The sequence below is a fragment of the Gastrolobium bilobum genome, unplaced genomic scaffold (genome assembly GCF_033153095.1).
Source record: "Gastrolobium bilobum isolate Gb01-03AN ecotype WA unplaced genomic scaffold, APGP_CSIRO_Gbil_v1 utg20371, whole genome shotgun sequence".
Classification (NCBI taxonomy): Eukaryota; Viridiplantae; Streptophyta; class Magnoliopsida; order Fabales; family Fabaceae; genus Gastrolobium; species Gastrolobium bilobum.
This window is the reverse complement of record NW_026898065.1, coordinates 264,152-386,189: the sequence shown is the minus strand read 5'-3', so window position 1 is coordinate 386,189 and position 122,038 is coordinate 264,152. Positions and strand designations below refer to the sequence as shown.

The window sequence follows — 122,038 nt, the reverse complement described above, 5'->3', positions numbered from 1 at the left end:
TATGTGAGACCTATATAAGGTTATATGAGGAGAAGAGAAAAAAAAAATCTCATATATTTATATGTATGTAAAAGATACCATTTGTCTCCTAAAATATTATTCCCTAATTTACGCGCTTATAATGATGATAACTTTATAAAAAAAACTTTTATTTTTTTATCCGTGGGGTATAGAAAATGTTTCCCTTCAAATGATGAGAACTTCAAAAAATATATGCAATAAGAAACACATTATGCATGGTAATAATTTACGCGCTGGCAGAGCGTGAACTAAAATTTGTGAGGCAGCTCGTTGACAATATCTAACAACAGCATGAACAGTTGTACTCTGACTGCACTACTTTGGATCCAACTAACAAATGGTAGCCCCACCATTCACACATACTCACTTCTCTCTTCATCTGAATACGAGAGTGGATTTTTTTTTTTTTTTTTATAACAAGAGTGGATTTTTTTATATAAAAATTCATCATGTTATTTGATCATAACTATTTATTTAAAATTTATATATATATTTTTTATCTTATTATTAATGAGTGATTGTGATCAAATAATATGATCACATGATTACTTTTTCACATAAAAAAATCCATTCCATCTGAATATGAATATGTACTCATCCATCATATTAATGTACGTTGTTACCTTCTTGATGAGCGTGTATTTGTCTAGCATTTATTTCTTTTTTAACTTTCTTTTATTGGGTTTAGTGTTGTTTTCTGATTTAATTAATACATTGAGATTGAAAACATTATCATTTCACATGAGAGGAGACTTTTTTGGAAGTTGGGCTACACGCTATCAATATATTCCACCCACCTATTTACAAATATATATATATATATATATATATATATATATATATCCACCCACCATCCTCTTAAACAAGTTAGGATTTTAAGCTACAATAACAAGAAAGAATATGCCACCACAAGCAATCCAAACATAAAAGGGTATTACTAATAATTAAAAAAAGTATTACTAATAACTAAAATTGAGGTTAGGATAATTTTATATCAGTATAAGTTACATTCTTAATCTTGATCGCTGATCTTATTTATATCTAATAATTTTGATTTATCTAACATTTGAATCGTTAGATACAAATAAATCAATAATTCAAATTTTATTTAAAATTTCTAATTCTTACACCGATATAAAAATATTGTCCTATAAAATTCATATGAATTTCCTCTCTTCTGATTTGATACAATTTGTTTATGTGCCTCTTAGATTACCATTTCACCCTTTTAGTGTTTTTTTTCCTACCTATTTCCCCCCTTTATACTAATACTTTTCTTTGCAAGGTTTATCAGCATACTATCCTTTACTATTTCCATTTCATCTAGTGTCCCATATTACATCAAGCTAACATTATTTGAACTTAGGCTTTGGGATATATAGACAATAGCAACAAATGAAAATGTGATTTACTACATAGACACTGCATCATTTTTTGTACATCATTCTTTGTACCTTACCTTTAACCTATTTTAAACGTAATTAAGATTCAATTTTGGTTTGTAGAGCCACATATGTATTTAGGTACTTAAAATGTGAGTAAGACACTACTGCATACACCCCAAAAGGAAAAATAAAACACCAATTGTCTTGTGTGCTATTGGATGGTTGATAGTCTATCAAATCATTGGTCTAGAAAACCCTAAAAAGCTGGGTTTGTTTGCAAGTAGTTCTAAAAATGCAAAAATTCAAGATCTTTTTTCTTCTTCAACTAATATTCCAAGTCAATTTTGGGACTAGTTGATTGACATAAGATAAATCTGTCTTTGATTTCAGCATGGACACATGGGAGGTGTAAAGTGGCCCCCACATGACTGCATCTACAGCCAATTTTTGAATCAAAATTCATCACATGATGGATAGGTTCTGTCATACCAGTTTTCATGGATCCCACCATCACTGCCCAACTGCCCAGCCTAAAAAGTTTGCACTCACACACTCCCAAAAAGTATGTGCAACAAACAAAGTAAAGAAGATTAAACAAAACCAAAAGCCTCAAAAAGCAAAGAAAGCAAACACACTTGCCACTAGCCATGATGGAATTAGACATACTGATGCTAAGATAACATTGACACAGGAAGAGACAAGTCTGGCTTTGAAACAGGCTTGGCTCCACAACCAAATTCAATGAGTAAAATGGTAAAATTTGTAGGACTAGGGTGTTAATAAATCTAGCAAGGATTTGTTGATGTTCGCACATTGCATAACCAAATAAGATAGAACAAAATTTGTTATCAAAAATCCAATTTCATCATACAACCTACCTAGTTAGGATATCTGTTTGAAGAAAGAAGGGGATGTATTTCTTATATCTTCTTAACGTAGAATCATAATACATCAATATCATGCCACAATCAGTCATCACAATTTCAAAATTAGCACACCAAAATTTTTTGGAATTCTAAGGCAAGGGAAGCTCTAACCAATGGATTAAAATGAATTTAAGTGAAAGAATAATAATCTGGATACCTTTCATGCCCCTTCTGTTCCCCTCTTCCCTTGCAAATCTGTATTAAGGTAAGATGGCATGCCAATTTGAGCCTCCAAAGAGCTAGAAAATTTTCCCTTCTTCGGCCACAGCCAGATTTTGGACACAGAAAAGCTGTCACCTTTACTCACACTTCTAATCTTCTTTGCTTCCATATCCCCCTCCAGTGAAAGCTTCTCGCCATGTTCAGTTTCTTTAGTGAGCCTTGTATTGTGATCTTTGTGGTCATGGTTCAAGGTTACCCTGAGGTCTGAATTGCCAACCACATACTGGTAAGATCCCAATGAGTAACATCTTCTTGCATCCAAATTACTGCTACTTGTTTCTCCTACTCCAATCTCCACATCCTCCACATTCAGCTTTTTGAATTTACCAAGCCTCACAGGGACAACTCCTTTATCTACAGTGTCTTCAACCATAACTGTTTTTTGTCTAGTAGTGAATCCATTTTCCACATTACATGGGCATCCATCATCTTCCCTCAGATCATCAAAATCAAATATCGGGTTTTCAACAGAAAATTCAGGAGTAAGGAGGGTTCCTCTACAAAGGGGGCATGTGGAGTTTGACAAAAGCCAAGTGTCTATACAACTGATATGAAAAGCATGGCTGCACATAGGTAGCAACCTCAGCTTATCCTTTTCAGAAAACTCACACAGGCAAACAGCACAATCAAATGGCTCTTTCAGACCCACAATCTCTTTGTACAGAAAAACAGGAAGTGCATCAATGAAAGCTTGATCCAGACCTGAGTCATGGAGATGGAAGAGCTGTTGCAGCTGTCTTTGGAGAGCATCAGAGGTAGAAATTTCATGGTGTCTATTAGATTGAGCAGATGCAGAAGAAGATGGGTGCTTCATGAGAAATCTAACAAGCAGGTGGAGGAGACCAGAAATGAAAAACAGAACAGCAAGAATCACTATAATGAAAAGAACAGCTGGACTAATCCTAGTACTAGATGATGAAGGTGGTGGTGTTGTTGAAGAAGAAGACATTGGTTCCTTGTGAAAACCAGCACCAGGGTATGGGGATGAAGATGAAGACAAAACCGGTGGTGGGTAGCTCAAGTAACCATCTTTTTGCTGAATTTGATGCTGAATCCAAGCCATCTTCAAATGGGTATGGTCAAAAAACCACCTAGGATACATGTTTTCTGACATTCCACAGAACACAAAAGCATACCCATAAAAATATGTTCCTCAATCAACACAATCCTAGTCACATCTTAACACTTACATAGAACAAAATCCCCCCAAAATCTCAGCTTTTTACACTCAACTCTCAGACAGAAAATATATGCTCTACAATATTTGTTGTTTTGGCACAATATGTTGAACTCAACTCACCTAACTTGTTCATGGGTAGTTCACCATTTTGGTGTTTTCTTCTCTTGAAGTTTTGAAAATGAGCCTCTTATGTTTTTCTTCAAAGGCTTTTTTTTCAAGGTACCAGAAACAAAAAAAATTCCTATCTTGAGTGGGAAGAGAAAAGTGAAATGTGAACACTTTCCTCTCTCTCTCTCTCTCTCTCTGTTTCTCTCTCTCTATCTTTGTGATCCAAACTTGCCAAGTTGCTTTGAGGTTAGAAGGAAAGAATCCAATTCCAAAGAGTGAAAGAAGAACCTGTTCCCAAAGTTGGAGGTAAGGGATGACAAAAAAGAAACATGAAAAAATCTTAATCCCACTCGCTATAATGGCGCGTGCAAGTGATTTAAATTCCGCATGGGGAGTGTGACATGTTATTTTGGGTTCAGTATTTAGGATTTGTCTCCTTTGACTTTATCGAGTTGAGGGATTATTTTTTTTATTAAATATATTCATTTGCTACTAATACTGTTATTTAGTGTCTCAAAATTTAAATTTATAAATGTTTAGTCTTTTTTATCTATCTCCATCTTAAGACCTTTAACAGAACGTTAACACATAATTAATGTGGGTTGAAAAAAAGGCTCTGTTTTTGAATTCTGCTAGTGATCCTACGTTGGTAGGTCATGTGTCACACATTAAATTTGAGAGCTGTGAGTAATTTCACATTAAGTTAAACTATATTATTATTAATTAGGGAAAATATTTTTTTATGTTGTAAGAAAGTTGTTCTTTCTTACTTGTGACTCTTTAATTTTTGTACAATATTTTTTTAATAGATAAGAGTCTCACATAAAATGTATCTATAGCATAAGATATTTATTTCTTATTGCATAAGAAAATCAAAACCCTATTAACTATTTACTTAAGAAAATCCCAAAAGGGAAATGAGGTTGACTCAAATCCTAGTGTGTCAACTAAATGGTTTTAAAATATGATTCTTATTAATGATTTTTTATTTGTAGGTTACATGTTATTGTCGTTGTAAACCCAAATTAAGGATTGTGACATGTCTATTATTAATCGTGTGTTTATAAGATGCTATCCTTATTTACTTATTAGTCAAAAGAATGGTAGAAACAAGAAAAAGGGGATGCCTTTCAAGTTGTCATTGTGAATTGCCTTATGTTAAGTTTGGTAGGAAATATGTGAAATTGTATACTTTTCTCTAAATTTGGGTTGAAATCTAAATCTCTATAAGATTTATTGAATGATTCTATTTAGGATGTTACTTACAAGAATGGGTTACTTGGATATGCCTTTAGGATGAAATAGTGCCTCTTTATGTGAATTCTTAGCAAGTTGGATAAAGACTTTTTAAGGCAATTACAAATATAGAAGGTGGATCCTATCATAGCAAGTAAGCTAACCACCATTCGTAATGCTACCAAAAGTTTGATCATCTATAATTGTTGCTTTCGTACTATGTACATGTGCCTGTTACAGATTGAATTATTCCTGTTACTTTCACTTAAACAGTTTTAACATTTTGATTATGTCCTTAATAATAACCTATGTACAAGTAAAAAAGCTAAAAGAAGGTTAGTTCCTATAGTCATTGATAGTTGAGAAGAGGCATGCACTTGATGGGCTGGGCTAGTGTGTGGATAAGGCCATAACCAAAATCATACTAAATTTAGCTAAAATTCTCTTAAGTCTTAAAGATCCATCAAATTGAAGACAGAGAGATATATGGTCCTAGCAATTGAAAAGCCCAGTGGGATCATGCTTCATAAATCAAGGGTTTTTCTTCTTTATCTTTTATATTTTGTTAATCATTTGGTTCATACTTGGTTTGGGCTCTGGGAATATTTGACACATTTTGTAGACAGCTGAAGCAAACTCACCATTCTTATTCTTTTCTATTTCCATCCTCTGATATTTAGGTACATGTCAAATATATCCTTAACAACTGAAAGAACCCAGTAAGTCAAGTCCATCCAACGAAGTATTTCAAGTAGAATAGCACCAAAACCATATACATAAGGACCGTAACCATGATACCGTACATACACATGGCTTCATATTCTTATTCTGCAAAATGTAGTTGGATTTCAAGTTACCACTAACCATGCATAAAACCATGTTTGCAAAGCTCTTGATGCATGAAAGCTAATGCCCTAGCAACTATAGCTGCTATTGCAATTTACCAAATAGGTTCCCAGTTAAAGGCTTTTGAAGTACTTAGAAAACACATCTAGTCTTTAATACAGGTTGTGTTCCGGATGGCCCAATAACTCAATAGCCCAAAGGTCAGGGCCCAACCTCAACCCAACATCCACGTCAGCCGTACTAGTTGGGATGATACCCCAACTCCCAACAGGGCGACTTTCCCAAGAGGAAGCACCAAAATGTCCTACCTTGGGACCATAACCCCCAAAGGCATTCGCCCCAGATGCCATAAGGAAAAACTGCCTCCTTTGCCCCACGCTGACACCACCGGGTACAGAGGGAGCAGCGCTGCTACAACAGCAGCGCCTGCCATGCTCAATACTGCCACCGATAGTGAATCCCAAGGAGGGTTGACTCCCTTCTCACCAACTCACACCAGGTGCACACCACCCTCCCTTATAAATAGCCCCATGGGCACACCATGAAGGGATTATGTATCGTTATTCTGCTTATTTGCTTTGAGTCATATTATTACTTACTTATTCATTGTTGATTGTTTGCTTATACTTGGCAAAGTACCTCTTAACTTGGTTTGTACCTTTGCTAAGGGTATTATCCATATAGTGACTCATCCCTGAAGGGAACATAGTGGGCTTATAGATCCCAACGGTACATGTTGGTTTATACCAAGTTTATAGGCATCATGCTGGTGAACTGCTGTACTATTTAGGAGATTGTAAGCATGAAATTTACAAAATCAGGTACCATTTTTTTTTTGTTGATTAAAGAAAGCATAAAATATATGAAATAAAAGAAAAACACAGTTTTTCCTTTAGAAGCTTAAATAAAGTTTCGTTATGCTGATCTTCATAGACTAAAAGTTCACCATGTTTAGAACAATAGAAAACAAGAGGTGACAGTACTAATAAGTGCTTCACTAGGCTCAGCATTTGGTCATGAAAGTTCTGGATATTAAGAAAGCTGTTTGCAATGAAATGGCCATGCACATGTTGAATGTGGCCACTGAAATTGTTAGAAACATTGAGCTGGTCAAAATTGGAGAAATCAGAAGTTATTATTGTATTGGGCAACGAGCATATCATCCTTGAGATTCAGGACAAGTCTAATCAAGTCTTGTCAAATTACTAATGCAAGCAATTAAACTAAGTCAAGGTTTTCCCTTGCAAGCTAGTGAGATATTTGCAGTTTTCAATCTCATGCTATTTTTCCACCAAAGTTGCTGCTATCAAGAATAAGAATGATAAATAAAAGATGCTCCTATATAAAAATAAGGGTTTTATAAGAGTTATGTTGTAGGAAAAGTGATTGTGTTATGTTATAGAGATTCGTTTTGCGTGCCGAAGTTTTTTTTTTTTTTTTGCTGCGGGCCCCACAAAATGTTGTGTGTGTAGGAAAATTTTTGTGGTCATGTTAAATGATAGATGATAAACCCTAAAAATAAAAACACTAACAAAATCAGATAACACAAAGAAAGCAAAAAGCTTAAAAGCTGGAACAAGCAAACATGCTGGGCCTACAGTTTGTTGGCTCCTACTAAACTTGTTTGCCTCGCTACAAACATGAAGAGTCACTAGAAAATATGGTTATAATATAGTTATATTAAAATCCAAAATAGTGAAAACCATTAACTTTATATGCCTTAGCTTTCAAATGTAAAGAGTTAATGGTATTTAAAGGTAAAATTTGTAGTTAGAAATATGGTAAAGATTATATTTAAAAAAATTTTGTTTATAAATTATACTATACACTCCACGGAGTATTAAGAGTGTACTCTCCGAAGTATATAGTATAGTTTATAAATATAACCCTACCATAAAAATATTATTCTATAACATTTCACATGTTTCCAATTAAAGTAGGGAGGAGAACAAGGAACCCTAACCTTTAATTAGTAATTTTTATTTCCCTTTGTATTATATGTGTAATTTTATTAATTTCTCTATCACTTTTTGTTTGCTTAAATAGATTTTATTAGATAATTAATTAGTAGTTGATAATTAGTTAAGCCGTTATCCCAATGAGAATCATACTATACTTCCACGTTATTAGTTGCGTAACCCTTTATATTTGTGTAACCAACACACCACAAAATTGTGGTAAAGAAAGAAATTTAAGGATTTATAAAGTCTAGGTTGACATTTTAGCCTTTGATTTTCCCTTGAAGCATCCCTCTTTTTTAAAAGGAAGATAACTTAAGAGATCCTTGATCCGTGGATGCCACCGAACTTACATATTTTCTTACATTTTAATTATTATATACTTGTTAGTAGTTTGTCATAAATATATCTAGGGTATAAATGGACCAGACTAGCCTGGCCTACAGCCCGGCCTATATTGAGCCTGGCCTAACCCGACCTACGTTGAAACTTAGAGTAAACTTAGGCTTATAAGAAAATCTTTTTAACAAGTAGGCTATAGGTCAATTTTGTCGAGCCTAGCCTAAAGCCTTGTAGGCTGGTTTATTTAATTTTTTAAAATAATATAATATAATATATTTATTTTAGGGTATATGATATACATTATAGAACTAGGATATTATGTTGATTCTTTCTTGTTTGTAATTTTTTATGAATTATGAGAAGTACTAATGCATGCATGATTGAAACTTTGCTCAGTATATTTTTATAGTTATTTTTTTTACTATTGTAAAATTTTTAATGCTCACTCGTGAAATTTATATCTCGTGTAAAAAAATGCAGCAATTTCTGAACGCGTTAATGACTTGTAATGTCAAGCGAATATTTTAAAAATTGTTAAAAATATTTTTAAAATTTTAAAAATATTTCACTAGGAAGGCCTACGGGTCATATAAGGCTCTTTAATTTTTAAAAATAGGCCAGATTTAGTCTATAAATAAAGCCTTTAGTAAACCAATAGGCCAGATAAGTTGAATATTTTTTTACGTAAGCTTAGGTCAGAAAGGTCAAAGCCCAGTCCAGCCTGTCCATTTACACCCTTATTTATATAACAAACACATTAGTCTTGTTTAAGATACATATTACTTTAACAAAAAAATTTCATATTAATTATAATTATCTCTTTGAGGTGAGAAAAACACAAACTATAAATCACTTGATTTATTTGAATATTATAAACACTGTGGACTAAGGTTGTTCTATTACTTTTGGACCCTGGGTCAATGGTAATATGAAAAAAAAAAAATTACATGACATTATAATAGAAGTATAAGACAGACTAAAATTATTTTTAATGTGATATCACAAAACCAATTATTTAAAAGGGTGAATTTTTTATTTTAGAGATATTCCAATTGGTTCATCACTTCGTATCTTATTTGATTCGAGGCTGGTCTTGGGATTAAAACTTTAACCCTTTATAAAAAACGGTATTAGAGAGGATCAAACATATATTCTCACTTTCATTTGTTCAATTTCTTGACACTAACTGAACTACCATCATTTAATAATAAATGATTAAATTATTAAGCGAAGCAACCGTGAAAAATGGACGAAAAGAAAAATATTTGTCCTTTTAAATAACATAATTTATGTCATTTCACTCTTATAAAAAAGTGAGACCCACACTTTTATTTTTTTTTGTCCACTCTTTCTTCTCTATAATTTATCTATTTCTTTTAATTAAAATAATACAACTTTATATCATCTAAAATGACATACATTTTCCCCAATTTTAGAACATTTTTGCAGTTGTGCCTGCTTAATCATTTTCCAATTAATACCATACATCACGAATGACGTCTAATACATTAGAATAACAATTGTGTCACTCATGATGATTGCTCAGAAGATTCTTTTCACATTACATTTTCAATCTTTTAAACTTTTATTTAAAACAAACGATTCCATTTTTTTTTTTTTTTTGGTAATCACCATTCTCTTTTATTATTAGCTAAAGAAATGAAAAACAAAACTATTTATGATATTTTATTGATTTTAATAAATCTGATATTATAGAAAATAATTTTTATCTCCTGTATATATAAAAATATATGAGACCCATATTTTTTCTTTCTTTTTTCTTCTTACACGAGCTCATGTGGTCCTTATACATTGGTATATATATATATATATATATATATATATATATATATATATATATATAAAAGATAAATTATTTCATATAATATGAGAATAATTAAATCCTATTTTTATTTTTCTTAGTAAACTAAACTAAACAAATAATATTTTATTTTGTCATGTTGTGTCACTTGTTCACAAAGAGACAAAAGTTGTTAACATGGTGTACAAAAAGAAAAATAGAGATATGATATTATTAATATTAATTAATGTTATTATTAATATCATTATTGATTTATTTTATCATTAGATCGATTATGTTGATTCAGGAATTATATTTCTTCATATTTAATATTTTCACATTAAATATAGAAAATCATAACTTTAAACATAAGGAATCATAATTATATACAGGAAGAAATAAATGTAACGGTTGGATCAATATAATCGATCTATAAGTGAAATAAATTGATAGTGACATTGGTAATAACACTAATTGATAGTAATCATATCCTATCACCAAAAAGTATATGCTAAACTTAAAATAATTTTACCAAAAACTCCTTCAAAATATTTTTTTAAAATAAATAAATAAAAATAAATTATTTTTAATTTAATTTAAAATTATCATTTAATAAATAAATTCATATAATATAACTTTTTAGATTAGCAGCTTTAACTTTGATATTGCAGTTGACAATCCACAGGAACATCATTGTAACTTAGGAGAGACTACAAAACAGATCCCTGAACTGAACAATAATAAGGTCTGTGTTCTGTGAGACCAAAAAATTGAATTCACATAAGGATATGGCAAGAAGATGGTCCTTTTACAAGGATTTGCTTCCTGTGGTTGTGATTATAGGCAACGAATGCAATGACATGGGTTTACTCACTCTTTTCAAAGCAGCTACCTTGCAAGGGATGAACAACCATGTCTTTGTTGCTTATGCTTATGCTGTTGCTACTATCATACTCCTTCCTGTTACTATTTTCCATCGAAGGTTGTCCCTTAATTCTAACTGTGCAGTTAGTTAGTTTACAATTGTAATGATTCCTTCATGTTTTTTTTTTTTTTTTTTCATGTCTCTTTGCAGGTCAAGAGTGGCTCCTCCACTCAGTTTCTCCATAATATCCAAAATTGTTCTTCTTGGGGTGATAGGGTAAAGGCACTTACTTCCCTTGATTTTTAGACCACAATTGTTGAGGCTTTGTAGTATGAGTTTTCTGAGTTAGTGTTGATGTTAATTATTAGGGTCTTATATTTTCTGATAATTTATGTCTCTTGTTTTGGAACTTGTTGCCCTTGTTTGTGTTGCAGAAGTTCAGCTCAGATGCTAGCATATGCTGGCACTAGTTACAGTTCTCCAACACTTGCTTCATCAATTGGTAATCTGGTACCTGCTTTCACCTTTATACTTGCCGTCACTTTCAGGTTCACTCCCCTTTTGTTGATTATATTTGACAAATTCTTACTTATTTAAGCTAAGTTTTTTAAATTTCTTTTTCCTATTTGAGGAAATTACTTGCAACATAAATATTTAGCAATAATTTCGAACCTGTTTTTATATATTTACTTTTCGTGAACGCAACGCAATATCTTAAAAAAGCACACACACACTTGATGTGAAAAGGGGCATGACCTTTCAGAACTCCACTACTTAAATTTAATCAATCTTTTTTAGATTAATGGTATATTCCTAAGATTTAAGAGAAGTTAACTAAGAATCAAGATGTTAATTACTGTTCATCTCATAAGTAAGCAACTATACATTTCATTTACATTCAAACTGTTGTTTCTTTGGTGGACAAAATTCTACTCTTTGACACAATTCACTAGTTCTCAATGAGATTTTTCAAGGAATTGGTTTTAAACTACTGGTTTAGAGTGCTTAATATTAAAGACTATGAATATCTCTGTCTATTGTCCACTTATTTTTGTTTTCTCTTATACTCTTGCCACTGAAATTAAGGATGGAAAAAATAGCTGCAAAAAGTAGAAGTAGTCAAGCTAAGGTAATGGGAAGCATAATATCAATAGCAGGTGCATTTGTACTGACTTTCTATAAGGGCCCATCAATCATCAATGGTCATTACCATCTTCCCTCACCACTTCAACAACAACTAATTAACATTCTTAATTCTGAGGATGCAAGTTGGGTCATTGCTGGCATTCTGCTGATAGCTGCATATGTACTGACTTCACTATGGTACATTGTACAGGTAGGTTAGGAATTGTCTTAAAGTAAGAGGTATACTTATAGAAATTAAAGAGTTTAATTGATAACCAATATAGAAACATGAACAGTTTAGAATTTATAAAATAGAAGCTGTTAAGAACCATTTCAACCTAAAACCTTAAGGTGTTGGGTGAAGGTCTTTTTAATGATTTATATTATTCTCTAACACACCCCCTCACGCAAGAGCCCTTGGACTTGAAGCGTGGATATTGCACAGGCTCAATTTTGGTTTACCTTTTTAATGCTTTTTAATTAATTCCACTAGAAAGTGGGGGGCGGTGAGGATCGAACTCGTGACCTTATGGTCACTGAGGCTCTGATACCATATTAAGAACCATTTCAACCCAAAACCTTAAGGTGTTGGGTGAAAGCCTTTTTAATGATTTATATTATTCTCTAACAGAAGCACAAGATCATAGATATGTGAGAATAAACTTACTTAATTTTCGCATTAGCGGTTACCTCTTGCACTTTATTATTCTCTTTAATTTTCTTTATATGGAAAGCTTCAAAAAGTTCTCAATTTTTTTGATTCCTATATTCATTTCATAGGTGGAAGTCTTGAAAGTGTTCCCGGATGAACTAACTACGGTCTTCTTGTATGACGTGACTGCCACCATCACAACAACAATTGTTTGTTTATTCACAGCGCCAAATACAAGTGCTTGGAAAATTGGACTAAATATTTCACTGATCTCTATTGTCTGCTCTGTAAGATACCCTTGCAAACTACTGCTATATACACTTTTAAGCTTGTGTATTGTATTGATGACACATTCTTTTTTTCTTAGGGAATATTTGGAAAGTTAGTCAGCAATGTAGTTTACACCTGGGCAGTGCACTTAAAGGGGCCTGTCTTTGTTTCATCATTCAAGCCACTCCAAATTGTTATTGCTGTTGCCATGGGAGTTATGTTCCTTGGTGATACTCTTCACTTTGGAAGGTATGGCTAATTCAGTTTTTGCATTTGATTCTTGCTTAAAATGCAAGGAAGTGAATATAAAAGTGTTAGATAAATACAGCAGTTGCATTATGACAAAATCATACCTGTTGAGCATGTGCTGTATGAAATAATCATGAATGAAACCAAAACCTGGTAGTAATGGACATAAGTGGATTAGAAAAAACTAGAATGAAACAAGATAAGGAAAATGAAGAGTTAGCTAATAGGAAGAACCATGATGGTGTCAAAGAAGACAACTGAGAATGACTCCATAATGAAAAACTAGCTTGCGGTAGATTGTTTATTCACTGAATAGGTGACCATGTGTGCTTATTCATCCTCAACCTGAAACTAACCACTTTTTGGAAATTTTCTTGCTCATTTGTGATTTTCCACTGATCAAATGCCATTTTAATTAGTTAATATCATTAAAACCCTTTAAAAGCTCCAAATAGTCATGGAATCAGTTCATTTTTCTACTGATACAATATTGTCATATGAAGAAGAAGCTGTCCAATTTAATGATATTGTTTGCTGAACTGTTCATTTGCATACATTCTTTCTTCATTTTGCAGTATAGTTGGAGCCACAATAATATCATTTGGCCTTTATGCTGTATTGTGGGGCAAAGCAACAGAAGAGATTGAGGAAGATGTTGGTAGCCTTGAATCACCAACTACTGAGAATGTTCCTCTCTTGCAAAGCTACATAACTAAAACTTCTGACAAGAATCCAGATAGAAACTATTGTAAGACAAGCAAACCATAAGGAATCCATTTTTCTGGTCATAGAACAGCAAAGTTCACAATGCTATGATGAACAAAACTGTGGTTTCATTGTCTCCCAAAGGTGATATGAAGTTGTCTTCCAAACCAAGTTGTTTACCCTCTAAGAGGATAGTGAATGGAAGATTTTCAATAGTTCATTGGATATAAGACAATGGATGGGATTTCGTTGAATAGAAGTTCTTTCTTGTCTACTTTCACCATTAAGCAAGGCTAATGATACATAGCTTGCAAGTGGGGGCAACCTTTGTTCAAGTGTTTTATGGAAAAGCTAGCATTTTTCTGTCTAGTATCATGTCATTCTCAATGTATACATGTACAGGATAAATATAAACGTAAGTTAATTTGTTTGGACAAGAACTGAGTTCCATGTCCCTATTTTAATTTAAAATAATTTATTTTTAATTTAATTTAAAATATATCATAATTATAATTTAATGACAAATACACATTTTCTTCTCCCTTCTCACTCAACTTCTCCATAGTTGTTGAAGGGGTCACTTATCATTGTTGTTCGTGTTATGGAATATTATCTATATTCTAACTACCTACCCAAGAATCCCTTAATGAATAATGACCCAATTATCCTAACAGTGAGGAACAGTCAAGATAAGGAGGATAGAACCCCTATCCCTAAATTTGAGTAGGTGAATCCTACACCAACTGGGAGATCTACACAGCCCAAGAGGTAAACCCTATAAATACAAGGCTTAAGACCCCCAGGTACACATTCTGAACTCATTTACTACTACTGCCACACACTAGGCACACACCTACGTCGCGGCTATAAGCCTATTGCTTGTGCACAGTGATTGGAATATTGGCTATAAGCCAACCAAGGTACCTATCTATAGGATATCTCTGAGCGCATACCTTACGGTATTACTATACGGTTCTCTAGGACCGAACATTGGCGCCTCTTCCTCGGTGTACTCCTTACCAAAGAGCCAGTGTTGAACTAACCGAGGCAATTGTTTCACCATCTCTTCATCAATGTCCTCTCCACCACCTCAGCCAGCAGCCGAACCAGAAGAAGGACCAGGGGCACTCATTTCGGCGCCAGGAGAAATGACAGGGAAGAAACCCTTTCCTCAGGATGCTCAAATGGGGATATGACGAAGGGGCGTAACTCAATGTCCCTCCCTAACAGAGAATGAAGAAGCACAAAACCTTGCAATGCTACATAAACTGACAGCAAAAGGAAACAGAGGAAAGGGAAGTACCTGAATATTGAGAAATGAAGGAAAGGCAAGCTAAACTCAACCCTTCGAAGGTCTGCACAAAGAAAAACACCAATGGATCTGGGAGACACACTCGAAGGAGATGCCCAGAAACAGAAATGGCCAGAAACAAAAATGCTCAGAAATGGAGACGAAGATGTGAAAGTTGTGAACAAACGCGAGAAGGAAAATATAAAGGCGATCTCATTCTTAGGCGCGAATGTGAAAGGGCCTCAAACGTTTGAGTTGCTAAGGACAAGGGGGTAAAATCACCCCCCACGCATTTAATGAGCGCAATCATCACGTATGCAGGCTCAGAACGGCGCACTACCTACGATGCATGACCCTCAAATGGGCAGGAGACACGTGGAACGCCGTAACCGTCACTGCAGGTGGGAAGCGAAAGGTCAAGTCAATATGACAAGAGGTCAGACTTGACCTTATCCATAGCCGATTTGACACCACGGCCAGAAACGACAAAATAAGATCTCGGCAAAACAAGAAAAGAAAAATTCTTTGGACCAGACTCATAGCTCACCCGACATATTGAATGTCGGATTCTCATTCCATTATTCAACACGATCATTAAGGAACATCATATAATGAATGACCTCGGCAAGACCGAGTCTGAGATGGTACTTCAACATCCCGACATTCCGAGCTTCGCAATACCGGGCTGGGGGGCAACTGTTATGGAATATTATCCATATCCTAACTACCTACCCAAGAATCCTTTAATGGATAATGACCTAATTATCCTAACAGTGTGGAACAGTCAAGATAAGGAGGATAGAACCCCTATCCCTAAATCTGAGTAGTTGAATCTTACACTAACTGGGAGATCTACACAGCCCAAGAGGTAAACCCTATAAATACAAGGCTTAAGACCCCAGGTACACATTCTGAACTCATTTACTACTCCTGCCCACACTGTGCACACACCCACGTCTCGGCTATAAGTCTATTGCTTGTGCGCAGTGATTGGGATATTGGCTATAAGCCAACCAAGGTACCTATCTATAGGATATCTCTGAGCGCATGCCTTATGGTATTACTATACGGTTCTCTAGGACCGAACAGTTCGCATATCTCATCATTACATAATTAATATATAAAAAAATGGATAAGATCTTTTGTCAACAAAACTTTGCAGAAATATTATATTATTGTTTACTATGCCCACTTAAATAATAATAATAAAAAACATATGGAATCCATACGTCTTTAATATAAATGAATATATTATATACTATAGAAAAATTAAAAATTTAAGGGTATAAAACTTTTCATGTTACAGTAAATATATATATTTCCCCTACTGCCCTCACATAAATAGTGTATCATTTTTTTTAAAAAATAAAATAAAAAATAAAAAATCATCTGTGGGGCCCACTGTATGAGAAACAAGGCTCATCAAGTATAAACCCCAAAATTTAAACAGGGAGTTTGGTAGAGGAAAAGTTTTTTTTTTTATCTGGGAATTATGATTTCCAGGAATATGGTGAGAAAATGAGTTTTCTTGGAATGTTACAAAAAAGTTGTTTGGTAGGCCAAAATATTTTCGGGAATATAGAATTAATTTTCTTGATGCTATGTTTGGTTGTGTTAAATTTTCCCGTATTTTCAGAAAATTCCAGGAAAATCAGATTCCCAATTTTTTTTTAAAAATCTCATACAAAATGTGGATAAATAAAATTACCATCTTTCAATTCTCGGAAATCCTAAAAAAAAATCTTTTACCAAACATCCGAAAAGTTATTGATTTTGTAGCAATCTAACTACATCTTATGATTTGGCTTGCTCAAAAAATAGTAGATTCGATTCCTGGAAATTGCAACTATTGAAATGCGTGAAAAGGTTTAAACCCAATACTGGATTAATGAGATGAATTAAGACTTCCGACTCCGCTTTTAGATTTAATGAGATGAATTAAGACTTCCAACACCACTTGCAATCTAAAAGATACCTTGCAAAAATTTGATATGGTCATAACATCAATTCATATAATATAAATATAATATTAGCAGCCTTAACTTTGACATAACATAAATTCATATAATATAAATTTTTAGATTAGCAGCTTTAACTTTAATATTGCAGTTGACATCCACAGGAACATCATTGTAACTTCGGAGACACTTCACAACAGATCCCTGAACTGAACAATAATAAGGTTTTGTGATCTGTGAGACCAAAAAATTGAATTCACGTAAGGATATGGCAAGAAGATGGTCCTTTTACAAGGATTTGCTTCCTGTGGTTGTGATTATAGGCAACGAATGCAATGACATGGGTTTACTCACTCTTTTCAAAGCAGCCACCTTGCAAGGGATGAACTACCATGTCTTTGTTGCTTATGCTTATGCTGTTGCTACTATCATACTCCTTCCTGTTACTATTTTCCATCGAAGGTTGTCCCTTAATTCTAACTTTGCAGTTAGTTTGTTTACAATTGTAATGATTCCTTCATGTTTTTTTTTTTTTTTTCATGTCTCTTTGCAGGTCAAGAGTGGCTCCTCCACTCAGTTTCTCCATAATATCCAAAATTGTTCTTCTTGGGGTGATAGGGTAAAGGCACTTACTTAACTTGATTTTTAGACCACAATTTTTGAGGTTTTGTAGTATGAGTTTTCTGAGTTAGTGTTGATGTTAATTATTAAGGTCCTTGGAATCTTATAAATATTATTATATTTTCTGATAATTTATGTATCTTTTTTTGGAACTTGTTGGCCTTGTTTGTGTTGCAGAAGTTCAGCTCAGATGCTAGTATATGCTGGCACTAGTTACAGTTCTCCAACACTTGCTTCATCAATTTGTAATCTGTTACCTGCTTTCACCTTTATACTTGCCGTCACTTTCAGGTTCACTTCCCTTTGTTGATTATATTTGACAAATTCTTACTTATTTAGGCTAAGTTTTTTAAATTTCTTTTTCCTAGTTGAGGAAATTACTTGCAACATAAATATTTAGCAATAATTTCGAACCTATTTTACATGTTTACTTTTCTTGAACGCAACGCAATATCTTAAAAAAGCACACACACACTTGATGTGAAAAGAGGCATGACCTTTCAGAACTTCACTACTTAAATGCTATATTCCTAAGATTTAAGAGAAGTTAACTAAAAATCAAGATGTTAATTGCTGTTCATCTCCTAAGTAAGCAACTATACATTTTATTTACTTCAAACTGTTGTTTCTTTGGAGGACAAAATTCTACTCTTTGACACAATTAACTAATCCTCCAATTCACTAGTTCTCAATGAGATCTTTAAAGGAAATGGTTTTAAACTACTGTTTTAGAGTGCTTAATATTAAAGACTATGAATATCTCTGTCTATTGTCCACTTATTTTTGTTTTCTCTTATACTATTGCCACTGGAATTAAGGATGGAAAAAATAGCTGCAAAAAGTAGAAGTACTCAAGCTAAGGTAATGGGAAGCATAATATCAATAGCAGGTGCATTTGTATTGACTTTGTATAAGGGCCCATCAATCATCAATGGTCATTACCATCTTCCCTTACCACTTCAACAACAACCGATTAACATTCTTAATTCTGAGGATGCAAGTTGGGTCATTGCTGGCATTCTGCTGATAGCTGGATATGTACTGACTTCACTCTGGTGCATTGTACAGGTAGGTTAGGAATTGTCTTAAAGTAAGTGCTTAAGTTTTTGGGTTGAATTGATTCTTTACATGGTACCAGAGCCTCGATGTACTGGGTTCGATCCTCACTGCCCCCCACTTTCTTTCTAGTGGAATTTCTTTCTTCGCACAGGTAGGTGGGCCTGTGGATTGTCCACCCTTCAAGCCCAGTGGGCTCTCGTGTGAGGAGGCGTGTTAAGATATATAAAACCATTAATGTAGCCTCACCCATCAGCTTAAGCTTTTGGGTTGAATTGGTTCTTAACAAGTATAATTGATAACCAATGTAGAAACATGAAGAGTTTAGAATTTATAAAATAGAAGCACAAGATCATAGATATGTGAGAATAAGCTTAATTTTTTCATTCACGGTTTCCTCTTGCACTTTATTATTCTCTTAATTTTCTTTATATGGAAAGCTTCAAAAAGTTCTTAAATTTTTTGATTCCTATATTCATTCAATAGGTGGAAGTCTTGAAAGTGTTCCCGGATGAAATAACTACGGTCTTCTTGTATGACGTGACTGCCACCATCACAACAACAATTGTATGTTTATTCTCAGTGCCAAATACAAGTGCTTGGAAAATAGGACTAAATATTTCACTGATCTCTATTGTCTCCTCTGTAAGATACCCTTGTAAACTACTGCTATATACACTTTTAAGCTTGTGTAGTGTATTGATGACACATTCTCTTATTCTTAGGGAATATTTGGAAAGTTAATGAGCAATGTAGTTTACACCTGGGCAGTGCACTTAAAGGGGCCTGTCTATGTTATATCATTCAAGCCACTCCAAATTGTTATTGCTGTTGCCATGGGAGTTATGTTCCTTGGTGATACTCTTCACTTTGGAAGGTATGGCTAATTCAGTTTTTGCATTTGATTCTTGCTTAAAATGCAAGGAAGCGAATATAAAAGTGTTTGATAAATACAGCAGTTACATTATGACAAAATCATACCTGGTTGGCATGTGCTTTATGAAATAATCATGAATGAAACCAAAACCTGGTAGTAATGGACATAAGTGAATTAGAAAAAACTAGAATGAAACAAGATAAGGAAAATGAAGAGTTAGTTAATAGGAAGAACCATGATGGTGTCAAAGAAGACAACTGAGAATGACTCCATAATGAAAAACTAGCTTGCGGTAGATTGTTTATTCATTGAATAGGTGACCATGAGTGCTTATTCATCCTCAACCTGAAACTAACCACTTTTTCGAAATTTTCTTGCTTATTTGAGATTTTCAACTGATCAAATACCATTTTAATTAGTTAATATCATTAAAACCCTTTAAAAGCTCCAAAAAGTCATGGAATCAGTTCATTTTTCTGCTGATACAATATTGTCATATGAAGAAGAAGCTGTCCAATTTAATGATATTGTTTGATGAACTGTTCATTTGCATACATTCTTTCTTCATTTTGCAGTATAGTTGGAGCTACAATAATATCATTTGGCCTTTATGCTGTATTGTGGGGCAAAGCAACAGAAGAGATTGAGGAAGATGTTGGTAGCCTTGAATCACCAACTACTGAGAATGTTCCTCTCTTGCATAGCTACAGAACTAAAACTTCTGACAAGAATCCAGTTAGAAACTATTGTAAGACAAGCAAACCATAATGAACCCTTTGTTTGGGTCATAGAACAGCAAAGTACACAATGCTATGATGAACAAAACTGTGGTTTCATTGTCTCCCAAAGGTGATATGAAAGTGTCTTCCAAACCAAGTTGTTTCCCCTCTAGAGGATAGTGAATGGAAGATTTTCAATAGTTCATTGGATATAAGACAATGGATGGGATTTCGTTGAATAGAAGTTCTTTCTTGTCTACTTTCACCATTAAGCAAGGCTAATGATACATAGCTTGCAATTGGGGGCAACCTTTGTTCAAGTGTTTTATGGAAAAGCTAGCATTTTTCTGTCTAGTATCATGTCATTCTCAATGTATAGATGTATAGGATAAATATAAATGTACGTTAATTTGTTTGGACAAGAAGTGAAAGTTCCATGTCCCCATTTTAGTTTAAAATAATTTATTTTTAATTTAATTTAAAACATATCATAATTATAATTTAATGACAAATACACATTTTCTTCTCCCTTCTGACTCAACTTCTCCATAGTTGTTGAAGGGGTCACTAATCATTGTTGTTCGCATATCCCATCATTACAGAATTAATATATAAATAAAGGGGAAGGATATAAGATCTTTTTGTCAACAAAACTTTGCAGAAATATTATATTATTGCTTACTACACCCACCTAAATAAAAAAAACATATGGAATCCATACGTCTTTAATTTAGATGAATATAGAAATATTAAAAATTTAAACCTAAAAGTTATTGGTTTAGTAGCGATCTAATTAGATCTCATGATTTAACTTACCTAAAGAGTAATAGATTCCATTCCTGAAAATTACAACTATTGAAATGGGTGGAAAGGTTCAACCACAATACCGGATTAATCACATCAATTAAGACTTCCAACACCGCTTGCAATCTAAAAAACTACCTTGCAAAACTTTGATATGTTCATAACATCAATTCATATAATATAAATATAATATTAGCAGCCTTAACTTTGACATAACATAAATTCATATAATATAAATTTTTAGATTAGCAGCTTTAACTTTGATATTGCAGTTGACATCCACAGGAACATCATTGTAACTTCGGAGACACTTCAAAACAGATCCCTGAACTGAACAATAATAAGGTTTGTGTTCTGAGAGACCAAAAAATTGAATTCACATAAGGATATGGCAAGAAGATGGTCCTTTTACAAGGATTTTCTTCCTGTGGTGGTGATTATAGGCAACGAGTTCAATGACATGGGGTTACTCACTCTTTTCAAAGAAGCCACCTTGCAAGGGATGAACAACCATGTCTTTGTTGCATATGCTTATGCTGTTGCTACTATCATACTCCTTCCTGTTACTATTTTCCATCGAAGGTTGCCACTTACATCCAACTGTGCAGTTAGTTTAAATTCGAATGATTTCATCATGTTTAGTTTTTTCATCTCTCTTTGCAGGTCAAGAGTGGCTCCTCCACTCAGTTTCTCCATAATATCCAAAATTGTTCTTCTTGGGGTGATAGGGTAAAAGCACTTGACTTGATTTTAAAACCACTATAGTTGAGGTTTTGTAAAAAGAGGGTGAGCATGGAGGTGTGGTAAAACTGTTTCTTTGTGATTGAAAAATTACGAGTTTGAATCCGAGAAACAGGGCATGTTTAAATTTGCGTTTTGATTTTTTATTCTTAAAACTGTTTTGTAGAATAGTTAACGAAATATGTGTTTTATGTATTTTTCTTATTTTGAAAGTTAAAAGTCAAAATATAAAACAAAAACAACTTAGATATGTTCTGTAAATTTGATTCTAAAAACTAAAAAACAGTTATAATTTCTAGAACTACTACAAAATAGGGCATATTAAACAGGTTTTTTTTTTTTTTTTTCTTTTCTGAAAATCAAAAAATTGTTTTTAAAAACAGAATTCAAAAAGGCCTTCTTTGCAATTATGCAAAGATCATGTACAAGGATTGACCTCACTCCACCCTCGCTAGTTGGGATTTAATGTACAAGGATTGACCTCACTCTACCCTCGCTAATTGGGATTTAATGGAAAAGTTGTTTTTTGTTGAGGTTTTGTAGTATGAGTTTTCTGAGTCAGTGTTGATGTTAATTATTATGGTCTAAGGAATCTTATCAATCTTATATTTTGTGATAATTTGTGTCTCTTGTTTTGGAACTTGTTGGCCTTGTGTTGCAGAAGTTCAGGTCAGATGCTGACTTATGCTGGCACTAGTTACAGTTCTCCAACACTTGCTTCATCAATTGGTAATCTGGTACCTGCTTTCACCTTTATACTTGCCGTCACTTTCAGGTTCACTCCCCTTTGTTGATTATGCTTGACAAATTCTTGCTTGTTGAAGCTAAGTTTTTTAATTTTCTTTTTTTCTAGTTGTGGAAATCATGTCCAGCTGATAGTTGATAGTGTGTGAAAAGAGGCATGACCTTTTAGAACTCCACTACTTAAATTTAATCAATCTTTTTTTCAGATTAATTGTATATTCTTAAGATTTAAGAGAAGTTAACTAAGAATCAAGATGTTAATTTCTGTTATCTCCTAAGTAAGCAACTATACATTTTATTTACTTTCAAATTGTTGTGGACAAAATTATACTCTTTGACACAATTCACTAGTCCTCCAATTCAACTAGTTCTCAATGAGATCTTTAAAGGAAATGGTTTTAAACTACTGGTTTGGAGTGCTTAACATTAACCACTACGAATATCTCTGTCTATTGTGCACTTATTTTTGTTTTCTCTTATACTCTTGCCACTGCAATTAAGGATGGAAAAAGTAGCTGCAAAAAGTAGAAGTAGTCAAGCTAAGGTAATGGGAAGCATAATATCAATAGCAGGTGCATTTGTATTGACTTTCTATAAGGGCCCCTCAATCATCAATGGTCATTACCATCTTCCCTCTCCACTTCAACAACAACCAATTAACATTCTTAATTTTGAGGATGCAAGTTGGGTCATTGCTGGTATTCTGCTGATAGCTGGATATGTACTGACTTCACTATGGTACATTGTACAGGTAGGTTAGGAATTGTCTTAAAGTGAGAGGTATACTTACAGAAATTGAAGTGTATAATTGATAACCAATGTAGATGTTAGAGATATATAATCATTATGTAGCCCCAACTTTTGGGTGAGATGGTTGTTTTGCATAGTATCAGAGCCTTGGTGTCTCGGGTTCGATCCTCACTATCTCCCATTTTCTTTGTGAAATTTCTTAGCACAGGTAGGTGAGTCTGCATTATTCACCCTTCATTCTCATTTGTCTCTTGTGTGAGGGGGTGTGTTAGAGAAGTATATAAACCATTGATGGATCTTTACTTAAAAGCTTAAGCTATTGGGTGAGGCTACATTAATGGTTATATATCTCTAACACGCCTCCTCACACAAGAGCCCATTGGGCTTGAAGGGTGGACAATGCACAGACCTACCTACCTGTGCTAAGAAATTCCACAAGAGAAAGTGGGGGCAGTGAGAATCGAACCTGTGACACTGAGGCTCTGATACCATGTAAAGAATCAATTCAACGCAAAAATTTAAGCTGTTAAGTGAAGTTCCATCAATGAATTTTATTTTATAAAATTCTAAACATAAACAATTTAGAATTTTATAAAATAGAAGCACTAGATCATAGATATGTGAGACTATGCTTGCTTAATTTTTTCATTAGCGTTTACCTCTTGCACTTTATTATTCTCTTAATTTTCTTTATATGGAAAGCTTCAAAAAAATTTCAAATTTTTTTATTCCTATATTCATTTAATAGGTGGAAGTCTTGAAAGTGTTCCCGGATGAACTAACTACGGTCTTCTTGTATGACGTGACTGCCACCATCACATCAACAGTTGTATGTTTATTCACAGTGCCAAATACAAGTGCTTGGAAAATAGGACTAAATATTTCACTGATCTCCATTGTTTGCTCTGTAAGATACCCTTGCAAACTGCTGCTATATACACTTTTTAAGCTTGTGTAGTGTATTGATAACACTTTTTTTTTTCTTTAGGGAATATTTGGAAAGTTAATGAGCAATGTAGTTTTCGCCTGGGCAGTGCACTTAAAGGGGCCTGTCTATGTAACATCATTCAAGCCACTCCAAATTGTTATTGCTGTTGCCATGGGAGTTATGTTCCTTGGTGATACTCTTCACATTGGAAGGTATGGCTAATTCAGTTTTTGCATTTGATTCTTGCTTAAAACACAGTGAAGCGAATATAAAATTGTTAGATAAATACAGCAGTTGCATTAAGTGGATTAGAAAAGACTAGAATGAAACAAGATAAGGAAAATGAAGAGTTAGCTAATGGGAAGAACCATGATGGTGTCAAAGAAGACAATTGAGAGAATGACTTCATAATGAAAAACTGACTTGTGGTAGATTTGTTACTCATGGAATAGGTGACCATGTTTGCTTATTCATCCTCAACCTGAAACTAACCACTTTTTGGAAATTTTCTTGCTCATTTTTTATTTTCCACTGATCAAATGTCATTTTAATTAGTTAATATCATTAAGACCCTTTAAAAGCTCCAAATAGTCATGGAATCAGTTCAATTTTCTACTGATACAATATTGTCATATGAAGAAGAAGCTGTTCAATTTAATGATATTGTTTGATGAACTGTTCATTTGCATACATTCTTTCTTCATTTTGCAGTATAGTTGGAGCCACAATAATATCTTTTGGCCTTTATGCTGTATTGTGGGGCAAAGCAACAGAAGAGATAAAGGAAGATGTTGGTAGCCTTGAATCACCAACTACTGAGAATGTTCCTCTCTTGCAAAGCTACGGAACTAAAACTTCTGACAAGAATCCAGATAGAAACTATTATAAGACAAGCAAACCATAATGAACCCATTTTTTTGGTCATAGAACAGCAAAGTGCACAATGCTATGAGGGTCAAAACTCTGGTTTCATTGTCCCTCAAGAGGATCTTGTGCTGCTGAGTAGCCAAGTTGTTGCCCCTCTAGAGGATAATGAAGGGAAGATTTTCAATAGTTCATTGGATATAAGACAATGAATGGGATTTCGTTGAATAGAAGTTCTTTCTTGTCTACTTTCACCATTAAGCAAGGCTAATGATACATAGCCTGCTGTTACTTCTATACTTGATGATATACATACTGTAGTTGTGTCTTAGAATGGAGCCTGCACTGATCTTTCTACAGAGTGGGGGCAACCTTTCTTCAAGTGTTTTATGTAAAAGCTGGCATTTTTCTGTCAAGTATCATGTCATTCTCAATGCAAATATGTATAGGATAAATATATGTTAATTTGTTTAGACAAGAAGTGAAAGTTCCATGTCCCCATTTGAAAGTACCTTAAACTTCCTATACAAAGCATTCTATGCATCTTTATCTTTATTAGAAGTGCATACTTCTCTTCCTCAAATGAAAAAGCATTTTCTCCAAATGACAACTGGAACTAGAGTGACTTTGAAGCCTTTTCAATTACAGATTTTCTGTGCAATGCATGAGATGTTTGTAGAAGTACCTTAGGAAAGATTGCAATGGTTGATAAATATGAAAACTAAAGCAATGTCCTACTCTGGTACTGGTAAAATTGGCTACTAAATTGAAGCTTTTTTCTGGGTGTCTTTTTGAGCATGCTTGTCTCAATGCTACGTTTGTCTGATATTGAATCAAAGAGAAGAAAAAGAATATCAAAAATATAAAGTAAGTCAAATGGAATGTACTATACAAATGAATTACTTAGTCTAGTCATACTGCTGTGGTCCGGACTCAGAAACTGTTGATTTTAAGTCCTGATTTATCAAGAAAAGAAGCACATACCAATCCCATTATTAGATTCTAAAGATTTGAAAATATAGATTGAGAACTCTTGTTACAAGTTAATTCAAGTTTCTTAGAAATAAAATGCAAATTAACTCTTCTAAATCCATGAAACAAGCGACTAAAACACTAGGTTGGTGAAATATAACAGTAGTCATTAAGCCTCTAAAATAATCTACTACTTAATTAATATCAGTAGTAGTTCAGTAGTTAATTCCTTTTTTATTTACAATACTATTAAGTATCCTAGTAGTACTATATATAAGAAAGATAGGTTACATGCGATGCAAAGCTTGGCTTAAGACATAATCAAGAAGATTTTTGGCCTATATTTTAATCCTGTCACGATTGTTTGTGAAAAATTTATATTTTCTAGCAGAGGCATCAGAGCATGCCTATTGTTACTTGTATCCGTATGGCTTCATATTCAAATTACATTTTCTATTCTATTATGTCCCTATCTAAGTTCTTATCTTAGGCAACTGTGCCACCAAGTCCACAGTTATGGTTAGTTGATATTTCGGACTCATTACACAAAATGTGTCACCCTGGTCCCTAGGTCCAGTTGATGCTTCACTTTATCATCTCATCATCCAATATCGATTTAAGAAATAAAATATGAAAAAGTTTAAGGAAAGAAAAAAGCTATTATATTCGAAGGTAAATAAATATCTAATTTGTCCATTTGTGCAACGTAGCTTTCTGTGCTGAGATGGCAAAGTGGGCCAAATGTTCTCAGGGGGCCATTTTTAATGCTAGTGCCGTGTGGTGGTTATTGACATCAACGAAGCACGGAAACTTTTTTTTTTTTTTTTTTTTCTGGAAAAATGAGTGTTAAATACGAGAATATTTTTGGTATCACTCGTTCATATTCTCACAAGTATTTTACTTTATATCAAATCACTTTCTCTTCTAATTTAAAAATAAATTATTTTTTATTGATTTGACAAAAGTAAGACACGCGTCACAATATGAAGGAAAGATTCACCGAATCTATAGTGCATTCGTAGTACCAAAAAAAATTCCATTAAACACGTATTGGATATTGACATGATTCGACATATACCCATATGAGATCAATATTTTGGGACATGCAGTCAACACTCCAACACATTCCGACATATGTCTGATATGCAATTAATGTTTCTTGATACGGGGTCAACGTTCATACAAATTCAAATTTTATTTTATTTTATTTTTTTAATTAAATATAAAAAATTAATTTATAAATCAAATTTTTTCTGTTATGAAATTTGACATGAAAAAGTAATAAAACATGAAAAAATATTTTTGCTTTATATTTATATTATGATATTTTTGCTTTATATTTATATTATGAAATTTGAATATTTGATTATATAACTTATTAGTGTCGGTGAAACATAGACGGACATCGTTGAGCAATTTTCCTATTTTTAAGAAAATGGTAGATAAATAATATCTTTAGAGGTCGTTTGATACGCGGTTTATTTTAGGATTCTCGGGAAACTGAATTTTTTTAAATTTTTAATTTTTGGATATTATTGTAAACTGAATGTTTTCATCGTATTTCTGAAAATCGAGATTTACGAATAAAAGAAAAATTTCCTCTACCAAACGCTACCTTAGTGAAATACATATTTTCCTATCATATCTTATTTAATAATGCAAAATCATTATTAATATAACAGATAAACTTGTATAAGAGTACTGGTGTACTAAGGGGTGTGTTTCTGAGACTGAACCAAAAAGGAAGGTCTTTACCTGTGAGGGATGGACAGAAGGTCTTGTTCAAAGGATTTGCTTCCTTTTGTGGTGCTTGTGGCCAACGAATGCAGCAACACTGGCTTATTCACTTTGTTCAAAGCTGCCACTCTGCAAGGGATGAGTAACTTTGTTTTTGTTACCTATGCTTATGCTCTTGCTACTATTGTACTCCTTCCTGTGTCTTTTTTCTACAGAAGGTTGGTTATTTCTAATTGCATGTCATAAACAAACTGTGTATCTAACCGAACAGTTACTGTTAAATGTTTTGTTTTTGCTTGTATGTTTGCAGATCAAGAGTGGTTCCTCCACTCAGTTTCTCCATCCTATCCAAAATTGCTCTTCTTGGGGTGATAGGGTAAGGGCCCACAATTTGTTAAGGCCTTTTAGTTTTTGATTTTCTCTTACCCTCATCAATCTTGAACTTCTTGTGCTAACTTTTGTTGTTTTGGATTTTGATGGGGGTGAATTGTAGATGTTCATCTCAGATTCTGGGGTATGTTGGCATCAGTTACAGTTCTCCCACTCTTTCTTCTGCAATCAGCAACCTGATTCCTGCTTTCACTTTCATGCTTGCTATCATTTGCAGGTTCCCTTGCCTATCTTATTATTATATTTGACAAATTCTTAGTTTTTTTTTCTTCTTTGTTCAGCTTTTACTTTTCTACTTGAGGATAGTATATTATATGGCAGAAGTACAACTCCCAAGGGGACCTGGTCCATTAAGAGCCCCACCACTCTCTCCCTTTGACTTTACCCTTGATGTAATAGTTTCAAAAATGTTATTTCCACAACATTCTGGTTACCATTTTTACACCAGTTAACAATGTGCAAGTTTTTTTTCATCACCATTTTTATAGGCCCTAGAATCAAGGTTTTACTTTGCTTTTCATCACCAAGTTTGAAAATTGGCATCTTAGAAAGTATTTAGTTTTCATCCGTCCCATTATTATAAGAATTCCTCCTCTCATGTGATATTCAAGAAAAGCAAAACTTGTTAGCAACCAATTTTAATTTTATCACTGATACTATCTTAGTCTATTATCCATTCTTATTTTGTTTTTTCTTACCCTATTACCACCACAATTTAAAGGATGGAAAAGATAGTTGTAAAAAGTAGAACTACCTTAGCTAAGGTTATGGGGAGCATTATATCAATATCAGGTGGACTTATAGTGACTTTCTACAAAGGCCCATCGATCATCATTGCTGATAATTCCCCTTCCTTTCAACTTCCACAATCAAATGGCATTCTTATTTCAGTAGATACAAGTTGGGTCATAGGTGGCCTTCTACTCACAGCTTGCAATATACTACTTACACTATGGTTCATTGTCCAGGTATATATTTGTTGTTGCTATGTATGCAAATATTCAACAAGGTAGTTCTCAAATAATTTTGAATTCTTATATTCATTTTGCAGGTGGAAATCTTGAGGGAGTTCCCGGATGAACTAACTATGGTCTTCTTTTACAACATGTGTGCAGCCATAGTAGCTGCAACTGTAGGTTTATTTGCAGAGAGAAATACCAGTGCTTGGAAAATAAGACCAGATATATCACTGATCTCAATTGTTTGCACTGTAAGATACCCTTGGAAATCTCTGCTGCACTTTGACCTGAAAAATACACTTAAGCTAACACTATTTGTTGATGATGCATTTTGTAATCAGGGAATATTTAATAAGTTCCTGAGCAGTTTAATATATGCTTGGGCAATACACTTAAAGGGGCCTGTATATGTAGCAATGTTCAAGCCAATCTCAATTGTCATTGCTGTTGCCATGGGTGTTATGTTCCTCGGTGATAATCTTCATGTAGGAAGGTATGAGTATATTCAACTTTTACATTTAATTCTTCTTCAGAACATGGTAAAGTAAATACATAAATGCAGATAAAAACATAACTCATTCATGTTGAGCTTATACTTTATGATGTTATCTAGATTTAAACCAAACAAAATTGGATTGGAAAAAACTTGACTGAATTAAGGTAAGGAAAATGAAAATTTATATAATAAAAGATGAGATGGTATCGAAGAACAAAATTTAGAATAAGATCAGAGAAAAAGAGTAGCCAGTGGTAAATTGGTTACTCAATTGAAGTGAACAATGTTACTAAATTGGTAAATAGCCTAGACACTCTTTGTAGTTTGCTTTCTTGTTTGTTATTTTCAAACTGAGCAAAAGGGCATTTCAATTAGTTATTCTCATTAAAACCCTTTCAAAGCTCCAAATAGTAGTGCAATCAGTTCATTTTTCTACTGATTATGATACATTTTTGTCAGTGAGAAGAAAGTATGCAATTCAATGATATAGTATGTAGACATTTTCATTGGTGTAACATTCTTTCTGCATTCTGCAGTATAATTGGAGCCACAATAATATCAATAGGTTTTTATACTGTAATGTGGGGCAAAGCAACAGAAGAGAAGGAGGAGGAAAATGTTGGAAACCAGGAATCACCAACTGCTGAGAATGTTCCTCTCTTGCGAAGCTATAAAACTGTAAATTCTGAAAAGAAAATACATGGAAGTGTATAGATGTAGAAAACAAACTGTTTGCACCTCTTGACATTAGAGAAAATATCATTAAGGGACCATTTTTGGTCATAGAACAGCATGGTACTATGTGGGTCAACAACACTTTGGTTTCATTGTCCCCTAAGTGACCTCTGCTGAATACACAAGTTCTTGTCCCCTTTGCAGGATAGTGTATTGGAATTGCCTTCAACAAAATTCCTTAATTGTGTCCTTTCACCAAGAAGCAAGATTGGTGATACATAGCTTTCTGTTGAAGGAAAGAAAACAATGAAATGAATGCGGTGCAAATGCATTTAAATAGATAACAAACGTCAAATATAAATGGATATTAAGGATCACCAATTTCGTGAATCAACTAGTATCAAATTATTCGGGCTTAACTAGTGGTCTCGAGTCCTATGAATGCATCTGTTTTAAAACTTTGATAAGGAAAGTTTTGCAGTTTTTGTCGTCGACTAGGTTGATCGAGTAATGGATCAACCAGTGGAGAAATTAATTTTTTTTTTTGGATATTTAGGTAGTAAACTAAGTGAAGAATTGCACCATAAGAAATTCAGTTGAATTATGAACATCATGCATGAAACTACAGTACTAGTCACAGATATCGTGTTTCCTCCAATTGAACAAAAGGCCATTTCAATTAGTTAATCTCATTAAAACCCTTTCAAAGCTCCAAATAGTAGCGCAATCGGTTCATTTTTCTACTGATTCTGATGCATTTTTGTCAATGAAAATGAAGTATGCAATTCAACATGTTGACGTTTTCATTGGTGTAACATTCTTTCTGCATTCTGCAGTATAATTGGGGCCTCAATAATATCAATAGGCTTTTATACTGTAATGTGGGGCAAAGAAACAGAAGAGAAGGAGGAGGAAAATGTTGGAAGCCAGGAATTACCAACTGCTGAGAATGTTGCTCTCTTTGAAAGCTATACGTAAATAACCAATTCAACCTAGGAGCTTAGAGTAATGGGTAAGATTACATTAATGGTTTTATATATCTCTAATACGTCCTTTCACACGAGAGCTCATTGGATTTGAAAGATGGATAATGCACAGGCTCACTTACCTGTGTTAAGAAAGAAATTTTATTAGAAAGAAAGTTGGGGAGGGTGTGAGGATCGAACTAGGTACACCGAGCTCTGATAATATCATGTAACGAACCAATTCAACCTAGAAGCCTAAGCTTTTGGGACATGTTACATTAATGATTTTATATATCTCTAACACGCCCCCCTCACAAGAGAGCCTCGTGGGCTAGAAAGGTGGATGATGCATCAGGCTCAGCCTGCTAAGAAATTTCACAAAGAAAATAGGGGGCGGCGAGAATCGAACCGGGACATCGAGGCTCTGATACCATGTAAATAATCAATTCAACCCAAAAACTTGAGTTGGTGGGTGAGACTACAGTAATGGTTTTATATATCTCTAATACTATAAAACTCTGAATTCTGAAAAGAAAATACATGGAAGTGTATAGAAGTAGAATACAATCTGTTTGCAGCTCTTGACATTAGAGAAAATATCATTAAGGGATCATTTTTGGTCATAGAGCAGCATGGTGTTATGTGGGTCAACACTTTGGTTTCATTGTCCCTGAGGCTTTGTTTAGGAGTTTGGAGGGGAAGGAAAGGAAGGAGATCCAAGAGGGAAGGAGGGGAAGGAAATTGAAGGGTATTCTCTTCTCTTGTTTGGGAGTTAAAAAAAATGATAAAACATAAAAATAGAGGGTTAATGAGATATTTTTATCATTTTACCCCATTTTTAAAATTAATATAATTATTATATTTTTAAATTAAATTAAATTTAAAATTTCTAACAAAATTATTTATGTACTTTTCATAATACTAAAAAATATCATATTTTTGACCAAATTTCTACGTTGCAAACAACAAAAATTTCGTCACAAATTTTTTTTTCCGTCGGAATACTTTGTGTCGAAAAGCAATAGAATTTTTTCTCCGATGAAAATTTTTACAAAAAAATTTTTTCTATCGAAATTTAGTTTTCGTCAAAAGTTTTGACGAAAATGATTTCCTCAATCACATGTTTTAAACGAAAAAAGAATTCCATCAAAATTTTGACGAAATGTTTTCCGTTCAAAATTTTGATGGAAATATGTTCTGACAAAAATTTCGACGGAAATTGTTTTGTCAAAATTATTGAGGGAATTGTTTCATTCGAAACTTTCGATGAAATATAGATTTTGTAAAGAATTTTGACATAATATTTTTTCCGTTAAAACATTTTATCGAAATATTTTTCATCAAAATTTTTACGGAAATATTTTATGTCAAAATTTTTTGACATAAATGTGTTCCGTAGAAAATTTTGATGGAAATATTTTTTGAAAAAAGTGTGTCATTTGAAGGGATATAAAGTTGTGTCATTTTAAATAAGAGAAAGAGATAGATCATGGGGGAGAGAGTAGACAAAAAAAATAAAGGTGTGGGTCTCACGTCTTTGTGAGAGTGAAATGACACAAGATGTGTCATTTAAAATGACAAATACTTTTCCCATATTTTTTTATCAAAAAACTTGACGGAAAAATTTTTCGTCGAAAGTTTTCGATAGAAATGTGTTTCTTTAAAAATTCTAACAAAAATTTTTTGGGGTTTGCATTTTTCATTTAACATGACACAACAAACTTTCCTACATACACAATATTTTGTGGGGCCCACACTTTTTGAAGAAAAAAGGAAAACTACGGCACACAAAACGAATCTATATAACATTACACAATCATTTTTCGTACAACATAACTCTTATAAAACCCAAAAAAAATTTGTCAAAAACTTTAACAAAAATGTTTCCGTTGAAAACTTTCGATGGAATTTAAATTCTATAAAGAATTTTGATGAAATTTTTTTTCGTAAAAAAATTTCGATGGAAATGTGTTTCATTGAAAGTTTTGATGGAAATATTTTTCGTCAAAAATTTCGATGAATATGTTTTTTTGTGAAATATTTTGAGGAAAGTGTTTGACGAAATTTAGATTCCGTAAAGAATTTTGACAAAAAAAAATTTCCGGCAAAATTTTTTACATAAATGTTTTTAGTCAAAAAATTTAATGGAAATGTTTTTTATCGAAAATTTTTGCGGAAAATTTTAATGGAAATATTTTTAGTAAAAAGTTTTTACGTAATTGTATTACGTCGAAACTTTTCGATGGAAATTTGTTTCGTCAAAATTTTGACGGAAATATTTACGTGAAAAGTTTTGACGGAATTTAGATTCTATCAATAATTTGATTGAATTTTTTTTCCGTAAAAAAATTATGTCAGTGATTATAGCAAAATCTGTTTCGTCTCTAATTTTGTTTTTAGTTTTGAGGGAAATTTTTTGGCGTATATGATTTTCATAAAAATTTCATCACTATTTTTCATCGATAAATTATGTTGGTATTTAAGACTTTTCTAATAATGTCACATTTAAAAATGATTCACATTTATGTAGTTTTCACATTTTAATGCTAATGGTAGATAAGTAATTTTTAATATTTCCCCTTAAATCCCCCAAATTGAGGGAACTTTAATTTTAAGAAGGAGGAGGTTTTGGAGGGTTTAGTAAAAATTTCTAATTTCTTCCCTTTATTTTTTTAAACTCGCAAATAAGGAATGACTTACTAAAATCCTCACTTTCCTTTCCTTCCCCTTCTAAAACCAACTCCCAAACAAAGCCTAAGGTGGTGTTTGGTTGGGGTATTCTTGAGGATGTCTATGCAAGTGAAAGTGGGAAAGCAAAACAGCCATATTTGGTTCACGGTTTCCTTCAATTTCCCCATCTAAGTGATTTGCATAGATTTCAACATTTGGTGGTAGATAGCTAGGAAAATCTACTGTTAGGAAAGTCAATTTGTATGTGGTTTTTCAAAGATAGCTAGGAAAATGAAGCAAAACACCTAGTAAAATTTTTCCCCACCAAACAACTTTTTTTAACATTTTACTATCTATCTCACTTTGACCTCCTGAATATCCAAGTTGTTGCCCCCTTCGAAGGATAGTGTATGGAAGATTTTGAGAAGTTGCTTACCGGATGTAGGACAATTATTGGAATTGCCTTCAATAAGAAGCAAGATTGGTGTACATAGCTTTCTGTTGAAGGAAAGAAAACAATGAAATTAATCGGTGCAAATGTATTTAAATAGATAACAAACATCATATATATGGATATTAAGGATAACCAACCTCGTGGATGATGCACCCAAGCTGACTCGCTTGGATTGGACTTTTCCATAATTTATTTCTTTATTTAGGGATTTTTAATAATTGCTAGTTATTTTCTTTTTGTTATTTTAGATTATATTTGAGTGTGCGTTGATTGTACATTATCTCCTTTGATTGCGCATGATTATAGTTATTTACTTTTTTTGTTATTTTATTTTTGCCTATTTAAAACTTGAGAACCCTATTGTTATTCGTTTTTTTTATTAAATAAAATTAAGAAAAGAGAAATAGTATTTTCTCGCAATTCTTGTGTTCGTTCTTCTTTATGTTTAGCCAATAGGTTACTGCTTCGGCATTATTTGGTAATCAGAGCTCTTGTTGTCACTTAAATGGCTAAACAGAACAATGGCAATCGAGGTCGAGGTCTTGGACGACGGGGTTGAGGCGATGGTGGCGGTAGAGGGCGTGGTAACACCCTTTATGGCGACGACGAACAACCACACATCGACGCGCGAGACGCCACAATTGTAGCAATGGTCGCTACAATGGCAGAACAAGGTAGACGAATTCAGGAGCTCGAACAACGGTTTGCCCAAACATAGTTGGACGAGTTAGATGAAGGAAGAGAATCTGAAAGATCATCTCATGAGGAGGAAAAGAGTGAAAACACATTATGGGACTGGAACCAGGAGCGACGAGGACGAAGTAAACCTGGTAATCAATCCTTTTTTGCCAATATTAGGGTGAAGATTGAGATCCGGAATTCGAAGGCACCACTCATCCATATGAGTTGATCGACTGGTTACACATCATCGAAATAGTCTTTGATATCAGAGACTTGATAGAAGATCAGAAGGTCAAACTGGTCACTATCAAACTAAGAAAGCATGCCTCAATTTGGTGGGAACATATTAAGAAGCAGCGAAATAAAGAAGGGAAGTCAAAGATCAAGAGTTGGGATAAGATGAAGAAACTATTTCAACAAAAATTCTTATCAATTCACTACCGGCAAGAGGCATTTGTTGAATACCATAATCTCAAGCAGAGAGACCTATCAGTTGAACAGTATACAACTGAGTTTGATCGTCTGCAGATGCATTGTGATATTGCAGAGGAGGACGAGCAATTGGTCGCTCGTTACCTAGGAGGACTGCGGACTGAGATCTCAGATGTTGTACACCTGCAACAATATTGGTCATATGAGGACGTATATCGACTAGCTTTGAAGGTAGAGGAGCAGTGTAAGAGAAAAAGAAGTACTTCAAAATTCCAACCCAGATTTTTTTACAAAGGAAAGTCATCAAGCTCAACAACCAACACTAGTGTGGGGAAGGATCCTTCTAACCCGAAACTAGTAAGCAAAGGGGTAACGATCAATGGTGGAGCTCGCAAGACAGGAACTACGGCAAAGAGGTGCTTCAAATGCCAGGGTTTAGGACACTTCGCCGCTGATTGTCCAAGTCGGCAGTATGTTACTCTTGTCAATACGATAGCTGATGATATAGGCCTCACCCATGATGAGTATGAAGAAGATCAGGTGGATGGAGGGTCTGAAGAAGGTGAGATTATCTATGAAAAAGGAGAAAAAAAACAATAGTCACGGATTTCAAGTTAAGAGTGACATGAGAAGATCACTTTGCAGCAACATGAGAACTATTTTTTACCATATATATATAACTTGGGTTTTATAATTCTCATGTTGAATGAGAATTAAAATCTTATGTCGTAGAGACAAAAAGCATGTGGAACCCATATGTTAGAAAAAATTATATATAAGACTCAAGTTAGCACGGAAATCGAAGAGTGTGTAAAAAAATTTCAATTCTCATGTTGAATGAGAATTATAAACCCCATATAACTGTTGCACATAACAACTCGGGTTGTGATATATTTTTGTGATTAAAGAAGGCAGTATGTCCAATGTCCTCATTTATGAACCTCCCGTAAACTCGTCTAATTCTATTCTATGGACCCTACGTACGCATTCACTAGTCACCAACAATAATGTTACCAAAAAAAGATAAGTCATGCGATATGTATTAATATTGTATTTTCCTTTATTTGTTATTTTCTTATTTTTAACTTTGCTGTTGTAACTAATCTGGTGCTCTTTGGTACTAGGCTGGCTCATGCATGTGCTGAGCACCTTTTTAGCATTCTGTTATTTTTCCTTGTTATAAGTAGAACGTTCCCTTGTACTTTTTACTCACTTGAATGAAGATGAATATTCAGTTATATTTTTTCAGTACCTTTTCTCTCAACTAATATGGTATCAGATGAATTTGTTTAGCCCTTGCCTTTTCTATGGCTCGTGGCTCGAACACCGCTGCACGTCCTCCTCCCGTGGATTCTTCCTCTGGAAGTTCTCCTGCCATGGAGGATTCTTCCAGCCCTTACTTTTTACACGGGGGTGACCATCCTGGTTTGATTCTTGTCGCCACCCCTCTTTCAGGTTCCAATTATAATTCTTGGAATCGTGCCATGCTTCTGGCTCTTACTGCCAAGAACAAGCTTATTTTCGTTGATGGTTCCCTTTCTCGCCCTCCTTCTTCGGATCTCCTTTTTTCTTGTTGGAACCGTTGTAATTCAATGGTGATTTCCTGGATATTGAATTCTGTTTCAAAGGATATTTCCGACAGCCTATTGTATTTCTCTAATGCTTTTGAAGTGTGGGCTGACCTGAAGACTCGTTACTCTCAGGCCAATGGTCCTCGGATTTTCCAGCTTAAACAACAAATTGCTTCTCTATGTCAAGGTTCTCTTGATATCAATAGTTACTATGGCAAGTTGAAGGTCTTCTGGGATGAGCTTCAAGAGTATCTTCCCCTGCCTCATTGCTCCTGTGGCGCTCTTCGTGATATGAACAATCGCAGGGATCAGGATCATGTCATTCAATTTCTAATTGGCCTCAATGATTCCTTCTCCGCTGCCCGTGCTCAGATCCTGTTGATCGATCCTTTGCCATCTCTTGCCAAGGTCTTTTCCATGGTGATTCAGGAGGAACGTCAACGCCAGATCTCTGTTTCCTTACCGGTTATTGCTGCTCCGGAAACTCCCTTTATGGGTTCTGTCACCACCGCCGATCAAGCTCCGGCGTCCATGGCCATCACTACTCAGCGGCGTCCACGGCCCGTTTGCACCTACTGTCATCTCTCTGGACACACAAGGGAGAAGTGCTTTAAGCTTCATGGGTTCCCTCCTGGCTACAAGCCCAGGAACCCGAAGCCCAATTTTCCTCATATGGCCCATTCTCCTCAGGCCCATTTTGCCCATTCTGTTGCACCCCACCTATCTCAGCCCAAATCCCCTAATCCCTCATCCACCGACACACCTCTGGCTTTCACCCCTACACAGTATAACCAGTTGATCTCCCTCATCCAACAGAGTTCTGCTTCCTCTTCCACCGTTGAGTCCTCCGTCGCTCCTTCCGTCGCTCCATCGGTCGCGAGTTTCAGCGGTAAGCCCCTTTTTCCTTTTCCTTCTTCGTGCTGGGTCCTCGACACTGGAGCTACCCATCACGTTTGTGTCTCCAAAGATTTTTTTGTCTCTTCTTCTCCATCTAATTCTCTGGTCACTTTTCCTAATGGCTCTTCTGCTGCTGTCTCTGCTGTTGGGGATATTTCCCTCACTGCATCTCTTTCTCTTTTGCATGTTCTTTTTGTACCCTCTTTTTTGTTTAATCTCCTCTCTATTCCTTCTTTAACTCGTGATTCTTCTGTTGTGGCTAATTTTTGTGCTTCTTCTTGTTTGCTTCAGGACCGTGTTACGGCCAAGCTGATTGGGATAGCTAAGAGATGCGGTGATCTCTATATTTTAGATTGTACCTCTCTTCCCAAAACTGATGTTCCCCATCCCCAGTGTTCTTCTGTTTCTACTTTTCCCCCTCCCCTATGTTCTTCTATTACTGTAAAGGATCCTGTTCTATGGCATTCCAGAATGGGTCACTTATCTGTTTCTGTTTTAAATTCAATGAAAAATGCTTTGGGTTTTTCTGATTATTTGCCTGTTTCACATCATTGTGCTGTTTGTCCCCTTGCTAAGCAGAAACGTCTCCCTTTTTTATTAGACCCCAAACTCTCTGCTTCTCCGTTTATGCTTGTGCATTGTGATATTTGGGGTCCCTTCTCCACTCACTCGGTTGAAGGTTCTAGGTATTTTTTAACCTTAGTTGATGATTCAACTAGGTTTACCTGGATTTATTTTCTTCGAAGAAAATCTGATTTTTCTTCTATTTTTCCTTCCTTCTACAATCTTATCCACACTCAGTATGGTCTTTCCATTCAGTCCATACGGTGTGATAATGCCCCTGAGCTCAATTTACCCTCTTTTTACTCTTCAAAGGGCATTCAGGTTTTCCACTCATGTGTGGATCGCCCACAGCAGAACTCTGTGGTTGAGCGAAAGCATCAACATTTGCTTAATGTTGCTCGCTCCTTACATTTTCAATCCAATGTTCCTCTACCTTTTTGGCAGGATTGCGTTCTTACTGCTGCATATCTTATCAACAGAACTCCATCCCCCTTGCTGGCTTCCAAAACCCCTTTTGAACTCCTTTGCCATAAACCCCCTTCCTATACTCATCTCCGGGTATTTGGCTGTCTTTGTTACAGCTCTACACTTCCCAAAAATAGACACAAATTCTCTCCCCGTGCCTTACCCGCTGTTTTCCTTGGCTACCCACCTGGCTACAAAGGCTATAAACTCCTTGACCTTCAGTCCAATACTGTTTTTATCTCTCGTGATGTTACCTTTTTTGAGACCATTTTCCCCTTTAAAATTAATTCTTCTTTGCCTTCTTCCCCTGACAATTTTTGGCCAGCTTTACCTCATCCTATTACTGCAGTGTCCCCAACCGAGGCTGCTCCTGCCCCCTTGCGGCCTCAACGCACCCACACTGCCCCCTCTCATCTTAATGATTATGTTTGCTCTACCAATCATCCCATTTCTGGTTCTGTTTCTTACAATCGGCTGTCTCCCTCTCATACAGCTTTTGTTAACTCCATTTCTGGTCACTTTGAACCCTCTTCTTATTCTGAGGCTTCTCAATTACCAGAATGGCAGCTTGCTATGAATTCTGAATTATCAGCCCTTGAGCATAACCACACTTGGACAGTAGTTTCTCTTCCTCCTGGCATGAATGCTGTTGGCTGCCGCTGGGTTTACAAAGTGAAATATAATTCGGATGGCTCTTTGGAAAGGTATAAGGCTCGTTTAGTAGCTAAGGGGTATACCCAACAGGAAGGTGTGGATTTTTTGGATACTTTTTCTCCAGTTGCAAAACTGACGACTGTGCGGGTTTTACTTGCTCTTGCTGCTGTCCATAATTGGACTCTTGTTCAGCTTGATGTAAATAATGCATTCCTCCACGGGGATTTGCTTGAGGAGGTTTACATGACCATTCCTCCTGGTTATTCTTCGAAGCTCACTTCTATGCCTCCCAATGCTGTTTGCAGGCTCCATAAATCTTTATATGGTCTTCGCCAAGCTTCCCGCCAATGGTTTGCGAAGTTTTCTTCTACTTTACTGGACCTTGGTTTTATTCAGTCTCAATCTGATCACTCTCTATTTGTTCATTCTACATCAACTTCATTTACTGCTATTTTAGTTTATGTAGATGACATAATAGTTGCCTCTAACAATTCTAATGAAGTGCAACAGGTTACTGAGCTTCTTAACAGCAGGTTCCAATTAAAAAATCTTGGTTGTTTGAAATATTTTTTGGGTCTTGAAGTGGCTCGCAATACAACAGGCATTTCTGTTTGCCAACGTCATTATGCCTTGCAAATTCTTAAGGATTCTGGCCAACTGGGATGCAAGCCAAGGACTACTCCAATGGATGCTGGTCTCAAACTTTCCATCAATACTGGTGAGCTTCTTTCAGATCCTTCCATCTATCGAAGGCTGATTGGAAGACTGATTTACCTCACAATTACAAGACCTGACCTTTCTTATGCCGTGACTCATCTAAGTCAGTTCATGGCCTCTCCACGTGTGCCTCATCTTCAAGCTGCACACCGGTTACTTGGTTACATTAAGCTCACTGTTGGACAAGGCCTGTTCTTTTCTTCTACCTCTTCTATACAGCTCAATGCTTTTTGTGATTCTGATTGGGCTTCTTGCCCGGATAGCCGTCGGTCCATTTCCGGCTACTGTGTCTTCATTGGTGATTCCCTTGTTTCTTGGAAGTCTAAAAAGCAGTCAACTGTATCTCGTTCTTCTACAGAGGCCGAGTATCGTTCAATGGCACATGTCACCTGTGAGTTGCTATGGCTGTTTTCTCTGCTTCGGGATTTTTGTATTCTTCATCATGGACCTGCTCATCTTTTTTGTGACAATCTTTCTGCTCTTCATCTGGCTGCCAATCCGGTTTTCCATGAACGCACGAAGCATATTGAAATTGATTGTCACCTCGTTCGAGAGCACATCCTTAAGGGTCATTTGAAGACTTTCCCAGTTTCTTCCTCCAAGCAACTTGCTGATTTATTCACTAAGCCTCTTCTTCCTTCTAAGTTTTCTACTCTGTTGTCCAAGATGGGAGTTTTAAACATATACTCTCCATCTTGAGGGGGGCTATTAATATTGTATTTTCCTTTATTTGTTATTTTCTTATTTTTAACTTTGCTGTTGTAACTAATCTGGTGCTCTTTGGTACCAGGCTGGCTCATGCATGTGCTGAGCACCTTTTTAGCATTCTGTTATTTTTCCTTGTTATAAGTAGAACGTTCCCTTGTACTTTTTACTCACTTGAATGAAGATGAATATTCAGTTATATTTTTCCAGTACCTTTTCTCTCAACTAATAATATGCTTACACGCATAATGTTAAATGACATTTGAAAATAATATCTCCTCCATATCTGTTGTATTGCTCCAGCCTCCAATCGTACCAACCTTCCCAATTCTTTTGTTTAGTTTTTTTAAAAGTTAAAACCATCGCGATAAGCGTACGTACGTGCATAACTTTCATTTTCCACCACGTAATCAAATTCCAAAAGGATGTGCGAAATCTTAATAAATTGTATTTTTTTTCTACAACGTCTAATTCAATATAATGTTTCAAATTAAGACAAATAGTTTACTATTATACTAATTATTATATAATTAATTTCTTTAATTTTTTTCTTCTGAATTTACAAGGAAAGCGAGTTTATCCTCCGGTTCATGTTTATTAGTTTTACACTTCTTTTCCTTCAGTAAATTAACAACAATTATATCCCATTTGATTTATTTTTTAATGCTGGAACTTGTCAGGCGGGTCCAGAGGGAAGCCTGTGGCAGTCGTAACAAGTGGATCCGACACCATGTCTCTCAACCTAAAACCTTAAGACATTGAGTTCATGGGTTGCTGATGAAAATTGAATTCCCAAAATTGTTTAGTTGCATCGTTTCAAATCAGTTAATAGTACGCGCCAAATTTATTTTCTCTACTAGAGCTTTCAACTGATATATTTTCCTTTATAAATATTTACAACATTTTCAACAACTATGAAAAAAATGAGACTAGCTAAGCCATTAGAATTGATGTAGTGGTGAGGGATATGGATAATTTGCATGAGGTCGTAGGTTCAAACCTCAACGTCACCATTGTATAAAAAAAAAAAAAAGAGGCTAGCTAATTCATTTTCGACAACTTGTATATGAAGTTAGAATAGTAGAATATCAACAACAAATAAAGTAAAATAAATGAGATTAATTGATTTTGGACAACTATTTGCATCATGTGTACCAAGTTTTAATAGAATTGAAGCTATGGCCACTCTCTTACCCACGACACACGAATTGAGAGAAAAATTTCTCACCCTATAACGCTTATAAATATAGATGCGACCTTAGCTTTTGATATACATACATATATCTCATCAAAATTAGCCGTGTAATTGTGTCATCAATAGAACCAAACCATGTGGTCTCTAGCAGCGGATCCCATTATAGCTCTTGCAAAAAGAGTTCTTCACCAATTCATCCATAAAGACTTCCATGAAGCAGTGGCCAATATGACCATCATAGACACTTTTCTCTTCATTGTACAATCATCCCCTCTTCATCAAATTATTGTCCTAGTTAATTACTTTATAATAATAAGGATATATGCCTACATATTCATCATGGCCTTGTAAATTTCTGTTACATTAATATGCTCATCATATATTATTTGATTTTATTTATTTATTTTGCAGATTATACACTCAATTGACAAGTTGGGGATATGGCACCGTTTACCTGTTTTCTTAGGCCTATTGTACCTGGCCATTCGCCGCCACATTCATCAAGAGTACAACCTCTTCAACGTTGGGAGAACACCAGTGGGGGTTAGGTTTAACCCTTCTGATTTTCCATTCAGAACAGCTGATGGAAAATACAATGACCCCTTCAATGAAATTGCTGGAAGCCAAGGATCCTTTTTTGGTAGAAACATTCTCCCTGTGGATCAGAAAAACAAGGTCTATATATACAATGTTTGTACGTTATTAATTTAATTTGGTTGAGACAATATATATAATTTGGACATGAAAAATGAGTAAAAAAAAATGTTACTAATTGATTTTTCAAGTGTTTCAGTTGATGGGCCTTTTTGGTTTTTTATGTTAATTTTATTCCTCTCAAGTTGCTGAATTTGAAAGCATAAAATTTGTTTGCAGGTAATGAAGCCGGATCCAATGGTGGTAGTAACGAAACTTCTGGCAAGGAGAAAGTACAAGGACACAGGGAAGCAATTCAATGTGATAGCAGCTTCTTGGATTCAATTTATGATACATGATTGGATCGATCATCTTGAGGACACCGATCAGGTATATATGTATGTACTTATTATAACAATAATTAATTTTGCTCGATTTTAAAAATAAAAAAAAATTTAAAGGAGTTGTAGTAATCTCTCAATATTGTATGCAAACATTACATAATTCGTTCATGAGTTATTTATGACATTATATATATCAAATCATTTTGGGAAGAAAACAAAAGTGGTTAACAATTTTCATGATGTAATAATATTCAAGAACATATTTATCTTTTCGAAATGTTGTCATACATATCAAGATTGAACTCACTGCTCCAAGTGAAGTTGCAAGTCAATGCCCACTCAAGTCTTTCAAGTTCTATGAGACAAAGGAAATCTCCACCGGCTTCTATGAGATCAATACCGGAGCCTTAAACATCCGTACACCCTGGTGGTAAGATTTCTATCTATGCTGACCAATGATATAATCTGCCGTAGGTGCACTCGCGGACATAGGTGGGCACTTATGTCCTCAAGTGCGGACATAAGATTTTGAATTTTAGTTTTTTGTTGTTGTTGTAGTTACGTAGATCCTTACTTGTCTCTTGGTTCAATATTTATATTAAGAGTAAATATCATTTTAAGTTCTTAACAAAAATATAGTTTCCACTTTAGTCTTTTATCAAAGATTAGTCTCGAGGAGGTTCTTAAGAAATTCAAAGTGGATCAATTTAGTTAAAACCGTGGTCCTTCACAAATTCAAAAAAGACCTGCATTAGTCCCTCAAAAAGACTAAAATGAGTCCACTTTAAATTTCATAGGAACTAAGTGACTATTTTTTTTTTATAATGGACTAAAGTGGGGATCAGATTTTTTGTTAGGGACCAAAAAAGATATTTATTCTTATATTAGTTAGCAACGTACAGAGATGATTAAAATAACGTAGCAAGGCAAATTGAGTAGAGAGAAAACTTATTCTTCCACCCGTGTCACGTACCCATTCCCATGGTTTCTTCATCCTTTGTTATGGAAGTAACTAGGTTATGAGCGGTTCAAGCGTTAATTTAAACTTTCTTTACAAAAAATATTTCGGGGGCGCTGCCCCGAACCCCCACCATTAAATGTGTGGACATAAAGAAATTTTCTGAATTCGCCACTGCGTACGTGTACCCTCTGTGAATTACAATATAGAGGAAAGGTCAACTACAACAAGTCTTGAGTAATTTAATCCTTCCTTATGTACATGGGGGATGATTGTTTAATATCTATATCAAGATTTTTGTTTTTTAAATATAAGTCAGGTTAGACTTATAATTTGAGCGTGTATAAAGCTAATAAATCAGGTTAGGTTTAAAATATTTTACACAAATCTAAACTATTTAAATCAAAATCTAGTCTAGTCTAACCTATTTAGAACTGTAGGTGAGTCATTGTGTGTGTATGTATCACATCAACAAAATTAATTCAAATTAAGACGAGACACCTGGATCATAGGTAGGAAGAACATTAATTATGGGTAGTTGTAACCAAAAAATTTAAGGTATTAGAATCCATCATTTCCTGGAGCAGGGTCAATGTGGTTTTATTACGAATTTAATAAGGTGAAAGCATACTTAAAATTTTATATATATACAACATGATTCTTATGGTCAATAACAAATTCCTTCTTAGTTTTCACATTATAATTTTCTTTTTTCAAAGTTAAATTTTTTGTGATTATATTGTTTTAATTTATGTTAGTAATGTGCTTCGACCAGCATCTAATAAGCTTCATGATAAAAATTTTAACTAACAAAGATATTTTTTTATTCTTGTGACAAAAATTGATCTCTATCAATCTCTTGTCCTTTTCTTATTTTCCATCTATAGCCACTTGACACAAATAGGAAAAAGAGTTGTCAATTTTTTATGAATAAATATTTTTTTTGTCCTCAGTAAATTTCACAATGTCCGCTTTAGTCTCTAGCAAATAAAAAGGTTATTCGTGGTCCCTAAAAATTTCAAAATGGACTCATTTAGTTGAAATCGTGGTCTCTCACAAATTCAAAAAAGACCCACATTAGTCCTCAAAAAGATTAAAATGGGTCCACTTTGAGTTTCTTATAGACCACAAATAGCCTTTTTATTTGTTAGAAAATAAAGCGGGTATCGTAAAATTTGTTAAGGACCGAAAAAGATATTTACTCATTTTTTATTTTTTTGTTCTATGACAATTCTGGTTCTTTGAGTTGTCAAATTTTTTAGTTTAACACCCTTCTTAAATCATACTTTTATATATAAAAAATTATTTTTCATATAATAGAAAATAACTTTCTTATATCGTGAGATATCAAAATTCATATTATTCTTTTTATTTTTTCTTTTCTTTTAATAAGTGGTGGATCTTCTTACTTATTGAATTTATGACATGAGGGATCTTATCTCACGTGACATGATAAGTCTTTTATATATATCACATGAACAATATCTACCAATATCTTGAATCACGTGAACAAAAATAGTTCAAATTAAAATGGGGCACCTGTGTCATAGGTACGGAGTGCATTAAATATGGGTAGTTGTAACTAAAAAATTTAAGGTGTTAGAAAATCCATTTTCTGGAGCAGTGTAGTGTGGTTTATTACGAATTTACTTTTATCGATGAAAAGTATTATCTCTTGCTGAAATGTGGGCTTTTTGATCAGAATAATTCGTTTATTTAAAAGTTTGACCGGATTAATTTTTTTGGTCAAATATATTATTATTGTAATGCATAACGACGTGATAGTGTAGTCACCGTTTTAAGATGCGATAGTTTGAGTAGCGCGACGTTCGCAATTTCAGGCTTTCTGCAACATTGAACGAGATGCGCATGATAGACGCGGTACTGAACATATAACGTTTGACCTGCAAAAGTGATACCTTGACTACCACGTCCCACGTCTGCTCCAATAAGCCAGATGGTCAAAAGGTGAGAGGATATCTTTGTTATATCCTTTCTACTCTATGCATTTGATCAATTATACGATAATCTATCTGTCTAGTTTTTTTACCAGTTTATCTTATATTCTCGAGGATGATTTTTTTTTTGGTAAGCAGGAATGAATAATAAATTATTAAATATCATTCCTAAAATTTAATAAAATCGAACTCATTCTTTCCTGCAAATTGTGGTATATAGCACCTTTAAAAAATTTAATAACAAAAATAACTATTAATTTAATAATATCACTAATAAAATTTCAGGCCATTAAATACACTACAGTAATAATCTAAATGTAGTATTAATAAAATTTAAGCCCATTAACCTCTATTTTTAATAATTTAAGCCCAATTAAAACCTTAGCTTAGTGGATTAAATTTTTATTAATGCTATTATTTATAATATTAGTGTAGTGTAGTGTATTATTAGGTTCTTTAAAGGTCCTACATTTATTTTATAAGAACCTTAGGTTAGTTGATTTAAATTTTATTACTGCTATTATTTATATTATTAGTGATGGCTTTAAATTTTATTAAAGATATAAATAAATTTTTTAAAAGTGCTATATTTATATTATTAAAAATAGAGGTTAATGGGCTTAAATTTTATTAATACTACATTTAGATTATTACTGTAGTGTATTTAATGGCCTAAAATTTTATTAATGATATTATTAAATTAATAGTTATTTTTGTTATTAAACTTTTTAAAAGTGCTATATACTATAATTTGCAAGAAAAAATGAGTTCAAATTTATTATAATAATTTATTATTCATTCGTACTTACCAAAAAAAAAAATTTATTCCTCGAGAATATAAGATAAACTAGTAAAAAAACTACACAGATAGATTATCCTATAATTGATCAAATGCATAAAGTAGAGAGGATATAACAAAGATACCCTCTCACCTTTTGACCCTCTGGCTTTTTGCAGCAGACGTGGGACGCAGTAATCAAGGTATCACTTTTGCTGTGGTCAAACGTGATATGTTCAGTACCGCGTCTTTGAGCAATTAATACGCATCTGGTTCAATGTTGCAGAAAGCCTGAAATTGCGAACGCCGCGTTGCTCAAACTACCGCGTCTTAAAATGGTGACTACACTATCACGTCGTTATGCATTACAATAGTAATATATTTGACCAGAAAATTAATCCGGTCAAACTTTTAAATAAACAAATTACTCAGGTCAAAAAACCTGAAATGTGAAAAAAACTCTTTTTCCTATTTTTGTCAAGTGAGTGAGGGCCTAAAGATGAAAAAAAAAGAATTGATAGAGATCAATTGTGAACATAAATTAAAACAATATATGCCCACAAATTTAATTTTAAAAAAAGAAAAAGAAAATTATAATGTAAAAACTAAGAAAGATTTTGTTATTGACCATAAGAATCATGTTGTAATTTATATACATTTTTAAGTATGCTTGCACCTTATTTTTTGTTTATTGAAATCGGAATCATTTTGTATATATGAGCTATAAACATTATAACTATGAAAAGTGCAACTGTAAATTTATAGTTTCAAGTGCTATTTTATATTTATAGTTCCATTTAAGTTCAATCAGTACTTGAGCTAGTATTCTCAATGTAAGACATTCTTTAACTTTCATGGCTTGAATGTATCATAAAAGGGATGGAAGCGCCATATATGGAAGCAATAAAGAAGTTTTAAAGAAACTGAGAACTTTCAAAGATGGGAAAATCAAGATATCCAAGGATGGCCACCTTCTTCATAACGAAGATGGAACAGCAATCTCAGGTGACATTCGCAATAGTTGGGCTGGTGTCTCAACCTTGCAGGCCCTTTTTGTTCAAGAACACAACGCAGTTTGTGATGCACTCAAGGTATATGTTACATGAATATGGAAAAAGTGTCTATTATTTTAAAGGATACAAAATTGTGTTATTTTAAGTGAGTGAAAGAGATAGATTATGGGAGAAAGAGTTGATGGAGAATTTTTTAAAGGTGTGGGTCTCACATCTTTGTGAGAGTGAAATGACATATGGTGTGTCAAAAGTGTTTTTCATTTTAAATGACATAAAGTTATGTTATTTTAATAGAGAGATAGACACAAAATAAATTTTTTTATTTAAAATTTAAATTAAAAAAAACCTTCCACTTTTTGTCTCTCATGATTTTCATTTTTTGTGTCTATCTCTCTCCTAAAATGACATAACTTATGTCATTTAAAATGACAAACATCAAACCCATAAATATATCATAAAATTATGAGGAAAAAATTTATCCTTTTAAACGACACAAGTTGTGTCCTTTTAATTTTTAATACTATATACATAGTTATAATATGAATTTTTTTTTTTCTCAATCCTTAGTCACTTCAGCTGACGTGGAGAGAAAAAAACAAATAATTTTTCATAGTATAACAATGTATTACCCATGATACATAAGGTAAAAAATAAAAGGATACAATATGTATGAACACACACTTAACCCTAAAATTATTAATGTAATCTTTACTTAACACCTCAAGTTTTTTTCGCTGAATTAGTGCTTTATAATATTATCCCATTTTTTGTTAACACACTTGACAAGGTGAAGAGAAGCTAAGAAATTAAAAAAATGTACTGTACTTGGGTGTATGTAATATATGTCATATCTCATATGTGCTAGAAATAAGTGACAATAATTAACTAAGTATTGTATTAATGCATCAGAATAATTACCCGTATATGGAAGATGAAGAACTTTATCGGCATGCAAGATTGGTGACCTCAGCTGTGATTGCAAAGGTTCATACCATAGATTGGACTGTCGAGCTTCTTAAAACTGACACTTTACTTGCAGGAATGCGTGCCAATTGGTAAGAGACTCCACACCACAGAACTGGCAATGTTCTAAAACATCATATACTCGATGTTTACAGTTCTATAATCAGTTTGTTACACTCTTAAAAGTTGAGATGATTTTTTTTCAATTCACAAAAGGATAAAAATATAAGATTATGACATTCTTTAGATTATCAAGACAGAAGAAGAAAAAAAAAGGAATAAGTATAATATTTTATTGGAGGAGGATATTGTAATAATCAATTAGTATTACTATCAATATTACTATTAATCAATTCCACGGTTAGATCGGTTATGTGGATCTAACGATTATATTTATTTTCATCTTTATATGGTTATGATTCTCCATATTTAATGCTTTCATGATTCTCCATATTTAATGTGAAAGCATTAAATATGGAAAATCATAACCATACAAAGGTGAAAATAAATATAAAGTATTAAGTATAGGGAATCATAATCATACAAAGATGAAAATAAATATAATCGTTAGATCAACATAATCGATCTAACAGTGAAATTGATTGGTAGTAACATTGATAGTAAATCTAATTGGTTGTTACAATATCTTTCCCCTATTTTATTAATAATTATATATAGTATATCTTATTTATAAGAATAAAATAAATGTACTTATGAATTATATCTTCTTCATAATACTTTTTAAGTTATAAGTTTTAATTTTACGTTAAAAATTTAACTTATAAAATTATATATCTTTAAAATATTTTATCACAACATATATAGAAGTATTTAACAGTCAATAATATTTATTTATTTTTAAAATATTTCATTGCATTAAACTAATAGCTAATCAAAGATTAAAAACTAACTTTATTTCAATAAATTTGAAGGTAATAGAGTGTATCTTATTTTAAATTCTTTTTTTCAAGCTCTGCGTTCTTATTATTTGGCTCTGAATTTTAGGAATAAAGTCTATTTTGGGTCTCTTACGTAAAAAACACGGTCCTCACTTTAGTTCCTTACAAAAAAATAAAAAATTAGTCATTTGGTCTCTATGAAAGTCAAAATAGATCCACTTTAATCCTTTCGAGTGACTAATGTAGATCTTTTTTGAATTTGTGAAGGACCACGATTTCAATTAAATGGGTGCACTTTAAATTTCTTAGGAACCTCGAGACTATTTTTTTTAAGAGACTAAAGTATGAACTGTATTTTTTGTACCCATAAAAGACTTTACTCGATTTTTAATAAGGAATTCTCACCCGAAATTTGTAGGAGTGGACATTATTCTTTGTATCTCAAACATAAAATTTAAATTATTTGCTTATAAAAAAATTAAAATTATTTAAGAAAAATCCATATTTTCAGGTATGGATTATTGGGGAAGAAATTCAAGGACACATTTGGACATGTTGGAGGAGCCATCTTGGGAGGACTTGTGGGCATGAAGAGACCAGAAAATCATGGTGTCCCATACTCTCTAACTGAGGAATTCGTCAGTGTCTATAGAATGCATTCACTCCTGCCTGATAACCTACACTTGAGAGACATATCTGCCACCCCTGGCCCCAACAAATCTCCACCATTAATCAAAGAGTATGATCATAAATATTTTTACACTACCACATGCAACACATTTTTCATATTTACTAACTCTTACAAATTCTAAATTTTTTATTTACTAATTCTTACAAATTATATTATTATGTATTCCTGAAAGTACATTAGGTTACATTATATATTTCCGAAAATACATATTGTAATTTGTAAAATTTTACAAAAAAAATTTGAAACAAATGATTATCCTTGTAATATTTTCATATGTGCACCTACTCCTTAAAAGTCCTTTTCCTCTAAAAGGTTCATAAGAAAAATCTTTCTATCTTTTGGTATTAATATTATAGGATTCCTATGAAGAATTTGATTGGACTGCAAGGAGAAAAAACCTTAACAGAAATAGGGGTTGCAAGACAACTAGTATCAATGGGTCACCAAGCTTGTGGGGCACTAGAGCTTTGGAATTATCCAGTGTGGCTAAGGGATATCATACCACAGAACATTGATGGCACAGAAAGGCCTGATCATGTGGACTTAGCTGCTCTTGAAAGTAGGATGAGCCAATATCAACCCTTGATTTTAAAATAATATTTATTCCCCATTTTATATGCAACTATGTGACTTGGAACTGACCCAATAATATGATATAAATAATGATGCAGTTTACAGGGATAGAGAGAGGAATGTGGCAAGATACAACCAATTTAGGAGGGCACTATTGTTGATACCTATCTCTAAATGGAAAGATCTGACGGATGACAAGGAAGCAATTCAAGTACTTGAAGAAGTATACGGTGATGATGTTGAAGAGCTTGATCTGCTTGTGGGTCTCATGGCAGAGAAGAAGATCAAGGGTTTTGCAATTAGTGAGACAGCTTTTACCATATTCCTCCTCATGGCATCCAGGTAATTAACAACTATTAGAGATTTTATAAAAGGGAAAAAAAAATTTCATGTGACTTTTAATACTACCTAAGTTTTTTACAACACTTAACATATGATATGATATTAGAGCTTTTATATTGAATTGTTGGGGAAGGGTTAAGAATAGTAAGTGCCTCTTTGGATTTTTTTTTTAGTTTCTTTTCTTCTTATAAGTAAAAGTTAGGACAAACAGGTTTTGAGAAAAATTATTATAATAAAAAGTTTTATTTTTTTATAATAATAAAAAGTCAAAAGCTTTTAGGAGGAGTTTTTTTAAGCTCTTATCAACTTTTCTGGAATTATGTATTTTTTTTTTTTAAAACAAAGAGTTATAGAGATAGAGATATAGAGAGAGAGAGAGAGAGAGAGAGATTTTTCTTGAAATGTGTATTTTTAAGCTAAATTTTTTTATGTAATCATCAAGCAACTTTTAGTTTTTTTTTAATTTTTTTTTTTTTAGCTTTAGCTTAAAAGTAACTTCTAGTTTAAAAAAAGAGGATCCAAACATGTTCTAAGTCTTATGCTTAATCTTAATAATTAACTTTTGAGTATTTAAATATTATAATTTGTTAGGTTACACTCATTAATTAATTATTAATTCTTAAAAAAGTACAATGCATCTTAATCAATGGTTAAGATTAAATATAAGATTTTTATTCTTAAATTGTACAAGTTTAATCTCTCTATTAAACAAAGGGTATTAGTAAAGGGACAGGATCGGTTTACAAATTTTTTTGAATTTCTTTACAAATTACACTATCTTCTCCCGGGAGAACATAGTGTAGTTTGTAAAAGTTTGTATTCTCCTGGGAGAATATAGTGTAGTTTGTAAACAAAAAAGTTTGTAAATATAACATGCTCCTCCGTTAGTAAATAGTAACAACTTAATTTTTCAGGAGGCTAGAGGCTGATAGGTTCTTTACAAGCAACTTCAATGAGGAAACATACACCAAGAAGGGATTGGAATGGGTGAACACAACAGAGTGTCTAAAGGATGTGATTGATCGTCATTACCCAGAAATGACACACAAGTGGTTGAACTCTTCTAGTGCTTTCTCTGTTTGGGACTCATCTCCAAACACCCACAATCTCATTCCTATCTACATTCGCGTTCCCCATTAATGTATTTGTCTAAGCAATCTTATTTTGCTATATCCTTTCAGTTATATAAGACCTATTTATATATTTGTATTTGGGTTTTGCTTAAATGATCTTTGTTGTATTTGAGTTGATGAATATACACTGGTGTATTTATATATGGGTGCATGTTTAATTTCAATCAACGTTATGTTTCTCAAATTTTAAATTTTAGTATTATCCAATCTAATTCAGTCTCATGTGATTTAATCATTATGCTATTCTTTATAAATATTATTCTATGTAACATTAACTTTTCACGAGCTATGTATGAAATGAAATCCTTTCAGAATTCCATATAAAAAATGAAAGTAATCATTAATATTCATAATTTACAAAAAGATAACGTAAGATGCTTCAATGCACCGAAGGTTGCATTTAAAAAAAATATTGAGCTTGTTATATTGGACTTTAAGAATTTGCGCTTGTTATATGGTGGGTATCAGGAATACGTTGGGCTTGTTAGCCCGAGTGTACTATCTTCTATTATCTTTGGGAATGAACATTTCACATTTGAAATTTCATAATTAATAAGTCTCTCATCGTCTATATTTTTGAAATGATATGCTAAGAAAGCTGGCTTTTTTACCGTTTTGCCATTTATTAATTAACTAATAACTAATTTGTCCGTCCTCCAGAACTATCCACCATCCTGCTCCCATTTAGTCGATCAACTTGCACTTTTAATCGACTAAATGGTTAAAATGCAGAAAACATGAATCACGAGATTTAGTCGACTACATCCTCACCTTGATCGACTAAATCTCGTGATTCATGTTTTCTGCATTTTGACCATTAAGTCGATTAAAAGTGCAAGTTGATTGACTAAATGGGGGCATGATGGTGAATAGTTCTAGAGGAGGAGCAAATTGGTGATTAATTAATTAACGAAGGACAAAAGGATCAAAAAGCCAAAAAAGCTTCTAGTTACAAAATTAATTAGACAAACTGAAATTGAAAAATGTCAAAATCATGTATAGTTCCAAGTCAAAGTAATTTGGGGATTCGGTCATTACAATACCTTTCAGGTATAGTTTGGAATCATATATCTGTCTCTTAGTTATTGGTTATGAGTTATGACGATTACTATCGAGTCCTCTACTTACTGTACCATGACTCAATTTGAATTGTTTTTTTCATCGGTCATTGTACGGAGCAACATTTATTAAAACATGTTATAATAAATAAGATTTCTCAATCAAAACTATTTTGTAAGGTTGATTCATCTTTAAAGGATGAGGATTTATTCTCTAATGTTAAATGGTGATACTTTCTTCCAACCTTTTTTTCTCTATGGTCTATAAATAAAATAATTGTCAGATAATATAAACCCTTCACATCATTTATAAAATAAAGAATTTTATTCGGTTTAATATAATAGATTTTGTAAAGAATTGGTTAATGAATTTAAAAAATTATTAAATCAAAATAGAGTTTAACATAATGAAAATTAAAAATATTTTATACAAAATATTAAATATTACTTAATTAATAATCTGGACACCCTCGTTGACAAATCCTTAATTTATTAGCTACAGCACCACCGTTTGGACGTTTAGGAATTAGAGTAATAGATCTTTTGTTTCTTTTTTTCTTTTTCTTTTTGTTGATAGAATAGATTTCCTTATTTGATTACATATATGTGTGTGTTAATAACGTTAACGGCATATGCTCGATACAGAAAGTGTTCCGCGGTAAAATAGCCTTGCAAAGAACAAGAATTTAATTAACCTTTGAAAGTTGCATAAAATTGTGTCACAACTAGTCAATCAACAACAAAAGGACTTCAAAAAACTATAACCAAATTATTTATGCACAGGGCAGTTATAGTTTGTGTCATTGTCTTTCCTTCTCTTATGAGATGTTAGCTTTTATGGCATTGATTTGCTCTTCTAGCTAACTTTTGAAGAAGCACTTTTTCTAATGCCACAACTTCCCTGAAGTGGTTCATATTATTTCTAAATCAGCTTCTAATTTATCAGCTCTCACCAAACTCAGATGCAGATGCAGTGGACTCAATTTTCCTACTTACTTCAATGCAATCCCTACTCCAATGTGTAAGCACCCTTGAAGCTTCTGATATCAATGTTCTCATTTCTCCTCATATTCCTAGTTTTCATGATACTACATTTATCTTGAAAAACTGAGGCATCATTGGAGATGAAGTCTTGTACTAATTTCAATGCTTCCCTGACCTTTTCATTTGGATCAGTGGTGGCCGGTTTATCTTGCAAACCTGAAAGGTTTGCAAGAACATGGGTCTCATCTTCAAGAGAAGCATAAAATGCTTCTGTTTCTACATCATTTTGACTTAGATCACTTTGATTTTTGAAAGACACGTCAATTGTGGTTGTCAACACTGCAAAACGTTTTTATGTATATTTCTTGTCCTCTGGAGGCCTGAATATTTAGTGTCTATGTAAAACCTGGGTTTTGAGAAGATTCTCCTGAAGCATGACAATTTAGAGTATGATCAAGCATCAGAGTGGTGTAGTTATAGCCAATTAAAAAATATAATAAATTAATAAAAACAGTTGCATTATTAAAGGTAAACTACAATAAAAATTTATTCAGATGGTGAGATATTCAATTTATAATTCTTGCATGCTGAATATATGTAAGTCAGTAATGTTCATTCTAGAAATTTGCTTTTATTTCACCGGTAGTCAGTACACTACAATTGAATTCACATGGAAATAGTTCAAAGAATAAATTGCACAACACGGCAAATTAAGTGAGGTAATCAAGGGAGATGTACTGTCAAGAGACTGAACTTTTGTGGAATTGACATTATAATTGAACCTCGCATCTTATGGTTAGAAAATTCAATCTCTTCAGAAATAAATACCCCCAGATTGTTTACCTTCACTGGCAACACCACTAGCAAAGTTTGACACTGCTGCATTCAAAGCCACTTTTGAAGGTGCAGGACAGGAAGGTTCACATGCTTCATTGTCCAAGTCCACATTTAACATACCTATTTTCCTCTTTCTGGACACAATTTCACATCCTGTTGGGATGATAAAGTTGAGTAAAATTTTCCAAATTAAGAAGCCAAAATAGCTTATAAACAAACAAGTCAAATCAAAATTTGGAAATATTATTTCGATATATTTCCATACTAATTCATAATCTTATATAATTCTATTTCTCTTACATTACTTGAACAACTAATTGAAATTATTTATTCTTTCTTCTAGAAAAAATTAATAATGCACCACATGAGTGTTCTAGCCCTGATAATTGTTGAGAAGGAAAATATATAGGACAAGTAAATTCGGAAATAGTGAAAGCATACTCACAAAGAAATGCAAAAAATGTATTTTACCTAGGAAATCGGGAGTGCTACTCCCCAGCTTTGGTACCATTGAATTTGAATGCCAATTCACATTATTGTTTGGTGCTGCATAAATTGTCAGAGAATTTGTCATGTCCACCAATTTATACTCGTGCTCTTCTTTCAGCAACAGTGGATCGGTGAATTGAATGTCCTCCATGCGACATTCTTGTTTGAATACATGGATTCCACTTTGTTTGACAAACACTTCTTCTCTGCTGTTTGATGCAGTACACACCACATGATTCCATTTATTTTCTTCTATATCAGAAAAAATTCCGTCAAGTTTTTCCTGTTTTATATCACAAAGAACTGTATAATCCCCTGCCAGGGGAAACCAATTGAAACCCACTCCTGTATCTTTTGAAATGCCGTTGACTTCCATATTGAGCCCAAAATAGTGAAATTTGAATGGAATAGCAAAAAATAGAGATATCGCAGGGACCTTGTTACGAAACCAGAAAGAAATTGACGGTCCATTGGTACAGTACTCAAACCACTCAGGAATCCTTGTTTTTGGCAAGAGAAACGCTTTGTCTCCACCCTCCTCATGCAATTCCTGTTAGTCATAATTTATTCATGCATTTAGCAAAACCTGTATAGTTTGAGTCAACGTGAAATATATGAAATATCAAATTAAATACGTAAGAAAACAAGAACCTCATTCAGTAACATGCTTCTACACTCGGAAGTCAAGGATGGGCAGCCTGTTGCTTGCAAAGTTCTTATGTTGGGTGAAATCCCTCTGATTTCTTGAAGATTCTCGCAATTTCTCAGAATAAGTGTCATCAAACATCCAGGAAATAGTGTGAGGTCTAAATCTTTCAAGGCTCGGCACCCAATTGCTTCGAATGTTACTAAGTTGGGTGGAATCCCTCCAATTTCCCTAAAATTCTCGCACCAAAATAACTCAATTTTTTTCAAAAAGAGACATTCTTTGATGCATGCAGGAAGACTTGTGAGATTACACTCGTCTAGGAATAACCGTCGCATATTTAAAAACAAAGGGAGACCTTTTCGAAGGAATTCATCTGACATAATGCATTTCGAAAGGTTAATATCAAAGGTGTTCTTTAACACCAATGAGCTCACTTGTGCATCACCTTCGTCCTGTTTAGATATAAGCAATCCCTCACATTCCTCAAAATTAAAATTACGAAAATCTCGCATCATCAAAATGCTCCTTGGTAACTGAAAAACTCCACAACATGTCAGCCTTAGTCTTCCAAGCCTAGTGAGATTTCGAATTGAAAATGGCAGTTCTTTTATGGGAGTGTCTCGGATTTCAAGATATGTTATTTTTTCCATTGGTCCTAATATTTCTGGAAAATTCTCAAGACTAGGACAACATGAAAGCTGGAGTTTTTCAAGAGAGGTCAACTCAATAGGTGGAAAACTCCTAAACTTCTTGCAACCATCAGCGTTCAAGATTTTAAGTTTATTCAGGAATCCAACTGATTTGTGAATTTTAATTAAATTTTCACATTTTGCAAATGATAATCCTTCCAAATTTGGAACACCAGACACGTCAAGTATCTCTGTAATACAATGACAACGACTAAAATTCAAAACTCTCATATTCACAAACTCCTGCCACCAAAAAAAGAAGAAGAAAAGAAATCAAGAAACATGAATCAAATGAATCATAATAGAATGAATATATTGATATAAAAGGCAAAGGAAAGGAGCATATTATACTTACCCTCTTTGGCATGAGCCAGTCAATTGATACTAAGCAACTTTGGGGTAACTTTAGTATCACAAGTTTCTTTGGATGAAAATTAGATGGTAAAGATGGTGAAGGATATCTCCACCATTCTAGTACTCTCAAACTATTTGGAAGATGTTTGGGACCTTCCAAAAAACAACCTTTTCTAATAATAAGTGTTTTGAGGTTTTTCATCTCCTTGAAGGCGTTTGCATCCCATTCAACTACTTCTTCAAATTTGAGGTTGAGGAAATCCAACATTATTATTTGAATATTACTAGTTCCCTTGAAAGACAAAAACACAGGTCAACCGTAATACATGCATATATATGTATCCAGAACAACAGATAGTGAAATATCACTGTCAACAAGAGAAATAAAAGGAAAACAAAAAAGGTAAAATTTTAGAGAATATTATGTATCATAAAAGGAGAACAACAGACAGTGAAATAACACTGGCAACCAAAGATTGTAAACTGAGGTATAAATATAGTAACCTAGATGTCTAGGACATAATAATCAAAAGAGATATATAAAGGTAAAATTTTGAAAACAAAACCTTCCATATCAGTCTTACCGTATTATCTTCTAAAACTTGAACTATATCATCCGGGAACCATAATCTACTACGTTTGCCAGGCTCTCTTGGTGCTTCCTGTCGGACAATCTCTTTACCCATGTCCTCTATCAGGTCATGCAATGTCACATGACCAAATACATCAATCTTTATGAGAGATTTTTCAATCAACACTCCAATACCATATTCTAGGCAGAAATCAAGATGAGCATAGACATATGACAAAGCATATCCTTTAAAGCAACAAGCAATATCAAGAAACATTTGTTTCTGATCATACTCCAAAGAATCAAAACTTACTTTAAGTATCTTCTGGATCTCTTCATTAGGAATTCTTTTGTACTGATCTAATGCAGATTCCCATTCTTCTATCCTTTTTCCATACAAGTTGGAACCTATTACCTCCAAAGCCAATGGAAGTCGAGAAGCATAAGTTACTACACGGTTTAAAATGTCTACATATCTGGGATCAACTTTGTCAGTTTTAAAAGCATTCCAACTAATTAATTCAAGAGCTTCTTTGTTATTCAACCCATCTAGCTCATAAGTTTTCTCAACCCCATGAATTTTCAGCAAATGCGTGTCCCTAGTTGTAATGATGATTCTACTGCCAGAACCAAACCAATCAAGCCCTCCAACAGTTGCCTCCAATTGCTCCAGTTTGTCAACATCATCAAGAACTAAAAGAACCTTCTTCCTCTTGAGCCTATGCTTTATTATTGGAATTCCTTTATCTACACTTGCTAACTTAATATCCTTCTCTCCTACTAAATCAGAAAGAAGAGTCTCTTGGAGACGTTCTAATCCATGTTTAATTGAATTTTCTCTCACATTATCAAGAAAACACAAAGCTCCAAATGATTGGGCAATCAAATTATAAATTGCTCGAGCAACTGTCGTCTTCCCTATTCCCCCAATTCCATGGATCCCTATCATGCGGACTCCATCAGATCGAACATTAAGAAGTGAAATTACTTCTTTCACTTTAGACTCCAATCCAACTGGATACTTCGCAACATGTAAAGGAGTGCGATTAATCTTGTTGGAGACCACTTTAACAATCTTCTCAATAAACTCATATTCATTCTCATTCCTGCCCAATTAATGAGTGAAGTCATACTAAATGCTTCATATTAACATTAGAACCAAATCATAAGAAAAATGGAAAATAAAGAAACAAAAAAAACATAGGAAGATAAAACAGTACCCTTGCTGTTTGAAATGAAAGCCAGACAAGTCAGCTGCTTGACACAAAGCCATCCTCCATTTCTGCAACCTCTCCATGTTATCCTTAAACCTCTCCTCATGCCTAGTCAATGCCTCACCATAAGTACCTGTATGCTTTCGCACATCAGAAGGGTCAACGTCATAGAAAACTGGCAAAACCAACCGACCCTTTTCCTTGATGGAGTGAATGATATGGACAAGTTCCTCTAAGCAAAATGAAGAAGAAGCATAGTTCTCAGAGAACACAGTGATGGCAATCCTGGATTCTTCAATTGCCTTGACAAGTGATGGTGTGATTTGCTCTCCTCTTTGAAGCTCTTTAACATCAAAGAAGGTGTGGATTCCCCTATCATGAAGAGCTTTGTAGAGATGGCCAGTGAAACCATGACGAGTATCTTCGCCTCTAAAGTTGAGAAACACATCATATTTCCATCCATAGCTAAAGGAAGAAGAGGAGCACAATGATTCTTGCCTTGCCATGATTTTTGCTCACAATTCTCAAACTACTACAGAAGATTGGAAACACAGTTTGGTAAAGTAAATTGAATAAAGAAACAAAAGTTGCTCTTTTGTAAACAAAATACCACGCGGAGTTCACTTCTTTGCCTTCTTCGAAGTTCTGTTGGCTGCGTCATTCCAAAGCTTATGCCTCTGTTTCCATTTTGTGTTTTCTCTGTGACTTGGGTTCAGTTGACGTCGCCAAAGTCCATTTCTATTGTATTATTTCCAAGGCACACTCCGACGATAAACTCGTCATAGTCATATTATTTCCAATGCTGCATTTAAGAAAAAAAAAAAAAAAACAAACAGTTGCTCTTTTGGAAACTGCATATTTTAACAATGGATCCTCACACGTCTCGTTTAACATGATCTCAACCGTCCATATTCTCTATCCTAATGCTCTCTTCTCTTGATCACCTTTGATATATATATATATTAGACGGTTGAAATTTCTCATGACCTAATCTTGTTTAAATGAGAAGGATACAGTCCCTATCACCTTGGAATCCCTTCCTTCCTTCAATATTTACAATTGATATGGCCATAAAAAGGAAATATAAAATAAAATAAAAAAAATTCAATCATAATAAAGACTATATTTACTCACTCCATCTTAATCTCACACATAAGTAACAAAACCTAAATCAAGTGTTCCAAAAAGTTAAACCAAAATTTCACAAGCAAAACAATGAAATAGGAAAAGAGAAACAAACAAATACCTAGGGATTTGTGGCAGCAATGAACGGTTTTGAACTGGTCAGTCAATGTTGAGCCTCTTGTTGATTATGGCAACCTGGAAGTAGATGATGATGTTATTGGAAGGGGGCAAATCGACGACCCTGATCTCATCGACGTTGAACCAGAGGAAAAGGAGCTCCGTTATTCCAAAGCTTATTATGCCTCTGTTTCTATTTTGTGTTTTCTGTGTGTTTCTTCAACTGGTCGGTTGTGACTTGGGTTCAGTTGATTAGTCATAGTCAATTAGTCATATTAATCCGGTATCCGTTCCTTACAAAAAAAAAAAAAAAATTAATCTTCAATCCCTTCACAAATTAAAAGTTGACCTGTTTAGTTAAAATCGGACTCCTCATAAATTCAAAAAATAATCACATTAATTCCTCAAAAGAACTAAAATAGATCGATTCACTTTGAATTTCATAGGAACCAACCCACTAATTCTTTTTGTAAAAGACTAAAGTGGAAACCGTATTTTTTGTTAGAGACCAAAAATAATATTTAGTGATAAACTTTTCTTCAACTATCAGTCAAATTTTAAAACAAAACATACGTGAATTTTAACCACACAGCACAATTTGGTATATTTGGTATGTGATTTTTCAGATACTTTCAATAAGTGATGAAAATCGTCAAGAACATGATGATACAATAGCTGACGAGGGCATTCTTTTTGATAACTCAAATGATGCTACAACTATGGTAGAAGGCAATATAGAAGAAACAAATGAAACACTTAATACTGAAGAACTGGAAAAAAAAAATGGTGATTTCACAAGGCACAAGCCAGTGACTAGTGACCAGATTGGATCACTGTTGACCTTCGTTCTGATAAAAAGAAGATTAAAGATGCTGTCAAGAAAATGTATGACATTCAGGCCAAGCAATTGAATACTTTGATCAGGAAATAGAAATGGCAGTGTATTTAGGTCTGATACATTTAAAAAATCGTTTGTAATGAAAAATGATCAGGGTACTGCATCATGCTGGTAATTGACAATATCAATGCTAAAAGTTTCATTAAATTGTGTTTTCCAAATGAGTTTTTATGTGTATTCCAAATATGGGTTTCCAAACAAGAATAAATATCAATAACAGAGGTATACAGCCAGAAAAATTCTGCATACAAATAATGGGGAAATACATGATTCTACATTGTTGATTCTTTCCATGTACAACCAGCAGCAGAATCAGAATAATCATCAACTAATCTGTCAAATTAATCAACTAAACATTAAAATCCTTCATACATGCTACAGTTTCAACAAAGGACTTCCTGAACAGTGTTTACTCACAAATCAAAAATCTGAAATAAAGTGGACTTCAATGTACAAGTCACAGTGTTTACTCTTCTTCTTCCTTTTCCATCTTCTCTTTCATTTTCACCTTCCCACGGGTTAAAAACCATTGAATCAGAAGGCTCCCGTTACTTATTTCACAATACTCCCCAATTCATATACCATATCAACAATCCCACGGGTAAATGATGCAACAACTTTGTCAGCAAGAATGAGTTTGCTCTAGCAGCCATGTCCTCTTCTTTTTTCATAGCTTCTTCCTGCCATTAATGATAACAGAAACGTGTAAAAGAGCTTATTCTTTTGAGATAAAGTTGTAAAGCAAGCTGAACAATATTCCAATCTTATTAGGATATGTCAGATCATCAATGTATAAAGTAATCCTCCACAGGAGAAGCTGCAACCAAACCACAGACAATAGAAACTCAGGACTAATATACATATCAGTATAGTCCTAAATTTAAATTATGATTCTCATGTTCAGTTTACTTCAATGGCTATACCTATATCGCAATATTCAGGCATTATGTTAAAGGAAGCAAACACAACGTAATATATGACTAGACAGCATAGAACCAAAAAAAGATTCTCCTAAAGCATGACAATTTAGAGTATGATATGGCATCAGAATGATGTAGTTATAGCCAATTAAAAAATATAATAAATTAATAAAAACAGATGCATTAGTAATGGTAAACTTACCAATAAAAAGTAATGCAGATGGTGAGATATTCAATTTATAAGTTTGACTAATCATTCTTGCATGCTGAATATATGTAAGTCAGTAATGTTCATTCTAGTAATTTGCTTTTATTTCACCGGTAGTCAGTACACTACAGTTGAATTCACATGGAAATAGTTCAAAGAATAAATTGCACAACACGGAAAGTTAAGTTAGGTAATCTAGGGAGAGGTACTGTCAAGAGACTGAAAACTTTTGTGGAATTGACATTATAATTGAACCTCACTTGTTGGTTTGAATAGAAATTTTGATAATAAGTAAATAAATATGAATCTGAATCTTAATGTGCATCTTATGGTTAGAAAATCCAATCTCTTCAGAAATAAATACCCCCAAATTGTTTACCTTCTTCACTGGCAGCACCACTAGCAAAGTTTGAAACTGCTGAATTCAAAACCACTTTTGAAGGTGCAGGACAACAAGGTTCACAGGCTTCATTGTCGAAGTCCACATTTAACATGCCTATTTTCCTCTTTCTGGACACAATTTCACATCCTGTTGAGATGATAAAGTTGAGTAAAATTTTCCAAATTAAGAAACCAAATTAGCTTATAAACAAACAAGTCAAATCAAAATTTCCAAATATTATTTCGTTATATTTCCATACTAATTCATAACCTTATAGAATTCAATTTCTCTTACATTACTTGGACCAACTAATTGAAATTATTTCTACTTTCTTCTAGAAAAAATTAATAATGCACCACATTGAGTAGGAAAATATATAGGGTAAGTAAATTTGTAATAGTGAAAGCATACCGAGAAAGAAATGCAACAAATGTATATTACCTTGGAAATCGGGAGTGCTACTCCCCAGCTTTGGTACCATTGAATTTGAATGCCAATTCACATTATTGTTTGGTGCTGCATAAATTGTCTGAGAATCTGTCATGTCCATCAATCTATGCTCATGCTCTTCTTTCAGCAATAGTGGATCGGTGAATTGAATGTCCTCAATGCAACTTCCTTGTTTGAATACATGGATTCCACTTTGTTTGACAAACACTTCTTCTCCTCTAATTGATGCAGTACACACCACATAATTCCATTTATTTTCTTCTATATCAGAAAAAATTCCGTCAAGTTTTTCCTGTTTTATATCACAAAGAACTGTATAATCCCTTTCCAGGAGAAACCAACTGAAACACACTCTTGTATCTACTGAAATGCCGTTGACTTCAATATTGAGCTCAAAATAGCCATCATCTGTATAAAATGATTTGAATCGAATAGCAAAACATAGAGATATGGCAGGGACCTTGTTACGAAACCATAATGAAATTGACGGTCCATTGCTACAGTGCTCAAACCACTCTGGAATCCTTGTTTCTGGCAAGAAAAACAGTTTGTCTCCACCCTCATGAAATTCCTGTTAGTCATAATTTTTTCATACATTTAGCAAAACCTGTATAGTTTGAGTCAACGTGAAATATATGAAATATCAAATTAAATAAGTAAGAAAACAAGAACCTCATTAAGTAACATGCTTCTACACTCGGAAGTCAAGGATGGGCATTCTGTTGCACCCAAAGTTCTTATGTTGGGTGAAATCCCTCTGATTTCTTGAAGATTCTCGCAATTTATAAGAAAAAGTGTCGTCAAACATTCAGGAAATAGTGTGAGGTCTAAATCTTTCAAGGATGTGCACTCATATGCTTTGAATGTTTCTAAGTTGGGTGGAATCCCTCCAATTTCCCGAAAATTCTCGCACAAAAATAACTGAATTTCTGTCAAAAAGAGACATTCTTTGATGCATGCAGGAAGACTTTTAAGATTACACTCGTAAAGGAATAACCGTCGCATATTGAAAAACAAAGGGAGACCTTTTCGAATGAATTCGTCTGACATATTGCATTTCGAAAGGTTAATATCAAAGGTTTTCTTTAACATCAATGAGCTCACTTGTGCATCACCTTCGTCCTGTTTAGATATAAGCAACCCCTCACATTCCTCAAAAATAAAATGATCAAAATCTCGCATCATCGAAATGTTGCTTGGTAACTGGAAAACTCCACAACGTGACAGCTCTAGAGTTCGAAGACGAGTGAGATTTTGAATTGAAAATGGCAGTTCTTTTATGGGGGTGTCTTGGATTTCAAGATGTGTTATTTTTTCCATCTTTCCTAATATTTCTGGAAAATTCTCAAGACTAGGACAACATGAAAACTGGAGTTCTTCAAGAGAGGTCAACTTGATGGGTGGAAAACTCCTAAACTTCTTGCAACCATCAGCGTTCAAGATTTTAAGTTTTTTAAGTAATCCAACTGATTTGTGAATTCTAATTAAATTATCACAACATTCAAATGATAATTCTTCCAAACTTGGAACACCTGATACATCAGGTATCTCTGTAATACAATGACAACCATTAAAATTCAAAACTCTCATATTCACAAACTCCTGCCACCAAAAAAAAAATAGAAAAGAAATCAAGAAACAGGAATCAAATGAATTATAATAGAATGAATATATTGATATAAAAGACCAAGGAAAGGAACATATTATACTTACCTTATTTGACATGAGCAAATCAATTGAAATAGAGGATTTTTGGGGTAACTCTAGCATCACAAGGTTCTTTTGACGAAAATTAGACGGTAAAGATGGTGAAGGATATCTCCACCATTCTAGTGCTCTCAAACTATTTGGAAGATGTTTGGGACCTTCCGAAAAACAACCTTTTCTAATAATAAGTGTTTTGAGGTTTTTCATCTCCTTGAAGGCGTTTCCATCCCATTCAACTACTTCTTCAAATTTGAGGAAATCCAGCATTAGTATTTGAATACTACTAGTTCCCTTTAAAGACAAAAACACAGGTCAACCGTAATACATGCATATATATTTATGGAGAACAATAGACAGTAAAATAACACTATCAACAAAAGAAATAAAAGGAAAACAAAAAAAGGTAAAATATTAGAGAATATTAAGTATCACAAAAAGAAAACAACAGACAGTGAAATAACACTGCCCAACCAAAGATTGCAAACATAGTTATAAATATTGTGACCTAGGTGTCTAGCACATAATAATCAAAAGATATAAATAAAGGTAAAATTTTGAAAACCAAACCATCCATATTAGTCTTACCGTGTTATCTTCTAAAACTTGAACTATATCATTGGGGAACCATAATCTACTACGTTTGCCTGGCTCTTCTGGGGCTTCCTGTCGGACAATTTCTTTACCCATGTCCTCTATCAGGTCATGCAATGTTACATTACGATATACATTAATCTTTATGAGAGACTTTTCAATCAACACTCCAAGACCATATTCTGGGCAGATACCATGATGAGCATAAAGTAACTTTTTGACATATGCTAAATTATTTCCTTTGAAGAAACAAGCAATATCAAGAAAAATTTTCTGCTCATATTCCCCCAAAGAATGAAAACTTAATTCAAGTATCTTTTGGATCTCTTTATTAGGAATTCTCTCATACTTATCTAATGCAGATTCCCATTCTTCTATCCTTTTCCCAAACAAATAGGAACCCATTACCTCCAATGCCAGTGGAAGTCGAGAAGCATAAGTTACTGCACGATTTAAAATTTCCACATAACTGGAATCAACTCTGTCAGTTTTAAAAGCACTCCAACAAAGTAATTCAAGAGCTTCTTTGTTATTCAACCCATCTAACTCATAAGTTTTCTCAACCCCATGACTTTTTAGCAAATGCTTATCCCTAGTTGTAATGATGATTCTGCTGCCAGAACCAAACCAATCAAGCCCTCCAACAGTTGCCTGCAATTGCTCCAATTTGTCAACATCATCAAGAACTAAAAGAACCTTCTTCCTTTGGAGCCTATGCTCTATTATTGAAATTCCTTTATTGACACTTGTTAACTTAATATCCTTCTCTCCTACTAAATCAGAAAGAAGTGTCTCTTGGAGACGTTCTAATCCATGTTTAATTGAATTTTCTCTCACATTATCAAGAAAACACAAAGCTTTAAATGAATCAGCAATAGCATTATAAACTGCTCGAGCAACTGTCGTCTTCCCTATTCCCCCAATTCCATGGATCCCTATCATGCGGACTCCATCACATCGGACATTGAGAAGTGACATTACTTCTTTCACTTTAGACTCCATTCCAACTGGATACTTCGCAACTTGTAGAGGAGCACGATCAATATTGTTGGAGACCACTTTAACAATCTTCTCAATAAACTCATATTCATTCTCATTCCTGCCCAATTAATAAGTGAAGTCATACTAAATGATTCATATTAACATTAAAACCAAATCAAAAGAAAAATGGAAAATAAAGAAACAAAAGAACATACGAAGATAAAACAGTACCCTTGTTGTTTGAAATGAAAGCCAGACAAGTCAGCTGCTTGATTCAGAGCCATCTTCCATTTATGCAACCTTTCCATGTTATCCTTAAACCTCTCCTCATGCCTAGTCAATGCCACACCATAAGTACCTGTATGCTTTCGCACATCAGAAGGGTCAACGTCATAGAAAACTGGCAAAACCAACCGACCATTTTCCTTGATGGAGTGAAGGATATGGACAAGTTCGTCCAAGCAAAATGAAGAAGAAGCATAGTTCTTGGAGAACACAATGATGGAAATCCTGGATTCTTCAATTGCCTTGACAAGTGATGGTGTGATTTCCTCTCCTCTTTGAAGCTCTTTATCATCAATGAAGGTGTGGATTCCTCTGTCAAGAAGAGCTTTGTAGAGATGGCCTGTGAAACCGTGACGAGTATCTTCGCCTCTAAAGCTGAGAAACACATCGTATTTGAATCCATAGCTAAAGGAAGAAGAGCGCAACAATGATTCTTGCATTGCCATGATTTTTGCTCACAATTCTCAAACTACTACAGATGACTTGGGTTCAGTTGACGTCGCCAAAGCCCATTTCTAATGTATTGGACGCTTCGTATGCCTCTACAGAAGCCCACTCCTACGATATACTCGTCGTTGTCATATTATTTCCAATGCTACAAAAAAAAAAGTTGCAATGCAATAAACTGTTCTTCAACTATCAATCAAATTCTAACAAAAAAAAAATTAAGTGAATTTTAACCACACAGCACAATTTGGTATATTTAAAAATGTAGTTATTATTTTTCAAAAAAAAAAATATTTACAATAAGTGAACTCCATTGTTTATATTTACAATATGGTCCTTTGGTAAAATTTGTTTTGGATGGATCAAATAAGACGAGTGGAGGAGAAGGTGTCGAGCTTTTCCAAACTGATATAATTCTATCTCACTATCTGAACATAGAGCTAAACATCGATCAATCGAATGATATTCAACAAGTTTAAACTAGGGTCCAACTTCAAAAGAGAAAAAAAAAAAAGTTATGTCATTTATTTTTGAAGAATATTAAAATTATTTTGCATATGAATATAATACATCAAAAATATTTTTAAATAAAAAAGTTATATGAATATCAAAATTGCTTTTTTGGAAACTGCCTAATTTAATTGAGTGACTTCCGCAGTGGATCCTCACACGTCTCGTTTAACATGATCTCAACCGTCCATATTCTGTATCCTAATGCTCTCTTCTCTTGATCATCATTGATTTATGTATTAGAGCGTTGAAATTTGTCATGACCTAATCTTGTTAAATGAGAAGGACACATTCCCTATCACCTTGGAATCCCTTCCTTCATTAATATTTACAATTGATATGGCCATAAAAAGTAAAAATAAAATAAAAAAATTCAATCATAATAAAGACTATATTTACTCACTCCATCTTAATCTCACACATAAGTAACATAACCTAAATCAAGTGAACCAAAAAGTTAAACCAAAAATTCACGAGCAAAACACCAATTAAATTAAATTTAAGTTAAGATTAACTATTTATAAACAATAAAATAGGAAAAGAGAATCAAACAAATACCTTGGGATGATAAGAAAGATCGAATTTCATTTACATGGCAAGGAGAGGAAGTGAGGGTTTTGAAGTAGATGATGATGTTATTGGAGGGGGCAAATCGACCCTGATCCCATCGACGTTGAACCAGACGAAAACGAGCTGAACTACAGCAGGACAGATGTTTGGAAACACGGTTTGGTAAAGTAAATTGAATAAAGAAACAAAAGTTGCTCTTTTGTAAACAAAACAGCACGCTGAGTTGACTTCTTTGCCTTTCTTCGAAGTTTAGTTAAGGAAGAAGTTTCTTTGTCTAATATTCATATAGACTCAGAAAACTCTTCGTGCTCCTAAATCTAAATGATACAACTTATATATTTTCACTTTTATAAAGTAGTGAGATTCACACTTTTATTTTTTTGTCAATTTTCTCTTTTTCTTTATCTATTTCTTTTTCTCTTTTAAAATGACATAACTTTATATCTTTTCAAATGACACACATTTTTTCCTATATATATATATATATTTTTTTTTGGTAATTTGTACTAATATCTTAAGGGAACGTTTCTAACATGAGAAGTTTTTTTTAATTCGGAAAATAATTATTACTGAAATATAGTAACAAATATATGTTATTGAAATATTACTAAAAAGCTCTTTGATAGAATTATCTTTTTCCGAAAAAATTAAGTTAATTTTAATAAATTTGTGTTTGGTTGATTATGAAATATTAGTGGAAATGTGACCTTACCTTTGCCAATTGATTCAAATCTTCTAACCAACGTTGAAATAGCTCTGGAACAAATCCGGAGACAAAATGAAATAGATCTGGAACTTAAACTTATTAACCACATATGACAAGCACATCTGTACCAAACGCCAGCCATATTCGTTGAAATAGCTCATATAGTTCTTCATATCAACCGCTTCATAGGTCCTGGATCAGACTTCGAACGACTAGCAGTGTTTGATGGTAGAGTCCTTTGCACGTTGAAATATTAGAGGGAGCTGTTGCTGCCATATTCACAAACTGAAGCCACCAACTCCATTTGTTCAAAGAGCCTACAATCAAAGAAGGTTATTTTGGTCCACTTATTCACGAAATTTTTTTCACATGCTCGGGTAGCCAACTATTCCACATTTTCTTTCGGCTTCATGCAACACTAGCCCTACGAGTCTTAACACACAAAAGAAAAAAACGGAAGATTTGGGCTCTGTTTAATTAGGGTGCGTATGACAATCTTTCCGGAATCAATTTTTTTTTAATTTCTGTTCTCGAGAACAGAAATGGATAGAAAACTCGTTTGGTAAAACCGGTTTATTTTTTTGTTCTCGAGATGAACCGGATTAAATTTTGTGCTGGAGAACAGAAAAAAGAATCAGAAAATTTCTGCTTTTTTATTCTCGTGCACAAAATGAGAAACACTTTTCTCTCTTAATCACTCTCCATCTCTACCATCATCACCATCACCACCATCATCCAAACACGACCACCGCCACCATCGTCGCCGCTGTCGTCATACCACTAGTGTTGTCGTGACCACCCCTCACCACCACGAAGCCACAACCACCATCACCACCATGCCACCATCACCACCACCACCACTATCACCGTCACCGTCACCACCATCATCACCACCACCACCATCATTGCAACCACTGCCGCCATCGCCACCACTACCACCACCACAACGGCATCACTACTATCACCGCCATCACCACCACCACCACCACAACTACCACTGCTGCAACCACCACCACCACCACCATCATTGTCACCATCACCACCACCACTATCATCACAACCACTGCCGCCACCATCGCCATCACCACCACAACGGCACCGCTACCATCACCATCACTGTCACCAATCACCACTATCATTGTTGCAGCCACCACCGACACCGCCGCCGCTACCAACCACCACCACAATCGTCACAGCCACTACCGTCACCACCACCACCATCGCCACCATTACACCACCACCACCACCATTGTGACCTACCGCCACCGCTACAGCCACTGCCACCACCACCACCACCTCCATAATGCCATCACAACCACCACCACCAAGTCACCGCTACCATTGTCGCCGCCACCAACCACCATCCCCACCACCATTATCGCAGCCACTGCCGTCACCTCCACCACCACCATCCTCACCGTTGTCGCCACCATTACCACTACCATCGCCACCGCCACCACCACAACCACACAATATGAAAAGGAAAGTGATGATCCAAATTTTTTTTATATTTAATAGGAATTATTTTTTATTATATGATTTATCATGTTATCAAACGCAATTCTCATTCTCGGAATAAAAATAGAACATGTTATCAAACACATTTTTTTTCTCAGAAACTGTTCCAAGGAACAGAAATAGAAAAGAATTGTTTCTTTTCAGAAATAGTACTAAGGAATAAAATGGTTGTCATACACACCCTTAGTGTTTTTAAAAACAGTTTTTTAGTTTTCAGAACAAAAAAACAAAAAAAATTCGTTTGGTAAGGCATGTTTTGGAAAAAATATTTTAAAAACTATAACTGTTTTTTTGTTTTTAGAATCAAATTTAGAGAACATGTCTGACTGAGTTGTTTTTATTTTCTGTTTTGGTTTTTAATTTTCAAAACAAAAAAAATACAGAAAATAACGGTTTCTATAACTATTCTACAAAATATTTTTAAGAACAAAAAAACCAAAACACAATCAAACATGCCCCAATGTTTACCCGAAAAACTTTTCCTTGTTTTGGCACCAACCATGGTATATTATGCTTCCCAATATTGTTTTCCCAGTGGAATCAAATATAATCCACATACCATACACGTCCTAAGTCACTTCTTTTCTTTGCCTTGTTCGAAGTTTCCTTTTCCAAGTTAAGGAAGAAGTTTCCTTGTGCTAATATTTTTTATTTTGTTTGGTAATTGATACTAATATCTTAAGACTTAAGTCTCACATTTTTTCCTTAAATAAAATATATAAATGTTATGTATGTTTGGCAATGCGTACTCATGTTATGTATGCTAATTGATGCATGTTCTTATGTTTGTTATAAAAAATAAATTTAAAATATCGATTAAGAGAACTAAGGATCATATTCACTTTTAAGGGACGTTTGGTAAATGAGATATTTCTTTTTTACCGGAAAAATATAATTAATGGAAAAATGGTAGGAAAGTAACTTTGATAGAAATGTTTAAAAAAAGATGTTTGGTTCACCGAAATATTACTGGAGAAATTTATTTAAATTTGTAAAGTTTATGTTTGGTTAAATGTAAAATAGTGAAGAAAAAATAGGTTAAATTGACCAAAACACCCCCGTTATAATTTTTTTTTTTTAAAGAACCACTGCAGCATACAAGTGCAAAATCATTTTGGTCCACAACTTGGAGCCCCTTTTTCCACTTCCCCATATATCCTAAAATACCACATCTGAAGTAAAATTTTGGGATAGTTAATTTCATAAAAAAAATAAACAATAACTGTGAACTCGTTTACTAGACTTCCTATTTACCTAGTATTTTTTTTTTCCAAACATGATCTTTTTTCAATTGCCACTCACACTTCTCCATCAAACCCAAATGAAAACCTATATCAAACACCCCCTTAGAGAGAGTAGATGTGAAGGCTCTATTACCCCGGTTTACAAAAAAGTCTGGGTATACATAAGATATATATGTTAGTTCGAGTGTTACTCAATAAGGGGTTGAATTGAGTAATTGTAATTCTTATTGGATTTTATTTTTATTTTTACTAATTAAACAAAGGGAAAAGAAGTATAATATTGTAGGAAAGTGTTTAGGTTATGTTATAGAGATAGAAATTGTGGGACCCACACTTGTTTTCAAAAACCAAAAAAAAAAAAAGTGTGGGTCTCATATTCTCTATCTCTATAACATAACCTAAACACTTTTCTACAACATTATACATCTATTTCCCTTAAACAAAAACTGTATAATGCGCCAATTCGATTCAAAAAGTTAAGCTATTGGGTGGAGTTATATTAATGATTTTATATATCTCTAATACTCCTCTTCACACGAGAGTCCACTAGGTTTGAAGGGTGGACAATGCGTCATTTTATATATCTCTAATACACCTCTTAACAAAAGAGCCCACTAGACTTGAAGAGGGATAATGCACAGGGTCACTTATCTGTGTTAAGAAACTCCACAAAATTTGATTGATTATTAATTAAATGAACCCCTGATACCAAGATTGTAATACCATGTAATGTGTCAATTCAACATAAAAGCTTGAACTGATGGAAGAAGCTGTATTAATGATTTTATTAAAGAACAAACTACACAAACAAAGAACACAACGATTTTATCAATAGGAGTAAAAAAAAGAAAACACGACTCACACTTGGATTCCCTAATCTAATAGGATTTAAAAAAATAATTTCACTCATTTTAATGAGTCAAAATATTCAAGCACAAGTAGATCATAAGTACCTACCATTAAGACACACTCGCTTTGATCTTGCAGCTTAAATCAAAGTTCACAATTTTTTCCTTATAATTCTATCGTCCTTATTGTTATCACTAACAATAGGTAATCTCTATGAAGTACCGACACTTCAAAAATCCTGACGTGTCGTGTCCGACACTCTCGGACACTCCGACACTCCTCGACACTTCAACACGCATTACAGAAATTCAAAAAAAGTTTCAAAGGTTGCGTTGTGTTGAGTTTTTAGTTCCAACTATTAGATTCACTGTATTACGATTATCATTTTATTGAGTTTAATATAAATATTTGGGATATCTTATGTTTCTTTGCAAAATTTATGAATATTATAAGATTAGATTCATTTTTTTGTTAAATTATTGAATATTAAATATAATATTCACTACATAAATTAAAAATATTATTTAATATCAAAACGTGTCCTAACGTGTCGAAATCTAACATTTTTTAGAATTAACGTGTCGGAGTGTCGTGTCGTATCGTGTCACGTGTCCCGTGTCAATATCGGTGCTACATAGGATAATCTCCACACTAGGAGAAAATTCTCACACAAAAAAGACCACCTTATAAAAGCTTCTTGATAAACAAAAAGATGACAATGAAGCACTTAACCTAAGCTCACAAATCTTCAATAAAGAGCATAGCACTTAGAAAAATATTCTTGTCAAAAAGTTTTTAGCCGAGAGTGTATTTTCTATATTCCAAGAAGTTTAGATATATAGGCTTAACTTTTGAACCCCTCTCTGTTATCCTTCAAATGCTCCCTTATCCAAATTCCAGCCTTTTTCTCTTTTTGTTTCATCACTCCAGCATCTTCAACTTTGGATTTAAATCTCCTATATTTTAAATCCCACTGTAGCAACAACATGAGTTACCTTCATCTCTATCTTTATAACCTTCCCTTCAAATAAGTTTGCAGCTTCTCACGTTGCTGAATTCTCTCCAACAATCAAGTCTTATCATATCCACTTTAGGCTCCTATGACTTTTAATAATTTATCCAAATGCTGCAACCAAAATGAGTAATATTTATTAAAACATGCAAGTAAAGTTTCTAGGTTACAACTATTTTGTAAGGTTGATTCAGGCACCCATCTTTAAAGGATGAGGATGGATTCTCTAATGTTAAATGGTGATACTTTCATTTAACGTTTTTTTTTTTCTTTCTCTCTGGTCTTTTAACCATCTATAAATAAACTAAAGGAAAATATAAGAATCATGTTGCAGGAATGACACTGTTCATTCCTGCAACAAGGATCCGACAACGTATCTTGAGGATACGACGCCGTATCCTGATTTTGGTTTGACTTTTTTTTTTAAGTGTGGGACCCACATTTGATTTATGTGTGCAGGAAAATGGTCTTGTCATGTGACATGACAAAAAGCGAACCCATAAACTAATGGTCAGATAATATCAACCCTTCACGTCATTTATGAAATAAAGAATATTATCGCGTAATATAACAAATGTTGTAAAGAATTGGTTAAGGAATTAAAAAAAATTATTAAATCAAAACAGAGTTTAATATAATGAAAACTTAAAATTTTATTTATTTAAGTTTTTAAATAGTTAAAAATATTTTAAAAAAAATATTAAATATTCCTTAATTATTTATCTGGACAGCCTCTTAGACAAATCCATAATTTATTAGCTACAGCACCACCGTTTGAACGTTTTGGAATTAGAGTAATATATCTTTTGTTTCTTTTTTTTCTTTTTTTGTTGATAGAATACATTTCCTTATTTGATTACATATATATGTGTGTGTGTTAATAACGTTAACTGCATATGCTCGATCTTGCACCAAATATAACCACAGCACGATACAGAAAATGTTCCACGGTAAACTAGCCTTGCAAAGACCAAGAATTTAATTAACATTTGAAAGTTGCATAAAATTGTGTCAAAACTAGTCAATCAACAACAAAAAGACTTCAAAAACCAATAACCAAATTATTTATGCACAAGGCAGTAATAGTTTGTGTCATTGTCTTTCCTTCTCTTTGAGATGTTATGGCTTTTGTAGCATTGATTTGCTCTTCTAGCTCCTTTTTTCTTTTCCTCCATAGGCTAACTTTTGAAGAAGCTCTTTTTCTAATGCCACAACTTCCCTGAAGTGGTTCATGTTATTTTCAGATCAGCTTCTAATTTATCAGCTCTCAGCAAACTCAGATGCAGTTGACTCAATTTTCCTACTTACTCCAATGTGTAAGCACCCTTTCAAGTTCAAACAATTCAACTCACAATAACACAGAAATTGGAAAATAAATGCTGGAATCTTGTATTTCAACGACTGAAAATTACAAGATACGGTTCAAGCTTAAAGAAAAAGAATTACAATGATCGAAATGTCTACAATCACTGTGAAATCTGTATAGCAGAAAAGGAAAAATAACAGCAAAAAGGGAAATGATAGTGTAGAGCAATTAGAGAGGCTCTACTCTCTCCCAAGGTCCCAATTCCAGTTCAGATTTTCCAATGCCCCACTCTCCTCCCCTTCACACCACTTTTAACCAACTTCTGCCACCTATGCATTCTGTTGGGGGTCACTTTGGGAATAATCCTCTACTAATTCAGCAATGGGCCTGGCCCAAATCCTCCTCCTTTTATCCCTCTTGTACACTTTCATATGCTGGGCTGTATCACATGACAATTTAGAGTATGATATGGCATCAGAATGATGTAGTTATAGCCAATTAAAAAATATAATAAATTAATAAAAAAAACAGATGCATTGGTAATGGTAAACTTACCAATTAAAAGTTATCCAGAGGTGAGATATTCAATTTATAAGTTTGACAAATCATTCTTGCATGCTGAATATATGTAAGTCAGTAATGTTCATTCTAGTAATTTGCTTTTATTTTACCGGTAGTCAGTACACTACAGTTGAGTTCACATGGAAATAGTTCAAAGAATAAATTGCACCACACGGAAAATTAAGTTAGGTAATCTAGCGAGATGTACTGTCAAGAGACAGAAAACTTTTGTCGAATTGACATTATAATTGAGCATTGCTTGTTGGTTTGAATAGTAATTTTGATAATAAATACATAAATATCAATCTGAATCTCAATGTGCATCTTATGGTTAGAAAATTCAATCTCTTCAGAAATAAATACCCCCAAATTGTTTACCTTCTTCACTGGCAGCACCACTAGCAAAGTTTGACACTGCTGAATTCAAAGCCACTTTTGAAGGTGCAGGACAAGAAGGTTCACATGCTTCATTGTCCCTGTCCACATTTAACATATCTATTTTCCTCTTTCTGGACACAATTTCACATCCTGTTGAGATTATAAAGTTGAGTAAATTTTTCCACATTAAGAAGCCAAAATAGCTTACAAACAAGTCAAATCAAAATTTGCAAATATTATTTCGTTATATTTCCATACTAATTCATAATCTTATATAATTCAATTTCTCTTACATTCCTTGAACAACTAATTGAAATTATTTATTCTTTCTTCTAGAAAAAATTAATAATGCACCACATGAGCGTTCTAGCCCTGGTAATTGTTCAGAAGGAAAATATATAGGACAAGTAAATTTGGAAATAGTGAAAGCACTTGAATATAAAATAATAGAAGAATAATATGTTGTGTATTGATCTGTGTCAGAGAGTTACAATATATAGAGACCCTAATGGGCTTAAGTGAAAGGCCCAAACCTAATCCTAATACAGTCAGAATACAGTCAGAATATTTACGGATAAGACGGAATCCAATCATATCTAATCATATCATATCTAATATTCTAACACTCCCCTCAAGCTGGTGCGTATATATTATGAGCACCAAGCTTGTTACAAATGTATTCAACCCGAGGACCTCTAAGAGCTTTAGTGAAAACATCCGCTAGTTGATCAGAGGAGTTGACGAAAGCAGTCTTGATTTCTCCTAACTGAATCTTTTCTCGAATGAAGTGACAATCAATCTCTATATGTTTGGTCCTCTCATGAAAGACAGGATTAGAGGATATATGTAGCGCAGCTTGATTATCACAGATGAGTGTCATGGGTTGTTTCTGTTCACAAAGATGAAGCTCCTGAATCAACTGCTTTAACCAGACTAACTCACAGGTAGCATTTGCCATTGCACGATACTCAGCTTCTGCACTAGATCGAGCAATAACAGGTTGTTTCTTGCTCTTCCACGAAATTAAGTTTCCTCCAAAGAAGACACAATAGCCAGAAGTAGAGCGCCTGTCCGAGGGTGATCCTGCCCAATCAGCATCTGAAAAACCACAAATTTCTGTATTTCCCTGATCTGAATACAACAAACCTTTTCCTGGTGCTCCTTTGATGTATCGGAGGATCCTCACAGCAGCATCCCAATGTGAATCACAAGGGGAATCAAGAAACTGACTAGCCGTACTAACACCGAAAGAAATATCTGGCCTAGTCACAGTAAGATAGTTGAGCTTCCCAATTAGCCTCCGATAACGTCCAGGATCAGATAACGGCTCCCCCTGTCCGGGCAATAACTTGACATTAGGATCCATAGGTGTATCAACTGGTTTACTCCCCAACATACCAGTTTCTTCTAGGATATCCAGGGCATATTTCCTTTGACAGATAGAAATGCCCTGTCTGGATTGCGCCACCTCAATTCCCAAGAAGTAACGCAGCTTCCCAAGGTCCTTTGTTTGAAATGTACTAAACAAATGCTGTTTTAACTGACGAATTCCGTCTTGATCACTTCCGGTGAGAATAATGTCGTCAACATAGACTAACAAATAGATACACTTATCAGAAGATGTAATCCTATAAAACACAGAATGGTCAACTTTACTGCGGATTAAGCCAAACGCCTGAACAGCAGAACTGAAGCGACTGAACCATGCTCGAGGAGACTGCTTGAGACCATATAAGGATTTCCGAAGACGACACACCTTTCCAGACTCCCCCTGAGCAACAAAACCAGGTGGTTGCTCCATGTAAACTTCTTCTTGTAAATCACCATGAAGAAAGGCATTTTTTGATGTCAAGTTGAAGGAGTGGCCAGTGACGAACAGCAGCAAGGGCAAGAAAGAGGCGGACTGACGCCATCTTAGCGACCGGAGAAAATGTATCGCTATAATCAAGGCCAAAGATTTGAGTAAAACCCTTGGCAACTAAACGTGCCTTGAGACGATCAATATGGCCATCAGGTCCAACTTTCACAGTAAAAACCCAGCGACAACCAACTATAGACTTCTCTAGAGGAGCAGAAACAAGGTCCCAAGTGCCATTGGAATGAAGTGCAGTCATCTCATCAAGCATTGCTTGGCGCCACCCTGGATGGGAAAGTGCTTCACCTGTGGTCTTAGGAATAGAAATAGAAGAAAGACTAGAAACAAAGGTGAAATGAGGTGAAGAAAGACGGTCATAACTCAAAAAGGTATAAAGAGGATAAGGGTTACGAGTAGTACGTGTACCTTTTCTTTGAGCAATGGGAAGAGTCTCTGATGAAGGATCCGGAGGGGAAGAAGCAACAGCAGTGGGCGATGAGTCAGCAAGAGTTGAGTCGACAGGAGGCACAGTTTTGCGACGCTGATAGGTGAGAAGTGGAAGGTCCTCAGGTATAGAAGTAATAGGTTGCTCATCTGGAATAGAAGCACCTCCAGCTGGCAAAGACAAGTCAAGAAAAGGGACAGGAAGTACATGATCAACCTGTGACATCTGAGATGGGATAGAATTAAAGGGTTGTTGATCAAGAAAAGTGACATCAGCGGAAACTAAGTAACGCTTAAGGTCGGGAGAATAACAACGATAACCCTTTTGAAGACGAGAATAACCAAGAAAGATACACTGAAAGGCCTTGGATGTTAACTTATCCTTACCAGGAGTGAGATCATGAACAAAACAAGTACAACCAAAGACATGTGGAGTTAGAGGATAAAGAGGAACATCTGGAAGCAATAGATTATGAGGAATGTCATTGTGGAGCACAGATGAAGGCATGCGATTGATGAGAAAACAAGAGATGAGTACAGCATCTGCCCAGAAGTGAAGGGGAACCTGCATATGAATAAGAAGGGTACGAGCAGTTTCAATGAGATGTCTGTTTTTACGTTCAGCCACCCCATTTTGTTGTGGAGTGTGAGGACAAGTAGTTTGATGTAAAGTACCTTGTGTGACCAAGAAATTAGAAAAATCAATAGAAACATATTCCTTAGCATTATCACTACGTAGAATACGAATAGAAACACCAAATTGAGTATGGATCTCAGTAGAAAACTTTTTATAAATGGAAAATAGCTCGGAACGATTTTTCATTAAATAGGTCCAAGTGCAACGGGAAAAATCATCAATAAAGGTAACGAAATACTGAAAACCTAAGACAGACAAGGTACGACTTGGACCCCAGATATCTGAATGAACAAGAGAGAAAGGGGCATCAGCTCGTTTATTGACTCGATTGGCAAAAGAGGAGCGTGTATGCTTCCCTTGTTGACATGACACATAATCTAAAGACTGAAGACCGGACAAAAGAGGAACCATTTTCTGCAACTTTGAAAGACTTGGATGACCAAGGCGACTGTGGATAAGTTGTGGAGATTCTGTGAGAGAGCATGCTACTGAAGGACGAGGCACATCCAGATAATAAAGCCCCCGTGACTCACGACCCACTCCAATCATTTTCCCCGTACCCGGATCCTGCACAGAAACAGAATGGTTAGAGAAAGTAATGGTGCAAGTGAGGGAGTGGATCAACTTACTAATATAAATTAAGTTATAAAGGATGCCATGAATGTAATAGACAGATGTCAGGGCCAAGGTAGAGGTCGGACGAGCTTGTCCAATCCCACGAACTGGGGCTTTGGTTCCATCCGCAAGGGTAAAAGACGGTAAATGATCAGAATAAGTAAGAGATGTAAAGAGTTCCTTATTACCACATAGATGATCGGTAGCACCGAAGTCAAATATCCAAGTGCCAAGTGATGTAGAATGAGAAACACAAGCAACAGGATTACCAGTATAAGGCTGAGACTGAGGAGAAGCCTTCCTGAGAGGAGTTTGGAGTGCAGCATAGTCTGAACCTGAACCAAATGATGCATTGTCTGACTGAGCTATATTTGCAACAATAGAAGGAGAGTTAACCTCCGAGAGATCAGGAGATGCTGCTGCCATTTAAAGATAAAATATAAAAGCCGTAAATGAAGGCAAACGATATCCAATCAAGAAGAACCACGCGTCTAAGGTCAGACCCACAGAGAAACAATCACAGATCCAGAAAGGGGAGGAGAATGTGAGCTTCTATGTCCAAGACCGGCCGGAAAAAGCCACCGAAATAGTGCTCACGCGCCGGCAGAAGGTGGCGCGTGAAGCCCACGCGCAGAGAAGACAGGTGGCGCATTTCTACTAATATTATTTATTTATTTTTTGGTAATTTGTACTAATATCTTAAGACTTGAGTCATTTTTTTGCCTTCACAATTTGAATCTCCTCTTCATTTTGGCCTTTTCCGCACAAACATGATTCCTCCCACACGATCAATTGGAATTTCGCATGCTTATATCCTCCCTCTCATCCACTGTTACTTAACATTGCTATTATTATTATTAGCCATCATTCAGAGATAAACTTTTTCACATCCATGCACGTTTAAATCTTGGAGGGTCCACGATCAAATTTTACGGTTATTAGTGTGCGTTTGGATGGTTTTTTTTTTCCCCTTTAGAAGCTGTTTTTTTTTTTAAAGTGCTTTTAAAAATTTTAGCTTGTTTGGATGTGAGTTTTTAATAAAAGGAAAAGCAAATTAAAAAGCCAAAATTTAACTTTTCGAAAAAGCTAAAAAATTTAGCTTTTTGAAATAAGCAGAAGCCAAAAGCAATTAAAAAATTTTCATTATCAATTTTACCCATATTCCTTCGGGGTGTTTGACCGTACTGCCCCTTTTTTATAATAATATATCTAAATGTCAAGGAGTGAAATTTTTTTTTTTCCAAACTGACACGACACCATAGTGGCTACCTTAGGCAGCTACTTTGGGTTGAAAAGGACATGTGTCACTCATTTCCCAAAAGTAGCCATCTTGTACAACGACTATGGCTACTTTTTCTGAAGTGACAAGCCTATGGAATGAAAGTCGTTGGGAAAGGCAACGAATTTGGCCTAGTGTAGCCGGCCATCGGTGCAGGTGTTGCAGAAATTTTGGAGTACCAAAGTTGCTAACATAATTCATATGAATTAATCTACGATTTAATCCTATATTAAGAGAAAAAATTATAAAATAAACAAATTAAATATCATTTATCCTATTATTTCAAGTCCACAAAAATAATTATAATTAACTTAAATATATACAACACAAATATTCAATAAAATATTACAAATCCATTTTTAAAACTAATTCATTTAAGAAAAATAATTCATATGAATTAACCTATGAGTTTTTTTTTTGGTAAGCAAATTAACCTATGGTTTAATCCTATATTAAGAGAAAAAATTAAAAAATTAAATTTCAATTTTCCTAATATTTGAAGTCCACAAAAATTATCACAATTAAATTAAATATATACAACACAAATATTCAATAAAATATTACAAATTCATTTATAAAACTAATTCATTTAAGAAAAATAATTCATATGAATTTACCTATGGTTTAATCCTATATTAAGAGAAAAAATTATGAAATAAACAAATTAAATATCATTTCTCCTAATATTTCAAGTCCACAAAAATAATTCATATGAATTATGTTAGCAACTTTGGTCCTGCAAAATTCTACAACAACACCTGCACCGAGGGCCTACTACACTAGGCCAAATTCGCTACTTTTCCTAGCGACTTTCATTCCATAGGCCTAAAAAGTAGTCATAGTCGCTGCACGATATGGGTATTTTTGGCAAATGAGTGACATGTGTCCCTTTCAACCCAAGGTAGCTGCTACTTTGGTTCAACAGGCCCTGTAAGGCTTTTTCAGCCACGGGAAGAGTGACACATGTCTCGTCCATACTAGCTAAGTAGCTCAGAGACTATGGTGTCATGGCAGTTTGGAAAAAAAAAATTCACTCCGTGACATTCAGATATATTATTATGAAAAAAGGGGCAATACGGTCAAACACCCCTTCCTTCGAGGATCCATCTCGGGAGAAGCGTTCTTGTTCCCTATGAACTATGAAGCATCGACACTTCAAAAATCCTGACGTGTCATGTCTGACACTTCCCGACACTCTCCGACACTCCAACACGCATTGTAAAAACTCAAAAAATGATTCAAAAGTTGCGTTGCGTTTTCAGTTTCAACTATTAGATTCGTTGGACTACGACTATCATTTTATTGAGTTTAATATAAATATTTGGGATATCTAATGTTTCTTTGCAAAATTGATGGGTATTATAAGTTTAACTTCATTTTTCATTAAATTATTGAATATTAAATATAATATACACTACATAAATTAAAAATATTATTTAATATCAAAACGTGTCCTAACGTGTCGAAATCTAACATTTTTTAGAATTAACGTGTCAGAGTGTCGTGTCGTATCGTGTCACGTATTCCGTGTTGGTGCTAGATAGCTTGTTCCTCCCTTCAACCTTTTTGTTTTTTTTCTCTTCTTCCAACTTTCCATTCCGTCACCGTCGTTACTTCTGCTCTATTTGTGTGAATTGCTACTTCTGCTCTTACTTTTATTTTCTCTTACTTCCATTTTTTATTCGCTCTTCACCCTCGGTATTCTATCTTTCCCTTCCATTTATTTTCATTTTTTCATTTCCTTTACAGTCTCTCTCTTCCTTGTTGCTATTGTTAAGATTGGTGTGAATCGATCTATGGTGCTTTGATTTTTGTAGTTTTATGATTTGAAGTTTCCTATTGATTTTTGCAGTTTTGTTATTTGAAAGGGGTGCTCTGTTTGTACGAATGGGCTTTAATTTTTGGAAGAGAAAACCCTAAATTCTCATAAGTCATTGCAGTTTGTTTCTTCGAATTGAATGTGCCAAAGAAAAAAGGACACAGATGTAATTTTATATTTAAAAAATGCTTTTTTCATTTTAACATCCAAATAACATTTTTACTTAAAAGAACTTCTTAATATTATATCCTAATACAAAATAACTTTGGCTTTAAAAAAAGTTTAAAAATAAAACAACTCATGATTTTTTTTTTTCAAAAATCCATCCAAACCAACTCTTAGAGCTGCAGAATTAAGTTGATACAAGTTTAGGGTAACTGAGGGTAAATACTAATTTAGCTTTAATTTTGACAAGTGAAAATTCTGCAATCTGAAACCAAAAGTGAAAATAAATAATCTAGGAATGATATAAGGAAAAAAGAGATCGCTTTTTCTTTATTCAAGGACAGATTCTGCATTGAAAGATTCAAGAGACTAAACAATACATAAAAAACCTATAAAGTATTTTTTTTTAATTTTATATTAATAAATTATAATAATATAGATTAAAGTTTTATATATGTTTATAGGAGAATGTTATATATAAACAATGTTATATTTACAAACTCTTTGTTTATGAACTCTTACAAATTACACTATGTCTGACTGGTCATACTTCAATCAAAAGTATATAATCGGTTATACTTAGTGTAATTTATAAAAAAATAAATCTTAAACAGATCATTTCCCGTGTTTATAATCACAAAATGCAACAATTGATGCTAGATTTATTAAAAAACACAAGGACCGAACACAAATGTCCAATTTCTTATTCAAAAAGTATTTATCCATTAGTATTACAAACTTCTTTAGATTTTGGGGGAGAGCACTGTTATTAGGAATGCTCAAGCAATAAGGTTGGATTAATTTGATATTTTGAATATGTTTAAAACAAATTAAACCTAATATTCAAATAAAGGGATTAGTTTTTGGGTGTGTATGACAACCATTCTGTTCTCTGGCACTGTTTTTGAAAAGAAACAATTCTTTTCTATTTCTGTGCCTTTGAACAGTTTGAGAAAAAAAAAAGTGTTTGATAACTTGTTCTATTTTTATTCCGAGAATGAGAATTGTGTTAGATAACACAACAAAAAATATAATAAAAAATAATTCTTATTAAATATAAAAAAAATTTGGATCATCACTTTTCTTTCTGTATGCTGGTGGTGGTGGTGGCAGTTGTGGCAGCGTGGTGGTGGTGGTGGTGACGGCAGTGGTTGCGACAGCAGTGATGGTAATGCTAGCGATGGTGGTGGCGGCGTAGTGATGGTGGTGACGGCAGTGGCTGCGGCGATGACGGTGGTAATGGTGGCGACATAGTGGTGGTGGCAGCGACGATGGTAGTAGTGACAGCAGTGGCTGTGATGATGGTGGTGGTGGCGGTGATGGCGGTGTGGTAGAAATGGTGGTGGCGTGATAGTGATTGTGGTGGTGGTGGTCAAGGCATTGTAACATCCCTGTCTCGAGCCGGTTCAGTTAACACACATATGATACGAAACGTGATCAACAGAAGACTTAACTTTCAAACTTACATTAACTTACGAAAATACGTGCTAACTTTTTTTCTTTTTCTTTTATCCATTTCACATAATATATAACAATGCATAACTTTCTTCTAATTTATTTTTTCATTTGACGAAGACAAAAATCAGACAGCATAACAGTTGTAAACCGAACAAATGGGGATTTACAATTAATGTGTCGGTGTGTCGTGTCGATGCTAGTGTCGGTGTCAGTGCAACATAGATGTACCTCATTAAATGGTCTATGATGAACTCTTTAAACATGCTACAATAAGTGAATCTCCATCTCTGATTTATTTATATTTACAACATGGTCCTTGGGTAAATTTTTCTTTGGATGGATTAAATAGAGACATTGATTGTACTGACATGTTTCTTCAAAAAATATATCTAAATGTCATGGATCCCAAATATTTTTTCAAACTGCCACGGCACCATAGTAGCTGAGTGATGTAGCGACTATGAACGAGACAGATGGCACATTCTCTGTGGCGTGTAAAGCCTAGAAGGCTTGAGTGGACCAAAGTCGCTACATGATGTAGCCACTTTGATGTGTATTTAACATGTGTCATCCATTTGGTCATAGTCGCTGAGTGATGTAGCGACTTAGGCCATCTGCAAAATTATTTTTAATTCCTTGCACCATAGTTGCTGGATGTAGCGACTCTGTCCTATTTTTTGTCTACCAACTATGGTCTGTGGATGAGCAATCCCTTTCATTTCTTTTAATTTGGGTAATCATGCGTGTTTTCTTCTTCACTCTTTCTCAAGGTCCCATCTCCCCAGTCTCCACTCCAATCAAATGCCTTTTTTCTGCCCTTCTCTCTGTTCCAACTTGGATTATAACCATGATCAAGATTCAATGGGAGGGATTGACACCTGAGGATGCCACATGGGAGCGGAAGGATGATATTCTCCGGCGTTATCCCGATTTTGATATAAGGTATGATCCGATTTTGTGGACAAAATCTTTTTAAAAGGTGTGGTGAATATCATAACCCTAATTATATGACTTTTAAATTAGAGGGTTATAATGAGGACCTTATGGTCATAAATAGAATGAGGATGAAATTCTAAAAATTTTGATACCCATATTGAGGGTATTTTGCACAGATGAATTTTCATATGTTAATTTTGACTGCTGACGCAATAACAGTTAGTAGAATAGCTCCAAGTTAGCAAATTATAATTAGAGAGCTAATCTAATGATATAAACATCATGAATGAAGTTAGGATATGATTTGATGAAGATTGATACCCATATTGGGGTATTTTTGAAAAGTCACTTCTGCCGGGTATTTTGTACTGCTGTAGCAGCAGCTGGTAGAATCCTGAAACGGAAAAAAGATGAGAAAATGGAAATAAAGACCAATATATGCCTAACATGTCATAATTAGACCAAAAATGTTAAAGTTAAGAATATTATGAAATTCGGGTACAGTTAAGAATACCAGTAAAGACTACAGTGCAATTAAACAACTGTTAGTGGATCTGTGCTCTACTAATCAAATTTTGAAGTTATGAACATGATAATTAGATAAAATTAATGTTAAGTACTTAAAGTTAGAGTCTTTGGAGTTTCCGGGTAAAAATTTTGATGACGGATCAGTTAAAAATTACACTGAGTCTCACTAAAGGACGAATGGTCACTTAGTGACATGACACCCTGAATTAGGTCACTCTTCCCCTTCTCCCTTGTTCTGAATCAGCCCCCCTCTTCTCACTTCTCTCTCTAAAATCTGATTTTCAAACTTTACTCTCACTTCTCTCTAAGATTTCTCCTCCAAAACCTCTCCAAATCACTAAACCTCTTTCACAAAGATTGTTCTCATCACTCTCCTCTTCACAACCATACCATTTTCATGGTGTGAATCAAATTTTCGTGTTCATTTCCTTCATGTACAGCCATGGTTTTTGATGCTCCAAAGGCCATGGAGTTGTGTTCTTGAGCTCTCCTGAAGAACCACACTTGGTTGTTTGATTCTTGTAATTTGTGGGTAAGTTCTCTTGATTTTTTTTAATGAAAAACCTCATTTTTTCTTCTTGTGTTCTTGAGCTCTAACTCATGAGCATGTTCATGAAGGTTTGTTCTTGCTTAAAGGTGGGTTCTTGGTGAAAAAAAATGGAGACTTGAGCTAAAGGAGGAACCTTGAAGATGGAAGCTCCCATTTGGGAAATATGAACCAAAAAGCCTCCCTTTTTCTTGTTGAGTGGCTCGGTTTTGATATGTTCATGAGGAGAATATTGTTTAAAATTTTGTAAAGTAATGGTTTGATGAATGTCTTTAAGGGTGTGTGTGTTTTGAACCATGGAATCATGGATTTGATGAGTAAAGGTGCCACCTTTGTGTGTTGTTCATGTAAAAAGATGAACATGAACCCTATATGGATCCTTGATGATTTCAGCCATGTCATGTAATAATAAGGTTTGATGACAAAAAAATGTGATTAAATTGTTAAGTGTAGAAAAATGATTAGAAAGATTAACTAGGTGGGTTAACTTTAAGTAAAACTCACTAATCATGATTAATAATGGCTAAAAATCCTAGTTAAAATAGCTCATCAAATCTGCTCCATAAAGTATATAAGGGTTTAGTTGTGTTGAAATTAAGGAGATGATGAATTAAGAGATTAATTAAGGGTAGGATTAATTAACAAAAGTAATTAAGGATCTAACTCTAAAATTAGACTAAAGTAGGGTTTAGGTACACTAGTTAAATAATTAGTAAAATTTAAGTATCATGACATAATGAGACTAAGGATATTTCATAATGTGACTTAATAATAGAAAAATCCAAGAATTAAGTGAATTAGGATTTATAATCAAAAGCAATTAAGGTTTGTTAAGTAAACACATTTAAAGCTAAGTAACCAGTTTTTAGGCAAAATTGGGGAGAACATATCTCCCTCCATATAGGTCATATAGGGTTGTGCCTTATATCAAATTGAAGCTTGAGATGTTAGCTATGTGGTGTCAAAATGTGGTATCAATTGAAGATCTATTACATTATTTATGTTTGTTTGAGTGAGGACTGCACAGGGAGGTCATGTGCAGGGGCTGTACATGGCTGCAACTTCCACGAATTGTTTCTCCTTATGTGATTACTCAAATTAGGCTCATAATATGTCTAATTAAAGATAAAGGTGTCTAGTTGTCTACATAAAAATTTGAGAGCAAGCAATTAGTTTAGTAGATTTTCCATAATCGTAGAAATGGTAAAGGATGTTTAGGGCCTTGTTCGGAGTTGGCAAACAGCTTTGCTTGTCTAACTTCAAATGGTGATAACCGGATCTAGGAAACTCCAAATGAGGCATGTGATACCTTTTTGGTAAGGTAATTGAGTCTAAATTAACATGCTAAAAGATGAGAATTTTATAACAAGTGAGTTGCGCTCAGTGACTAGAAAACAGAAGCATGTACAGTTGTGGGAAAACCCGTAAAAGTGATATTTAAGCTAAGTGGGCTTAGGGGAACCCTTAGTAACTTATAATAATCATAAATATGGCTTGGATGAGTTGAAAATAATCTAAGTTACCTAAGTGAGCCTTGCATGTGATTCTAAGTTATGTAATTAATTGAAGATTTAGGTAGCTTGTAATAATGCACTAAAATACGTAATTATGTAATAATTGGTCTAGACTTGTAATGGGCATATTATTGGCATATGAGTATGAAAAGTGGAATCATTAAATGATTAAGTCGTGGATATGACTTGATTAATTAATATTTAATTAACGATGTGAATGGTTCCTACGCTAGGTGTGCCTAGAGAATCGTGCACTTGAGGATTTTGTTGGACCATACGTATATTATTGGAGTGTGGGCTTGTTCTAAGCTTCCTAAGGTAAGCTCATAGTTCTAGTTGACTCCTCTCTCTTATGGCCCCACCATGATGGTGGGCATTATGGTTGTATTGTATGAGAGTATATGGTAGGATGTATATGTGCATTCATTCACATTCATATAGATGTTGTATGATCTTGATGTTATGATGATGCACTGATGATATATGTTATGAGGATCCTGGCCAGTGATCATGGTATGTAGGCTGCCTATGACTTCACTCTGGGAGCTATTTCATACTGAGGTTGTGTTGACTGTCTATGGCTTGACCCTGGAAGTCACACATGTGTAACCGTCTATGGCTTTGACCCTGGGGTTACACAAGGATGATATGATGATGCTATGTTTATGCTGTATGTCTGTATTATATGCTTTATATCTGACTTGTCATGCAGGAAGTGGGCTCAAGGGTTAGAGGATCCTCTATGAACCTTGAGCTTATTGAGATGTGGTTATCTCACCCCGTTTGGGGACATCATTTCAGGTACCCAGAGCAGCGACGATGCTTCTAGGGGCAAGGCCCCCGTATTGGAGTAGTTGATGATGCAGCTGATATTTTATATTATGTTTAGACTTATGATGGAATTTGTTAACATGCTTAATTATTGTATTGAGATTATGTTATGGATTTGTTTAGGCTCATGATTGCATCCTTAGAGCCATAAATGATTTACTGATGTTATGTTTTAGAATTAATATAGACTTGATGTATGCATTCAGTTAATTTGGGCATGGAGCCTGATTGTTTGTATTGACCCATTGAGGGAATTGCAGTCCGTGTGGGACTTGCAAGCTATATGTTTAAATTATTGTATCAATTAGGTTATCTATATGTGTGGGACCATGTTTCCAGTTATCCGAAATACAACCATTATGCTGTCTGTGAGACTCCGTCAGGAATGACACTTGATGTCATATATTGATGGTCAATGGCCACTAACACTGGCTCATGGGATTAATTAGTAGATGTATGTTTAGATTTATGTTTTCGCAGTATCTCTCGTGAACGTTTTTAGAAATGTTTTAATAAAAGGTTTTGGAAAAAGTTTACTCGTATTTTTGTAAAACGTTTTATTATTCTTTTAAAATAAAGTCTTTCGCTATGTATGCCAAATATCATGTATGTTAACAACCAGAGTACTACGGGGTGTTACAATCATGCGTGTTTTCTTGTTCACTCTTTCTCAAGGTCCCATCTCTCCAGTCTCCACTCCAATCCAATGCCTTTTTTCTACCCTTCTCTCTGTTCCAACTTGGACGTTATCCGACTGATTTATACATGACTCTGCAAAACTACCCTCATACTTCCCTACCTTTCTCTAAATATATTTTGTTGTATATGTAAAAAAAACATAATCTTTCTTCTGAGCGGGGAAGCATTCTTGTGTTGGAACCTTAGCCATGGAAGTCATATGAAAGCAATCGTAATGCCTCGAAGGTAATAATTAGCTTGCCTTCTTTTCAGTAATTATCAATTTTATATTTCAGATTGGATCATTGTTGACCTTCGTGCTGATAAAAAGAAGATTAAAGATGCTGTCAAGAAAATGTATGATATTCAGGCCAAGCAATTAAATACTTTGATCAGGAAATAGACATGGCAGTGTATTTAGGTCTGATACATTTAAAAAATCGTTTAGGGTCCAGGACCAGTGGTGGCGGCGTGGTGATGGTGGTGACGGCAGTGGCAGTGGTTGTGGCGGCGGCGGTGGTAATGGTGTCGACATAGTGGGGGTGGCAGCGACGATGGTAGTGGTAACAGCAGTGGCCGCGACGATGGTGGGGGTGGTGGTGATGGCGGTGTGGTAGAAATGGTGGTGGTGTAATGATGATAGTGGTGGTGGCGGTCATGGCAATGTAACATCCCCGTCTCGAGCCGGTTTAGTTAACACACATATGATACGAAACGTGATCAGCGGAAGACTTAACTTTCAAACTTACATTAACATACGAAAATACGAGCTAACTTTTTTTTTCTTTTATCCATTTCACATAATATATAGCAATGCATATCTTTCTTCTAATTTATTTTTTCATTTGACGAAGACAAAAATCAGACAACATAACAGTTGTAAATCGAACAAATGGGGATTTACAATTAACGTGTCAGTGTGTCGTGTCGATGTAAGTGTCGGTGTCAGTGCAACATAGATGTACCTCATTAAATGGTCTATGATGAACTCTTTAAACATGCTACAATAAGTGAATCTCCATCTCTGATTTATTTATATTTACAATATGGTCCTTGGGTAAATTTTGCTTTGGATGGATTAAATAGAGACATTGATTGTACTGACATGTTTCTTCAAAAAATATATCTAAATGTCATGGATCCCAAATATTTTTTCAAACTGCCACGACACCATAGTAGCTGAGTGATGTAGCGACTATGAACGAGACAGATGGCACATTCTTTGTGGCGTGTAAAGCCTAGAAGGCTTGAGTGGACCAAAGTCGCTACATGATGTAGCAACTTTGATGTCTATGTAACATGTGTCATCCATTTGGTCATAGTCGCTGAGTGACTCCAGCCTTGCTTTAGTTGTCGTGTGTGTGTGTTGACTGAGAGAAAGAGGCAGAGAGTTGAGACTGAAAGCCACCGTGCCGGAGAGATTTTTACTCTGACTATGATTGGCCGAGGGGAAATGAACGGTGAATAGATAAGGAGGCTGAATAAAAAAAGAGGCTTTATTACAAACAAAAAAATGAGGCTTAATAATATTTTCTCTTGAGGGTTAATTTTGTAACTTCGATCCACGTCCCAGCAATATTTTTCAAAGCAACAAACATAATATTAGTAAAATTATCCAATATTTTCGGGAAAAAAAATTGACAACCAAACAATTTTTTTGTAACATTCTTAGAAAAATCACTTTCCTACCATATTCCTTGAAAATCGGAATAAAATTTTTTTTCTCCTCCCCTTAATTTATTGGCTACAACCTAGAAAGCATCTTGTATGTCGAACACGTGTTGGACATCGACACCCTTCGACATGTGTTTTCGGCACGCGGTCAACACTTCAACACGCATCTCACATGTTTTATTTTAGGTCTAAATTTTATTTTATTACATAAAAATAAAAAATTAATTTATAAGTCAATTTTTGCTGTTATGAAATGTGACATAAAAAATTAATAAGGTACGAAAAATTACTTTTGGTTTATATTTATGTTATGAAATTTGAATATTTGATTGGTTATATAACTTATTATGGACTGTTATATGTATTAAGTATAAATTATATTATATATATTAAAATATTATTTAATATCAAAACGTATCTTGACGTGCCAAAATATGACATTTTTTTAAAATTAATGTGTCAGTATGTCATATCGTGTCTCGTATTTGTGAAACATAGGCTACAGCACCGCCGTTTGGACGTTTTGGAATTAGAGTAATAGATCTATTGTTTCTTTTTTTTTCTTTTCTTTTTTTTTATAGAATAGATCTCCTTATTTGATTACATATGTGTGTGTTAATAACGTTAACTGCATATGCTCGACCTTGCACCAAATATTCAATGTTCCCCTGTAAACTAGCATTGCAAAGAACAAGAATTTAATTAACCTTTGAAAGTTGCATAAAATTGTGTCACAACTAGTCAATCAACAACAGAAGACTTCAAAAACCCACTGGGTGCCTGAATATTTTGTGTCTGTGTAAAACCTGGGTTTTGAGAAGATTCTCCTGAAGCACGATGATAAAACCCTTTCAAGTTCAAACAATTCAACCACAATAACACAGAGATTGGAAAATAAATGCTGGAATCTTATATTTCAACGACTGAAAATTACAAGATACGGTTCAAGCTTAAAGAAAAAGAATTACAATGATCGAAATGTCTACAATCACTGTGAAATCTGTATAGCAGAAAAGGAAAAATAACAGCAAAAAGGGAAATGATAGTGTAGAGCAATTAGAGAGGCTCTACTCTCTCCCAAGGTCCTAATTCCAGTTCAGATTTTCCAATGCCCCACTCTCCTCCCCTTCACACCACTTTTAACCAACTTCTGCTACCTATGCATTCTGTTGGGGGTCACTTTGGGAATAATCCTCTACTAATTCAGCAATGGGCCTGGCCCAAATCCTCCTCCTTTTATCCCTCTTGTACACTTTCATATGCTGGGCTGTATCACATGACAATTTAGAGTATGATATGGCATCAGAATGATGTAGTTATAGCCAATTAAAAAATATAATAAATTAATAAAAAAACAGATGCATTGGTAATGGTAAACTTACCAATTAAAAGTTATCCAGAGGTGAGATATTCAATTTATAAGTTTGACAAATCATTCTTGCATGCTGAATATATGTAAGTCAGTAATGTTCATTCTAGTAATTTGCTTTTATTTTACCGGTAGTCAGTACACTACAGTTGAATTCACATGGAAATAGTTCAAAGAATAAATTGCACCACACGGAAAATTAAGTTAGGTAATCTAGCGAGATGTACTGTCAAGAGACAGAAAACTTTTGTCGAATTGACATTATAATTGAGCATTGCTTGTTGGTTTGAATAGTAATTTTGATAATAAATACATAAATATCAATCTGAATCTCAATGTGCATCTTATGGTTAGAAAATTCAATCTCTTCAGAAATAAATACCCCCAAATTGTTTACCTTCTTCACTGGCAGCACCACTTGCAAAGTTTGACACTGCTGAATTCAAAGCCACTTTTGAAGGTGCAGGACAAGAAGGTTCACAGGCTTCATTGTCCCTGTCCACATTTAACATGCTTATTTTCCTCTTTCTCGACACAATTTCACATCCTGTTGAGATGATAAAGTTCAGTAAAATTTTTCCAAATTAAGAAGCCAAAATAGCTTATAAACAAACAAGTCAAATCAAGATTTGCAAATAATATTTCGTTATATTTCCATACTAATTCATAATCTAATAGAATTCAATTTTTCTTACATTACTTGAACAACTAATTGAAATTATTTATACTTTCTTTCAGAAAAAATTAATAATGCACCACATTGAGAAGAAAATTATATAGGGTATTCAAATTCAGAAATAGTGAAAGCATACCGAGAAAGAAATGCAACAAATATATATTACCTTGGAAATCGGGAGTGCTACTCCCCAGCTTTGGTACCATTGAACTTGAATGCCAATTCACATTATTGTTTGGTGCTGCATAAATTGTCTGAGAATCTGTCATGTCCACCAATCTATGCTCGTGCTCTTCTTTCAGCAACAGTGGATCGGTGAATTGAATGTCCTCCATGCAACTTCCTTGTTTGAATACATGGATTCCACTTTGTTTGGCAAACACTTCTTCTCCTCCGTTTGATGCAGTACACACTACAAAATTCCATTTATTTTCTTCTATATCAGAAAAAATTCCGTCAAGGTTTTCCTGTTTTATATCACAAAGAACTGTATAATCCTCTGTCAGGGGAAACCAATGGAAATCGACTCCTGTATATTTTGAAATGCCGTTGACTTCAATATCGAGCCCAAAAAGGTAAAATTCGAGCGGAATAGCAAAAGATAGAGATATCGCAGGGACCTTGTTACGAAACCAGAAAGAAATTGACGGTCCATTGGTACAGTGCTCAAACCACTCTGGAATCCTTGTTTCTGGCAAGACAAACACTTTGTCTCCACCCTCCTTGTGCAATTCCTGTTAGTCATAATTTATTCATACATTTAGCAAAACCTGTATAGTTTGAGTCAATATAAAATATATTAAATATCAAATCAAATACGTAAGAAAACAAGAACCTCATTCAATAGCATGCTTTTACATTCGGAAGTCAAGGATGGGCAGCCTGTTACACCCAAAGTTCTTATGTTGGGTGAAATCCCTCTTATTTCTTGAAGATTCTTGCAACTTTCCAGAATAAGTTGCATCAAACATTCAGGAAATAGTGTGAGGTCTAAATCTTTCAAGGCTCTGCACTCATATGCTCTGAATTTTTCTAAGTTGGGTGGAATCCCTCCAATTTCCCGAAAATTCTCGCACGAAGATAACAAAATTTCTGTCAAAAAGAGACATTCTTTGATGCTTGCAGGAAGACTTGTGAGATTACACTCATCTAGGAATAATCGTCCCATACTTAAAAACAAAGGGAGACCTTTTCGAATGAATTCATCTGACATATTGCATTTCGAAAGGTTAATATCAAAGGTGTTCTTTAACACCAATGAGCTCACTTGTGCATCACCTTCGTCCAGTTTAGATATAAGCAATCCCTCACATTCCTCAAAATTAAAATTACGAAAATCTCGCATCATCAATATGCTCCGTGGTAACTGAAAAACTCCACAACATGTCAGCATTAGTCTTCCAAGCCTAGTGAGATTTCGAATTGAAAATGGCAGTTCTTTTATGGAAGTGTCTTGGATTTCAAGATATGTTATTTTTTCCATCGGTCCTAATATTTCTGGAAAATTCTCAAGACTAGGACAACATGAAAGCTGGAGTTTTTCAAGAGAGGTCAACTCGATGGGTGGAAAACTCCTAAACTTCTTGCAACCATCAGCGTTCAAGATTTTAAGTTTATTCAGGAATCCAACCGATTTGTGAATTTTATTTAAATTTTCACATTTTGCAAATGATAATTCTTCCAAATTTGGAACACCAGACACGTCAGGTATCTCTGTAATACAATGACAAGAATTAAAATTCAAGACTCTCATATTCACAAACTCCTGCCACCAAAAAAAAGAAGAAAAGAAATCAAGAAAAGGAATCAAATGAATTATAATAGAATGAATATATTAATATAAAAGGCAAAGGAAAAGAGCATATTATACTTACCTTCTTTGACATGAGCCAGTCAATTGATACTAAGCAACTTTCAGGTAACTTCAATATCACAAGATTCTTTGGACGAAAATTAGATGGTAAAGATGGTGAAGGATATCTCCACCATTCTAGTATTCTCAAACTATTTGGAAGATGTTTGGGACCTTCCGAAAAACAACCTTCTCTGATAATAAGTGTTTTGAGGTTTTTCATCTCCTCGAAGGCGTTTCCATCCCATTCAACTACTTCTTCAAATTTGAGGTTGAGGAATTCCAGCATTATTATTTGAATACTACTAGTTCCCTTGAAAGACAAAAACACAGGTCAGCCGTAATACATGCATATATATATTTATGGAGAACAACTAACAGTGAAATAACACTGTCAATAAAAGAAATAAAAGGAAAACAAAAACGGTAAAATTTTAAAGAATATTAAGTATCACAAAAGGAAAACAACAGACAGTGAAATAACACTGTCAACCAAAGATTGTAAACAGAGGTATAAATATAGTGAACTAGGTGTCTAACACATACTAATCAAAAGAGATAAATAAAGGTAAAATTTTGAAAAAAAAACCATCCAAATCAGTCTTACCGTATTATCTTCTAAAACTTGTACTATATCATTGGGGAACCATAATCTACTACGTTTGCCTGGCTCTTCTGGGGCTTCCTGTCGGACAATTTCTTTACCCATGTCCTCTATCAGGTCATGCAATGTTACACGATGAGATACATTAATCTTTATGAGAGACTTTTCAATCAACACTCCAATACCATATTCTGGGCAGATACCATGATGAGCATAAAGTAACTTTTTGACATATGCTAAATAATTTCCTTTGAAAAAACAAGCAATATCAAGAAAAATTTTCTGCTCATATTCCCCCAAAGAATGAAAACTTACTTCAAGTATCTTTTGGATCTCTTTATTAGGTATTCTCTCATACAGATCTAATGCAGATTTCCATTCTTCTATCATTTTCCCAAACAAGCAAGAACCCATTACCTCCAATGCCAGTGGAAGGCCAGAAGCAAAAGTTATTGCACGGTTTAAAACGTCCACATAACTTGAATCAACTTTATCAGTTTTAAAAGCATTCCAACTAAGTAATTCAAGAGCTTCTTTGTTATTCAACCCATCTAGCTCATAAGTTTTCTCAACCCCATGACTTGTGAGCAAATGCTTGTCTCTAGTTGTAATGATGATTCTGCTGCCAGAACCAAACCAATCAAGCCCTCCAACAGTTGCCTCCAAATGCTCCAGTTTGTCAACATCATCAAGAACTAAAAGAACCTTCTTCCTCTGGAGCCTATGCTCTATTATTGAAATTCCTTTATTGACACTTGCTAACTTAATATCCTTCTCTCCTACTAAATCAGAAAGAAGTGTCTCTTGGAGACGTTCTAATCCATGTTTAATTGAATTTTCTCTCACATTATCAAGAAAACACAAAGCTTGAAATGAATCAGCAATAGCATTATAAACTGCTCGAGCAACTGTTGTCTTCCCTATTCCCCCAATGCCATGGATCCCTACCATGCGGACTCCATCAGATCGGACATTGAGAAGTGAGATTACTTCTTTCACTTTAGACTCCAATCCAACTGGATACTTTGCAACATGTAGAAGAGCACGATTGATCTTGTTGGAGACCACTTTAACAATCTTCTCAATAAACTCATATTCATTCTCATTCCTGCCCAATTAATGAGTGAAGACATACTAAATGATTCATATTAACATTAAAACCAAATCATAAGAAAAATGGAAAATAAAGAAACAAAAAAAAACATAGGAAGATAAAACAGTACCCTTGTTGTTTGAAATGAAAGCCAGACAAGTCAGCTGCTTGGCTCAGAGCCATCTTCCATTTATGCAACCTCTCCATGTTATCCATAAACCTCTCCTCATGCCTAGTCAATGCCTCACCATAAGTACCTTTATGCTTTCGCACATCAGAAGGGTCAACGTAATAGAAAACTGGCAAAACCAACCGACCATTTTCCTTGATGGAGTGAAGGATATGGACAAGTTCGTCCAAGCAAAATGAAGAAGAAGCATAGTTCTTGGAGAACACAATGATGGAAATCCTGGATTCTTCAATTGCCTTGACAAGTGATGGTGTGATTTCCTCTCCTCTTTGAAGCTCTTTATCATCAATGAAGGTGTGGATTCCTCTGTCAAGAAGAGCTTTGTAGAGATGGCCTGTGAAACCGTGACGAGTATCTTCGCCTCTAAAGCTGAGAAACACATCGTATTTGAATCCATAGCTAAAGGAAGAAGAGCGCAACAATGATTCTTGCCTTGCCATGATTTTTGCTCACAATTCTCAAACTACTATAGATGACTTGGGTTCAGTTGAAGTCGCCAAAGCCCAGTTCTGATGTATTGGACGCTTCGCATGTCTCTACCAAAGCCCACTCCTATGATAAACTTGTCATAGTCATATTATTTCCAATGCTGCATTAAATAAAAAACAAAACAAAACAGTTGCAATGCAATAAACTTTTCTTGAACTATCAGTCAAATTCTAAAAGAAAAAAATTAGGTGAATTTTAAACATGCAGCACAATTTAGTATATTTAAAAATGTAGTTATTATTTTTCAAAAAAAAAATATATATTTACAATAATTGAACTCCATTATTTATATTTAAAATATGATCCTTTGGTAAAATTTGTTTTGGATGGATTAAATAAGACGAGTGGAGGAGAAGGTGTCGAGCTTTTCCAAACTGATATAATTCTATCTCACTATCTGAACATAGAGCTAAACATCGATCAATCAAGATTCAACAAGTTTAAACTAGGGTCCGTTTCGATAAACATTAAAAGAGAAAAAAAAATTATATCTCATTTATTTTAGAAGAATTTTAAAATTATTTTGCATTTGAATATAATACATGAAAAATATTTTTATATGAAAAAGTTATGTGAATATGAAAATTGCTCTTTTGGAAACTGCATATTTTAATTGAGTGACTTCCGCAATGGATCCTCACACGTCTCGTTTAACATGATCTCAACCGTCCATATTATCTATCCTAATGCTCTCTTCTCTTGATCACCTTTGATTTATATGTTAGACGGTTGAAATTTGTCATGACCTAATCTTGTTTAAATGAGAAGGATACATTCCCTATCACCTTGGAATCCCTTCCTTCAATATTTACAATTGATATGGCCATAAAAAGGGGGAAAAAAAAATTCAATCACAATAAAAACTATATTTACTCCATCTTAATCTCACACATAAGTAACAAAACCTAAATCAAGTGTTCCAAAAATTTAAACCTAAAATTCACAAGCAAGCAAAACACCAATTAAATTAAATTAAATTTAAGATTAACTATTTAAACAATAAAATAGGAAAAGAGAAACAAACAAATACTTGGGAGAGGAAGTGAGGTACTTGTGGCAGGAATGAACGGTTTTGAAGTGGTCAATGTTGAGCCTCTTGTTGATTATGCCAACCTGGAAGTAGATGATGATGTTATTGGAAGGGGACAAATCGACCCTGATCTCATCGACGTTGAACCAGAGCCCAGAGGAAAAGGAGCTGCGTTATTCCAAAGCTTATGCCTCTGTTTCTATTTTGTGTTTTCATTCAGTTTCTTCAACTTGTCGGTTGTGACTTGGATTCAGTTGACTCCTACGATAACTCGTCATAGTCAATTAGTCATATTATTTCCAATAGACTTTTCTTCAACTATCAGTCAAATTTTAAAACAAAACTTACGCGAATTTTAACCACACAGCACAATTTGGTATATTTAAAAAAGTAGTTATTATTTTTTGAAAAAAATATATATAAAATTTCAATATAATATATAATTAAAATAATGGTATATCATTTCTTCTGCCAAACGAGATAAAGTTATCTCGGCAGCCACAAGATTATATCATTTTAAGGGTTAAAGAAATTAATTAAGGGGATAAAATTCATATAAGTTTAATGTTTCTGTTTTTATTACAGAAAAAATTCTTTGTCACACTCACAAAAAAAAAGAAGGATTTGCTTACTATATTGACCATTGTTCAGCTTTTGTTGCAGAATTATAGGGCGTCCTCAAGGGTCTTGAATTTGCTTGGGCTAGAGGTTGGAGACGCTGCATCCTAGAAAGTGATTCAAGCTCAATTATCACTTTGTTCTCTAGTAGTGGAAGAGCAGCTCGAGAGTCTCGTAGTGACTCGGATTCAAGCATGATTACAAAAGAATTGGGAAGTTCACCTGGTTCGTGTTTTTAGAGAAGGAAATAGTTGTGCAGATTGACTTTCTAAATATTCTTTAGATTATCCTGTTGAGAATAATTTGTGTGTTTTTTCAAACCCTTCCCCTGATATTTGGCCTTTATATTGGGCTGATTTGTCTTTGTCTTGTTATTTTAGAACGATTTTATTGAATTGATCTCTTTGGGGTGTTATTGTTAACCCCCTTAGATTACCAAAAAAAAAATTATTATTTAATATCAGAATGTATCCCCACGTGTCAAAATTTAATTATTTTTAAAATTAATGTGTTAGCGTGTCATGTTTCGTGTAGATGTTGATGTCCGTGCAGGTGTTGGTGTCAGTCTCAATGCAACATAAATGTATCCCACTAAATGGTCTATGGTGAACTTTTTAAACATGTTATAATAAGTGAATCTCCTTCTCTGATTTATTTATATTTCCAATATGGTCCTTAGGTAAATTTTGCTTTGAATGGAATAAATAAAGACATTGACTGTACTGTCATGTTTCTTCATAAAATATACCTGAATGTCACAGATTCTAAATATTTTTTTAAACTGTCTCGACACCATAGTCATTGAGTGATGTAGCAACTATGAATGGGATGCATGGCACATTCTCAGTGCCATGTAAAGCTTAGGAGGCTTGAGTGGACCAAAGTCGTTACAAGGTGTAGTAACTTTGATGAGCAATCCCTTTCATTTCTTTTAATTTGGGGAATCATGTGTGTTTTCTTCTTCACTCTTTCTCAAGGTCCCATCTCTTTGATCTCCACTCTAATCCAATGCCTTTTTTCTGCCCTTCTCTCTGTTCCAGCTTGACTGACTTAATAGTGTACATGACTCTGCAAAACTAACCTCATGCTTCCCTACCTTTCTCTAAATATTTTGTTGAGGAGGGTGGCATTCTTGTGTTGGAAACTTAGCCACGGAAGTCATATGAAAGCAATCGTAATACCTCGGAGGTAATAATTAGCTTGCCTTCTTTTCAGTTATTAACAATTTTATATTTAAGGGAGTACTAAGAAGTGGAAACTTTTACATAATATGACAAGTGTCATCCTTGTCTAGCGACTATGGTGCAAAGAATAAAAAAATAATTTTACAAATGGCCAATGGCCAAAGTCGCTACATCAGTCAGCGACTATCATGGCTACCTTACCCCTTGCTCAATTAATCAGTAAGCTTGGCAGCTGTTTGGTATTATAAAATCTACTTTTATGCTTCTTTTCATTTGTAAAAGCATCTTATATTCATTCATGTAAGAGGAAGATTATTTATTTGTTTTTATACCATTTTACCTTATTTTGTTTTTGACAAGTGGCTTGTATATGTGATTTTTCAGATACTTTCAATAAGTGATGAAAATCGTCAAGAACATGATGATACAATAGCTGACGAGGGCATTCTTTTTGATAACTCAAATGATGCTACAACTATGGTAGAAGGCAATATAGAAGAAACAAATGAAACACTTAATACTGAAGAACTGGAAAAAAAAAATGGTGATTTCACAAGGCACAAGTGACCAGATTGGATCACTGTTGACCTTCGTTCTGATAAAAAGAAGATTAAAGATGCTGTCAAGAAAATGTATGACATTCAGGCCAAGCAATTGAATACTTTGATCAGGAAATAGAAATGGCAGTGTATTTAGGTCTGATACATTTAAAAAATCGTTTGTAATGAAAAATGATCAGGGTACTGCATCATGCTGGTAATTGACAATTTCAATGCTAAAAGTTTCATTACATTGTGTTTTCCAAATGAGTTTTTATGTGTATTCCAAATATGGGTTTCCAAACAAGAATAAATATCAATAACAGAGGTATACAGCCAGAAAAATTCTGCATACAAATAATGGGGAAATACATGATTCTACATTGTTGATTCTTTCCATGTACAACCAGCAGCAGAATCAGAATAATCATCAACTAATCTGTCAAATTAATCAACTAAACAACAAAATCCTTCATACATGCTACAGTTTCAACAAAGGACTTCCTGAACACAGTGTTTACTCACAAATCAAAAATCTGAAATAAAGTGGACTTCAATGTACAAGTCAGACATTGAATCAGAAGGCTCCCGTTACTTATTTCACAATACTCCCCAATTCATATACCATATCAAAAATCACTGACAATAGAAACTCAGGACTAATATACATATCAGCATAGTCCTAAATTTAAATTATGATTCTCATGTTCAGTTTACTTCAATGGCTATACCTATATCACAATATTCAGGCATTGTGTTTAAGGAAGCAAACACGACATAATATATGACTAGACAGCATAGAACCAAAAAAAGAAAAAAGATACAGCTCATACATGCTAACATTTACAGGAAAATGATGACTCAATATCACTGGGCATACACATAATGAATAAATACATCACAAAATCAGAATCTGTAGGGATATTTTTTAAAGTAAAACTAGATTAGATTATTCTTGCCAACAACGAAGTTGATATTTTATTAGATGAGATTTACAAAGTAGTTGATGAAACAAAAAGTTATATTTGTAAGAAACAACGATTTTAAAGAAAAGTTTAATATTCCACCAAAAAGAAAATCCAAAATCTGCTTTGCTTAGTAAGAAGTGAAAAAAACAACAATTATTAGCTACAGCGCCACCGTTTGAACGTTTTATGTTAATATCCTAAATTATCCACGTGTACATTTAGAGTTAGTTCTAACTAACTTAGAGATTAGCCTTTTAGTTACAGAATTTGTTACCTGTTAGCTTTTCTGTTGAGCTTAGTTGTTTAGCTTTTAGCTTAGTTCAGTTACTATATATATTTAGTAACTTTGTAATCTGTTTCTCAAGAATCAATAATATGAAATTCTTTCATTTATTCTCTGAAAGTGGTTCATGTTATTTCCAGATCAGCTTCTAATTCATCACCTCTCAGCAAACTCAGATGCAGTTGACACAATTTTCCTACTCACTCAAATGTGTAAGCACCCTTGAAGCTTCTGATACCAATGTTCTCATTTCTCCTCATATTCCTAGTTTTCATGATACTAATGCTCAGTATGTAGAAAAATTGAGGCATCATTGCAGATGAAGTCTTTTACTAGTTTCAATTTTTCCCTGACCTCTTCATTTTGAGCAGTGGTGGCCGATTTATCTTTCAAAAGTCTTTTACTTCTCATCTTCAAGAGAAGCATAAAATGCTTCTGTTTCTACATCATCTTGACTTAGCTCAATTTGATTTTTGAAAGACACCTCAATTGTGGTTGGCAACACTGCAAAACGTTTGTGTGTATTTCTTGTCCTCTGGGGGGCCTGAATATATTGTGTCTATGTAAAACCTGGGTTTTGAGAAGATTCTCCTGAAGCATGACAATTTAGAGTATGATCAATCATCAGAATGGTGTAGTTATAGCCAATTAAAAAAATATAATAAATTAATATAAACAGATGCATTAGTTCAAAGAATAAATTGCACAACACGGCAAATTAAGTTAGGTAATCTAGGGAGATGTACTGTCAAGAGACTGAAAACTTTTGTGGAATTGACATTATAATTGAACCTCGCTTGTTGGTTTGAATAGTAATTTTGATAACAAGTAAATAAATATGAATCTGAATCTTAATGTGCATCTCCTGGTTAGAAAATTCAATATCTTCAGAAATAAATACCCCCAAATTGTTTACCTTCTTCACTGGCAGCACCACTAGCAAAGTTTCACACTGCTGAATTCAAAGCCACTTTTGAAGGTGCAGGACAAGAAGGTTCACATGCTTCATTATCCAAGTCCACATTTAACATACCTATTTTCCTCTTTCTGGACACAATTTCACATCCTGTTGAGATGATAAAGTTGAGTAAATTTTTCCAAATTAAGAAGCCAAAATAGCTTATAAACAAACAAGTCAAATCAAAATTTGCAAATATTATTTCGTTATATTTCCATACTAATTCATTATCTTATAGAATTTAATTTCTCATACATTACTTGAACAACTAACTAAAATTATTTATACTTTCTTCTAGAAAAAATTAATAACGCACTACGCTCAAACCAGTGGCAAGTAAATTCGAAAATATTGAAAGCATACCGAGAAAGAAATGCAACCAATGTATTTTACCTTGGAAATCGGGAGTGCCACTCCCCAGCTTTGGTACCACTGAATTTGAATGCCAATTCACATTATTGTTTGGTGCTGCGTAAATCGTCTGAGAATCTGTCATGTCTTCCAAATTATGCTCATGCTCTTCTTTCAGCAACAGTGGATCGGTGAATTGAATGTCCTCCATGCGACTTCCTTGTTTGAATACATGGATTCCACTTTGTTTGACAACAAACACTTCTTCTTCTATCTTTGATGCAGTACACACCACATAATTCCATTTATTTTCTTCTATATCAGAAAAAATTCCGTCAAGTTTTTCTTGTTTTATATCACAAAGAACTGTATAATCCCCTACCAGGGGATTCCAATTGAAACCCACTCCTGTAACTTTTGAAATGCCATTGACTTCAATATTGAGCTCAAAATAGTGAAATTTGAATCGAATAGCAAAAAATATAGATATCACAGGGACCTTGTTACGAAACCAGAAAGTAATTGACGGTCCATTGGTACAATGCTCAAACCACTCTGGAATACTTGCTTCTGGCAAGAGAAACACTCTATCTCCACCCTCCTCGTGCAATACCTGTTAGTCATAATTTATTCATACATTTAGCCAAACCTGTATAGTTTGAGTCAACGTGAAATATATGAAATATCAAATTAAATACGTAAAAAAACAAGAACCTCATTCAGTAACATGCTTCTACACTCGGAAGTCAAGGATGGGCATTCTGTTGCACACAAAGTTCTTATGTTGGGTGAAATCCCTCTAATTTCTTGAAGATTCTCGCAATTTCTCAAAATAAGTGTCGTCAAACATCCAGGAAATAGTGTGAGGTCTAAATCTTTCAAGGAGTCGCAATTATATGCTTCGAATGTTTCTAAGTTGGGTGGAATTCCTCCAATTTCCCAAAAATTCTCGCACACAAATAACTCAATTTCTGTCAAAAAAAGACATTCTTTGATACATGCAGGAAGACTTGTGAGATTACATTGGGATAGGCGTAATCGTTGCATATTGAAAAACAAAGGGAGACCTTTTCGAATGAATTCGTCTGACATATTGCATTTCGAAATATGAATATCAGAGGTGTTCTTAAACACTGATAAGCTCACTCCTTCGTCCTGTTTAGATATAAGCAATCCCTCACATTCCACAAAATTAAAATTACGAAAATCTCGCATCATCAAAATGCTCCTTGGTAACTGAAAAACTCCACAACGTCTCAGCTTTAGATAATGAAGCCGAGTGAGATTTTGAATTGAAAATGGCAGTTCTTTTATGGAAGTGTCTCGGATTTCAAGATGCCATATATTTTCCATCTTTTCTAATATTTCTGGAAAATTCTCAAGACAAGGACAACATGAAAGCTGGAGTTTTTCAAGAGAGGTCAACTCGATGGGTGGAAAACTCCTAAACTTCTTGCAACCATCAGCGTTCAAGATTTTAAGTTTATTCAGGAATCCAACTGATTTGTGAATTTTAATTAAATTATCACAACATTCAAATGATAATTCTTCCAAATTTGGAACACCAGACACATCAGGTATCTCTGTAACACAATGACAACCATTAAAATTCAAAACTCTCATATTCACAAACTCCTGCCACCAAAAAAAAGAAGAAAAGAAATCAAGAAACAAGAATCAAATGAATTATAATAGAATGAATATATTGATATAAAAGACCAAGAAAAGGAACATATTATACTTACCTTATTTGACATGAGCGAATCAATTGACACTAAGCGACTTTGGGGTAACTCCAGTATCACAAGTTTCTTTGGATGAAAATTAGACGGTAAAGATGGAGAAGGATATCTCCACCATTCCAGTACTCTCAAACTATTTGGAAGATGTTTGGGATCTTCCGAAAAACAAAATTTTCTAATAATAAGTGTTTTGAGGTTTTTCATCTCCTTGAAGGCGTTTCCATCCCATTCAACTACTTCTTCAAATTTGAGGTTGAGGAAATCCAACATTATTATTTGAATACTACTAGTTCCCTTTAAAGACAAAAACACAGGTCAACCATAATACATGCATATATATTTATGGAGAACAATAGACAGTGAAATAACACTGTCAACAAAAGAAATCAAAGGAAAACAATAAAAATAAAAAATTTAGTGAATATTAAGTATCATAAAAGGAAAACAACAGATAGAGGAATAACACTGTCAACCAAAGATTGTAAACAAAGGTATAAATATAGTGACCTTGATGTCTAGCACATAATAATCAAAAGAGATAAATAAAGGTAAAAAATTTAAAACAAAACCATCCATATTAGTCTTACCGTATTATCTTCTAAAACTTGAACTATATCATCGGGGAACCATAATCTACTACGTTTGCCTGGCTCTTCTGGGGCTTCTCGTCGGACAACTTCTTTACCCATGTCCTCTATCAGGTCATGCAATGTTACATGACTAGATACATTAATCTTTATGAGAGACTTTTCAATCAACACTCCAATACCATATTCCGGGCAGATACCATGATGAGCATAAAGCAACTTTTTGACATATGCTAAATCATTTCCTTTGAAGCAACAAGCAATATCAAGAAAAAATTTCTGCTCATATTCCTCCAAAGAATGAAAACTTACTTCGAGTATCTTTTGGATCTCTTTATTAGGAATTCTTCCATACTGATCTAATGCAGATTCCCAGTCTTCTATCCTTTTTCCAAACAAGTTGGAACCTATTACCTCCAATGCCAATGGAAGGCCAGAAGCAAAAGTTATTGCACGGTTTAAAATGTCCACATAACTCGAATCAACTTTGTCAGTTTTAAAAGCATTCCAACTAAGTAATTGAAGAGCTTCTTTGTTATTCAACCCATCTAGCTCATAAGTTTTCTCAACCCCATGACTTGTTAACAAATGCTTGTCCCTAGTTGTAATGATGATTCTGCTGCCAGAACCAAACCAATCAAGCCCTCCAACAGTTGCCTCCAAGTGCTCCAGTTTGTCAACATCATCAAGAACTAAAAGAACCTTCATCCTCTGGAGCCTATGCTCTATTATTGGGATTCCTTTATTGACACTTGATAACTTGATGTCCTTCTCTCCGACTAAATCAGAAAGAAGGGTCTCCTGGAGATGTTCGAATCCATGTTTAATTGAATTTTCTCTCATATTATCAAGAAAACACAAAGCTTCAAATGAATCAGCAATAACATTATAAACTGCTCGAGCAACTGTTGTCTTCCCAATTCCCCCAATGCCATGGATCCCGATCATACGGACTCCATCAGATCGGACATTGAGAAGTGAGATTACTTCTTTCACTTTAGACTCCAATCCAACTCGATACTTCTCAACATGTAAAGGAGTGCGATTAATCTTGTTGGAGACCTCTTTAATAATCTTCTGAATAAACTCATATTCATTCTCATTCCTGCCCAATTAATTAGTGAAGTCATACTAAATGATTCATATTAACATTAAAACCAAATCATAAGACAAATAGAAAATAAAGAAACAAAAAAACATAGGAAGATAAAAACAGTACCCTTCTTGTTTGAAATGAAAGCCAGACAAGTGAGCTACTTGACGCAGAGCCATCCTCCATTTCCGCACCTTCTCCATGTCATCCTTAAACCTCTTCTCATGTGTAGCAAGTGCTTCTTCATAGCTACCTCTCTGATGTCGCACGTCAGAAGGGTCAACGTAATAGAAAACTGGCAAAATCAACCGACCCTTTTCCTTGATGGAGTGAAGGATATGGACAAGTTCATCCAAGCAAAATGACGAAGAAGCATAGTTCTTAGAGAACACAGTGATGGCAATCCTGGATTCTTCAATTGCATTGACAAGTGATGGTGTGATTTCCTCTCCTCTTTGAAGCTCTTTATCATCAATGAAGGTGTGGATTCCTTTGTCATGAAGGGCTTTGTAGAGATTGCCAGTGAAACCGCGACGAGTATCTTCGCCTCTAAAGCTGATAAACACATCGTATTTCCATCCATAGCTGAAGGAAGAAGAGGGCAACAATGATTCTTGCCTTGCCATGAATTTTGCTCACAGTTCTCAAACTGCAGACAGATGTTTGGAAACACAGTTTGGTAAAGTACATTAAAAGTTGGTCTTTTTTTTGTAAACAAAACAGCACGCGGAGTTGACTTCTTTGCCTTTCTTCGAAGTATCATTTTCTAAGTTAAGGAAATTTCTTCGAAGTTTCCTTGTGCTAATATATATTTTGTTTTTGGTAATTTGACTAATATATATTTTGTTTTTGGTACTTTTTTCTGTAATTTCTTCTCCCATCTTAACCCCTCGAATGACTTCACGTGATGATTTTTTTAATGGGTCCGTTGATAGTATTTGTTTTGGATGGATTAAATAAGACGAGTGGTGGAGAAGGTGTCGAGCTTTTCCTAACTGATATAATTTTATCTCACTATTTGAACAAGAGTTAAACATTTACGAAGCACCAACACTTTATTTCTGCGGGTTATTGTGCCTACTCCCCTTTTGCCTACTTTTACCTATCCCTCTCAACATCGTTGAATTACAATCTCTGTTGTAAATAATATTGATTTAGTTTTTATTTAGTCATTTATTGTTGTATTGGGCCAAGCCCTTTGTTGTATTGGGCCAAGCCCATTAGGTTAAAAGTAGGTCAAATTATCTCTATAAATAGAGAACCCTTTGTACAGATTATTTACAATTCTATAATATATTAGAATACCCTTTCTCAAGTTGGTATCAGAGCTCTCGATCTGAGGGCTTTGCTTCCGCACATATTATCTTCTCTTTTAACAAAACCCTAATTTCTTTGCCTCTTGCCGCCATTAGCCGCCACCGGAAAATTTTTCCGGGGACCTTTTGGACCAAGGGGACCATTGTTGACCTTATTTTTCCTCCGATCTATCATTCTACGCAGTGTTTCTCCGCCACAAACGACCGAAACACCTCTGATCGCCTCCAATCAGATCTGTCTTCACCGTTTGAACCACTTTCCGGCGACTTTTCAACCGCGACCACCCACAGACAGGTGTGCGCTCACCAGACGACCACACCAGAAAAATCTCAGCCGGCGAAGCCCATCCACGCGCTCTCACGCGCCGCCCCTTTCCCGGCGAGTGAATCCCACGCGCAGCTCCTTTCTCCGGTGCGTGGAGGCGCGTGCGGCCGTGTTTTTGGACCGGACCACCACCATTCTTCTCGTCTTTTTGTCTTCTGTCTGGATCTATAATTATTTTTCTGATCAGAGGTCATTTGATATTCTGTTTGGTTGATTTTATCGCTGGTTGTTAACTTTTTTTGTTAAAGAATGGCTGAGCATGATAGTTCTTCGATCTTATCTGGTAAGAGCACACGTTCTATATCTCTTCTTGCTTCTTGCACTGATTTTAAAACCTCATGGATTTTGGATTCTGGTGCAACTGATCATATGGCTTGTCGTACTGAGTTATTTTGTTCTTATCATCCTACTGTTGGTAGTCATACTATATCCGTAGCTGATGGATCCCATAAATCAGTTATTGGTTCTGGTAACATTCAAATTCAACCTTCCTTGTTTCTTAAAAATGTTCTTTATGTTCCTCAGCTTTCTAATCTTATCTCCACTCAAAAACTTACAACTGATTTGAATTGTTCTATCACATTTTTTCCTTCTCATTGTCTTATTCAGGATCTTACCACGAAGAAGACAATTGGAGTTGCTAATGAACAGGATGGGTTGTATCATCTCCTTCCAGACCATGCTAGCAAAAATCAGTTATTAATGACACGTCATCCTTCTACTGCAGAGTCTATGATTTGGCTCCATCACAAGCGTCTCGGGCATCCACCATTTAGTCTTTTGAAGTCTATGTTCCCCTCTCTGTTTCTCAATAAGTCGGTTGAGACCTTTCATTGTGATGTTTGTGAATTTGCAAAACACCATCGAGTGTCATTTCCTTCTAGCACTATTAAAAGCAGAGAACCTTTTTCTCTTATCCATTCTGATGTTTGGGGCCCTTCTAAAGTGCACAGTGTTTCAGGTGCTAGATGGTTTGTTTCTTTTATTGACGATTGTACTCGGATAACATGGATATACTTGATGAAAGACAAGTCTGAAGTACCAGAGATATTTATTCGGTTTCATCACATGGTTGAGACTCAGTTTGGTAAGGGTATTAAAAGACTCAGATCTGATAATGGTACTGAGTACGTCAATCAACGCCTGTCACAATTCATTTCAGACAGAGGTATGATTCATGAGCTCACATGTGTTGATACCCCTCAACAAAACGGGGTTGCTGAAAGGAAAAATCGTCACCTTCTTGAAGTTGCTAGAGCACTACTTTTTCAGACATCTGTTCCTAGTTCTTATTGGGGAGAAGCAGTATTAGCTGCAACTTTTTTGATCAACCGTTTACCTTCACGGGTCCTTAACAATATCAGTCCTATTCATTCCATGACTTCCTTCTTTCCTTCTGTTCCCATATTGCAGAGCCTTCCACCAAGAGTGTTTGGATGTGTTTCCTTTGTCCATGTTCATAAACAACATCGGAGTAAGTTGGATCCTAGGGCTCTTAAGTGTGTCTTCCTTGGTTATAACCCTTATAAAAAAGGGTACAAGTGTTATCATCCACCAAGTCGGAAATTTTTTGTTTCTATGGATGTCACCTTTCAAGAATCTGAATCTTATTTCCTGGGTCCTCATCGTCAGGGGGAGAATAGTTCTTCAGAAGACTCGTCCCCTTCCTTCTTTGAGTCTGGATCAATCTTCTCTCTTCCTAGTGTGTCTGCTCCTGGTGTGTCAGAACCTTCAAATACACCTGAGATACAACCCATACTGTCTCACCAGCAACCTCAATCGTCTGAACCACTGGTAAGTCCTGAATCTCCTATTTCTTCTGAATCTCCTGTTTCTGATTCTAATATTATTTCCTCTCATGATTTGTCTATTTCTTCTGATATCTCTAATGACTTACCCATTGCTTCTACTTCTGATGACTTACCTATTGCTCTTAGAAAAGGAAAAAGATCTTGTCACAAGAAAACTTGTTCCTCCTGTCCCTCTTGTACTCAATACCCTATCTCCCACTTTGTTTCCTCTGCTAATCTTTCTGTGCAGCACAAAAGCTTTGTTTCAGCACTAGATTCTATTGCAATCCCAAAATCAGTACATGAAGCCTTGAAAGATAGGAATTGGGCTCAAGCCATGCAAGAGGAGATGAATGCTTTGGAGAAAAATAAAACATGGGAGGTTATTGATAGACCCAACGGAAAGAAAGCAGTAGGGTGCAGATGGGTTTATACCCTGAAATATAATTCTGATGGCACTCTTGAGAGATATAAGGCTCGATTAGTGGCCAAAGGTTACACTCAAACCTATGGTATTGATTATGAAGAAACCTTTGCTCCAGTTGCAAAGATGAATACAGTGAAAATCTTGTTATCCCTTGCTGCCCATTACAATTGGGATATAAATCAATTTGATGTGAAAAATGCTTTCCTCAATGGTGAGTTAGAAGAAGAAGTCTACATGGAAATCCCGCCTGGTTTTGATTCTGTGAAGGGGGAAAATAAAGTTTGTAGATTAAAAAAGGCCTTATATGGATTGAAGCAGTCACCTCGTGCTTGGTTTGGAAGATTTACTAAGGTTATGATGACCTTAGGATACAGACAGAGCCAAGGAGATCACACTCTTTTCTTCAAGCACTCCCAAAATGGGAAGCTTACTGTGCTCCTTGTATATGTTGATGATATTATTATCACAGGTGATGATTTTGTGGAGAGACAGATTCTGCAAACACGGCTTGCCTCTGAGTTTGAAATCAAAGACCTTGGGAAACTGAGATATTTCCTAGGGATAGAAGTAGCTCATTCAAGCAAAGGAATTTTTATCAGCCAGAGGAAATATGTTCTTGATCTTCTCAAAGAAGCAGGAAAGCTCGGGTGTAAACCCTCTAATACTCCTATTGAGCAGAATCACAAGATGGGCTATGAAGAAGAGAGTCCTCCAGTTGATAAAGGACAATATCAACGGCTAGTTGGGAAATTGATATATTTGGCTCATACTAGACCAGACCTAGCTTATGCTGTTAGTGTTGTCAGTCAGTTTATGCACGATCCAAAAGAAAAACACATGCAGGCAGTAGAGAGAATTCTTCAGTATCTTAAAGGTACTCCTGGTAAAGGATTGTTATTCCGACGTGATGGCAATCTATCTTTAGAAGTCTACACAGATGCTGATTATGCTGGATCCGTGACTGACCGTCGTTCTACCACTGGTTATTGCATGTTTCTTTGCGGTAACTTAGTGTCATGGAAAAGTAAGAAACAAGATGTGGTTGCCAGATCAAGTGCAGAAGCTGAATTTCGAGCTATGGCTCAAGGCATTTGTGAGTTACTGTGGCTGAAAATTGTTCTTGATGATCTCAAAATAAAATGTGAGGGACCTATGAAGCTGCTATGTGATAATAAGTCCGCTATTTGTATAGCTCATAATCCAGTTCAACATGATCGGACTAAACATATTGAGGTTGACCGCCATTTCATCAAAGAGAAACTTGATAGCGGGTTGATTACCACTCCATACATTCCCACTGGGCGTCAATTGGCTGATCTATTAATAAAGGGGCTTTCTTCAGGCAGATTTCAAGAACTTACTAGCAAGCTGGGAATGATAAATATTTATTCCTCAGCTTGAGGGGGAGTGTTGTAAATAATATTGATTTAGTTATTATTTAGTTTTTATTTAGTCATTTATTGTTGTATTGGGCCAAGCCCTTTGTTGTATTGGGCCAAGCCCATTAGGTTAAAAGTAGGTCAAATATTCTCTATAAATAGAGAACCCTTTGTACAGATTATTTACAATTCTATAATATATTAGAATACCCTTTCTCAAGTATCTCATCTAACAGTTCAGATTCAAAAGTTAAATAAAACCCTTTTACTCTTTTTCTCTCTCTCTAACTCCACTCTTCTTCCCCCCTCTCTCTCTGTCTCCACCCTTACTCTCTCCTCCCTTGCTTGCGATGAAGAAGACGTACTTGCAAATATCTCTTCCACTAGAAACCAGATACGTTGCTAAGAAACAAAATCCATGGTAGAATTCATGCTTTAACATCCACAGATTAAAAAAAAAAAAGAAACCAAAATATTAAAAAGAACTACGATGCAAGCAAGAAGAAATAATACTACATCATCTTCTTCTTTGTTAAAAGAACCAGGAATGACAAATATTATTAAAGATTCGAAAGCTGCAAACACCAAAGTATTCGTGCATAAACTCAAAATTGAGTATCCAATATTATCATCCTCGAAGAAAAGAAGAAGAAAATACAAATTTCTACAGTACTCTGCTTTTGTTACCCTTAGAAGAAAATAAACCATAATTTAGGGCGTTGAATAATTAGGGTTGTTTGTGTTGAAACAAAGGTAAATAAAACCAGATCGAATCGTTTAACACTACGTTTGTTAGATCACATTTGGAATGGGAGAGGGAGAGTCTATTTAATGGAATCAAAAAGCCCTTTCCCATCTCTGTTGGTTTAGGTTTCAGCGAGGCCTAGATTCTGCACAAAGATGGGATCAATCATCAGTCATCGACAAGCAACACCGCCGTAAAAAGGCAACAAAATCAAAAATCCAAATATACAGAAACCACCCTAAGATGGAAAAAGGACAAAGTTATCAATTTCATTCTGAGACGGAACGTGCTACATGAACCCTAACATGCTCTGGCAAATTCTATCACTTTAATTTATATACTCCAATTAACTTGTTCTTTTCCAATTCAGCCCTTCTCAGAATACAAGTGCATGGACAAAGGATGAAGAATATTTTCGTAATCGTAAAATGTAGACTTGCGCGTCTTCTTCATCGCACACAAGCGAGGAGAGAGAAAGGGTGGAGTTAGAGAGAGAGAAAGAGCAGAGTTAGAGAGAGAGAAAAAAAGAGTAAAAGGATTTTATTTATCTTTTGAATCTGAACCGTTGAGATTGTAATCCAACGATGTTGAGAGAAGTAGGTAAAGGTAGGCAAAATGGGAGTAGGCACAATAACCTATCCCTTATTTCTGATGTGTCATGTCGGATATTTTTTGATATTCATCGACACTTTCCGATAGGTTTAAAGGTTACGTTGTATTGCATTTTGAGTTTCAACTATTAAATTTATTGAATTACGATTATTATTTTATTGAGTTTAATATAAACATTTAGAATATCTTATGTTTTTTTACAAAATTAATGGGTATTATAAGTTTAACTTTTTTTTGTTAAATTATTGAATATTAAATATAATATACACTACATAAATTAAAAATATTATATAATATCAAAACGTGTCCTAACGTGTCGAAATTTAATGTTTTTTAGAATTAACCTGTCGGAGTATCGTATTGTGTCCCGTGTCGGTGTCGGTGCAACATAGCTAAACATCGATCGATCGAATGAGATTCAACAAGTTTAAACTAGAGTCCGTCTCGAGAAACTTTAAAAGAAAAAAATATTTTATACCTCATTTATTTTAGAAGAATATTTTAAACTTTAAAATTATTTTGCATTTGAATATAATACATGAAAAATATTTTTAAATATAAAATTTATATAAATATTAAAATAAAAAAACACTTTTTAAGGTTAAGATTACTATAACGACCCAAAATTATTTCAAAAAAAAGGAGTTGCCACTAATTTTATTTAAATTGAAAAAATTAGAAAACATTTGTAATTGCGAACCGGTCTTTAAAATTTTATATCAAGGTTTGAGAGTCTAATTATACATAAGGAAGGGAGAAAACTTAATCTCAATGCACTTTTAACAAATCAATTTAAAAAAATATTACCTTTTAATTAAAAGTGCAAATTATTAATAATTTTAAAAAATATTTGTTTTGTTTATTTAGAAAGAAGAAAAACTAAATTATTAAAATTTTATTTTATCTTGACGAAAAGATCATGCTTCGACGTATCCTTTAGCGCGGTGAGGAATTCAAAGCTACGTCATTCTTTAAAATATTAATTAAAAATAAATTAATGATAATTTTAGTTTAGAAGATTCATTAAATTTATTCATTTCGAATCACCAAGTTGTCGCAACTAAAATGACTCTAGTGATAGTCACGAGGTTAGCATGTAACATCCCGAGCTCTGACAAGGGCGGAGAGTGATCGCATGTGCGAAGAGGTACGGACAAGGAGCGGCTCCTAACCGGCTTCTAGCGGGGGGTTACATGAATGAATCGAATCGACATCCGAAAGAGAGAGATTCCAAAGACTATGCAGGTATGAGACTGCACAGTTTGGAATAACTTATAAGAATTAATTGAGACTGCATCTATTTTTCGATAGCCTGAAATGAAAGAACTTCATAGTTAAGTATGCTTGAGTTGCAGTAATTCTGGGGTGGGTGACCTCCTGGAAAGTTTTTCCAAGAAGTGTGCGAGTGAGGAAAAAGCACACTGAAAATTCTCGGTTAGTATATGGGGATAGTCATTGATTCTTGAAGTGGCCAGGCATTACATAGCACGCCATCACGTATAAACTACCTATTTATAATTCTATTGTTATTATTATTAAAATTTCATGATAAATTAAAAAAAAATTGCCATCTACCTATCATAGTTAAAAAAAAACCCTAATGAAACCCTAATATTTCACACACACAAAAGAAACTCTAATGAAATGTGTAGGGTTAACAAGTCGGCATGGACAAGTTACCCCTTTTAAAAATAAATATTTATATTATTATTTCATTACTATAAATTTAATGATGAATTTAAATAAATTTTGAATAACTAATCTGTCACGGTTAAAGTGACCCAAAAGATTGCAGGATTAACTTAGCCGTAACCTATAGGTGTTCATCAACCAATTCAAACCGCAAAGACCGAACCAAAAAATTGATATCAAAAACAAAAAATTGGAAGAAAAAAAACTGCATATTTTAATTGGATTGGATTGGTTTTTTGTTTGGTTGGTAAAGACTGATACAATATAAACCGATCCAATGTATTATGTATTTATTACTTTTGAAAAATTGTGACTTGAAATATTGAATGTTATTAATAGCAAATTATCTTGTTTTAATTTTTTATTGTCTATTAATCTATTTTTTTTTTGTAAATGTATATTAATATATTTTAACTCTTCATGAGTTATAAGAGTTGTTTTAGTTTGAAGATTTTAATTTTTCAATGGTTTGTAACTTTGTGACTTTATTCTGATATAGCTACTGATTAGTATGGCTGAAATTTTAAACTTTTTGAAAAATCAAAAACTAATCCAATCCAAACGGAATAAAATTAGATTGGATTGGATCGAATTTTAAAAAAAAAATACAAACTGAATGGATGATTAAATGATCAAATCAAAAAATTTAGATCGGATAATTTTTGCTTCAAAACCGATCTAATTCAGACCATGAACACCAGCTACCATAGTCATTCCTCATTTGCCATAATTTCTGAAAACTTTCTAAATTAATATATTATAAATAAGTAAAAAAATTACTAAGACGAGTGAATTACAAGGAATAATAAATATTAATTAAATTAAAAAAAATACCAATAAAGCTTGATTAAAGTATGCCGTGAGTCTGACATGGACAAAAAATAAGCAACACATGATTTAACGTGTAAAAATCCAATTCATATAGGAAACACTTGGGCATTTTGCTTTGTACAAGTAAATCGGATTATTCTAAAAATATAATAACAAAAAAATAATGGGCAGCAACGTTAATAAATAATAATAAAAACAACTCATTCACAGCTTACCAAAAAAAAAATAACTCATTCACAACAAAATATCAAGATAAGAGAAATGAAACAAATCCATTAAAGTAGTTCTTCTTTTATAGCTTTCCTACCCATGTAATTATTTCATGCCTCTCTCGCTTTCATTTTTTTTTTTTTTTTATGGCTTCGAGGGTATCCCGACGAGTAGAAGACTAATTCCCTTGACGTTGAGTGATCACCGAAATGATTACATTTGTTTTTTTTTATATATATAACAATAAGGGGCATGGCCCCAAACAAAAACCAACAGAAAACAAACAAAAACTACAAACTATCCAGGGTCAATAATCCCATGGAGATCTTGATCAAAAAGATGAGCAAGCTGATTTGGCATGATTTGATGATGCCAAAATCCAGATCATTTCTGAAGAGCAGACTTAGCTAACCAATCTGCACATGAATTTGCATCTCTAGGAATATGAGTAAGAGTAATCTCCCAGTCCTGAGCAATAAGTGCTTGTATCTTAGCCACGATGCGCGGCTGACAAGCTGCATTGCAATCTGCAAGAATAGAGAAAACTTTAGAAGACTTGAAAAAGGGTATTCTAATATATTATAGAATTGTAAATAATCTGTACAAAGGGTTCTCTATTTATAGAGAATATTTGATCTACTTTTAACCTAATGGGCTTGGCCCAATACAAGAAAGAGCTTGGCCCAATACAACAATAAATGACTAAATAAAAACTAAATAATAACTAAATCAATATTATTTACAACACTCCCCCTCAAGCTGAGGAATAAATATTTATCATTCCCAGCTTGCTAGTAAGTTCTTGAAATCTGTCTGAAGGAAGCCCCTTTGTTAATAGATCAGCCAATTGACGCCCAGTGGGAATGTATGGAGTGGTAATCAACCCGCTATCAAGTTTCTCTTTGATGAAATGGCGGTCAACCTCAATATGTTTAGTCCGATCATGTTGAACTGGATTATGAGCTATACAAATAGCGGACTTATTATCACACAGCAGCTTCATAGGTCCCTCACATTTTATTTTGAGATCATCAAGAACAATTTTCAGCCACAGTAACTCACAAATGCCTTGAGCCATAGCTCGAAATTCAGCTTCTGCACTTGATCTGGCAACCACATCTTGTTTCTTACTTCTCCATGTCACCAAGTTACCGCAAAGAAACATGCAATAACCAGTGGTAGAACGACGGTCAGTCACGGATCCAGCATAATCAGCATCTGTGTAGACTTCTAAAGATAGATTGCCATCACGTCGGAATAACAATCCTTTACCAGGAGTACCTTTAAGATACTGAAGAATTCTCTCTACTGCCTGCATGTGTTTTTCTTTTGGATCGTGCATAAACTGACTGACAACACTAACAGCATAAGCTAGGTCTGGTCTAGTATGGGCCAGATATATCAATTTCCCAACTAGCCGTTGATATTGTCCTTTATCAACTGGAGGACTCTCTTCTTCATAGCCCATCTTGTGATTCTGCTCAATAGGAGTATTAGAGGGTTTACACCCGAGCTTTCCTGCTTCTTTGAGAAGATCAAGAACATATTTCCTCTGGCTGATAAAAATTCCTTTGCTTGAATGAGCTACTTCTATCCCTAGGAAATATCTCAGTTTCCCAAGGTCTTTGATTTCAAACTCAGAGGCAAGCCGTGTTTGCAGAATCTGTCTCTCCACAAAATCATCACCTGTGATGATAATATCATCAACATATACAAGGAGCACAGTAAGCTTCCCATTTTGGGAGTGCTTGAAGAAAAGAGTGTGATCTCCTTGGCTCTGTCTGTATCCTAAGGTCATCATAACCTTAGTAAATCTTCCAAACCAAGCACGAGGTGACTGCTTCAATCCATACAAGGCCTTTTTTAATCTACAAACTTTATTTTCCCCCTTCACAGAATCAAAACCAGGCGGGATTTCCATGTAGACTTCTTCTTCTAACTCACCATTGAGGAAAGCATTTTTCACATCAAATTGATTTATATCCCAATTGTAATGGGCAGCAAGGGATAACAAGATTCTCACTGTATTCATCTTTGCAACTGGAGCAAAGGTTTCTTCATAATCAATGCCATAGGTTTGAGTGTAACCTTTGGCCACTAATCGAGCCTTATATCTCTCAAGAGTGCCATCAGAATTATATTTCAGGGTATAAACCCATCTGCACCCTACTGCTTTCTTTCCGTTGGGTCTATCAATAACCTCCCATGTTTTATTTTTCTCCAAAGCATTCATCTCCTCTTGCATGGCTTGAGCCCAATTCCTATCTTTCAAGGCTTCATGTACTGATTTTGGGATTGCAATAGAATCTAGTGCTGAAACAAAGCTTTTGTGCTGCACAGAGAGATTAGCAGAGGAAACAAAGTGGGAGATAGGGTATTGAGTACAAGAGGGACATGAGGAACAAGTTTTCTTGTGACAAGATCTTTTTCCTTTTCTAAGAGCAATAGGTAAGTCATCAGAAGTAGAATCAATGGGTAAGTCATTAGAGATATTAGAAGAAATAGACAAATCATGAGAGGAAATAATATTAGAATCAGAAACAGGAGATTCAGAAGAAATAGGAGATTCAGGACTTACCAGTGGTTCAGACGATTGAGGTTGCTGGTGAGACAGTATGGGTTGTATCTCAGGTGTATTTGAAGGTTCTGACACACCAGGAGCAGACACACTAGGAAGAGAGAAGATTGATCCAGACTCAAAGAAGGAAGGGGACGAGTCTTCTGAAGAACTATTCTCCCCCTGACGATGAGGACCCAGGAAATAAGATTCAGATTCTTGAAAGGTGACATCCATAGAAACAAAAAATTTCCGACTTGGTGGATGATAACACTTGTACCCTTTTTTATAAGGGTTATAACCAAGGAAGATACACTTAAGAGCCCTAGGATCCAACTTACTTCGATGTTGTTTATGAACATGGACAAAGGCAACACATCCAAACACTCTTGGTGGAAGGCTCTGCAATATGGGAACAGAAGGAAAGAAGGAAGTCATGGAATGAATAGGACTGATATTGTTAAGGACCCGTGAAGGTAAACGGTTGATCAAAAAAGTTGTAGCTAATACTGCTTCTCCCCAATAAGAACTAGGAACAGATGTCTGAAAAAGTAGTGCTCTAGCAACTTCAAGAAGGTGACGATTTTTCCTTTCAGCAACCCCGTTTTGTTGAGGGGTATCAACACATGTGAGCTCATGAATCATACCTCTGTCTGAAATGAATTGTGACAGGCGTTGATTGACGTACTCAGTACCATTATCAGATCTGAGTCTTTTAATACCCTTACCAAACTGAGTCTCAACCATGTGATGAAACCGAATAAATATCTCTGGTACTTCAGACTTGTCTTTCATCAAGTATATCCATGTTATCCGAGTACAATCGTCAATAAAAGAAACAAACCACCTAGCACCTGAAACACTGTGCACTTTAGAAGGGCCCCAAACATCAGAATGGATAAGAGAAAAAGGTTCTCTGCTTTTAATAGTGCTAGAAGGAAATGACACTCGATGGTGTTTTGCAAATTCACAAACATCACAATGAAAGGTCTCAACCGACTTATTGAGAAACAGAGAGGGGAACATAGACTTCAAAAGACTAAATGGTGGATGCCCGAGACGCTTGTGATGGAGCCAAATCATAGACTCTGCAGTAGAAGGATGACATGTCATTAATAACTGATTTTTGCTAGCATGGTCTGGAAGGAGATGATACAACCCATCCTGTTCATTAGCAACTCCAATTGTCTTCTTCGTGGTAAGATCCTGAATAAGACAATGAGAAGGAAAAAATGTGATAGAACAATTCAAATCAGTTGTAAGTTTTTGAGTGGAGATAAGATTAGTAGAAAGCTGAGGAACATAAAGAACATTTTTAAGAAACAAGGAAGGTTGAATTTGAATGTTACCAGAACCAATAACTGATTTATGGGATCCATCAGCTACGGATATAGTATGACTACCAACAGTAGGATGATAAGAACAAAATAACTCAGTACGACAAGCCATATGATCAGTTGCACCAGAATCCAAAATCCATGAGGTTTTAAAATCAGTGCAAGAAGCAAGAAGAGATATAGAACGTGTGCTCTTACCAGATAAGATCGAAGAACTATCATGCTCAGCCATTCTTTAACAAAAAAAGTTAACAACCAGCGATAAAATCAACCAAACAGAATATCAAATGACCTCTGATCAGAAAAATAATTACAGATCCAGACAGAAGACAAGAAGACGAGAAGAATGGTGGTGGTCCGGTCCAAAAACACGGCCGCACGCGCCTCCACGCGCCGGAGAAAGGAGCTGCGCGTGGGATTCACTCGCCGGGAAAGGGGCGGCGCGTGAGAGCGCGTGGATGGGCTTCGCCGGCTGAGATTTTTCTGGTGTGGTCGTCCGGTGAGCGCACACCTGTCTGTGGGTGGTCGCGGTTGAAAAGTCGCCGGAAAGTGGTCCAAACGGTGAAGACAGATCTGATTGGAGGCGATCGGAGGTGTTTCGGTCGTTTGTGGCGGAGGAACACTGCGTAGAATGATAGATCGGAGGAAAAATAAGGTCAACAATGGTCCCCTTGGTCCAAAAGGTCCCCGGAAAAATTTTCCGGTGGCGGCTAATGACGGCAAGAGGCAAAGAAATTAGGGTTTTGTTAAAAAAGAAGATAATATGTGCGGAAGCAAAGCCCTCAGATCGAGAGCTCTGATACCAACTTGAAAAAGGGTATTCTAATATATTATAGAATTGTAAATAATCTGTACAAAGGGTTCTCTATTTATAGAGAATATTTGACCTACTTTTAACCTAATGGGCTTGGCCCAATACAACAAAGAGCTTGGCCCAATACAACAATAAATGACTAAATAAAAACTAAATAATAACTAAATCAATATTATTTACAACAAGAAGCATCTTCTTCTAGTTCCACCTTCCTAAACCCCAATTGCCAGTATATCTCCAAACCTTTAAGGGTTCCCCACAATTCTGCCATAACTGGAATACAAGCACCAATATGATACTCAAAACCACCAAGCCATAAACCATTAGCAGAACGGATTAACCCGCCACAAGCATCCCTTTCGCCAATCCTTTCGACCGCTCCATCAACATTGATCTTCACCCAATTTACTCTCGGTGGTATCCACTTAACAGATCGGGTATTACTGGAGCTACCAGTCTGCAAAAGTTTCCTGCCCCTACTGTTGTACATCTCCTCAATATACATACGAATCAATTTCAACCCATGAGCGGGATGAGTGAAGCTAGAATCATGGACACTTTTATTTCTCCAACCCCATAAAAACCAACAAGAGATGAAGAATAAATCACGCCAATCATCTAGGCTCTCATGACCCCATGACATTGTAATATTCTTCTCAACCCAACCTCTCAAGTCGACGCTATAGAATGAGCTCATATGATGAGGTAATACTAGATAGTCCCAGATTCCACGAGCATGCTTACAATCACGCAAGACATAGAGATTCGTTTCCAACTCACCAAGACAACACAAACAAGAACTATGACCACCACTCCAAGTAGCTGTGCGATCCTTAGTGAGAAGCCGCCCATGCATAATTATCCACATGCATGCTTTAACTCTCGGAGGACCATTCCATTTCCACCACTCCATTACATTTGTTTTTAAAACATAACTATTGAGTTTTTTATTTGTCATTTATTTTATTCAATTTAAAATACAGCACAACACCAATACAAAAATTGACCCAAGCTTAAATATTTTATACCGTCGGTTACCCTCTCCTTTTTAATGGAACA

At 34.6% G+C, this 122,038-nt stretch overlaps 8 protein-coding genes across 10 annotated transcripts; 5 read left to right on the top strand and 3 right to left on the bottom strand.

Annotated features, from left to right (window-relative positions):
• Nucleotides 1-2,165: 2,165 nt before the first annotated feature.
• On the bottom strand, nt 2,166-4,140 carry LOC133312532 (RING-H2 finger protein ATL46-like). Its single transcript, XM_061513747.1, has one exon. The coding sequence runs from the start codon at nt 3,666-3,668 to the stop codon at nt 2,493-2,495; it is 1,176 nt and encodes a 391-aa protein (XP_061369731.1). The 5' UTR covers nt 3,669-4,140; the 3' UTR covers nt 2,166-2,492.
• A 6,584-nt stretch (nt 4,141-10,724) lies between these two features.
• Nucleotides 10,725-14,300, top strand: LOC133312535 (WAT1-related protein At3g28050-like). Its single transcript, XM_061513751.1, has 7 exons — nt 10,725-11,007; nt 11,101-11,166; nt 11,325-11,438; nt 11,977-12,226; nt 12,796-12,954; nt 13,035-13,186; nt 13,762-14,300. Exons 1-7 carry the CDS (start codon nt 10,814-10,816, stop codon nt 13,952-13,954), a joined length of 1,128 nt encoding a protein of 375 aa, XP_061369735.1. The 5' UTR covers nt 10,725-10,813; the 3' UTR covers nt 13,955-14,300.
• Nucleotides 14,301-17,408: 3,108 nt separating this feature from the next.
• Nucleotides 17,409-20,714, top strand: LOC133312558 (WAT1-related protein At5g40240-like). 2 transcript variants are annotated; one of them, XM_061513777.1, is made up of 7 exons: nt 17,409-17,602; nt 17,694-17,759; nt 17,939-18,052; nt 18,580-18,829; nt 19,304-19,462; nt 19,543-19,694; nt 20,270-20,714. In XM_061513777.1, exons 1-7 carry the CDS (start codon nt 17,409-17,411, stop codon nt 20,460-20,462), a joined length of 1,128 nt encoding a protein of 375 aa, XP_061369761.1. In that variant the 3' UTR covers nt 20,463-20,714. The 2 variants fall into 2 exon arrangements, with proteins under 2 accessions (XP_061369761.1, XP_061369762.1); XM_061513778.1 differs by having other exon boundaries at nt 20,275-20,450.
• Nucleotides 20,715-21,605: 891 nt separating this feature from the next.
• LOC133312557 (WAT1-related protein At3g28050-like) lies at nt 21,606-25,509 on the top strand. The gene is made up of 7 exons (XM_061513776.1): nt 21,606-21,799; nt 21,881-21,946; nt 22,620-22,733; nt 23,204-23,453; nt 24,201-24,359; nt 24,441-24,592; nt 25,092-25,509. Exons 1-7 carry the CDS (start codon nt 21,606-21,608, stop codon nt 25,282-25,284), a joined length of 1,128 nt encoding a protein of 375 aa, XP_061369760.1. The 3' UTR covers nt 25,285-25,509.
• A 2,406-nt stretch (nt 25,510-27,915) lies between these two features.
• LOC133312530 (WAT1-related protein At3g28050-like) lies at nt 27,916-30,694 on the top strand. 2 transcript variants are annotated; one of them, XM_061513744.1, is made up of 7 exons: nt 27,916-28,171; nt 28,264-28,329; nt 28,447-28,560; nt 29,312-29,352; nt 29,459-29,553; nt 29,644-29,795; nt 30,335-30,694. In XM_061513744.1, exons 1-7 carry the CDS (start codon nt 27,981-27,983, stop codon nt 30,510-30,512), a joined length of 837 nt encoding a protein of 278 aa, XP_061369728.1. In that variant the 5' UTR covers nt 27,916-27,980; the 3' UTR covers nt 30,513-30,694. The 2 variants fall into 2 exon arrangements, with proteins under 2 accessions (XP_061369728.1, XP_061369727.1); XM_061513743.1 differs by lacking the exon at nt 29,312-29,352 and adding an exon at nt 29,065-29,311 and having other exon boundaries at nt 29,395-29,553.
• An 11,849-nt stretch (nt 30,695-42,543) lies between these two features.
• On the top strand, nt 42,544-52,764 carry LOC133312563 (alpha-dioxygenase PIOX). The gene is made up of 10 exons (XM_061513786.1): nt 42,544-42,701; nt 42,855-43,118; nt 43,317-43,466; nt 43,717-43,850; nt 47,992-48,205; nt 49,037-49,182; nt 50,501-50,728; nt 51,037-51,239; nt 51,352-51,595; nt 52,510-52,764. Exons 1-10 carry the CDS (start codon nt 42,579-42,581, stop codon nt 52,733-52,735), a joined length of 1,932 nt encoding a protein of 643 aa, XP_061369770.1. The 5' UTR covers nt 42,544-42,578; the 3' UTR covers nt 52,736-52,764.
• A 1,744-nt stretch (nt 52,765-54,508) lies between these two features.
• LOC133312551 (uncharacterized) lies at nt 54,509-68,996 on the bottom strand. The gene is made up of 13 exons (XM_061513767.1): nt 68,753-68,996; nt 67,184-67,832; nt 65,966-67,070; nt 65,447-65,671; nt 64,346-65,275; nt 63,665-64,244; nt 63,221-63,370; nt 59,586-60,087; nt 58,373-59,465; nt 56,748-57,677; nt 56,079-56,646; nt 55,614-55,760; nt 54,509-55,197 (listed from the first exon to the last, which is right to left on the bottom strand). Exons 2-13 carry the CDS (start codon nt 67,681-67,683, stop codon nt 55,166-55,168), a joined length of 6,762 nt encoding a protein of 2,253 aa, XP_061369751.1. The 5' UTR covers nt 67,684-67,832; nt 68,753-68,996; the 3' UTR covers nt 54,509-55,165.
• Nucleotides 68,997-92,224: 23,228 nt separating this feature from the next.
• On the bottom strand, nt 92,225-107,603 carry LOC133312550 (uncharacterized). Its single transcript, XM_061513766.1, has 11 exons — nt 107,050-107,603; nt 105,852-106,956; nt 105,328-105,558; nt 104,237-105,154; nt 103,565-104,135; nt 97,043-97,550; nt 95,823-96,927; nt 94,199-95,128; nt 93,530-94,097; nt 93,085-93,234; nt 92,225-92,585 (listed from the first exon to the last, which is right to left on the bottom strand). Exons 1-11 carry the CDS (start codon nt 107,568-107,570, stop codon nt 92,476-92,478), a joined length of 6,717 nt encoding a protein of 2,238 aa, XP_061369750.1. The 5' UTR covers nt 107,571-107,603; the 3' UTR covers nt 92,225-92,475.
• Between the last annotated feature and the right edge of the window lie 14,435 nt (nt 107,604-122,038).

What these genes read in the sequence shown, in the direction of transcription:
- LOC133312535 (XM_061513751.1), top strand. Translation starts at nt 10,814, where the DNA reads ATGGCAAGAAGATGGTCCTTTTACAAGGATTTGCTTCCTGTGGTTGTG. An exon ending in ATACTTGCCGTCACTTTCAG is followed by an intron (nt 11,439 to 11,976) that starts GTTCACTCCCCT and finishes ACTGAAATTAAG; the next exon opens with GATGGAAAAAATAGCTGCAA. An exon ending in CACTATGGTACATTGTACAG is followed by an intron (nt 12,227 to 12,795) that starts GTAGGTTAGGAA and finishes TTCATTTCATAG; the next exon opens with GTGGAAGTCTTGAAAGTGTT.
- LOC133312551 (XM_061513767.1), bottom strand. Translation starts at nt 67,683, where the DNA reads ATGGCAATGCAAGAATCATTGTTGCGCTCTTCTTCCTTTAGCTATGGA. An exon ending in AAGTTTTAGAAGATAATACG is followed by an intron (nt 57,678 to 58,372) that starts GTAAGACTGATA and finishes TTTTGGTGGCAG; the next exon opens with GAGTTTGTGAATATGAGAGT. An exon ending in GAAGCATGTTACTGAATGAG is followed by an intron (nt 56,647 to 56,747) that starts GTTCTTGTTTTC and finishes TATGACTAACAG; the next exon opens with GAATTGCATGAGGAGGGTGG.
- LOC133312558 (XM_061513777.1), top strand. Translation starts at nt 17,409, where the DNA reads ATGGCAAGAAGATGGTCCTTTTACAAGGATTTGCTTCCTGTGGTTGTG. An exon ending in ATACTTGCCGTCACTTTCAG is followed by an intron (nt 18,053 to 18,579) that starts GTTCACTTCCCT and finishes ACTGGAATTAAG; the next exon opens with GATGGAAAAAATAGCTGCAA. An exon ending in TGATCTCTATTGTCTCCTCT is followed by an intron (nt 19,463 to 19,542) that starts GTAAGATACCCT and finishes TCTTATTCTTAG; the next exon opens with GGAATATTTGGAAAGTTAAT.
- LOC133312563 (XM_061513786.1), top strand. Translation starts at nt 42,579, where the DNA reads ATGTGGTCTCTAGCAGCGGATCCCATTATAGCTCTTGCAAAAAGAGTT. An exon ending in TAGACACTTTTCTCTTCATT is followed by an intron (nt 42,702 to 42,854) that starts GTACAATCATCC and finishes TTTATTTTGCAG; the next exon opens with ATTATACACTCAATTGACAA. An exon ending in CTGTGGATCAGAAAAACAAG is followed by an intron (nt 43,119 to 43,316) that starts GTCTATATATAC and finishes ATTTGTTTGCAG; the next exon opens with GTAATGAAGCCGGATCCAAT.
- LOC133312532 (XM_061513747.1), bottom strand. Translation starts at nt 3,668, where the DNA reads ATGTCAGAAAACATGTATCCTAGGTGGTTTTTTGACCATACCCATTTG.
- LOC133312530 (XM_061513743.1), top strand. Translation starts at nt 27,981, where the DNA reads ATGGACAGAAGGTCTTGTTCAAAGGATTTGCTTCCTTTTGTGGTGCTT. An exon ending in CACTATGGTTCATTGTCCAG is followed by an intron (nt 29,312 to 29,394) that starts GTATATATTTGT and finishes TTCATTTTGCAG; the next exon opens with GTGGAAATCTTGAGGGAGTT. An exon ending in TGATCTCAATTGTTTGCACT is followed by an intron (nt 29,554 to 29,643) that starts GTAAGATACCCT and finishes TTTTGTAATCAG; the next exon opens with GGAATATTTAATAAGTTCCT.
- LOC133312557 (XM_061513776.1), top strand. Translation starts at nt 21,606, where the DNA reads ATGGCAAGAAGATGGTCCTTTTACAAGGATTTTCTTCCTGTGGTGGTG. An exon ending in ATACTTGCCGTCACTTTCAG is followed by an intron (nt 22,734 to 23,203) that starts GTTCACTCCCCT and finishes ACTGCAATTAAG; the next exon opens with GATGGAAAAAGTAGCTGCAA. An exon ending in CACTATGGTACATTGTACAG is followed by an intron (nt 23,454 to 24,200) that starts GTAGGTTAGGAA and finishes TTCATTTAATAG; the next exon opens with GTGGAAGTCTTGAAAGTGTT.
- LOC133312550 (XM_061513766.1), bottom strand. Translation starts at nt 107,570, where the DNA reads ATGGCAAGGCAAGAATCATTGTTGCCCTCTTCTTCCTTCAGCTATGGA. An exon ending in AAGTTTTAGAAGATAATACG is followed by an intron (nt 105,559 to 105,851) that starts GTAAGACTAATA and finishes TTGTCTTTAAAG; the next exon opens with GGAACTAGTAGTATTCAAAT. An exon ending in AAAGCATGCTATTGAATGAG is followed by an intron (nt 94,098 to 94,198) that starts GTTCTTGTTTTC and finishes TATGACTAACAG; the next exon opens with GAATTGCACAAGGAGGGTGG.